We start from the raw sequence: 115,002 nt of genomic DNA on the forward strand, positions 1-115,002 counted from the left end.
GACTGTAGGATATATAAAAGCCTATGGATGAAATTAACATTATCTTCATTCTATTTATTTAAATCAAATATATTTAAAATGATGAAATAATAACATCTTAGAGTTTTAAATATTAATTATAAACCTTTAAGAATATAATGTTTTCTTGACCCTTTTAATGCGACACAAGAGATTAGCTGTCCTTTTTTGCACCGGCTTGCCCTCAGATTGAGACGTCATTTGAGAAGACGCATGTGTTCTATCATTACAATTCACGTTTTTAAATGTTTCAATACAATCATTTTTCTTTTAAAACGACGATCTTGTTTCTAATCGACGACACATTTCTTTACCGAATCGGAATTGAAACCGGGCACTTCAAGGCTTTGTTAGTATTAAGCGTAAGGTATCGATTACACACTTAACACACGCTTTATTATTTTTACTACTTGGAATATTAGTTATAGATAAACAATAATATTGCAACATGTGTGTTGTTTTTTCTCGCTTATTTAAATATAATGTATATCTCAATTTATGAATCTATCCTTATTTGTAACAATCCATTTTGATATATCTATCTATAGCGGAAACACGTTAGGGATTATTCTTGTACGACTTGCTTCCCTGTTATATTCACTGATTGCTTTTATCAGTGTGAATGTATCATCAGTGGGCAATATCTTTCATTGAAGATTATATTCACAGAAAAATAATGCAATGCATGCTAAATTAGCGTCGGTTCTTGGAAAAGAAAACAATTTTCGTTTCAGTGAAAGTCATTTTTGATTAGAAGTGTATTTTATCACGTTCAAACGCGTTTGGTGCGAATGAAATTTACACTTTATGCGAGCTAGTGTACTTGCTCGGTTAGGGCTAGAAACATAACACGCTATCACGTGTATAGAATCAATGCGGTCGTTTCTCGCCAAATCTTCATTTTTTGACCGATTTGACTGCATTGTTTATTTAAGTAGGTAAGATATTGGTCAGAATTAAAGTCTGCTTCGTAGTTTTTTCGGCTTAACTGTTTCACCCAGCTGTTCCCCTTAAGTGACCTTTTTAAGCGTCCAATTTGATTTGAATAAAGTTTCCAGCTTGTAACCAAGAAACTGTTTGCAAAAGAAAACGTGAAACAGTTGTCACACTTTTATTACTAGGCTTTTAAATGTACTTTCTTTTGTTTGAAGTATAGGGAATGAAAAGAGATACTACAATGGGTTTTGCAACGATATTATCTCCGTGTTCAGCATGAAACAATTGTATCTCTAATGAAAAGACTTAAGGGATAGAACAGTTTCACATTGAATCATCGACATCAATACAGTATGTGTGTGTTTAAAAATAGAAGACCGTCAGCGGTAGAGCGTTTATATTTAACGGCTTATATGTAGTAATTATTATCATATTGCATGATTTGCACTAGTGTATTTTAAATAATGAAATAATTGTTGTTCGCGATCCTGATATTTGTTTTGACCAAAATACTTAAAATTATTTCGCAGCTGACCGTTAAATCATATAACAATTTCAAACAAGCCGTTGTTCCAGAAGTGGAATAGTCACCTCACTTGTAAACATTGCAGTCCACACCGCAAGGTATCAATCTCATCACTAGTGGGTATAGAGTTAGTGGTAGGTGATGAATTGATCGAACATTAAGTCACTTTAAGTATTGCTAGCTGTGATGGTATTTTTTACTTATAAATACCGATTGTGTATAATTTGATTACTTCAAAACTTTATCTCATAAATATTTTACTATTAGGTTTCGTCTGATTCGTATGATTTGCAGTCAGTGCCCGTTTAACATGTTTCTGCTAACTGGGCAGCCGAGTTAGGGCTGGTAAAAGCTGATATTTACCTTCAATATTTTAAAGTCTAGTGTATTATAGTAAGACCCAAATATGTACGTACTTTTTTCAGAAAACCAAAGGAGATCAAAATTGCCGCTGCATTTCAAATATGTACGTACTAACGTTTATCAGAAACCCGAAGAAGATCATCTAGGTCACAGTGCTGCTAACGTTACAACACCAACAGACATTCCTGTGGCACAAACAAACTCTGGTGCTACTCTTTAAATACGACCAGGCTACTGGCCAGAATATCAGTATCGCTGTCATATCAGACATTTGTATACTGAACAAAGAAATACATTCCAGACAACATTTCAGTGATGTCAACAGAAGATACTTTCCGTTAAGACTTCGGTACAGCCAGATCAGCTTTTGTTGTTTGTATCAGGTGGAGCAGGCACTGGCAAGTCTCACCTTATATCTGCTATATACCAGATGGCTTTTAGAACCCTTCAGGTTTACGGCGAAAACCCTGATGAGTATCGTGTCCTCCTGACCGCACCAACTGGAACTGCAGCTCACAACATATCGGGAACAACACTGCACTCTGCATTCCTGCTACATTTAGGACAGACTAAAAGCTACATCAAATAATCCGATGATAAAAAAAAATCACTAAAAGCAAAGATTGGGAATCTTGACATACTCATCATCGATGAAATATCAATGGTTGGTTGCAATCTCCTGCTACAGTTACCAGTGATTTTTTTTTTGCTTTATTTGTTACAGCCTGTGCCATTTGGATTGGGAAAATTAGCGCGATAAACCATGAAATTGGGTAAAAATAGCGCGATAAACCATGACATTGGAAAACATTAAGCATTATAAATATGATTATACGTAACAGAATTAAAATTGTTTTTAAGTGCATGTTTGACAGCAATTTTATATTATAAAGTGCTGCTTTAATGTCTTCTTACAATAAAGGCAATATTACGTTAACATCCTTCCCCATGCATATTAAACTTGCAATAATCTAAAGATTCTTAAAGACACCAATTGATCATAACCCCTTTAAGAGTATTAATTTAAATCAGTATTTTTTAAGTATACTTCATATGGGGAAAACATTAACAAATATCAACAAACACGCTTTAGTGTTCTTGTTGTGTTTATGCTGAATTAAATGGAGTTATACTAATATATTTAATTTGTTTACCTTTCAATATCTTGCATTTGACAACCTCAGTTCAATGCTATTTCAGTAAACTGTACAGCGTGACAAACATAATAAAGCAGAATATGCACATGAATCTGATTATACACAGATCCACTAACATATAAATCAAATCATGTTTGTCTCTTTCCATTTTCGAACGATACTCATCGTAAATGCTTTAATTTTGTGAATAGACTGAACTCTAATTTTCCAACGGCAACACTCGTTTCCGTGACGCACATTCACTTTGCAGATTTTTAATAAATATATTTTAATATCAAACGTAGTATTTTGCGTTAATCGACACGCGCATTAAATAATTCCCTAATAACCATATGATATCCGTTGTTAATTCGCATGTTATTTATCATTTTCGCCGATCATCGAAATTTCTCGTCTGCTTGCCGCCATCTTGGACGTGTGTAAAAGCAGGCGTGCTCAATCCGGATACATCGACTATCGTCGGTATTCTCCGCAATATAGAGAGAGATGAGTGGCAATGTAAAATCGTATATATTCGGCTATATTCGCGAACCAATACGTAAGTCAGTTGTCGTTCGGCGACGACTCGACAAGCTTGATCGGCACTTGTTCTTCGACATTATCGCTAAATGACATTGTAATCTTATTATGTTTATTGGGGAAATTTGGTCCTTTTTGGGGAAAGTTTGATCAGATTTGGGGAAAAAACGTCGATTGTTGCAATTGGGAAGCAGCCGAATATCGGCGGTAATTTTGGGCAAAAATAATCACTGAAATTTACAGTTACACTACAGATTGTCTGAAATTAAGAGTTCTACCAAATAATTGGGAAAAGTTGCCCTTATAGTTTTTGGAGATCTGATCAACAACCACCTGTCAAGCAACCGTTTGTTTTCAAGCCAGCGTCGAATCGTGTTGCAAGACTATATGGTCAACTTTGGCATTGCTTCACATACACGGAATTGACAACAATAATGAGGCAAAAAGAAGACTCGCAGTTTGCACAGCTCCTGAATCTTATCCGTGTAAAAGAAAAATCTGCTCATGATGTTCAACTACTAAAAGCGAGGAAGTCTGCAGATACTTATCTGTGCACGCTTTGCATGTTTATGCTAGAAACTGTGATGTGGATAGTCACAAAAAGCAGTTGAGAAGTTTGACCAATCCAATAGAACGTTTCACAGCAATAGACGGGAAACCTGAAAGTCTGAAAAAACTTCAAAATACCACAGTATTCAAAATATACAGGATGTCTCCCTGAAGAAGTGCTACTTGCTTTAGGATCAAGAGTTATGCTGATAAGAAATATTGATATTGCTTATGGCTTCGTAAATGGCAGTCATGGTCAGATTTTTAAGTTTGAAAATCTGGGAAAGTTAAAGTAGTTGCTATTTGAGTGAAGTTTGACAATCCAAAGATTGGCCAGGATAAAGAAAGAAGTCCCCATATGTGTTAGAACTGCAGTCTCATCAAGATTCCACACCTATCGTGAGAACGGAAACTACATTTACTGTCACAAGAAAGAGCATAAACTTGACGGTTAATAGATACCAATTTCCATTGAAATTAGCTTGGGCTTGCACTATTCATAAAGTGCAAGGGCTGACAGTTGACGAAATTGTTGTATCTTTCGAAGGCCATTTTAACCCTTGTCAGGCTTATGTTGCCCTAACTAGAGCATGATCGCTTGCCGGTCTACAGCTTACCAGTTTTGACAGGAAGAAAATAACTGTAAATTCTTCCGTCCAGAAAGAAATGAAACATCTAAGAAAGTATCAATACATTCCACTTTCAACAACAATCTGATAACATCATCTTGACTATAACATGGCTGAATGCTTGCGATGCTGATTTCAATGACTTGGACACATACTTCCATATTTACAGATCAGACAAGCAGAGTAAAAATGAAGGTCGTGGAGGTGGAATATCGTTACTTGTATGAAAGACTGCTGTCAGTCAGTGTTTACTGATCTCTACACATTCTGATGTTCGGCTGCAAATTGTAACATGCAAACTAGCATTGCCTTCACAGAAAACAGTGTATGTGGTTTATACATGCATGCATTGTACAACTCCCCCGCATCTACACCTGCACACTTGGAATCAGTACTTATGGCACAGATAAGGCATGTCAACCAAGTTGGATGTTCTCCATCAGTTGTGGTAAAAGGTGACTTCACCCAGAACATAAATAGTCATTCCTCTGCACATATTTGTCAGACACTTTCAATGTTAGGATTTAGGTAATACGTTTCATTAGCTACCCAATGTTCAGGCTCATGTCTTGACCATTTATACCTCACCAAACTTCACGCTTCTTCAAGTCGAATAACTCCAGCTTATTACAGTGATCGTATGTGGGTTTCCAGCGGTATCAGGTTCCAATAACAAAAATATATACAGAAAGATCAATGTATGTAGGTGTATAAGTATGAAAGAATGATATGATACAATAAAATGAAACACATATTTAAACTTTACAGACAGAAACATTGTTAATGAAGACATTTGTATGAAAGCCATATCAATTCAAAGTGTTTTTAAGACAATTTGAAAGGTAACAAAAAAGGGTGTGTTTAGTATCCAACTAATTGTATGTGATATTCCAGTATAAAATTGATATAGTAAAGTCTTCCGCTTTACAGACTACAATTTTTATGCCCCTTGATCGAATGATCGGGGGTATATTGGTTTTGGCCTGTCTGTCTGCCATTGTATGTGTCTGTCACAAACTTTAACTTGGTTAAACTTTTGCAATAACTTTTGCAATATTTAAGATAGCATCTCATGGAGCTGCACATTTTGAGTGGAGAAAGGTCAATGTGAAGCTCATCCTTCATGGTCAAAGGCAAAATATATGGCTTCAAAGCGGCGCAATAGGGGGCATTTTGTTTCTGATAAACACATCTCTTGTTTATGATTTCTTTTCAATCATGTAATTGTTAATGTAGAATTTATCAATTATGTTTATAACAATCATGTGGTCCATAATTGTCAGCAGCTTGACAACGTTTCCAAAGTGAGGCTCTAACAACACAGCAACCTTTATCATAAGAGATACGACGGATTCATGATGTCCGTAGCGACATGTAACACCAAACCGGACAAATAAAAGTCATTATTGGTTACATTTTTAATCTTCATAAAAAACGTCATGTGTGTATAACAGTTAAACACTATGAATACTAAACATATTTTTGCACTGGTGAGATTGATAACTTATTCGTTGTATATTAGCATTTTAATGTGCATACGTGTTGAGATACACTTGCAGATGCGCTAGTGGGGATCCATGGTCTAATGATAACATACTGGTTCCATACCTCAGATATCCATGTTCGATTCCCGGCAAACCATAACCTGCCCAATCTTAGGCATGAGCTGTTAAACCGACGTCCTTTACACTGGACACTAACATATCCAGGATTGTCTTCGGTATATTGTACGAATCCCCAAAACCAAATAAACACATCTTCTGTGGGCGATGGCCATGTGTGAAATTCCAGATGCACTCGATTCTAATTTACTATAATCTTACAGTCCATATATCTGTGGTATTTCTCGTGATTGAATCGTTTAAATATAAGCACTTCAAGTTAATATAAATGTGAATAGCCCCCTACTGTTTTATCCAGATAGAACTAAATATTTACAATTCGTTTTTCATGTCTGCCCGTCTGTATATCTTTTTCTCAGGCCGTCGGTCCACGTAACTGGCTACTAGAATCTCTAAAACAATGATGAGTCTTGGATGATAATTGAAATACTCATAAAGGCTACTTTGAGGATTATGCATCACATTTTTTGACTAGAGATCAAAAAAATTCAGATCACTGTTACTTAAAATAAAATAAAACTTGATTTTGTGTCATACTTGTAAATATGTTATCATTAAACATGCTATGCACATAAGGTAATAGGTTTTCCATACGTTTAACTGTAAATAACTGCATCTATTAATTAGTCAGTTTTTCTCATTGCGAAATCTGAAATAAGTTGACAAGTACATAATATGAAAGGGGCAACTATTGTCATCTGAAATTATTCAAAGTAACCTGAAATGAGAGTAAATGAGTTTAAATAATTAAACAAAAATATGTAGTTGACTTTAGTCCTTCTGGGGGGAGATTTCATTAAACGCATGTAGATCTTGTCTATTAACTCTACAATAACATATGAAAACAATTTACAGGTATGGAAAAAAGTTTTCACACATGAACACTTTTATAAAACAATTTTTTGATAAACATTTACAAATCTTCATATGTAGAAATTGTTTTGATTTGTTATCAAGTCCTGTGTAACTTAAGTTTATACGATACCCGTATACTATTGTTTCGCTTGCTACAAATGTGTTCGATTAAAAACGCAAATGCTAACGTATCTGCAGTAGCTTGTTATTTTCATTGATTGTATTGTCGAAAACTGTAAAGCTTATGTATTTTTTCTCACAATAGACACAATTCATAATGTTTTATACTCTTTCAAAACTTTGAGAAAAAAAGTGGCTCATTCGGTCTTCGTTGTTGTGTGTTTCTTTTTTTTTTCTTTTTTTTCATAACGAATGTTTGCGTTATATAAACTATTATGTTTCGTAAACAACACAATTTATTATTCTTATGTTGCTCTTCCTCCATTCTGCTTTGTTTATAACCTAGAATGTTCTTTGTCGTTTATAGTATTAACCGATAAGGCAAGGTGTTCCGGTTGTATCCTTTTTTGTTATTCACCATGAATATGAGTCGGGATGAGAACGTGTAAGAAATACTGAGATAACGTGTATGTCCATTTCAAACTTGAGTTTGAAGGTCCAAAGCGGACGTGTCCGTAAATATCTGGATTGCGCACTCATTGTCTTACCAAATGAACATTTGCGGTTTTGACTTAACGTTAACTTAAAAGAACCACACCGTACCTTTAAAGTAAATGTCACACTTAAAGGTCTAGTGTCATACTACAAACCAGCAATGTTGAAATAAGACGTGATTGCTCCTTAAATTCATCGTTTATATGAAAGATGTAGAAATCAATTGTATGCTGTGGGAGTATATTGTTTTGCAAACGGACCATATTCAAGTCATTTATGGAGCTAAAAAATAAATACAAAACATGCGTTACATATGTATCAAAGTGGTATGTGATAAACGTACAGTATGCATCGCTGTCTGTAATTGTAATAGTTTTCTACATAAATTACAGGTCGACAGACTGGTTTGAACTAAAGTCTACCATGTCATGGCCTGTCTTCACAAAAATAAAATGTAAAAATGTCAACAACATCACGTCGTGAAATGATTCTATTGTCCCGTCGTTGTTGAATCCAAATGGTGCTTTACATAGTTGGAAATATCATATGAAACATGTTTTAATAACGATGATGAAATTTTATGCGCACAATATATAATGTTGTAATAATCATTGTTCTTAAACGACAATAAGGGGTATAACAAGTGTGCGTATGCGAGAACTAACGCGTACGCTCAATGAGCGTTCTTAACTGATAATCGAATCTTATTGTAATTCTAAGTGATGAAATCGTGAAATTATTGGAGAATTAATTCCAACAAGCAAATTAGTGAAATTCATATAATACAGTTTTGTGTATGGATGGTCTCAAATCTCTTGATATACGGTATAATCCTAAAATTATAAACCCCCTCGTTGCTTTCTATACACACATGAAGTATCTGAGATAAAGCGATGAACAGTTACATTATACATAAACGGGCAATAACACTTAAAGAGGAGGGTTATGGTTCTTGTGCAAGGAAATTTTCCTTATAGGTATCTACAAACCCATGACTTTTCATGTTGAAATCTTGTATTGAATCTGAGGTATAGCACTGAAAACTTACATCACACAAATACAACAAAGGGCAATATCTCTTATTTAAGAAAGTGTATGGTCATGTTCCTTGTGTATGGCACCTCTCCTCATTGATATCTTTACACCCATGAGGATAAATGGTGTTATCTTATATAGTTTTTGAATAAAAGCTCTTTCAAATTTGTGTTACAGACGGACGGACTGAAAGACTGACGGAAGGACGGACAACGCCAATTCTGTACCCATCCGCCTTTGTTTCACTAGCCTGATAACATAAAAATATCATTAAAAAAAACATTGTAATTTTTACATTAATTTGAAATATACTCTGATGCATATTATATAAGTGGTCAGCATAGTAAAATACATATTTAAAAAACATCAGCTGCACCAGCAAAAAAGAAACCTTACTATACAACGCGAGCTCCAAACCTGACACCTGGCTAAGAGTCATAAATTGAACATAGAAGTAAACAATAAATTAAAATTAAGTTCCAGCAATATTTTAAAATGTAGTAAATGTATCATAATTTTTAACAGCATTAATTCGTTTTAAAGTATCTTCCAACAGACTTCAAGTGGAAGGAGAGAGACGGAACAAGCCTAAAAAGATTCAAAACAGAACGGAAAATAGACAGAAATGCTAACACTGTAACGTTTATAATGACGATTTTCATTTTTTTACTTGTATGCCCTATGTAATTATTTACGTAAGCAGAACATTAATACATTTTATTGGAAGAGAACAAACATGATAAATTTAATGGACCTATTACAGACTGGCAATGAAAAAGTGTAGGAAACCTATCCATTTTTGTTTTTAAAGCTCTAAAATTGAGATCTGACTAATATTATTAATAGTTTCTCTCTATGTACTTTCATTCTATTTAATATCAACATACAAAATACGATACAGTTTGCACAAAGTTGTTATATTACAATAAAAATTCGGAAAGGATTTTCATCTTGCTTCTTTTATGGATGATGTACGGCATTTACCATCTGTAAATATGTTGTGTTGTAAGATGCGTGTACCTATGAACTTAATTCCTAATATATGTTGAAATAAACTATAAACTCAATCATTTGTGCGTGTTTGTTGTTTATTTGTGTGTCGTTTTGTATCGTTTTTGTCCTCTTTTTGTCTTACACTTGGTTCCTTTACATATAAACAGCACAACATTCTATAGTGAGGTTTCTCTCCTGCTTGTGCAGCTGAAGGTTCACTCTGTTTACATTTTGCTTCTCCATAGAAAATCTAAAAAAAGAATAGGTTCTCTCCGGGCTTTCTGATAACAACATCCAGAGCGAGTTTCAATCAATTGGATTTCAAATATGGGATTCCAATTAAGAGTGACATGGTTACTTAAAATATCGTAGGTGTCGTGTAGGCTTGTTGACTGACAATAGCAGTGCATGACGTTTATTTGCTAAAGGCACGAGGGCTGATACCATGTTCAAGTAGGGCGGACAAAATGGTACACTGCGGACGGTCGGGTAATATAAGCCTGGGATGCAGGCGGACGAAGGGTAGCTCTTTTACTTTCCTTTTGTTCTGGTGGTTTACAGACGGACATTATACACATGGGTATTGGGAACGAGCGATTTTGATCCTGGCGGGTGGTCAGTAGAACGCGGCTTGATTCAAAGAGCGGCATGTCAGATACGAATGTGCTTCAGGTGGTTGAGTGGATAAGAAACCGATATGACACTGATCGACGTGCTTAATAAAAGTTGCTTTCGGGTTCCATGCGAATGTACATAGCATTCCAGATGGAGTTGTACAATATGGATAAATGGGAAAGTTACTTATTGGCGGTTTTCCTTTTATAAATGCTTTGCTCCCGGAAAGCCAGTCGAATGATGGATATTAGCATGCAATACAGCGAATAAGTGAATACATTCAAGTAAAATATTATTTTTGCGTCATGTCATTTTACCGCCAACTTTTTCCTTTCAAACGACGATCTTGTTTCTGAAAATTTCTGTACGGAAACGGAATTGAATCCGTGCCCTGAAAGGCTTTGTTAGTATTAAACGTAATGTATAGATGACACACGTAACAAATGCTTTATTGTATTTACTTTTTTGAATATTAGTTATAGAAAAAAATAATATTGCAATAGTTGTGTTTAACATAATCAGAGTGTTTTTGCGCTTATTTGAATATAATGTAAATATCTCAATATATGAATGAATCTATTCCTTTCTGTAACAATTCCTACCTACCGTCTACCTATCTATCTAGCGGAAACACTTTAAGCAATATTCGCGATTATTCTTTGTATTAATCGCTTCCCTGTTATCTTCACTGATTGCGTTTATCATTCTGAATGTATCATACGTGGGCGCTATTGTTTATTTAAGATTACGTTCACACAACAATTATGCAATGCATGATAAAAAAGTCGGTTCTTGTAACAGAAAAATACTTTCATTCTTTTTGTAAGAAGTGTATTTTATCACGTTCAAAAGCGTTTGGTGCGAATGAAATTTACACTTCATGCGAGCTAACGACTTGCTCGATTAGCGCTTGAAATATAACACGCTATTACGTGTATAGAATCAATGCGGTTATAAAATGGTTATTTCTCACCAAATCTTCATTATCTGACCGATTTGACCGCGTTTATTATTTAAGTAGGTAAGATATTCGTCAAAAGTAGTGTCTGCTTCGAAGTTTTTTCGGCGTAACTGTTTCACCAAGCTTTTCACCTTAGCTGACCTTTGTACGCGTCCAATGAAATTTGAATAAAATTTCCAGCTTGTAAGTCAGAAACTGTTCACAATAGAAAACGTGCAATATACAAACACTTATCACACTTACAGAAATAGGCATTTCAATGGACTTTCTTTTTTTCTTGAGTATATGGTATGAAAAAAAATACTACAGTGGGTTTTGCAACGATGTTAACTGCGTCACACTGACATGTATGCCTTATGTTGAAAGTGTTTTCGTTTCCATCTGTATAACACTCTGTAGTATTTCCAATTTAATAACGGGGATCATACTACTATGACCCGAAACAGTTATAGTACTTGGTTTTGCTCATCACGTAACAAAAATGTCAATGTTTACCATGCGTCTGGTAACAATTATATATTATTTTAGTTTAAACATATTATTCATACAAACATAGTTATACACATAATTTCTTACAATACTTATGATATTAATAATATGTTCGAATTGGATAAGAACAAAAGACAAAGTCGTATAAGGCTCTTCTCATAAAATACGTATTTTACATTTCTCCTTATACAATGTTTAGTATATCTGTTACTTGCCTTCAGATTGATGACCAATGTCCATTACTCCTTATATCTGGGTAAACTTATTATGTACATGTATAGTATTAATAAAATTGCTGATTGTCCAATAACAATGCGCACTATTTTCATAAAAATATATAAGATAGCCGCGGAAATTATTTATTTTACCATTACACTTGTGTATCTTCCAAATATATTTATTGTAGATAAATAGTTTTCCGAACCACTCATTCTAGTAAGTTAGTTAAAACTATATTTATTCAAGAAATGTCGTAAACATTTTGACAATTGAACATTATTGGAAAGTAGAACATGTTGCATATTTTGAACATTAAACAAACACATAACAAGGTGAGCATAAATACGACACTAAATGCTTAGTTATTCTCTACCCAATAGAACCGCAGGGTACACCGAGAACAGAGCAGCTCGAGATGGAAACACGGTCAAAGCTGATTCCACAGATCTGGTGATCGGCGCCTACATAACTGACCTCAAACGTACCGACCAGACCGGAAGTGTTAGGTAGGTCACATGCCAGATTCCAGCCAACAACTATCGCACCGAAACCTACAATGGGTTGTTCAGAGCATCGGACCTGCAATGAATTTAATAATATTCGGGTTAATGTTGAGGGACTTGTACCATATTCAAAAACTCTGCTTTAGCAATTGTGCAACTTAATGTGGATGTTTTTTTGTGTAAAATCGTGTTTCTTACTTGGACAATTACGTTTATGATGTGCCTAGTTCATCTTCATATTTTTTTTTCAATTCTTGTCCTTCTGGTTATTGTGTGCTTCAGGTATAAAACAAATATATATAACCTTTCAGTCATTTCCATAAACATCAGGAAATGAATTATATTTAAAATACTGTACAGTTACCACTACCCACCTCTTTACCATTAAAGGTTGCTCTTACGCTTCCATGGATGGCGTAACCGATCTGCTCGACGTTACACGTGCTACACGAGCAACCTAGGATTCGTAGCGAACTGATGTCTTGTGCCGGTCCTGATATAACAATCCCGACCATGCAGCACGTGGCGAAGAGTGTGTAAAGAGACATACCTTCAACTGACTGAAAACAAAAATCTTAAATCAAAAACCACTTTGGCAAACATTATATGTTTAAGGCTTTTGTGGAGAACTGATAGTGGACTAAGTAATAAACAAAAGGCGTCCCCCAAAACGTCCACAATCGAAATAACGAGACAAAGAGTTGTAACCCTGCACTAGTCTTTTATTTAAGGAAAGTGACACAATACATACAGCAAAACGCTTTATATGAAACGGGGCCATCGAATTGGAACTTAACCGTTTCACGACGAACGACGCTCACAGTACACTGAAGAAGCAATCGTACATTTTTAGCCCTTTCCGTCATACATCGGATAATCTGCGATGGATACCGTATGCCTAAAGAAGTTGCGCGTAAATAAAAATCGCAATTTTTACGATTGATTGTCTAAACGTTCATATACGCAATTTATGTGGGTATGGATTAAAAATTGCGACTCAAATGAGAATCTTTATCCTTTTTTACATTAGATAAACACTTAAAAACACAACTAAGCATTACCGTTATCTTGAAATTCTTCACTTGGACTGTATAATGTTGTTTTGAGTCTGTACGTATCGCGCCTATTTATATTCAAGGTAGATGGAAGTCCAAATGACTGGAACGCACTAGAATGACGTATTTTTAGTTGCCATAAAGCGAATTAACAAAGTGTTGAGAACTGTAAACCTTCTTCGACCAATAAAGAAGACACCTATGGAAAGGCCCGTTCATCGTGTAAGATACTGGCTCAATATGCGGTTATCTTATCTAGCCAATCAAACTGGTGCAGTTCATATCAACATATCATGAACGCATGCGTTCGGTAGACAGCACCGAACGCATTATAATTATCTATTATTGCAGTCAAGACAGAAAACATATGATTTATTAATAGCAGATATAAAATGTTTGAATTTGAATATGGTTTAATTAACCAATTTTGTTTCCATTTCTGATTTTATTAAAATATTTAGACGATTTCCACGCTAGCCAATATTTTTTTTTTAATCGTGTCGAAAAATATATTCTTATTTGAAAGAAGTTTGATGCGCATCGTTTTTATTGAAAACAAATTTAAATTATGAGTAAGTTTAACCCTACACTGACAATGAAAATGCATAAATTTGCATTATGAAGTTTGCTATAATCACTTAATAATTATTCTATCGAAATGGATAACCTTTTAAAAATTATAGTTTCAAATGCAATCGGGATATTTACATGTTAACAGACGTCTTCATTGCAGTATCTGTATAAATACTTCAGTAGTCGAACGTTCATCAGTCGCAATTCTAGTAAACGTATACACGACTTTCAACTGTTTATTGAAACTCAATATTCACATGTATTTTTACAATTATACAATTACAATTATAACAAAAAGTATTGGTTGTTGTATGTTTTGCATTCAAAGAGACTTTCTAATTTAATTCGGATCTTGCATAACAACAAACCTATGGTAACTATGACAGATTTATTAAAGTATACGCTCTCGATACCTTAAGTGTAATCATGAAATACCTTAGCGACTTAATGCGCGATGTATGAAAGTATATTATCTTGATAGCAAAGGAGTAATCATGTAATAAGAACGTATATAGCACACTTGACGTAACGAAGATTTGAAGTATGTGTCACACACATGTAGGTTGATAAGATGATAATTATTTGGTGATTATGTTTAACGACACCGTGTAATAATTCTCTCGGATTTTACTTTAGAGTGATGTTAAATTCGTACATATTACATATGAGATCAAAAAAATCTACAATCAAGCTGAAGGAAGCGTCAGATGAAAAACAAAACACGTATTGACCATAACTGGAATTAAAATTTCAGTAAATTGCGGAGCGAAGAACAATTTGAATTACTATTAAAACCCCATTAACTCATGCGAGTTAGCAAAATAGTCTAAAGTTAAGGCATATTTATTTCATCTTATTTAGAATCGAAGGTTAAGTTGTTTTATGAAGTTCATCTATAATCAGAAAACAGAAACAAAGGAATGCATGTTATAAACCATCATAATACAGTCATATAGCATCATTAGAGCGAACGTAAACAAACAGGTCTTAAACTGGCTTTTATTCAAAACTTAGTTTTTACATATGGCTGTTATTGGTCCTAAATTTGTCCTTTAAAAAAAACAAGAATACAATTAAAAAAGGAAAAAAGTAACCATCAAATGGGCTCGAACCACTGACCCCTGGAGTCCTGGAGTAAAAATTCTCCCGCTAAGACCACACGACCATCCGTGCTCATGCTGTGAGCGGATGTATTTTTTACCGATATAAGCAATCCTCGTAGTTTCCCAATATATAACGACAACTACAGCAGAACTTTCCAAATTATTCAATCGTTTTGCGTTGCAACGCTTTATAATTTTCAGGTTTTCAAATCTTCAAAAAATACATATAATGGATATTTTAGAGCATGGTACATGTTCAGTATTACTATTTTCTAATAAATATCATAACTCTAACGAAAATGTCCGAATATGAAACAACTTTTTTAAATTGTGTCAATTTACCAAAACGTGAAAAGGCCCCTTTAAGCGAATCATGTCGATCGTAGATAAAATAATTGCATTTTCAGAAAACAGACAAATCAAAACTTGACAAGTGTCAAGCAAAACGTAATTCGTAAACTTTGTGTTACTCGATACAGGAGCGATATTGCATCGACAATTAAGTCATATAATGAAGTATATAATATTAAGATAATTTTATCGAGCGAAGATAACGGGTTGTGTTTTCAGAAAATAGATAGAAACAATTTAAACAACTGTCAAGCAAAGCGAAATTTGTAAACACCAATATAAGCCATGTACGGGTTCTTTGAGTGCTCGAAATGCAAGTCTAAATGGGAAAGTGCAAAGGTTTATCCTAAGAATTTCGGAAATCAGGTATGTGAAGTTTCGTTACTAGACCGTTTATATTGTGGATTTGTCTTCGTCGCTTGGTCAAAGCCCATGGGTTCGTTTCTCTATAATGTCCCAGAGAATAAGAATTTGATCAAGTTTCAGATTCTAAGGGATAATTTTTTTTTTAAGTAATTAATGTAACTGCGTCATTCGCAAATTGATTTCTGTGCAAGTGTGAACGCGTGTTTGAAGTACGAATTTCTTAGGATCTTATTTATATTTATTCGCTTCAAGACAATTTAGTTGTCTTTAATCAGACATTTTAAATTAAGCAAGCGATGCATTAAGCAATAAATAAGTGTATGGTTTATTAATTTCATAAATAAAATTATGGAGCACGACCAAGCTTGGGCTGACGTCTAAACATCTTGTTCTAAGGTTATATTACACTAATTCCGATTCCCATAGGGTCCCATTATAAAACTGACAACTTTCACAGCATTTTTCTTGCCTTTTCGACGTATCAATTTTTCCGAACCTGGTATCATTGTAAAGATGGATCTGTCCTCTTCTAATAATTGCAATCAAAAACATACCGTCTCGCAACTTCTAAGAAAGTAAATCGCTGTCGAATGAACCCACCGTAGAAAAACGTGTTTCGGAATCCTAATTTCGACAAAAGCCCCACACAATAGAAAACACACCCTCAAAAGTCCATCTTTTAAGTTAGCTTCCAATCCAAGGCATCAAAGTACTCCAGACACATACAGGATATTACAAATAACCACAAAAGACATGTCTCACATTGTTAAATGGCTTATATTCAAGAAGAGAAAAGGAACTCTTTAGAAATAGGCACTACTTTCGAATGGACCACGGAGGGATACACAATGATTTAGTGTACTGTAACCTTTAAGGGAACTCAACTTTGTCCTATCTTTTTCAAACTTTCTCCACAAGAGATTTGAACTATTTCCACCATGAATATGCAATTTCAGTGCATACGGATGGGGGTAAAGGCCTTAAAATGGCCATTTAAAGCGGTGACTAAATTGGCCGCAGTCGAGTCGGAATGCATGATTTTTAGTCTAAGTGACGACAGCTGATTTTGTGTCTCCAATTATTGTTACGCGTAACTTTTATGGCAAAAACTGGTATCATTGCATGCAAAATTCACCAATATATCAGCAAAAGGCCCAATTAAATGTATTGATTGTGAATCAGTGTACTTTTCTTGATGAAAAAGGAGACTTTTTTTAATTTTAAGCACTTTTTTCACACAAAAAACTCACTGACAGCATATAAAATCATGTTTTTCAAGAAAATTATTATTAAAAGCTTCACTTACAATCTAAGCATACACATTGCAATTAAAATAATTAATGCTATTATGATGAGAGGAATAATTTGCAGCTTTCGAGCCGATACGAGCCTGCTACCCAAAATTAACACTTAAAATGGCGCAAATAGCTCCTTCAACAGCTTACGACACAATGTGACATTTGTTGCTCATCCAGATAGTCTCTCTCATAAAAATAAGTCCTGTTGGCTACATTTTATTAAGTGTTGTCTTTAAAATCCAGTGTTGAAAGCTTAAGTTTTGCAAAAATGCCACAGTCCCCATGCAAAAAAGCATGTTTGCTAAGGAATTCCTGCCCGATGGGCCACACTAATGTCGGAAAAGTCATTTGGGTGTGATTCCTCTGTAGTTCAGTGTACATTCATTTCACTACCTGGGGATGACTATCAGGATCAATTTTCCCAGCTTGGTGAAGTGATGACCTTTCAGGATGTTAATGGATCGTCCACAAGCGCTGCACCACTGCGGCCTCGGTACCGGACAGGGAGTCGGATTGAGGTGTACACAAACCCGGAGTCAGGCAAGGATCATCTAGACCTTTAATAAAATAAAATGTTAAGGCCCCTGAAACGGGCAATTATGTTCAACACTGAGATAAGGAAACACATAAAGGAGACATCATGCCATGGCTTTATCATTATTGACACGGCAAACTCGAGCAGCTGGGGACTCGGCTCTAAACAAAACAGGTATGCTCTATCAATCCGAGCAAGATGGCATGTCAGAGTTAAAAAGAGCAAACAAACATACAAAAGAGATGTAATGGAAATAAGAAACTAAATGCCAGAAGTAATTTCAAGTATTGTTTTTTGTCTGCAAGGGTTGCTGTGGAAAATAGTGCTTAACGCATAGTTTGGCCTGTCGGGGTTCTGCTGGCAAGAACACATCGAAGTCATATCTGCCCGAGAACTGTAAGCTTGAGATAACCATATCTGATGAAGTACTGCTTGAAGAATGCATTCTAATTGTACTTGAACCAGATAGCATTGACAGCACAAGGCTTCAGACCCCCCAAAAGTGTGAGGCTTTCAATAGTGCTTACCTGATACCAGACCGCAATGCCCACGTGACTTTCTCCCGGAACTGCACAGGCCGCATCCGCAGCACAATCCTTAAGCTCAATCATGGTCTGGCTGACTCTGAAATAGTGAAATCTGAATTTACAGATGCTCCTTTTTCTAAAGGTTATGAGTTTATTGCCTATCTAATTAAAAGCAATCACAATGACATGCTAAAGAAGACATGTGCATTTCTGAAAAGACATACAGCTGCCCGATACTTGACTAGGAAAAGGCGCTATGGTCTTCACTCTGAAATTCATTACTCTAAGGGCTTAACAGATCTTACAGCTAAATGGCCCCACCTACAGCTAAATATGCTTTATAGGTTGAAAATAAAGTTATTTGTCTGAAGAACTAGCGCTATTAACTCATAAGCTATGTTGCTCCACCGGCCGCAATTCTGTAAACATAGTGTATATATGGAAATACCTAGTCTGCCTCATGCGACGCACCACTACGTCCACTGTAAACACACAGCTAAGTTAGTACTTTAACGAACAAACTGAAATTCATGTTTGAATTAATCAATCAGTATGATGACTCTCATTGAAATCATGTCCAGTGCACCAGTCAGAGCAAGACAGCTAGCGGATTGTTGACCGTCTGCGGCTCAAGGGACAAATGGTCAGGCCTACAAACAAAGAGAAAAATTGCATAAATGGGTTGCATTCATGTGATTTGGCATATTTTTCATCTTGCTCTCCACCTGAAACTTCAATCTTTGGACATAATAATATTTGCATTCAAGGTTTGTTGGAAATGTAACCCTTACTTGTCCATACCAGGTCCCCCTCCCATCCGGAACAGTCCAAAACCACCTAAAACATCCATTTGAACCAAAATATTGACATCTCTCATCTATTTTAGCACCCAAATCATCAAAACATTCATTAAAATTCATGTTCTACTTGTCTCGCTTGCAGACGAATCTATGTGACCTTGACATTGCAGTAAATGTGCTTTTTTAAGGTTATATTACACTAATTCCGATTCCCATAGGGTCCCATTATAAAACTGACAACTTTCACAGCATTTTTCTTGCCTTTTCGACGTATCAATTTTTCCGAACTTGGCATCATTGTAGAGATGGATCTGTCCTCTTCCAATAATTGCAATCAAAAACATACCGTCTCGCAACTTCTAAGAAAGTAAATCGCTGTCGAATGAACCCACCGTAGAAAAACGTGTTTCGGAATCCTAATTTCGACAAAAGCCCCACACAATAGAAAACACACCCTCAAAAGTCCATCTTTTAAGTTAGCTTCCAATCCAAGGCATCAAAGTACTCCAGACACATACAGGATATTACAAATAACCACAAAAGACATGTCTCACATTGTTAAATGGCTTATATTCAAGAAGAGAAAAGGAACTCTTTAGAAATAGGCACTATTATATAAATAGTTGCTTTTTCAGAAAATAGACAAAACGAAACTGAACAAGTGTTCTACAAAGCGTAATTTGTAAACACCGATATTAGAAATGTACGGATTCTTTGAGTGCTCGAAATGCAAGGCTAAATGGGAAAGTGCTAAGGTTTACTCTAAAAATAAGGCCAAAACTCTGGTATATATATTTTTGTGCTTGACCATTGTGTCTACATAAATAGTTACACAAAATTTGTCAAGTGATTTATAATTATACATTCATTGGTACATGATAAATAATTTTTTGAAAATTGGAACATGAAAACATAGTAACTGTTCATCAAATGAGACATTACTTTTTGTTTTATATCATAATAATTATATTTTAATATTAACCATTTGACTAGCCCATGCACGATTTCCATAATACTTAGCCAATTCGTGTAATTATTTATTTCACGTGAACGAGTTATGGATGGTTTCCATGGACTAAACGTAATATCACACATGAACAACTGTTACTGTCGTCACAAGTAAAATTGTTCCAGATATTGTATGGTTATGAGTTGGTAACTTGTTCTTATTTCGTTAAATGTTAAGGAAAATATAATCAAACATTATTTGATATTTTTATATAAAAACAAATTACGTGGGAAAATATTGATTTAAGCAATACATTTGTTTTTATGAATAAATGAGCATCCTAATATTTGTAACGATGGCATGGATCTTGAGCTATATTTCACAAAGACATTTCTGCGAAATTGGTGAAATCTTTCATATCAGCAACCCTTTGATAACGAATAAAAAATCGCATAGTAATTATGCATTTTAAACATTAAGTGCATACTTAATGTTTAATGTACAGGAAATTTGGACTCCATTTATGTTTCTAAGGAATTAAATGATACTTGGACATAATTGATTTATTTAAATGCAATAATATTTTGCCAAATGTAAGTCAGTAAAATACAATTGCTATTTTCGATTTGCCTTATTAAGCAAAATTTTTGCCGATTTATTTTGAAGTGTTATTTTTTTACAATTCGTAATAATCTAAATGCAATTACAGTTCTGTTTTTGTACACGAATTCCTGATTTTTTAAGTTGAGCCAGATTACCTTCCGCGTATACATTGAGTTAATAAACTAACGTAAAAATGTGTTTCAAGTACTATGGCCAAGAATGCAAGTCCTGCAAGATCATGTGCCAGCCCTACAGGGTAGAGGAGACTATGTGCTCATTGTGCGGTGAAGTTGCCAGAACATGCGGATGTGACAAGACCCGCCACACCGACCCGAACAAACCCCATCGCAGCGATCTCTGCGAAAAATGCCGATCTGGGAACCGATGCCAGTAAAGAAAAACGCAGATTAAGTTGATATAAATGACCAAATACAGTATGAGTATTAGAAAATGTGATTTTGAAGACCTTGTGGACCAAAAACACATACGTATTTATTTTACTATTGATTCAATTTTATTGATTGATACGTGTCCTTTAAACATGTCGTGCGTGCAAGAATGTTCAACTGATATGATTGAATTTACCGATTTTAATTTGTTACGTTTCTCGTGCAAGTCTAACCATTATATGTAAATTACTTTAAAACTTATATATATATATATTGATATTATGCTAAAAATAAAGCAGACGTAATCTTTAAAGTTCAATAGAATATAATTAGATTTGAAATTATAGTTTAAAATGGTAATTAATGGCTTATGTGTTATATGTTTGATGTATTCTCGATATATTAAAAACGCATAGAAAGATCAAATCAATGTTGATGTTTTTATTATAACTTTGTTTCCTTCAAATACACGAAGAGCTTAACAAATAATCAGACAAAATGTACAATAGTTTACAAAAAGGATAACCATAATATATATATATATATATATATATATATATTGCAACAGTCAGCCTCAGTTTGTGTGACAAACATGACTTCAAACTTTTCAAATATGAACTTTGATTCCTCTAAACATTTTCTAAAATTAAAGCTTAGTTACATAAAGAACAATACAATTTCGTATCTTATTTTGAAATTAAAAACCTTAATGACTGATATCAACTTGAATGCATTTTTTGTATATTTTATTATTTCTAGAGATTGTAAATGCAAATATCAACGAAAGTTCCATAAACAACAAACTAAAACTAGAGTTGAATCCAAACAATTAGCTCACCATGTTAGGATTTTAAACTAAAGCATAAACTGATTTTATTTTTTGACTTCGTTTATGACATTCAATTTTAGGAATCAACACTGATACAGAACACAGACACGATGTATCTAGGATGGTCATACTTGTCAATAAATACACTGATGGTATGATTATTGGCATTTTCCCATTACACACTCATTGTTTCAGTCTCAGAAGGACATGTTCGTCTTTGAAGTGAAGTTAAATGAAGTTCACATTATTAATTGCATGCGTGCAGGTCACATTATTAATTGTATGCGTGCATGTGTGAACATATTTATCAATGGATGTTTGTTTTGCAAAAAATATAGGGCGATACAGAGAATTTCTTTGTACGATATTCATGATTGAAGAAGTTTTTAATGTAACGCTTTTACACAATTGATAAAGTGCAGATGCCAGATTGTACTGAATCACAATTTGCAACGCTGAACCCGTGTAAAAACAATAGCATATCCAACGCAAATTCATTTGTTTAGAAATTCTAATAAAACTTTGCAAATGTCGGTGTTGATACGAATTCAAAATGAGCAATGAGCTTGCAAAGTATGTGCTTATGAGTCCGTCGAGGCTGTAGCATCGTCGTGCCTAAGCTGCCTTACGACGCTGCATACACAGATTTTTAATCAGAACATGCTATGGTTGCGATGTTTTTCGGATCCGCTGATTTCCAGGCAGTGCGTAGTCTGAGGAGGAAGAAGTCTTAAGCCAGGAAAAATACCCTGTAGTGGACAACGTCACTTCCGAGCTGATTAAGCACGGAGGAGATGCAACAACAGCAGCAATGACGGTACTGTGCCACAATATCTGGTAGGAAAAGCAGTGGCCCAAGGAGGGGACCCCGTCACCGGTCAAACCCCTACTGAAAAAGGGCAACCTCAAGTTGTTCTAAAAATAACCGCACCAGCAGCCTCATCAGTCATTCCATGCTACGCATTATCCTTAATCGATTAAAACGTAAGGCCGAGGAACTGCTAGCAAAAAGCAGGCCGGATTAAGAGCTGGTGGAGCACGGTGGAACAGATCTTTATTTTCAGCATCATCATTGAGAAACGCCTGCATCATCAACGCGACCATTTTCACAACTTCATTGACATTAAGAAAGCTTTCGACCGCGTGTGACATGATGAGCTATGGCATGTTATGAGAGCATTTAACATTAACGAAGGTCTGGTGCAAGCCATTCAAGAATTCTAGGGAAACGCCAGCACCGCAGTGCTACTCAACGGACAGAAGAGGAACTTCTTCAGGACATCAGTGGGCGTTCGTCAGGGGTGTCTGCTCTCTCCCGTCCTGCTCAACATTTACATTCAGAAGATAAGATAATGCTGGAGACCCTCTATTACCACCACACCTCTATCTGCACCGTTGGAAGACCCATCTTCAACTCGAGATTCGCTGATGATATTGACCCCATGAGTGGCACCAGCAGTGAACTTCAAGATCTCACCCACATAATGTATGGCAGAGCAGGAGCATACGGGATAGATGTCAGCACGGAGAAGTCGAAGATCATGGTTAAGAGCACGACGAACACCAGTGAAGACATCACCATGAACGGCCAGAAGCGAGAAGAAGTGGCAAACTTCAAGTACTTGGGCGCACCCTGTCCTAGGATGGTACCAGTACCGCTGAGGTCCGAAAAAGAATTGCCATGGCGAACGCAGCGATTGTAAGAATGAGCCGGTTGTTGAAAATCAGATTCATCAGCTTCCCCACCAAGTGCAGGCTCTACAATTTCTTCTTAGTCTTCATCCTACTCTACGGCTGTGACACCTGGACCCTTCACGCGAATACAGAACGCAGGATACTGGCATGTGAACATAAATATCTCCAAGACTGCTCCGCATCTCCTTCAGGGAGCACAAGACCAACTAGAACGTTCATGAACATGACTGCAACACTTGTTGGTCCACAGGAGGCCTTACCGGCGACCGTCAAACGACAAAAGCTGGCTTGGTTTGGACACATCACCAGACACGACTCTCTGCGCAAGCCGGTTCGCCAGGGCATGCTAGAGGGAGGTCAACGTCGAGGCCGTCAGAAGAAACGAATGGACATCCCTTCCGATGGATAAATTACTTTCAGCAGCACACAGCAGACCTGACTTAAGGAGGATTTCTTTATCGGCTTCTCTTACTCCCCGCCCCCAAATTGCCAAACCGGTCAAGGGATTGATGCTGATAATGATGATTTCCGCGGAGTTCTTTCTGAAATACCTGTTAACTCTGCCTTGTTCTTCTTGAATGATTGGAGCTTTTATGAGTACATCCGTTTAACGACCCTGGGTGTCATATAGCTGAGAGTTTGATTATTGCAAGTGTCCCGTATAATAATATTGTGAAAGTTAGTCATTGAGAATATGTGAAAGATTGATAACAATGCACACAGGGATCGAAAACAAAATATTACACATCTAGGAATTCAACCCAATGAATATTGTTACATATGTATCCTTAATATGAGAAGTATAAGAAATAAAAAACGGTTTGTATACATATTTTGTGTTGAAAAGTCCCACTAGCAATACTAAGTGTGTGTATTATTATGTCTGTTTTTAAAGATTTGTCACTAAGTTATGCATGTCACTTTTCCAGAGTCTATCAACGTACTTTGGCCCCCTGTGACTTCTTTGTGATCACACCTCTTCTATTTCTTTAATTTATAAGTATTTACAATAGTTTTACTGGTACCTCAGTACGTATACTTTTTCATTTGTAGTTATTATTTCCATTTGTTTGTGAACAACTACGAAAACGGTATTGAAGATATTACAAAATCACAAACATATTATATTGATGTTGAGTATTTTTACGGAAGTTCAAGAATCATACCTCCTTTCAGTCTATTAAGACACAACTAAACGTTACAACACATGTTTATTTAAATGTATTGAAATACACGAACCTACTATCATAGGTATGTTTTCTGTATATCAAGCTGATATTATCAGCAGCTAATTGCTACCTAGAATTATCCTGTGATGATTGAATCACGCGTGTCACCTATCACTTACAAGATGCGATTGACACATTTGAGGACACTTCATCCAAGGTGAATAAATTTAAATAAACTCTTGTTTACATCGATTGATTAAAATATGTTTACGTTTGAAAAATATGGTTTTGTTTTCGAAATAGCACGATACTAGACCTTGACTGAAAAGTAACGTAACAACCCTACTGCGAGTTTATGAAAATTGAGTCGTAACGTTATTTTTAACTTGTTCACTCGGTTTTATATTTTAGGGTCAGCGTGTCATTTGTATACTGCAAATCAATGAAACGATTGAATATCCATGCACGACATTAAATGCTGACTTGGCTAATAGCTTGCAACCTTTATCTGAATATCACATGTTATATAAAAAGAATATCTTAAACATAGATACTATTTGAATTATCTTATGTTTAGGTCACCTCGTCTCATGAATGATTGCATGTTGTAAAATCACCTGATATGCATATACAGGTTAAATGCTAGGACGTAAACAACACGTGTTTGGGGTTTTATCCGTATTTATCTTGATACAGTCTATTGACGAGTGTTTACATCATTTATTTATCTCAAACTAAGATAGTTGCAAAATAGATTGCCATTTTATCAACCAAGTTACATATTCAATATAAAGCAATCTTCGGACTATGAGTTTTCATACTCTGCATTGATTGTAGGGCGTATGTAAACAGTACCAATTACAATAAAGTGCCAGTAAATGTCCTAATAAGATCATACGTTTAATCATACAATAGTTAAACAACCAACGATCCTTAAACAATATATGTGAATAAAGAAAGTTCATATACATTATAAGGAGAGAAGTTCTGAATAACCCTGCTAGTATTTCAAACTCAATTAAAAGTCAGTAAACAAGATTGATCACACATAACGTAGAGTCAATAAATATAAGTCTTCAGGTTGCACCTCTAGATTTACAATCAACTATTATTAATAATCAAGTTCAAACTAGTCTTTATGACAAAGGTGATGATTGTGGTTTATATTGTGTTATTTTTATTTGTTCGGAAGGTACTGTCCAACAATTGATACCACTAAATCCATAATAAGCGCACCCCTGGGTATAAAACAGTTTTCTTTTTAAATGCTATATATACTTATTTATTCAACATGTTTAAACACAGATGTTTATGTGTGTCATACATGTGTGTGTATTGTCTTTATATTATAACTTTATTGTCATATATACGTACATATGTGGTTCACAATTATTGTGCAAATTGCGACAATTTCGATACAAATGTACAATATTTCACATCTAAATGTCAAAGAAAAATTAATTGTATCTTTTAAACATTCTTAACAACAAAGCAACCTGAATAATGTTTGTTTTCCTTTAGCTTCGAGTGCAAATACCTTGATTTTCAATAAAAATTGTATACACAATTATGCGGCCGCCATTTTGGAAAAAAAGGCCGCAATGCTATTATTTTTTGGTGGCTAACGGGTTTTTCGGAAAGAGCACATGTTAAGGTACATTCATCGAAAATTTTGTGCTTGCTTACAAGTTTGCAAGATTTTGCTAATAAATGAACCTAAATCCCCAAGCTACTTATCTTTCAAATACATTTAATGGTATGCATTTACTTCTTACATTCATTGTTCTTGAAGTATTATGACATCACTTTGTTCATAACTAGTTCTAGAACATTGAATAGAGCAAGAATAATTCATGTATTGAAACTTTATGTATAGAGCAAGAATAATTCATGAATTGAAATTTCATAAATAGAGCAAGAATAATTCCTGAATTTATGCAGTTTCAATTCATGAATTGTTCATGCACTATTCATGAAGGTTAAATGGTCGCTTCATAAAGTGATCATGAAATATTAATTATTATGTGAGTTCATGAAGGTTCATGAATGATTCATGAACAAATTATTTCATGAATGATTCAAGAACAAAATAATTCATGAATAGTTCATGAAATTATATTTCAAGAACTAATTCAGAAAGCGGCCATTTAACCTTCATGAATTGCGCATGAATAGTTCATGAATGTTGTTCATGAATGATGCAAGAATGATTCATGAATGGTTCATGAACAATTAATTAAACTCTCACAGGGGAATTATAAGAGAGCTGTTAAAAACTAAAAGCAGCATTTTATCGAACATGTAACTCGTGACAGATTCCAGATATTGTGAGAACAGTGTGTTTATGGACAGAGTGACATTTTTATGTCCCCTACTATAGTAGTGGGGGAAATATTGATATGTCCCCCACTATAGTATTGGGGGACATATTGTTTTTGCCCTGTCTGTTGGTTGGTTGGTCTGTTGGTTGGTTGGTTGGTTGGTTGGTCTGTTGGTTTGCGCCAACTTTAACATTTTGCAATAACTTTTGCTATATTGAAGATAGCAACTTCATATTTGGCATGCATGTGTATCTCATGGAGCTGCACATTTTGAGTGGTGAAAGGTCAAGGTCAAGATCATCCTTCAAGGTCAGACGTCAAATATATGTGGCCAAAATCGCTCATTTTATGAATACTTTTGCAATATTGAAGATAGCAACTTGATATTTGGCATGCATGTGTATCTCATGGAGCTGCACGTTATGAGTGGTAAAAGGTCAAGGTCATCCTTCAAGGTCAGAGGCCAAATATATGTGGCCAAAATCGCTCATTTTATGAATACTTTTGCAATATTGAAGATAGCAACTTGATATTTGGCATACATGTGTATCTCATGGAGCTGCACATTTTGAGTGGTGAAAGGTCAAGGTCAAGTTCATCCTTTAAGGTCAAATATATGGGTCAAAATTGCTCATGTAATGTCATTTCTGCAATATTGAAGCTAGCAATTTTATATTTGAAATGCGTGTGTATCTCAAGGAGCTGCAAATTTTGAGTGGTTTAGGGTCAAAGTCAAGGCCATCCTTCAAGGTCAAACGTCATATAGGGGGACATTGTGTTTCACAAACACATCTTGTTATCTTTAAGTCAAGTGTTCAATCTGAAGTTATTTTAAGAAACTGGGAATCCTTATGATAAAACTCCTAGTATTGTGTAAACGAAAGTAAAAATGCTACCGTTTAAAAAGTTAGTCTCGTGTAACTAATGCAATAGTGTTGATACGGATGTCCATGCATCTTTAACATTAAATACATACACGTTAAATGTTGTCTGAATTCGGTGCTTGAGCGCATTTCAATTCAATTATCGTTCTTAGTGTGTAAGTGAGTCTATTAGATTTTCACGACGATCTCAAGAACAAACGGATCGAACTCAGTTAGAAGCCACATCAAAACTACCAACTGTGCCTTTTATCAGGTTGGTACGTTATGATTATTTTACATGGAATATCATACCTTTCCTGTCGAGTACGCTGGCTGTAAAATAACTGTAAAAATGGCGCGCAAACTTACGTGCGTCCGTCAGATATTGTCTTTATCGTAAATCATAAATCCTGTATATAACTATATGTATATTATTGAGTCTTTTCGGTAGCCAAACTCATGTGTGTGTTTTTTAAAGTCTCTTCGGTGGTAACAATCCAAAGTTGGCCTATTAAAACTTTTTCCTTTTTTTATTTGTAAATATATCTCTGTAAGTAATAAAGCTATATTGTTAATTATTTACTCTCAAGATAATGTTGATATATAATGATATATCTTGAGACAAAAAATGCATCATCTTTCCAAGGATTTAATTTCTATCATCTATAGAGTATATATGTAAAAAAGATTTCACCTTGATACTGAAAATATTCTTGATCTTCAGTAGACCATTTCTTATTTAAAGTTGATGTCTATGTCAGCAAATATAGATTACTGTTAATTGACCATGTTTTTTTTTATTTTAAACTAATTGTAAATAAATTCATCAATGTAATAACCTATCAACGGCGCTTATCTTTGCAGCCTTCTTGGATATTTTGGGGACCCTTTGATGTTTCGCTTAGGTCTGGCTTATACAATATTGCAATACCTTATAAACAATCCCAGAACTCGATTACTCCCGGATTACCGCCCCTGAATACCCGCATGCGCCGCCATAACGGTTCTGAAAAACAATTCAAGGACCTATATGTTTGTATGGGTCCCTGAACAATAAAACGAGGTGACGCGATTTTATTAAATATATTTGAAGATGGTTTCTGTTACCGATACGATAATCATTTTTTTATTCAATATAAAAATGTAAACATCTGCATAAGCAATAACAAAATTATATCATGCAGCAATAATAATGTCAAAAACATATTTTACAAGATATGCAAGTTTTTACATATTTTTTTGACCTTGTGTTTTTCTTAAGATTTAAAAGTTGTAGGTTTGTGGGTTTTTTGCTTTGTTTGTTTGTGATAAATGGTTTTTTAATATATAATAATTAAAACTATAGATGTGTTGCATAAAGTGGGGTAGATACAAACTGCACAAAATGATGAACGTTTAATGTGTTTCAATTTTTATTCAAAAATATAAAGTGTATCGTTGTTGAGGGCTATTTCTTTTTCAATTTGGATCTTTAGTTTTAAATAATTTATAAAACAGTTCAAAGTAGGTGTTTGTTTTTGGCATTTCATGCTGAATATGAAATAATTCATTAATTTAATAATGTAGTTCACAGTGTTATTAATTTCTGGTATTTTAAAAGAATTTACACCAAAACTGATATTTAAGAGAGACAGTTTTACTTTAAATTGTTGTTTCTCTAGAAATGTTGTCAATTGGTTTCATAGAGTTTGAATTTGTTTACACTCCCAGAAAAGGTGTTCTATTGTTTCAATATGTTCGCTGCTTATATCACATAAATTTGTGTTGGATAGGTTGCACTTAAAAAGATATTTATTTTTAGCTATGATTCTATAGACATATTTATATTGAAAATTTGTGTTGGAAAAGTTGCACTTAAAAAGATATTTATTTTTAGCTATGATTCTATAGACATATTTATATTGAAAATTTCTCAGCGTGGTATCTATAGTTGTTTTATATGGCATGATATATATTTGTTTCCAATTAAATTCTTGTTCTCGAAGAAGGATTTGCCATTTATTTTGAATTTGGGAGTTTTCTGCAGTTTTTTAATATTTGTAGTGTGTAAAATATTTTGTTCGTTTTGTTTTGTTTTGCAAGTATGTTTTCTACGAATGATGTTTGCGTACATGGTGTGTTATTTGTATTGGTTATATATTTAATATGTATGGGTATGCTTTTGATTAATGTGTAATACATAAAGAAATTGCTTGAATATATCAAGAAGTCCTAATTTCTGTAATCGTACAATTGGTCGACATATTAAATGTTTCGGTCAAACAAATGTTTATAGAAAAACGTTTTATTGTTTGAAGTTATGTCTTTATTGTTCCATAAAATAGTTTTACTGTTGGTTTGGGTTTCTAGATTATGAGTAACATTACTCCATGCCGATAGAACACTAGAGAGAAAAATGTTTTCGTTTGCAATTGCATGTAAAATATTATTGCTGATGTTACATTAAAAAAGTAATGAATCACCATATTTTTTTTAGAATTTTCTGGTATAATAATTTCCATTTACTCGTATTGGTATTATCTAGGTACCTTTTAACCCAGCTGCATTTGATTGCATTCAAGTATGAGTCAATGTCCGTTAATTGGATATCTCCATTTTCTACAGATTAAATTAACTGAGTTCGTTTAATTTTATCAGGTAGTCCGTCCCATATGAAAGTAAATATTGATGATTTTATATCGTTGATAATATCATTTGGTGGATTTGGGAGAACTGTTAGTAAATAAATTAAATTAGGGAGTGCAAACGTTTTCAACGCTGTGTTTTTGCGATAAGTGTAAGTCTACGGTGTTGCCATGATTTAAAGTGGTTTTTAAATTTCTGTAATTTAGGCAGTATGTTTTGTTAGAACTGTTTCATTTTCATTATTTTTAAATGTAATTCCCAACGTGGTGGCTTCATCTGATGTCCAATTGAATTTCACTTCGTTTTAAATTACCTATTCGTAGCACAGTACATTTACTTTTGTTTAGTTTAAGACCTGATGTCATTCCGAAAAGGGTTAGCGACTCTATAAGTTATGGAATGAGTAACTGTTGTCATTTAAGATATAAGTTTCATCGTCAGCAAATAGGGACTGTTTAATTTCGTCGTCAGGTTCTAACGATATGCCATTTATATGATTATTTGATTAGATGTGATGTGATAGATACTCGATGCATAAAATAAATAGCGATGACGAAAGTGGACATCCTCGTCGAACCCCTCGTTTGATGTTAAAACTGTTTGAAAAGAAGCCATTGTTAATGATTATACTGTTCATATCGGTGTCACATAATCGCTTATTGTTCGCGGAGAACACACAGTAACAAACAAAGTTCATTTCTCATTTAATAGTGTGTAACTAATCGTTCGATTACACGTCATGCGCATATTGTCATAATGACGTGACTCGCATTAACTACATTTTGCTACATTGCGAATAGGGCAAGTCCGTCCCTTTCTCATAATGTCAATTTGTCCCTATAACGACGTGGAATGAAATACTCAACAACAACGCCATATGTGAATTCCAGTCCAATTAAATATCTAATATAATTCATATTTTCAAATATATAAATACAGTCTGACAACTACATGATTGGATCTTTCTCGATCCGTTCACCTCAAAATCTAAGCGCAGAGTGTCTCTATACAAAACATCTCGACATAAACCTAAAATGATAATATTCCTTATAACATATTTCATTGGTCAAAGCGTTTTACAGAACACTCGTTTATTTCTGATTGGCTTAGTCAATGAGTTTCCTTACTACTTGTTATAATTGCTGATTGGCTGACCGCTAAAGTATTATTCCAAAATGACACTCCCCGGGAACGGAGTAACCAAGATAATAAGGCACCACTGTAATCGTCTTACCAATGGATGCAAGAGATAATTTACTAAGATTAAGATCCCCGCTGCATTACTTTGTGTGTCTAGTGATAATAAGTCGCATAGTTCAATGGATGTAAGAAATAATTTAATCGGATTAGAATTCCCGTGGCATTAGTTTTGACCATTTTATCATTTGGACACCCCGTTAAACATACGTCGCTACGTAGCAGATTCATTCGTTTAGAATATCTTATCTGCGCTCTTTCAAATTGTTGATTAAGCCTACTTTAACAATGAATGTAAAGGTATGTCAGTGTTACTTGCAAGAGTTTTATAAAAAGTAATAATTTTCAAATGCTATAATCATGGCCAATATATCACAAATACTTATTATTCAATTTCCAAACTTCATTTATGTTTAAATTCTTATCACATTATTAATATTATCTGTAACTAAATTTCTATCATATTGTTATATTATATAACATAATATTTATGTTATATGAATAAACAATAACGGGGCTGTTGCATTACATCGGTATAGAACAGTTTGACTCATTGACTGAGACTTTCACCAAAGTTCATATTTTCTAAGCAAGAGAGCATAAATGAATGATCAAGTAAATCGAATGCCTTTTCAAAGTCTGCAAAGAATATTAGACCTGAATTATTTGAATTGTTGAAATAGTTTATGCATTCTTGTATAAGACGAACGTTTTCACCAATGTAACGTCCTATCATTGTTCAGTAAGCTTATCGGGCGCCAGTTTGACAAGGATTCTATGTTTTTTACGGGTTTCGGAATGAGTGATATTATACTTTGTTTTTGTAGCGCGGTTAAACTTCCGTTGTTAAATGAATAATTTAGTGAAGTAGTTAAATGTGTTTTAATATCCTTCCAATTGTTTTTATAAAACTCGATAGTTATACCATCAGATCCCGGACTTTTGTTATTTTGCATTTCTTTAAGAGCTTATCCACATTCATATTCAGTCAGTAATCCGTTACATAGTTGTTTTCCTCTTCACTTAAAGCATGATGTGTATTTTAAAAAAAAGGTGTTATTTTCGACATTCTTTCGTTTGTAGAGGTTTTCGAAAAATAGACGTTGTTCTTATAGTATTTGATTTCTGTTTTTTATATCTTTGCAATTTACTACTAGTTTGTGTACCGTTTTTTGTTCGCTTCTACGTTTTTCAATATTTGCAAAGTATTTTTTATTTTAAACATGCTGTGCCCGCGCTCGAAGTATTATGCCATTGAGGTGTGTATGATAGATTCCTTCTAATATTTGTTTTTTTAAGCAATGTGATTTTCAATGGCGGTGATTTCATTTGTGTTTGTTTCATGCAATTGTTGTTCAAGTGTTTCAATGATTTGTATGGTTTCTATTTTAAGTTTTCGTGTTTCTTTTTGTTTAAATGATGCGTATCTTATTGTTGTGTTACGTATATTACCTTTAATTATTTCCCAAAAGGTGTTGGGGTTTGCATCTTTGAAATCTTGAACTGTATTGGTTATTTTCTGTTTTATTTGCGTTTGGTATTATGTATCTAATTAGATGCTTTTATTAAGTTTAAAGTATCCTATGCCTCTTTCAGGTTGTATTTTATGCAGTTTAAGTTCAACTAGCGAGTGGTCAGTCATAAATCCTGGTTTTATGTTGCATCGTCAATAATATTGCAAAGTGACTCAGTTATTAAAAATAGTATAATCTGCAAAATATTGTTGGTTTTGTGTTTGAGTGACAGGTGAATTTGCTCCTATCGGATTAACTGTACGCTAGATGTCTATCAAAGTAAAGTTTTCAATTATGTTATTCAGAATGTTTCTTTTTTTCGAGCGAGTATAAAGGTTTCCATTCCTTTGATCTAATAATGGGTTGAGAACAATATTGAAATCTCCTCCGACTGTAATGGTTTTATCTCGGTTATTTATTATAAAGGATTGTAATGTTTCGTAAAATATGGATTCATCTATGTTAGGACCGTAGACGTTTATTAATGTTAACTGTGTTTCGTGTATTTTTATATCTATACTTGCTTGTCTACCAGTTATTATTTCGTTAAAGTTATCAACTGTGATCCCTATTTTTTTTTAATCAGAAAGGCGATGCCTTGTTTATTAGTATGTTGTCCACTGAGATAGATGTCTCCGTCCCATTCATCTTTTATGGTTTGTGCTAAAGTATGTGTCAAGTGACTTTCTTGTAGAAGACATATACTTTTTTTTCATCTAACCATTTGAAGATTTGTATGCGTTTTGTCTTACAGTACAAATTTTAATACACATATAAAAGGATGGTGGAATACATGATAAATCTTAGAGTGCCTGTCCAGTATGTTTTTATTATATAGAAAAGGTCAATGAAAGTTTTGGTATTCGATGCAAAAGTGATGTGTATGTATAAATATAGTAAACAATTACTAAACATTTCATCGAGACATATACAATGGAATAAATGGAAAGAAAAAAAATAAGAAAAAAACATCTAAAATAAACAAAATCAATAAACAATTGAAACAAAGAGATGCAAAAATGGATAAAGGCTTACGGTGATGGTATGTGGGTGTTAAAAAGTAATGATATATCTGTCCAATTTACTATTTATATATCTTCGACGAGAATGAATTATATAAAACGTTTTACATATGATGTTATGCTTCATTGGATGTATATGTATTTGACTATCCAATATACAAAAAAAGAAACGTTCATGATCCTGGCATCAAATTTATGTATGTATAATATATATTTTAGACATATGTATATTGTATATGTATATATATTTATTAATTACATTTCTCGTTGCCTGAACTATTATGTACATTAGCATGATACAAATCTAGTTCAAAACAATCAGGAGAAGGCTAGTTATAAGTGCTAAAAATTATTTACAGAGCAGAGCAGAAAATAAGAGTTTGACTTGTAAACCATAATGACAAATATATTATTTATATATGCATTGTATATAAATCAATATATGAATTTACATTCTTTACGCAATGGAAAAATATATTAACCGGGAAAGAACATATATTATCAGAGTCCGAAAACAAATTGTCCTATTTTTTCACGTTAAGTATTACCACTATTACTTAGATGATAAAGCTACGGCAATATTTTCCCAATTTTTACACTATTTACCGATAAGATTATTTAAATACAAATTTGCTGAAGTATGTTCATGTTGATTCTAGCATTCATGTTGGTTACTGATATAGATGTAGACTCTCCGTTATATATAATTCCCTTCAAAATGAAGACATATCTTCAGAGAAACTGTTTTCATAAAAATAACAAAAACAAATACAGCATCAAAGCCTCTGAAGAAAAAATCTCTTTCGAAAAACGAAACATAAGAGATCGTTTCAACGGCCATAGTATAATATATTGATCAATGCGTTTTATTGTGTTTATATGTGAATGTATAACTATACATACTCTATGCACAGGAAAAATAATTTATGGTTGTTGAAAAGGTTTATTGCAAAGTAAATTTTGCTTAGAGTTGTAAAGTGCGACCACGTTTGTTGATTGGATACAAAAATACGTGTATTATGCTGTATTACACTATACGTAAGCCACGATAAAGATGACCTATAGATAATAAGACAATACATTGGCTTTTAACAAAAACATCTGTTTCAAAAAGGAGCAACAAATATTGTTTTAAGTGCTTGAATGTCAAATTAATTTGATGAACTTATCCATTAAATATTTTTTTTTATAAATTATGCTTCAATATCTAATTTATTAACGCAAATGGATTTAAGTAATATATACTTATATATTAGAGCTAAGAAATATCATTTTACTTAGAAGGAAAACAGCAAAAAAAATCTATGTATATGGCTGTTTTCATATGCTAGTAATCTTCCAATGATTAAAAAGGTGCTTAGATAATAACAAAAAGTTGCAAAAATTTATAAATGTCAAATGAATACATATGTGTGTAAGTGATAAGACATGCCATTATCATATCAAGATGATGTATGCTTACAAAACAAACAAAAACACACAACGACGTTAGCCATAGGCTAAGCGTATCATTAAATCTATTATTGCAACAGTGATGTTGCCATATCATATTTTCAATGAGTTTTTGTTTTATTGTACTAGCATTGCAAACACAACAGTACGTGCGAGGCAATAGCCTGAGGCAATTGCATTCCGTAATTAACGAACAAAAACATCACTTATTGCGTTCGTGTTTTAATAGTTTATTTTAAATCTAAACTTTATAGTGAAAATTTAAGAAAGAAATTGATACGTTTACGGAATGTAGCAACATTATTGTGACTATTTAAGTTTACGTATGGTTTATATGTGTCATGTTGAGCATTTTTATTGTAAATTTAGATTATATTAAGAAAATAAAGTAAAGCAAGCAATCAGTTAAGTTAATATTGAAAACAAGACAAAACAGATTGTTCAGGCTACCGACTTTGATTCTAACATTTAAAAGGTATTTAAATAATAAAAATAAAAATACAGTTATGGGCAAAAGCAGATATGCACTTGTCAATACAAAAAAATGCCATGAATATCCCCTAGACTAGTTAGATCTCTCTTTTTACCTCCCTTAAATGTAGCCATGTATCTAGGCCATCCATGATATCTGTTTTGGACTCACAAAGCTGGATCCAAAAAAAGCGTTATCTTTAAAGTAAATTGACCGTGATGACTCTGACTGTATTGTGTCTGCGTATCCTACACGGGGTTGGTTCTCGTGGGATACAGCTTGGGTTCAAGGTATTTTGTATTGGCCCTTTGGAGCAGATCCTTTAAGCTGAATCGTAAAAACTGTGAGGTAGAGAATTCCGGTTTGCCAATCTACATTTGATATGATAACCCCTGTTGATGGCTTCTGGTATGTACATGCATTTGATGTTAAATCATAAGTATATACTACTTATTATAAAATATAACTCACAAGCTTTTGCCTTACAATTGTTCAACTCTGTTAAACAACGGACAGGATATGAATGATTTCAACACGTTGTTTGAACCACAAACATGTTAAAGATTACATTTTGCACAATTTTGGGAATATAATATATAAGAGGTACATTGGTCAAGAACGATCACACAATGTGATCGACTAAACAAATGAAAATAAATGTCAAAATAAAGTACTAAGTATCTTATTTCATAATGAGTAAAGTAATTCTTGTTCCCAACATGTATTTAATTCACAAACAATCTTTTAACTTGATAAATACTTTAACGTGAAATAACTTTATTTGGGATTGACAACGTGCATATATTTAGAAAGACAATTTTCGAAGTACACATTTTGTTGTGTTCGTAACGATAATGGGTCCAACATGTACAACATAAGTGTGATATATTTGTGTATTATTATTTTATGTATTGTACGGTTAAATAAAACTGACGCAAATATATCTGGGTTTTTCAGACAATATGCATTCAGTTAAATTACCTTAACACAATAATTCTCATTGAAGAGTATGTTTCTTATTTCCATGCAAGCTAAACATTTTAAATCACATAATTGCTTTGTTCTAAATTATTACAAGGTCGTCGACAGAGATGCTACTTTTATGCTTCCTAACTAACATCATAGTCTTATTTCAGACATAATAATCTTACTCAAAAATGTCAAACACAACGCCAAAACATCAAGAATCGAGAAGGACGTCTACGCGAGGAGTTTCTAACGACATTTACCTTTTGTATGATGAGTTGGACACTAACCTTGTTATGCCCTTCGCAGAGCACTTCAGGCCCTTTTACACAGTGTTTGATCCACATACAGACGGTGCTCAAAGTAGGTTGCAGGCTAAAAAAAAGCATTGATTTAACGAAATTAAATTATTTATAACAACAAAATATACCACAAACTGTATTGCAAAATCAATTAGACGAAAGTATTAATCACGTTTTGCCATAATGTTGAAGAATTTGTTAAGTGTTTTATTTTACACGTGAAAGGTTTTCTACAAAGTCATATATTTGTCGCTGGTAGTATCGTGTTTAAAAATCGTATTTGTTCTAGCACGTTCTTGTAATAATCATTGTATATGCGCAGTACCAGCGCAAAAGCAAATGTAACTTTACATATTTTGCGGCCATTCGACTTGTTTAAGGCGTGAGAATATCATCAATCTCGAAACACATAAGTCCAACGACTCCTTGTGTGATTTTAACTCTGCGTCTAAAATGCTGGTCTATGTATTTGAACCAATATTGAAATAATATAAATGAATCGTTATTACAATAGATAAAATGTATTTTTTTCGTCACATATTTTGAAAGTACTTGCGTCATTTATACTTAGTGTCTTTCTTCAGATGAACCTGAACACCGCTCATGGTTGGATAGAGGAATCTACAGATCCAAGATGACGGTCGTTTTCTTATCGAAACAGTCTCAAAAGAATTCTGAATGCGAGTTTCAGCTTGCTCATGCGATTAAAAGTCTCACAAAAACAAAGTACATGCATAGAATCGTTGTTGTCATGGTTGAATTCTGTAAAATTCCAAAGAACTTGGGTCATTTCAAAATCGTGTATGCTTTTCAAAATGATGTATTCGAACGCAACGTTCACCAATTAAGGGAAGCTATCAAAATAGGTAAGCCTGTAATTCGCAATACAAGACGTAATGTCAAAGAATTGTATACTGAACATTACCTGAAAAATAGTTGATTCAAATATGAAGTAATCATGTCTAAGAATTTGAACTACGTAATGAAAATAGTGAAATATACAATAACATGCGAGTTATTAATATATTATGATAGAATTTTGTTCACAACTATCTTCAATATAAAAAAAAATCCTGAAAAATAATGATCGCTACAAAATACTTGTAGTAATTTAAAAATAAGAACAGTAATATATATACTACATCGTTGCTCAAATTGCTATTTAAGAATGTATATATACTATAAAATATGTATTATATATTTAACATGTATTGATTGCACATACAGTGTGTTTTGATTTTGTTTCTCTGTATCCAGCACCTCGTGAGACGTTTACGCGACTCGATGTTTCCTGGAAAAATCATCCCAACGTCCTACAAACGGTGGTTGGTACACCGAAGCTGCAGCCCCTGACGCAGGAAATACCAATCAAGATTTCCCTGTTGGATATTATCAGGAATCCTCGGAAAGTAATTGATGTTCTTAATAACTTTTATGTTCGGTGTAATAAACAAGGATGTTCATTCAGATGTCGCGGGGAAAATCTCAAAGAGGCACATGAACACATCAGATCATGTAAATACGAATTGGTGCAATGTAGATACTGTAAGCAAAGTGTGTCTCGTAAGAACATTATGAAACACGAACTGAGAAAATGCCGACGTCGCAGCGTGACATGTCCAAACAAAGGATGTGCCTTTTTGGGGTGTTACGCTGACCATGAGTCTCATAATACGTCTTGCGAGTATCGGATGCAAAAATGTCTTAACAATTGCTACGGATGCAAATCCGTTTACCCATTGAAAGATATTATAAAACACACACAAGTTTGTGATTATGAGAAGTGCATCTGTACTGTTTGCAGCAAAGAGCTGTTTAAAATTGATTTAGAAAGACACAACTGCACAAACACTTGTGAACATGAAGCCGAATCAAAATCATTGAATACTGTGCTTATGCTAAAAAGTTATAATTTTGAACCCACACGTTTATGTGAGGTCCACGACAAAGCAAGCCCTTGCAGCTCGGATCTGCTGGAACAAACTATGGCAAAACCTGAAAAAGAAAGTTCAAAAGTCGCATCCACATCCAGGTAACTATTCCTTGTTAAATTAAAATTGTAAAAGTATTATATGAATGTTTCGATCTGTTAAAGTGAATTGATAATATGTAACAATATATCAAACGTCCTGTCATTGCGAATATTAAAACACCGCCAAAGTTATGTTAATCATTTTAGGCATTTGTTGCGGTTTTGTCACAATGCTGCGTGTGATGCAAACAAAACGGTGAAAACATGTGTACCCCAAATTCCCATCATGAACTCTGTTCCCGATGCCACTTGTTCTGTCAAGAGCATTGGAGACGATGACAATTGCCGAATGGTAAGAATTCTATGCTATCAAAACTGTCATAATTTATCTAAGCAGTTAGATCCATTAATTACATAAGCAAATTTGACTGTGTGTAAATGCATTAATTAAAATAAGCTTAACACAGTTTAAAGAATGCAACGTGTGTACGTTTCCAAGTATTTGTGTGCAAATTATACAGTTTAAACATGTTTTATTGTAAATTTAGAAATAATTTTAATTTTACAGATCTCGTCCGATACGACTGATCAAACAACAAAGATAGACGGTGAGAAATAGCATTCGCTTAAATCACTCAGACAAAATACCAATTTAGCACTTTTGTCAGTCAATTAACGACAGTTCCGACCCGTTGCAACGATTGCGTTCACAAAAGTAAAACACACACAAAAGATTTTATACTTCTTGTATAATTAAAATAAGCTTAACACAGTTTAAAGAATGCAACGTGTGTACGTTTCCAAGTATTTGTGTGCAAATTATACAGTTTAAACATGTTTTATTGTAAATTTAGAAATAATTTTAATTATTTTAATAATTTTAATAATTTTTCCTTGGAAAAGGAATTTATTAATATGTTCGCAGATATAAATTTAAGTACAAACGCAAAATTCATAAGTTCCTTACTTTAATCTCGTGAAAGTCGGCAAAGCGAATGAAACATAGTTTTATTAACTATATCAACTGCATACAGTAAATGATCAGACATATTCAGACATATTCATTATTGTTCATTATTGTTCAAACATATGTTGTTGTTTTTCTTTCGAACAGTAACCGGGATATCCAACAGCTTTATGAATTGTAGAAGGCAAACTAACAGCAACGGAACATACGACAGCACACGATACTTATTGAAGACAAATAGTGGAATAATGACAAGCGAACGACGCCGGATATTTAACGCATTAGGCGAAGATTCTTTTGAACCTCCCAAGTCGTTCTGTAGCTTTTCAGAACATTATTGGTTAAACAATTAAATATTTGTTAACGGCCTAAATAAAACGAAATTATACTAATTTTTGCATTAAAAAACAATCGATCTCCAGAAGTGCCATTAATTGTCAACGAATGTGTAACTCTTGATTGATCATACTAGAGTCATAAGTATTTTTTTTTTCAAAATTTTGTTTTTGTACTAAGCATGTTATTTTGAACGGGATCATAAAGCTAATATTGAAGAGAAACGTAGAATAATATTTGTTTTATATCAAACTGCTGCAAACTTTAATGTTGATTCGGTGATAATCGTTTCCCACAAAAACTTTGTATTGATTTCGTTATTGTCATTTGCTCGTATAGTGTCTGTAAAATATTTGAATTATTACCAGCAGTTGCAGTAGAGGTAGTAGTACTGTTGGTTGTGGTGGTGAAGGTGTTCATGTTGTTTTGTTGTTGCTGCTTTTGGTTTTTCAATGTTGATGTTTATAGTGAATATTTGACATTACGAAACCAAGTTATTTTGAAACATACATGAACATCGCAGTTGAATACGTCGTTTATTTTGTATTAAAACTTAAAAAGGGAATATATAGCGATACCAAGAACATGGAAGTTTTCTCAATTATTTCAATTTTTAACAGAGAGTATTGGAGTCTGTCATAATTTTAGCAATTAAGATAGTGGTTTCTATTCTTTTAATATTCAGTGCAATAAATCATCTGTTTTAATAATTATTACCGGGTACTGCATCGTTTAAGTCTAAATCAAATAGACTTATGCAATGATGCATCTTCAGTGGTGTAAACTTGTAGTGTATGTGTGTGTGCATATAAGTGTGATATAGTATTCCTGATTGCGTGATGCCTGCGCTTGTTCATAAAAGTTATTGTAAAATTACATGTTAACAAAACGGCGTTTAAATTTTCTTTGGCCTGCCTCTATATATAGAACAATCAAATGTTATCTGATGGTATTTTTTTGCTCTTAACACAATGCGTTTTAAGCTGCCCGAGTTTATTAAAACAAAATTCGTTAAAAGGATAATAATTCACCAGTATTAAATTATAGAATTCAATGCTAAATATTTATTAATTTCAAACTTGTATTTGCGTTGTGTTTTAATTTAGCTGATGTCATTATAATTACTTTAACACTGTATGCAATCTTATAGTGCATTATTTTATTGTATCACTATATTGTTGCATTCTGCGTAATGCCTTTACATTATTATATTTGTAAGTGTATCTTTTCGTAAGTTATCATCGTCATGTTGACGCTTACTTTAGTCATTTGCAAACACTTACTGTAACCCAGTATACAATTGTATATTGCATTTTTTGTAGCATTATATTGCTGCATTCTGCGAAATGCTTTCACATTATTATATTTGCATGTGTATCTTTTCGTAATATATCATCTTATGTTGACCTTACTATAGTCATTTGCAGGCACTTTGTATTGCTATGTTCACGTGTATTATCTATAATTGTAATGGTTCCCATTTTTATTGTCAATCCTTGGTGACTATTCATGTGCTTATTTATACACCAAACACAGCTTCAAATATCATGAAAATGATACCAAACTTATCACCATCCTCTATCGTTTTCTTCTTTCCTTTTCTATCTTCTTATCTCTCTCATACCTCAAGCTCCTTTTCGAAGCAGTTCTGTAGCAAAAGGCGTTTTCAAATCTTTTCGTCATCCCTGTCGCATTATTGCACTATTGTCAAATGCAACCAACGTATTATGTCAGCGTTTCTGGCTTATCTTGTATTTCTTGGAGCATGATTTCTCTCTGATAAATTTCGACCAGGAACCCTCAAGTTCGAATCTTTTACCATGAAACTGTTAGTATGAACTCACATTATACACAAAAATGATGAGCATTTAAACCTTTATCTCAAACATCATACACAAAACCACACACACTAAACCCTATGTACTAAACGCCATGCATGAAACCCTATGCATGAAACCCTATGCATGAAACACCATGCATGAAACCATAGGTATCAAACCCTATGCACGAAACACCATGCATGAAACCATAGGTATCAAACCCTATGCACGAAACGCCATGCATGAAACCCTATGCAAGAAACCATATGCATGAAACACCATGCATGAAACCATAGGTATCAAACCCTATGCACGAAACACCATGCATGAAACCATAGGTATCAAACCCTATGCACGAAACACCATGCATGAAACCGTATGCATGAAACCCTATGCATGAAACCATATGCATTAAACTCTATGCATGAAACAAGGGCAAAAGACAGGTTCCTTAATTTCACACACTGACTGAAAAGACTTCTAATAATGAAGTTCTTGTTAAGACGGTGTCTCAATGACCCAAGTCTTACTACCGAACCACGGGTTTGAAGCCCAGGCTCTCCTAAATGCTGCACGTATCGCAATGATCCGTACAGACACTATAACCAGGATTCCCTTTGTATCAGCCAATAATGTTAAAATAATTCCCCTTCTTTCCGTAATGTGTGTTTTAGTGTATATGTAGTCTTCATGATGTTAACCAGGCGTCAGCTACGTTCAGGGAGAGAGAAATGACTGTCGACCCGCGCTTATATACCCCGAGAATTACTGGGCGATTCCATTATACGGGTCAAGTCTATTTAGACTGAACAGGGAGATCAACTTTCTGGATGCTAATTGTGTAATTAAATCAACATTCCCTATGTATAAACGTCGATTGGCATGTGAATTACTGTTACAATCAATCTAGACATATTTTGAAAAGAATTTTATATAATTAAATAGCATTTCTAGTATTTTATTTGTCCTAGATCCATTTATAAACAAACGAGCAGTCAGTTACTACTTCGCATGATTTATCACCTAAAACAGAATAACAACTGTAACGAATGGTATGATGATAATAAAATATGAATAATTACACTTACGACTAGATTCTTTGCCCCTAGGTCCATCTAAAGTATGTTTTATTTGCAAGAAAAATCTCTATTTCGTCCGAATTCTATGTCAGTTATAACTTATATAATGGATTTACGACAATGGTTTACGACAATCAATTTCCGGATTTGGGGTTACAAGCCACCAAGAAAACAGTGAAGTCACTGGCAGCGTTTTCGCTACAATATTATTATGTCGTACATTAAACAGAGACCAGTAAACGCTGTCATGGTTGCATATAGATCACCAGCTATGTTCTCACTATTCATACACTTGTTATACGCATGCCAATTATGGCTTTATGTAACAAGCCTTTTTTCACTACAAATTAATGTACGCATGTGTACAAATATATCTCTGATTATTGAACACCCATGCAAACATGTCCTGATAGGAAAAAACATACATACTGACATTATTTTTCTCAACTCGCTCCTAAATGGTTTCTTGTGTGTCGTTCTATGTTGTTGGATCTCTTTAGTCTAAATGCGATCAGGTGATATTCATCCAAACCCAGGACCTACTTTGTTTGATCAATCTGTTGATACAGATGCAAGCAGTTCCTCTTCCACTCTTTATTCCTCATCTGCAAGTCATATAAGTTTTGTTCATTACAATATACAAAGTCTAATGCAAAAAATAGATCTTCTTTACACAGGTTTACGCTACTTTGATGTAATTGGGTTTACTGAAACATGGCTAAATAGCTCTATCCCATCTTCTGACCTCCTTTTTGACGGCTTCCACCAACCGATTCGTAAAGATCGCCCATCAGATTCTCATGGTGGCGTAGCTATTTATGTTAATGAAAGTATTGTTTTCAAACGCAGATACGATCTTGAAGTAAAAAATGTAGAATGCATATGGATTGAAGTTTTTCCCTCAAAACATAAATCCATTCTTTTTGGCGTGTTTTATAGACCGCCTAGTGCGGATAGGCCATATATGCTTTCCACTGAAGATTCTATAGGGCTAGCCAGAGATACACAAATAAATGATATTATTATAACAGGTGATTTTAACATTAATGTTCTGGCAGACTCGTCGGCACAAAAATAAATGATTTATGTCAACAACATGACTTAACGCAACTTATTGACGAACCAACACAGTTTACTGAACACACATCGTCTATTATTGACTTAATTTTTGTAAGCAATCAGAATAGTGTACTTATTTCTCGAACAGGCTAACCCTTTTTAGATCAAACTGTTCGGTACCACTGACCGGTTTTTATTACATTAAAATTTACAAAACCCAGATGTAAAACGTTTTATCGACACATCTGGCGTTACGATATTGGAGATTTTCCAAAACTACGGCAATCAATGACGGATACTAATTGGGGTCTTCTTAAATGCGAAAATGTAGATATCTATGCAGAAAATATTACTTAAACAGTATTACACATTTCAAGCACATGTATTCCAAACAAAAATGTTTGTATCCGTTCTCTTTATATTCCATGGATAAATAATAACATAAAGAATAACATAAAGAAAACGGAAACGCTTATACCATACAGCAAAACAATCCAATAGTGATATACACTGGTCTAATTTCCGTCATGTAAGGAACGAGGATGTATTACTTTTACGCAATTCGAAATTAGAATATTTTAACAATATTTCAGAGAAACTAAAGTCTTCCGACCTTTGCGCCAAAGACTGGTGGAAAACTCTTCAAACATTTATTCCTACGAAATCAAATAACACTATTCCACCTCTTTACGATGACGAAACTAATAACTTTGTAGTGGATGACATTAGCAAAGCTGATATGCTAAACCAGTACATTGCTAGCCAGTGTTCAATTGATGAAAGCAACCACGAACTTCCAACTATGCACCATACAAACGTTAACAGTCTTCAGTCTATCCATGTAACACAGGAGGAGATCATTGACTCAATTAAATGTCTTAAGATAGGAAAAGCGACCGGTCCTGATGAAATAGATAATCGTATCCTCAAAGAGGAAATGCATCAATCAAGTTACCCTTTGTGTGATTTGTTTAACTCTTGTCTTATTTCTTGCAAAATGCCTTCTTGTTGGAAAATCGCAAATGTGTGTCCGATTTTCAAAAAAGGCGACCCATCCTTAACGTCTAATTATCGACCCATATCATTTCTTAACACTATCGAGAAGGTCTTTGAGAGGATATTACATAAACACATATTTAACTTTCTTCGTTCGAACTCATTCTTTGCACCAACTCAATCTGGATTTTGCCAGGTGACTCGACTGTCAATCAGCAAACTTATATTTATAACACATTTTGCAGAGCCTTAGACAATGGCCTTGAGGTCAGTGTTGTATTTTTTGATATTAGTAAAGCTTTCGATAAAGTATGGCACAAAGGTGTATTATTCAAACTACAACAAGCAGGAATTCGAGGAAATCTATTATCTTTTCTGTCTTATTATCTTTCTGGTCGTAAACAAAAAGTAATATTACCGGGAGCGCATTCAACCCCTATCGAAATTCTCGCCGGTGTCCTTCAAGGCTCTATTCTAGGGCCACATATGTTTCTAGTGTATATTAACGACATTATCGCCGACATACAAGCACACATTCATTTGTTCGCTGATGATACCAGCCTATTCATGGTAGTAAATTCGCCAAACGAAACTGCAGCCGTACTGCAGTCAGACATTGATAAAATATCTAACTGGGCTGACAAATGGTTGGTATGTTTTAACCCATCAAAATCCGAATCAATGCTTTTATCCCGCAAAATAAATAAACCACCCCATCCCCATTGACTATGCAGAACGTTAATATACCCACTGTTGATGTCCATAAACATTTAGGTATCTTTTTATCAAATGACTGTACTTGGCATGCGCATATATATTTCAGAAAGGAAAAGGCATGGACACGAATTTATTAGTATATAATGCGTAAATTAAAAATAATGCTTGATAGAAAGACTCTCGAGAAAATATGTTTCGTTTATAAGACCAATCCTGGAGTACTCAGACGCTGTATTCGATAAATGTACGCAATATGAAAAAGATGAACTTGACAAAATCCAAAACGAAGCAGCGCGAATAGCATCTGGATGCACGCGCTTAGTCTCACTAGAGGATCTGAATAATGAGCTAGGATGGGAAACTATCAGTCAACAAAGACGCAAACATAAATTAATGTTAATGTATAAAATGCACTCTAGCAATGTACCAAACTACTTACAATCTCTTTTACCCGCAACAGTTGGATCGCGTAGCAATTACTCATTAAGAAATGCGTCTAATCTCCAAACAATTCAAGCACGAACATCACTGTATTCGAATTCGTTCTCACCATCAACTGTATCTGAATGGAATAATCTCTCCGATGACGTAAAAAACGCTGAATCGATCTATTCCTTCAAAAGGTTTGTTAACACAGATCGACCGATTCCAAATCCATTATTTTCCTACGGAGAAAGACGCCCTCAAATGTTACACACGCGCCTAAGAACAAAATGTAGCGCCTCAAATGACCATCTCTTCAGACGCAATATTATTTCCTCTCCGCTATGTATATGCGGACTTCACGAAACGACGTCACATTATTTTCTTGAATGCACTCGGTATGAACATATTCGCGGTGAACTTATAAACTCAATATCCATGTATTCCTTTCCCTGCATTGAAACTATTTTATATGGAGACACCACTCGTGACTACTTAATCAATACTAAAATAGCTGATGCAGTTCATAAATTTATTACCAAGAGTAAGCGATTTGATTCGTCATTTGCTACAGAATGACTCTTAATCCCTTTTTCTCCCCTTTCACTCAACAAGCCTTTATAAACCTCTCTTTTTCTTCCCAAACCTCTGATAATATCTTTCCTACATTGCTCACATGTCAATCCGTTTTCTGTGTTTTCACACATTAGAATCTCTAAACACGGAGTTTCTCTTTCTTTTACCATTATGTTATTATTGTTTAAATTGTTTACATCCAATTATGTCCGTTTGACAACATGAAACTATTATTGTATAGGGAGTAGAACTCTATAAGACCGTGTCTTTCGTTCCTATCCGATTCGAACATGAACGTATTATAAACATTGTTGTAATTCTATGTAAACAAATGTGCATTGTTTGAAATAAATATTTTTTTTAATAAATCATCTGTTTTAAGGACCTAACTTGTGGAAGATTGTGTCGAATGTTTTCGTGCCCAACGCCGAAAACATCTTCCATTGATATTCTCCTCGCTTGTTTGGTGTCCCTTCTGATGTTTGTACAAATATGTTGAATATTTTTTCAGTTTATACTACAGTTTTTGAAGTGTGTCTTCTAGCCATGACGTGTGGGTATTGGCCTTGGTTTGTATACAAAGCAGTTAAATGGTTTCTGTATTAAAAGTATATCTGGTATTATATCTATCCAATCATAATTATGATATTAATCGAAAGAATAATATAGTTCAAGGGGATATTCGTTAAGAATCCGTCTGTTTCTGCGATGCTTTATGTTTTATCTACAAACGTTATAGTTTAGACAACAGGAAAACGTTTCTAGATAACTAACGTTTATACTAATAATTGAAACAATATATTGAGTTCAGTAAGTATTTACAGTTTACAGTTTTCGTCACGGTTTGTATGTTGAGATAAATGTTTTGAGAACTAATAATATCAATATTAAAACAAACAAACAAATTAAAAAGGCTAAACAAAACTACGGAGTAAAGACAACAATACATTATTGATTAAATAGTCCATAGTTTTTCTCAAGTGTAAAGCTTTTTAAGTTTACGGCGGTTAAGTTTATTATTTATATATTCGACATACTAAGAAATTTGTTTTATAACGTACTTCGTGTGTCGGGCTTATAATAAATCATATAGTTCATGATTTGTAGGCAGGTTTTCAATACATTCTTATTTTATTCATAGACCCTATTGGAAGACAAATAATCTAGTGTTATAGTGCTAATGAAACTAAACCTATTGCCGCAGGTTAGACTTTCATCATTTAAACCTTTTTCACCAATATTTCAAATTATTTTGTTATATGTTTCAAGAACATTTTTTGTGTATTTGCATATATATGGCTTGTTAGTTTTTTGTTTGTTTGTTGTTTTCGTGTTGTTATTGTTTTTTGTAGGTTTTTTTTTTGCTTTTCTCTGTTCACTTTTAGCAATTTAAAAGTACCAATTAAACAATTGATCACTACACAAACAAATGTAATTTTAATTTATGTCGGTCATATCCTTTGGTATATATAAACTTTCATTTAATTTCAAAATGATGTAGCATATACATTAGTGTATAATACTCAATACATTAAATATATTTAAAATAAAAATGTACAACCCATTTCTGTTTCGTTATGTCAATCACAAACGTGTGTTTCAAAATTTATTTGCTTCATAGCTACACCACTCCGCGATCATTGACCAGGTAATTACCAGTCCATGAATGCTTATGGTACCACTGGAAGAATACTTCGACGGTGTACAATTCCAAAATAACTACCGTGATATTATGAATTATCTGACAGATGACACATTGATTTTAGTTTAAATGTCCTGTCAATTCACTGATTTAATTCGATGAAGCAAATGTGGCTTCAAACCTTTGTAAATGAATTTGTTGTTTTAATGCTTAGCTCAAAAACGTTCAAGTAAGTTCAAATACATTAATTGATGCTAACTCAGGGGGCTTTGCGATCAAAAAGAACTATAGACAATACTCTACGTCATCATCACAATCATCAAAACATTGTTTTATTACCTCAATATATATAGTAATGATACAAATTAATATTCACTTAATAAACATAACTCAAACCGAATTATACGAAAATAATTGATATAATTTCTTCTTTAACATGTATATTTTCACAATAAAATCTATTAAACATAAAAAACAAACATGTATGTTTACTGATGTTGCTAGGTCACGTAATCTTAATAACACAAAATGAATCATTAATTGTTCATAATTATATCTTTTTGCACAAGCTGATTATAAATGAGTTAAATTGCTCTGGCTGCCACCATATTTCAAAACGTAGAAATGAATAAAAATGGTGCGCGACAATTATGCGAATGCACTGCAAGATGAGACAGATAAACAACGCCTACCAAAAACCACATGTTAATATCTCTGTTCAGACCATCGTCATTTTTAAGCAGTAGGGCGAAGGCAGATAATATTTCTACTAACTGTTTATTTAAGTCCTCAGACCAATTTCTGTTTTAGGTTTCGTAGCCTCCTTGTACGTTCGTACGACCACTATCCATACTATCTTGCTGATTGTAGGATATATAGCAGCCTATGGGTGAAATAAACATTATCTTCATTCTATTTATTTAAATCAAATATCGGTAAAATGAAGAAATAATACAATCTGATAGTTATAAAAAAAAAGTATAAACCTTTTAGAATATTATGTTTTCTTGACCCTTTTAATGCGACACAAAAGATGACCTGCCTTCTTTATTGGCGGCGGCTTACCCTCAAATTGAGACGTCATTTGAGAAGACGCATGTGTTCTATCATTACAATGCACTTTTTTAAATGTTTAAATAAAATCGTTTTTCTTTTAAAACGACTATCTGTATTCTAATTGACGACACATTTCTTTACCGAATCAGAATTGAAACCGGGCTCTTAAAGGCTTTGTTAGTATTAAACGTAAGGTATCGATTACACACGTAACACACGCTTTATTATTTTTACTATTTGGAATATTAATTATAAACAGAACAGAACAGAAAGTTTATTTACGACAGCTCATCTTCAAAGATAAAAAGATAAAAAATAATATTGCATAGTTGTGTTCATAATCAGAGTGTTTTTTTCCTCGCTTATTTAAATACAATGCATATCTCAATTCATGAATCTATCCCTATTTGTAACAATCCCTTTTGATATATATATATATATATATATATATATATATATATATATATATATATATATATATATATATATAATATAATATAATAGTAATAAGGTTAAAGCGGAAAATGCCGCCTCGGATAAGCCTGTGCGGATTGCACATTCTTATCTGGGAGCACCTTTTACGAACATGTATTTAGCTCGGTTTTCCCATAGCTGATTACAATTAAGCACTCTTTATTTCTATGCCTGAATATAATATACGAGTAAATATTCGACATTTCTCTTTTTGTGAGGCCAAATTCACATTTTGAATACTCATCATATTTACTCTTAATTATATACGATACGCGTTTAATCTTAAACATTCCGAGGTATTCATTTAACTATATAGCTTCGTCAAAATGGTCAAAGCCACTAGCTGTGTTTTAGTCTCGACCATGTATTTACATTTTTGAAAAAACATACACATTCTTTAAAGATTCAAATAGGTGACGATTATGAGCGGTTATTACCCTATTAAAACACTAAAGACAATGCCAAAAATATCTACATCGGAAGAAACCTATGTCGCATAGTTGAGAGCAAAAGCTATATGGAAACAACAGCGGCTGCAGTTCTACAAAGAGATGCGAGCCGCGTCGTGAGACAGCACTACTATACACGGTCAACGAAGCGGTCTCGTCAGGATCTATCCGGTCCGCTATGAAGTCACACAATTGTTGGTAGTTTTATTAACTTACATCATGAGTCCTCATCAGAGTATACAGAAGCAAAGGCATGCCTGGAGCTGCTATGTTCGGATATGTCCTAATGAGCAAGACGTAGTTCACAGGAGTCGTGTTCTAAGAAAACTGGGCTTAATGCATGTGCGTAAAGTTTCGTCCCAGATTAGCCTGTGCAGTCCGCACAGGCTAATCAGGGACGACGCTTTCCGCTTGTATGACATTTTCGTTTAAATGAAGTCTCTTCTTAGCAAAAATTAAATTAAGGCGGAAAGTGTCGTCCCTGACTAGCCTGGGTAGACTGCACAGGCTAATTTGGGACGACACTTTACGCACATGCATTATGCCCAGTTTTCTCAGAACGCGACTCGTATATTAGCGCATAATGACTCGTTTGTAATCAAGTTTCAGACACGTTTGGATAAAACCTGATATCTTGTGAGTGCTAACCTAATCATTAATGCGCCTGACTGTGCATGCATGATTGAAATTAATTATAATAATCAGCCATGCGTCCAATGTTTTAAACGCAGTCCGGACTAAGCAATACGTTGTACAAATCTCATGTACAGTAAATCAAAGCAAGAAAGTATATTTGAATGTGCTTGTTTATCACACATTAAAAATATATATTTATATGTTATAAAGAAAAAAACTAAATATTAATATGCTGTCAATATGTAAGTTAATAATTGTAACAGCTCCTCCTTCAATCGGTGGTGAAAGATTTAACCCATTTATGCGTAGTGGACTCTCCTATCCTTCTAAATAAGATTAATTTATTTCCAAAATTAAGGATGTTTAGTAACTTATTTCTATATTTATAATATTTCTCACAGAAATTCCTTTAAGTAAACAGCGCAGACCCTGATGAGACGCCGCATCATGCTGCGTCTCATCTGGGTCAACGCTGTTTGCCAAGGCCTTTTTTTCTAAACGATAGAGTGCAAAACTGTTCTATCTATCAAGCCTTTTCATTAGAGAAAAAAATGTTTCATACTGAACACGCAGTAAAACAGTGTTAAAAAGACGCGGTAATGATTCCAATGTTCTTATGGTATGCTCAAATCAACCAATCGACTTAATGAAATGTATTCACTCGTGTCTAGCCGCGGGAAATTTAATTTGAATTTTATTAGACACATACATGTCAGGTAAGGTCAAAAGTGACGTTAAACAGCTATGCCGAAAAATTGTAGCATTAGTTATTATTACCTGATGTCTTATATAAATGATAATTAATTATTTTTTTTGCTATTTCCTCGTAGAAAAAGAAATTTGCAATGTTTTAAACTGTTACTGGTGAATATCGAACTGTTGACCGGTCAACAGTTTGAAAAGGCCTCAAGTGTAGTAGTAGTAGTAGTAGTAGTAGTAGTAGTAGTAGTAGTAGTAGTAGTAGTAGTAGTAGTAGTAGTAGTAGTAGTAGTAGTAGTAGTAGTAGTAGTAGTAGTAGTAGAAGTAGTAGTAGTAGTAGTAGTAGTAGTAGTAGTAGTAGTAGTAGTAGTAGTAGTAGTAGTAGAGTAGTAGTAGTAGTAGTAGTAGTAGTAGTAGTAGTAGTAGTAGTAGTAGTAGTAGTAGTAGTAGTAGTAGTAGTAGTAGTAGTAGTAGTAGTAGTAGTAGTAGTAGTAGTAGTAGAAGTAGTAGTAGTAGTAGTGGTAGTAGTAGTAGTAGTAGTAGTAGTAGTAGTAGTAGTAGTAGTAGTAGTAGTAGTAGTAGTAGTAGTAGTAGTAGTAGTAGTAGTAGTAGTAGTAGTAGTAGTAGTAGTAGTAGTAGTAGTAGTAGTAGTAGTAGAAGTAGTAGTAGTAGTAGTAGTAGTAGTAGTAGTGGTAGTAGTAGTATTAGAAGTAGTATTAGAAGTAGTAGTAGTATTAGAAGTAGCAGTAGTAGTAGTAGTAGTAGTAGTAGTAGTAGTAGTAGTAGTAGTAGTAGTAGTAGTAGTAGTAGTAGTAGTAGTAGTAGTAGTAGTAGTAGTAGTAGTAGTAGTAGTAGTAGTAGTAGTAGTAGTAGTAGTAGTAGTAGTAGTAGTAGTAGTAACAGCAGCAACAACAAAAACAGCAGCAGTAGTAGTAGCAGTAATAGTAGTACTTAAAGTAGTATGTTATGTTATATCAGAGCCTTGCCTGCTTTGACCAGCTATATATATTCGTACAGAATATTAACACATGTTACGCAAAATTTTTATTGGCTGACTAACTCCGGATCTCGAGATAGCGAAAATGCACTCTGCCTTTATTTACTGCACCACTCTTTTTTTAATTGTACGCCGCTTTTATTTAGTTTTGCACTCCTCTTTTTTCTATCTCGTGGCCACGACATAGCTTACTCGTGGCCACGAGATAGAAAAAAGAGAAGAGCAATTTAGAAAAAGAGAAGCACCGCTCTTTTGTTAATTTTACGCCGCTTTTATTTGGTTTTGCACTCCTCTTTTTTCTATCTCGTGGCCACGACATAGCTAACTCGTGGCCACGAGATAGGAAAAAGAGGAGAGCAATTTAAAAAAAGAGAAGTGAATGTCACCTCTATGCCACCGTAGATATGCGATCAAACATCCTTCGCTGACATCAGCGATACATTTACCGACTGCTGAATAACCACCCCCGGAAACCCGACATGCTGTGAGGAGTTGGACATGCTAGTAGATGTAGCCGATATATTTCAAAGAATTTCGGTAGGGTAAGTAAATCCAGTTCTATAATTGTTTAAAGGCATTTTTGAAATAAAATATATCTTGGTGCATGCAAAGGAGGTATTACCATGTATGTTAGAAAAATCCTGGTTATTAATATTCAGGATTTATTGAAATATGGCTATTTAAAGTCGACGATGCAGGGATTTGTCCCATATTTAGCACTTTATTTACAAATTTCTTTAAAGGTATGCCAGTGAAAAAGTTTTTTCACCGACAATTATATTAACCAATGTCCCCGAGTAACATATCCGCCAGGGTTACTTAAAAAAGTTCGTATTGGTGGAAAAATTCGACTTTACATACAACGTGTTGATAAAAAAAAAATGATATGATTGAACTGGATTTACTTACCCTACCGAAATTCTTTGAAGTATATCGGCTACATATCCTAGCATGTCCAACTTCTCACAGCATGTCGGGTTTCCGGGGGTGATAACGATTTAAATTATTGAGCCTTAAGATTAACAAGCAGATGTGCTAGGGAACCATTTATCCGAACTATATTCTACGAACTCCGACCAATTTAATTAAGTGGGTGCGTTATTTTTTTTCAAGTTACAGGCAGTTGTTTTATTAAATTCTTGTAATTAATATATCTTCTATCCAGCCGGCAGGTCTTTGTGTAATTGCTTAGCTATTCTATATTTACCTTAAATAGAAAACAATTAGTTAACAACGTGTCAAGAGTTCTGGGACATGCATATAGTTGAATGAAAAACTATTTTTAGTATTGCAGATTTTAAGTCCGCTGTGTGTCATTGCTTAGGCTAGCACATACTGTGAAATATTATCAGATAACGAAACATCGCAAACAAATGGTATATGTCCATGCATTGTAAACGTGAAAACCAACGGTTGTTCATCCGCAACTGACCTTCAGATTGCAAACGTGTAAGTCAAGTAATGATATAAAAGGGGCCGTTTTCACCGCATTGGCAGAGCAGTTACATCGATTGTCCGTTTCAGAGCATAATTAAAGGTGAGTGGATCCAGATAATGCGTTGTAGTAACGTCGAAATGTGCAATATATAATAAGTATTATTGAATACATTCAACAAGCAATATAAAGCTATAAATAGTAAACTTCAATGTACAACGTTACTTTTCTGCGAGGACAGTTCAAATACATTAAACACTGGCTGGTTGACTTGTTTAAGGCTTTACGTCGGAGTTGGTGGCAATGTTTGTCTGAAAACATGTATATGTGTGTCAGCTTTTGTCAAAAATTTATTTTATACCAGACACTGTGTACGCTACAAGTTGTAACTTACAACAAATGTTGAAACTAATGAACGTTTATAACCACAAATCTCTGTACGTGAAAAGGAGGAGACGAGATATTGATTAATGCACCATGGACTATGACTATGGTAGTGTTTGTTTGTTTTTGTTCTCGAACATATTCAAAAAATATAAGTAGCTTAGCGTCTATGATCTTTATATATTACTTTCTTTTTCAGCATCCAAAATTAAACAATGTTTAACCCATTTATGCCTAGCGTCTAGAAAAAATGCATTGGTAAACAGCGTAGACCCAGATGAGACGCGGCGTCTCATCAGGGTCTGCGCTGTTTGCTTAAAGGAATTTCTGTAAGAAAAATTCTTAATATAGAAAAAAATATACTAGACATCCCTAATTTTGGAAATAAATCGATCCAATTAAGAAGGATAGGAGAGTCCACTAGGAATAAATGGGTTAATTTTATAGTACTTTTATTTTCAGCATCCAAAATTAAACAATGTTTAAGCTTCTAGTCCTTTGTGTCATCCCCGTAGTGCTTTGCGCTCCACAGGAAAGATTTATAGAAAATCTGGGACTCCATATTGGAAATTCTTGTAAGTGGATCACCAATGCATTGGATTTTTGCGACTTCTGTATTGTAGTTGCTAGTAATTTATTATAAATTTGTCTTATGGTTTGATTCATGGCCACCCCAGTGTTAAAGTCAATTGAAAAATTAGACCTATCATGCAATTGATAGTTTATCGGATTATTTATTGTAGAAGCTTAGAGGTCAAGTTCACTCTATTTGAGATCAGATTTGTGTAATTCCAAGAAGATTAAGGATATTTAAGATTTTTTTATTTTTCTAATGAAACTGCACGCAACGAGTCAATGTATTCATTGGAAAATCTACGCGTGCATCATTCGGTATTCTGTACTCATTTAATGGGCGTCTTCATGTCCACCAGTTGACCTGGCGACGTTGAAATGTGACGTTCAGTTGCTCATTGACGTCCTTGGCAGCGACCCCACTGAGGCGGCCTGCGAGGCAGAGTGCCACAAGCTGATCACCGACGGAACCATCTTCTCATACGGATGTCCTTTAATATGTCATGCGTAAGTGTTTTGATTCATTTAACAGAATCTACTTGAATACTTAAAGTTTTGTATATAAAATAGGTTATTGCGCACTTGAATACTTGACGTTTTTAATATGAAATAGGTTGTTGCGGTCAAAATGAAGACTAGTTGAGTGCAATAAGATTTGTTCTGGGATGTCGATATTAAGTTCCTTTGATTTGATTGATGGTCGCAAATCTTCAACATTGATGCACGATTTGTGCGTTGCATTGGTTTCTAGGCATACCAGTCGATTTAGTATTTTATGGAGAATCTGCCAACTTGGTTAATGGTTTCAATCCGAAACTCGTTGAAACGGCTAAAGTTGTTCTGAAAACCGACCGCACTTATTTAACAATAATCATGTCTATTGAGAAACCGACAGTAAGTTTCCTTATCATGACTAGTTTTATCTTGGTACTGAATTATCTTGAGGCGATACATGCAACAAAGGGTCTTAAACCTTAATTAACCCATTTATGCCTAGCGTCTAGAAAAAAGGCCTTGGCAAACAGCGTAGACCCAGATGAGACGCTGCATAATGCGGCGTCTCATCAGGGTCTGCGCTGTTTACTTAAAGGTATTTCTGTAAGAAATATTCTAAATATAGAAATAAATATACTAGACATACCTAATTTTGGAAATAAATTGATCCAATTTAGAAGGATGGGAGAGTCCACTAGGCATAAATTGGTTAAATACCAGCAAATTTTTCAGTCCTAATAATGTTTCTTGTGTGTTCTTATTCCCTATACAGATCACTTGTCTATAATTTCAGTCTGCAAAACCTCGCCCACTACTTCCACGAGACTCCTCATCCTGGGCAGGCTTCTACCTGCGGCAATGCCACAACTTCTGCCCGCTAAAGCAAATAAAAACAACTTTAGTAATAACGTTATATGCATGAATTTTTACGAAACATCTTAATAAATAAATGCATAGCAATGTAAGTGTTCGTTATTTGTTAAGAGTACCAATTAAAACGCAACGTCCGTTTATTAGGTAATCAGGTTTATTTTTATGTTAAAATTACTGGGAGATCATTTTCCTGACTGCTTTTTAATTTACCACTTTTTTGTATTATTATTCACATTCCAAAAAGTACATTATTTAATGTGTTGCTTGATGTGTTTAAGTTTCTGTATGAAAAATTCATTTTAAAGAATTATTTATCAATAATGCAAAAATATACCACCTAACCTGGAGAAGATGAACTTCAGCAACCATTTTTTCAGAAAATAGTAGAGCTACGTTACCGAAACAAGTGTGGTGTATAATGAAATGATATTGCCAGTCGGACGGGTGTATTTGGTACTTTTAGTCTTATGATGATGTATATGGCATTCTTTATTGTTATCGAATTTGCGTTAAGATACCGACGTTTGGTGGTGAAAGTAATACAATTAATTAACGAGTACAAAATGTATACCATTTTATTATAAATTAACGGATAAGAAATTTTCGTAACAAGATGTAAAGAACATGTCAAAATATGGTCACGCTATTTTGTAATTTGAATTTGTACTTAAAATTGTTTTCCATGTATAAGTCTGTGTTATTGCTCATAGTTTATCATACATAAAACAATATCCTAACTTGAGTACTTTAAAATTATAGAAGAGTAAATCAATAAAATACCATGAACTACAACGATAAATTACCGTAAAGTACTTTTTTATTAGTAGTGGGCTACTAAAATTTGTTATGAGCTGCACTTAATTAACTAAATATAAATTTAGCAAGAAATATATGGTAGCAAAACAAAACGACAATTGGTGTGTTTGACATGAAAAACTATAATAGCGAACATAAAAACAGGTAGCACAAAATTGAATATGTAAAAAAATACTTGTTGATAGAAAAAAATAATGAGAATAAACAGTATATGTGCAATTTATCAAATTGTGGTACACATCTTATAAATTTATTCTTTATTCAACCGAAGCAGAAATATGAAATCTTAATAATGTTAATTAACAATGCATGGGATTTATAAGTTGAAATGTTCGCTACAATGCTCCAGTTTTAAATTTGATAAAAGTCCAACATGATACAGCACATGCACGTGTACTATGGTTAAGGAAACATTAGGACGCAGTTAACACGGTTTTGTTAACACTAGTAATGTGCACATTTGCATGTATCAGTATAGATTTTAAATGATTTTTTAAAACTTAAGAAATTGATACTCTTCGTATTTTTTTTTATTAATTCCTTACACACTTTGAACTACTCGTGCTAATTTGTTAAAACTAAATATCATTGTGAAACTAAATTTCGCAGTTATATATCGGTAGTAAAAATTACATTTTTTAACGAAAAAGGTTTGTCTAAGGCACAGCAATAAACATGGAACATGGTAACAAACATTTTAAGAGCAGAAATGGTTTATAGTATACGCGGATATATAAGGAACACTTGTACGATGGAGTTCAAACCGTTGCTGAATTTATCAAGAACACACTCTATCGTTTCATGTTCAGAACCCTTTAAAGCATTCCGGTGACACATTTTTTCTTACTTTTCAATAGATGTCAAAATGCTCCGTTCAAATGTAATGTGTGGTAGGGCTTAGGTGTTCATCGTTCATTATTTAAGCGCTTCCATGAATTCTTATTTTCGTACCGTGTTGCGTATTGAACTATACATTATTTTGTGAGTATTCTAAAACGTATGGGCATATTTTTTTCTCAGCATATGATTTATAAACTCAAAATGCGCGACAGTTACGATTGAAACTTAAACAACGTATTGAAACAGCGTGCGAAATGTAAATTATGGGAATCAATTAAATATCAAGTAATGTATGAGACGAACATGTGCCGGTAATACAATATTCCCACGTTTACCATACGTTAGCTTTTCTTGCTGACACTTTAATCGCATGTTTAAAATGGCTGACCTACTCTTGCTGTACGCTGCCGATACATCAAGTGTAAGACTATATATGTTTCAGTCGACTATCCACTTTTAACAAAGATTATTGCGACTGTATGAGTTTGTTTTTTTTTTATCATTTTTATACGCAAATCATAGGTAATACACACTAGCTCGTACACACACAAACAAAACACACACACACAATTCGACATGATTATAAACCTATTATAAATGGCATGACTAATTCATGAATGTATTGGCGACAATACATTTATAAACATATCACAAATAATAGCGTTTTGAAGTCAATTGTGAAACTGATATCGACCATGTTATTATCTTTTTGAAACCATATTTGTATACAGTGTTGTTGACAATACATAGAACATTAAATAATGAGCTTAAAGTGTCATTTTAAGAAGGAGAAACAACAACACAATACAATTCCTGAAAAAGTGTTGTTGACCTTAAAGTGCGACACGTCTTCTGAATATTTGTAGCGTTTAAAAGGATGCTCTGACATATTTGCCATTTCGAGATTCAGTTATGGGTCTCTAATCTCTGGAACAGAGTGCGGTATTGCTGTTCTCTACAATACACATTTGTAAAGGTTTTACGATATACTTATATTCATATTATCCTTATAATGCAATACAATTGTGTGTACAGTTTATGTAATTGGGCGACATAGAAAGTATTTAGATTAATGTTTATTAATATTCAAGTTAATTCCAATGGCACCGTCATATTACACAAGACAAGAAATATATCCACATAGTGATTCAGTAAAAGACGTATCACAAACGCAAACAAACACAATATTTAAAAATCGTGTTTTAACCATTTATTAAGTGTTTCTCGTAATGTTTTGATTTATGTTAATTTGATATTTCAGAAGCATGCTTCCAAAAAAATGTATATGTTTTCACTCAACTGCACATTTGTCGTTACCTCAGTTATAATAAGATCGTTAATAAGATAGGGGCCGGAATCCCATGCCGTACGATGTGCACGCTGCTTGTCCTCTGAGTTGTACCCTTCATGCAACCTGCGCCGCAACAGGAATGACTCATCGGGTCACACGATCTTCTCATTTGTAAGGCTAACAAAAAAGCTAACATTTATTATATACACTATATAAAATTATCAACATAAACATGTAATTTTGCAATTATATTTGTAACCAATCTTACAAGGTCACGATAAGACATGTAAGCATAACTCAAGGGTAATTGTCACACTAAACGCTAAGTGCTTAGATATAAACATCATCCGGCATGTACTTGTCGTGACATACGCAATTATAAGACCGTTGTAACAACATGTCTAACAATTAGATAAGTTTCGCCCTGTTTACAGGTCTTCTAAACGTAATGCCTTTGTCTAGTACTCAGTGTGCACATTTTATTGACATTTGTAGTGATGTACTCACGCTGTTGTCGACAGGTATCGATATAATAATTACGAGCATTTAAACACCATTATTGTCATGACATTTTATATATTAAGACTATGTACTTATGTATAAGTCTAAATAAAATGTCTGTTCTGTTCTGTTTAATGAATGACTTGAGGTCACTCTTGACATATTTGGTAAGGTATCGTTCGATTACGATGCACCATATATGGACCTGAACTAATACACGGACGAGCTGAGATGCATTCTTTATACATTTACGTATAGCTGTGTATCATGTCATGTCTATGGATGAACTAAGTTACCGTTATTAAAAGAAATCGATACAAAATTAACATTGTAAAAACGTGCTTCACCAGAATTATCAAACAATTTTAAAACATAATGTTATAAAATGTTAAATTCTGCAATCATATTAATATATTTTAAGGATATTTTGAACGACAGAAAGGAGAGTTCTGTAATTTTCCAGCTTGAAAGCATTGTAGTTGTCTATTTTAAAGTAAATCCTTGCAATTCAACGTCAAAATATATGTTTCAATATATGAACCTTATTTTTCCCTAAAATGAAAATGTTCGGGTGTATAGTATGATATTAATTGGATATCTTCAACCTACTTTCGAAGTTATCCCACGATCACCTGGGGTTATAAGTAGTACTCGATGCAGTATATGGCTGGTATTTTATATCGACGTCACATTGGCTTATTTCCTTGACATCTGCCAATGAAAACACTTTGTTGGAGAAGAGCGAACAAGAGACCTTCCAATTCCTACTACATGACCACTTTCCACTACGTGCCTCATTGTGGCCGTTTCTATAGACTAACATATAAACTTGTGTTTGATTAAGCCATTTATGCCTAGTGGACTCTTCCATCCTTCTAAACTGGATCAATTTATTCAAAACATTAGGGATTTCTAGTATATTTATTTCTATATTTTGAATATTTCTTACAGAAATTCCTTTAAGCAAACAGCTCAGACCCTGATGAGACGCCGCATCATGCGGTGTCTCATCTGGGTCCACGCTGTTTGCCAAGGCCTTTTTTCTAGACGCTAGGAATAAATGGGTTAACAACAAACCCTATATTGTTTCCGAAATCCGGTTTACTAAATCCACAAAGAGTTTTTAGCATTGAAAAAGAATATTACTTATCAATGCCTAACGTATATATCCGCCACATTAGATTTCATGTAAAGAACTTATTATAATATCTTCACCGTACGTAGTTTACCGAATTAAAAATAAAAAATTATTTCTAAAAAGGAAATTACAACATTAAATACGTTTTGTATTTATAAATACGTGAAATTTGTGCAATGCAGCATTGCATAAATTCATGCATAGTTTTCCTAAACAGAACAGCCGCCGGATGATCATGCAAATAATACTGATGCTCATTACAATGTGATTACTGAATTGTTTAATGAATTTTAAGGGGCCTTTTCACATTTTTGTCATGTTTTGAAGTTTGTCATTAAATGCTTTATATTGATAAATGTAAACATTGGATAAAAAAGCTCCAGTTAAAAATCAAGAATAACATTTAAAAAAGAAAAAAAAAGGTAACCCTCTGCAGGGCTCGAACCACTGACCCCTGGAGTCCTGGAGTAAAAAGTCTACCACTTAGACCACTCGGCCATCCTACCAGATACAATGCCAGACGTTTTCATACTTCAAATAAGAAACTCTCGTAGTTATACAAAATATAACGACAGCAACAGAACTCTCCAAATTATTAATTCGTTTCGCGTTGCAACGCTTTATAATTTTCGGATTTTTAAATCGTCAAAAGATGCTTATAATGGCTATTTTAGAGCATGGTAAAAGTTCAGTATTACTTTTTCCTCACAAATATCATAACTAAAACGAAAATTTGCGAATCTGAAACAACTTTTTTCAATTTTGTCAATTTACCCAAACGTGAAAAGGCCCCTTTAGTAACAAATCGTTTCATTATGGCCTTTTTGAAAATAAAGCCGGTACAACACAACGATACGAATTGCCACAAACAATTATCATTATTGACGTAAAAGACATAAGGTTTACACCATAATGTTCACACTTGGTTAATATTTATGAGCTCTGGAAAATTACTATTTTAAAGTGTTTACGTATGACGCTGCATGTACTGATAAGCAGTTCCATATGCGAGCGATAGAGTCACGATCAGGAAGATGACAAACCTTCCTTAATAGGACATCGAAATACGACAAGTCAGTGCAATTACATCCTCAAGCTTAATTGACAATCTCTGTTAACGGCTCAGTTGACAAATCAGCCAATGATGGGGTTTGCCGAGTTCTGTTTCATATTTCAGTGGTTAATTACCAATAAAGTAGCATGACCTAATAATATTACTTTAAGTCCGTGAACAAACAATTGTAGGCGAACAGAATGGCGGACAAAACATATTTTTTTTGCAACTGACCAATGGTCTTACACTGTTTGATGAATTCCGATGCCTACCGATACACATTTGTGCCTTGGGCACCGCTGAAAGCTTGTTGTCATTCATTACAGCTGGAAAATATTTGTTTGACGGACGGATATTATGTAATTGGGTATAAAAAGCATTGACAATCACTCGAAATTGGATTAAGCCAATTACAACAGATGCCCAATTGAAGTATTCGCTTGATTCTATATAATCGTTTTATAAAGTAATCATCTGAGCTCATATAAAGGTGAAACGCCAGGTTTTTATCCAAGTATGATTGTTTCAAAAATGCGACATTGCGAAGGGGAATGTGTAGGGATATCTTTCGGAAACACAACTCAGCACCACAATGTAATCCCTTCTCCAGACATCAATCTTGATAGAAGCCCAATATAATTGCTTGAAACATCAGAGGAATTTAATTCAAAATATGTAGGCATATAAAACTAATAAAACGAAAGATTTGCACAGGTATGGTCCCTTGAAAATGACATTCTAATAGCCGCCATCTTGGTTTCCATGGAAACGACCAGGAATTGAACAGTCCACCCTCACTAAAATTGAACTTCAGTCATTCCCCTACACAATGAGACCAAGAAATGCTCTGGACCAAAAATTCACACAAATATCCCCAGGGATTGTACTAAATAGAAATTATAGTTATCATACAACTCAAATCTATAGTGCCATAACGAACCACGTGAAAGATTTTTAATGTTGTTATTTATGGTTTTAATATGTTATTTTTCAAGCTGTATTTGATTGCTGGCTTGAAACTATAAAAAGTTCAAATAAATAGAAAATCGCATATTGGTTTCTGGAAACTATATAAAGTTCAAATAAATAGAAAATCGCATAGATTTTAACAAATAACAAATAACAAGGTAGTAAAGCGAAATAACTTCGAAATTAGATTGATGTATTTGTGGTTGTAGTGAGTACCGTTAAAATATTGGGAAGTAATCCCCGCGAAAAATCAATGTAAAAGTGTTGGTAAAAAAACTTTGTTTTGGACGACCACTCTTTGGTAGTGCATTGATGTAGACTCACTGCATTACAAAGAGTCAGTTTTGGCGAATTATTGTCTCCCATACATCTGTGCAATTAAATTGAAATATAAAAGACTTATTAATAGAACACTGGCGTGTATCTTAATCTGCGACTTACACGTCGTCGTGTCCCAACGCGTATGACTTTGGTATTTCGAAGCTTGTGAGTTTCTTTCGCGCCTCAGGTTGCATAACGTATAGACCCGTAGTTTGTCCCAGATCTACTTTTCAAGTAATTAATGCAAAATTTGAGAATATTTTTTAACAATAGCTCCAACGTCCCGCTATTTCGTATTAACAGAATTTTGCTATGTTCGTGTCCTTTAGTTTAGAACCGTATCATCCTGAAGTTCAAACCTGTTCGGTATGATGAACACCAAGCAAGATCACATTCGCATGTAGCCTCGTGTAAAACATACGCTTATGTTTGATGCGGCGGTTCATTCTCTAGCAAATAGCAAACTTTCGTGATATATACGCCTTAAAGTTAACAATCATTAAAAGTTGGGATTAAAATATGGTTCAGTCGACTATGCACATTCAACAAAGATTTTTATACGCAAATTATAGGTAATACACAAGAGCTCGTAAAGGCTTACATCTCCAGAACTTGTTAATAATGTGTGCGGATTTTATAAGGCAGTAAATTAACTTAAGATTGCAAAATATATGTACCTTAGAAAATTACTCATTATAAGCTTCAACAAATCGTTTAATATGTTAACATGTGCAACCATATGTATTTCAGTGACTGAACCTTCAATTGTCAAGTCGGCACTTAATGCGATAGTCGGAGAGATTTTTTACTATATAAATTAAAAGAAACATAAACAATTTTAATAAGAGATTGTTTCGTGCTGTTATAAATGTTCTAATAATGCAGGTCTGTCTAACCGTTAATTGATCTTTATATGGTCTGAACTTCGAAATCATATCAGTTCAATGTGATAGTCGTTCACGTTAAAATAAAAGATCATACATCCAAATGAAACGAAAATGGCTTTAATACATGTTATTAAATGGCCGCAATTTCCTAAATGTATGCGTATGCAGTGTGAACAAAAATACAAATAAGTAAGTGACATTGAAGCTTTTCTGACTATACGTATAGAGCTGTTTATTATTTTATTCATAAGCACTTGATCTTATGAACAGCAAGTTTCTGCCTTCTTTCGCCTTTCTTCAAGATTGAACGGCGAGATATGTAAGTAGCGCGATGGGCTCATATCCGAGTTTTTGGATTTCAAGCCAGGCTCCCTAAAAGTGATTGTTCATTCAATATTTAAATATTTATAAGCAAAAAATCAGTTTTCCTTTGATTTGAATAAATGTTCTCGATTAATGGCGTTGTTACGTGCATCAGTACTGGAAACATCACGTGGCGTTAAGGGCATCAATATATTTATTATTAATCAAAATGCCGCGAAGATGGCAGTACAATAATAATCAATACTTAGATCAACGTGTTTTAAATAAACACGACGACGGGTTGTTTCGCATTTTTAAAATTGAATTTTAAAATAATTAAAAGGCGTGTAGGTGCAAATGCCTTCTGTAAACATCTGAGGGAAGTGTCGTCAGAATCAGTATGTGTAATGGATAATGGTTTAAAAGCAATTTCTATTTCATGAAACACACAAGATGATCAGAGCGGAAAGTCCTTGACAAACACTCACTTAGCACATTTCCCACGAATTAAAACAATAAGTCCGTTGTAGCCACCATAAAAAGTATATTCTTTCACGTATTCGTGGCTGCGTCCTCGCAAAGGACATTGATTGAGCAATTAAAGCTACATAATTGAAACCTCTTTATGAATGATATTACTGCAAGAAATGAAAACGGTTATAATATAACATATACCTGGAATTACGAGGGGACTGTTATTTCTTGTATTTGAAAAAGGGTCTTTCATTTAAAAAAACACTAATGTACCGGCTTTAATTGTCTAAAGTAAACTCAAAACGGCAAGCGCTTATTATGATGATGAGACACTTAACCCATTTATGCCAAGCGTCTAGAAAAAAGGCATTGGCAAACAGCGTAGACTCAGATGAAACGCCGCATGATGCGGCGTCTCATCAGGGTCTGCGCTGTTTGCTTAAAGGATTTTCTGTAAGAAATTTTCAAAATATAGAAATAAATATACTAGACATCCCTAATTTTGGAAATAAATTGATCCAATTTAGAAGGATGGGACAGTCCACTGGGCATAAATGGGTTAAAGGACATAGTAAGACAATAAAAAACCTCGATAAAGCGGTCTCTCGAACAGCATTGCAGATATAGTGGAATGTGCACGCATTGAATTGTAGGGCGTTGCACAAATGTACCTTCAGTGCAGAAAGACCACTTAGACGAAGTGCAGCAAGCTCATTCGGGGAGGCACCGGCATGACCTATGTGCGCACAATTGTGAGCAACCCGTAATTGAAAATCAATCTCGTTGCAGACTTTTCGTTCTGTGATTTGTTTAACATCTGTGCAATGAGCGAAATAACAAGAAAAGACTGTTTCAAATACATTAACGTAAATGTAAAGTTGAAATTCATCATAAAATATTGATGCAATGAAGAATCAATATATCATAAATTATTATTTCCAAGTATGGGTGAAAAGGGGATGGTGGACAAAACTTGCGCTTCCTTTGGAACTATTTTCATTTCCGTTTACGCGGACAATTCAGTTTTCCGATGTTAACGAAGGGAAATGAACGGCATGCACTGGTTTATTATTGTTTAATGTTGAAAACCTGTTATTTGAGCTTCGTATGTTAGTATATGATTTTTAAGTTATTTTCCAAATTGTCTACATAGTCAGACGCATGCTTGCTGCAGCCATGTAGCACTCTGTTTACAGACGTCTCATCTCCATGTCCAGGCGTTACAAGAGCTGTCTCCATCGGAAGACATATGTCCCCGAAAACGCTTTTTCAAAACCTAAACGCAGATTTCGAAACCTAAACGCGGACCCTAAGTTCGAGGTCAATGTAAAAGGGGTAAATAATTGTGTGCATATGTAAAGGCCTTGTCCATATACAGATGCATACCAAGTGTGAAAGTTATATATGAAGCGACATAGAAGTTATGAGCATTTTTCGAAACCTAAACGCAAAAGTGTGACGGTCAGACAGACGGACCGACGGACAGACAGACGGACAGTGCGATCACTATATGCCCATCTTCGGGGGTGTACAAATGCCTTACACGAGCGCGAAGTACATCAACCACGTATTAATATTTCCTCAACCACATCATCAGCGTATTTTTCTAAAAGTTAGTTGGCATTACCCGAAGAACGTTCAAGACTTTTAGACACGCCCAAACCAAGACAACATAATTGTGGTAGCGCCAACCTCGGATACAGAGATGCGTTCCAAGTGAAATGAATTCCAGTTCAATCAATACAGAAAACAAGTATGATATGTAATATATTTAGCCGATGTCATGTGTTCTACCTTGACATTTTTACCATATAGTCAATATATCTCGCATCACATAGACTGGTTTAAAGAGTGGCAAAATGTCATTTTTAAAGACAAAATTAATCAAGATAACGAAAAATGATGTATAAATGTATACAATATATTGAAACAAGCAAATAAATTAATGAAATTTTTCTCTCACGCGAACATCTGTGAGTTCGTCTCTTATTATGTCCATCCTTTTGATCTGGTTTCACAGTCTCTTACTATTCAGTATTCATACATTTCAGAACCAAAGCCAAAGTGTTTCGTATTTATTGCCGTAAACGTTTTCCACATTTATATTTGTTTACCGACAAGGATCTTTTTTATACCCAATCTACGATACTATATTTCATGTTATAGTCGCCCTTACCCTGCCATAACGTTTAGACATATCAAATTGTTTTACGTTGTCATTGAATTTTTTATCTGCAGTAGACAAGAATCGGACGGCAAAGACAGTATTTCTCTATTTAATAATATTTAACCGCGACGGCGGCGGCGGCGGCGGTGGTGGTGGAAGTAGTAGTAGAAGTTGTTGTGTTAAAGATTGGCTTTGCATTTAAGCAGTATTCCCTTCCATGTTTTTAATTGGATTTAAGACATATAAATGCATGTGTAAGCGAGAAATAAATAACGAAATGTTCGAAAGATCTGAACCCAATACAGGCTTATTTCTTTTAAAATGCTGGTTAGTGCATATACATGGCCTATGAGATGGAACCATGTAGTGTTCTATTAATAAGAACTGATAACTGGTCTTTATATGTACAGATCGTGAATGTGTAAGGTATATATGTACGCTTTAGTACGTGCTTGTCTTTTCATTCCGACAGATAATCACGCAAGGTAAAGTAACATTTCCTAATTCAACTGTCCATTTGTCCTCGCAAATCCTTCTCCAAACTACTTTCTTAAATTATTATTCAATAACCACTCATTAATGGCTTCGTTAAAGTCGAATGTTTGTTCAAAATGAATTTTAGTGGTGGTATGCGGAAGTGGGAACTTTATAATTTAAGGGGCCTTTTCACGTTTTTGTAAATTGACTAAATTATTTCAGATTCGCAAATTTTCGTTGTAGTTATGATATTTGTGAGAGAATAGTACGAAACGATTGAATAATTTAGAGAGTTCTGTTGTTGTCGTTATTTATTTTGTGATACTACGAGGAGTGCTTATATAAAGTATAAAATACATCAATCATATTATGAGCACGGATGGCCGAGTGGTCTAAGCGATAGACGTTTACTCCAGGGGTCAGTGGGTCGAGCCCAGTTGAGGGTTACTTTTTTTTCTTTTTTAGATTTTATTCATGCTTTTTTACTGGAGCATTTTATAGCAAATGTTTACATTTATGATTATAAAGCATTTAATGACAAACTTCAATACATGCCAAAATCTGTGAAAAGGTCCCTTAAATAACATTTCACTATTTAGAAGACATGAACCCAACAAGCGCTACTATCGTTTCAATCCTGCAATCCCACGTGGTAGATGATAAATCAATATCAAAATTATCAATAATCGAGAAAATTGATATCGACAATGAGCAAGTTCGGACGGTGAATCCAACAAAAATTGTGCCACATCATATAAAGATAAACAAAAACTGTTGTATTCATTGTATATAGTTAAACATAAATATGTACAAAAGCAGAGGGTTTAAGAAGGTAAATCAAATAGTCTTTTTGTTCAAGGTTTTAACAACTAATTGACGGAAAACGCTTCAATCTATTTACGTACCTATACAATACCATTCGCAATTACTTTCTTTTCTTACACATTTGCATTATTGTGTTCACAGCAACCATGATGCTGATGATTGTTATCGCCGCCGCCACTCTGGCCTTTGTTGCTGCTGCCCCGCACGAGCGATTCAGTGGCGAGCGCCCCGACAGATTCATTCAGCAGCTCGGCTTGAATATCAGCAACCTGTGTACGGTTTGGTTTCTGTCAAGTTAAAGGGGCCTTTTCACGTTTGGGTAAATTGACGAAATTGAAAAAAAAGTTGTTTCAGATTTGCAAATTTTCGTTTTAGTTATGATATTTGTGAGGAAATAGTAATACTGAACATTTACCTGCTCTTAAATAGCCATTATATGCATCTGTTGACGATTTAAAAACCTGAAAATTATATAGCGTTGCAACGCGAAACGAATTAATAATTTGGAGAGTTCTGTTGTTGTCGTTATATTTTGTGAAACTACGAGGATTGCTTATATAAAGTATAAAATACATCTGCCATTGTTATCCGGAATGACGGTCGAGAGGGCTAAATCGTTGACTTTTGACTCCAGGACTCCAGGGGCCAGTGGTTCGAGCCCTGCTGAGGGTTACCTTTTTTCTTTTTTTAATTTTATTCTTGATTTTTTACTGGAGCTTTCAAGATCCAATGTTTTCATTTATCAATATAAAGCATTTAATGACATACTTCAAAATATGCCAAAATCTGTGAAAAGGCCCCTTTAACAGACTCAAACGATTTGATAATTACAAGCGTTCAGTGCATGCATACGAACTGACGTAGCTAAACTTTGACTAACTTTATCTATACCATCGACGACTTTGACCCTGATTTCAGTCAACCTTGAGGTGTTGAAGTGTGATGTCCAGATCATGCTGGATGTCCTCGGTGCTGACCCCACGGAGCAGGCGTGCGAGGCCGAGTGCCATAAACTTCTCCAGGAAGGCGCCGTCATGACCTACGGATGCCCACTTGTGTGCCACGCGTAAGTCTATTGAAGGATTAGTTTCAACTTAATGTACGTAATGGCTGCCCGGTTAGCGCAGTGGTTGGTGCACGCGCTTGTCACCCAGGCGATTCGGGTTCATTTTTGTATTACTGTTCCTAGAAGCATGTGAGTGGTTGGTGGTCACCATAGCAGACAGGTGGGGTTTCCTACGGGTACTCCGGGTCTCTCACCCACCACCCCCACCCTCCACAATACAAGACAAGACCATACCAAAATTAAAATTAACTTTCAGTTAAATACAAATAGCCGTAAATTGCAGCTTTAATTCACGAATTCGTCCAAATTGTTTGCGAGTCAATTGGTTAATTAGGCAGGAGTGCTAGGAAAGACTTAATGCAGCCTCACGCGCGGAAGGAGCCCCATAATTCAAACGTAAAAAACACAGAACAGAATCATATGCATTAAGCCCAGTTTTCTCAGAACGCGGCCCAAAATACCGCATCCAAATTTTCGAACACAAACAAAGAACCGAACCTTCTCTCGATTACTCTCTTTTTCAACGTCCAAAACTGGCCTCTATCAAATCACACTTATTAGTTCTGGGCCGTGAGTTTTCTTATAAGACTTCGTGGTATCAGAGTTCAATCATTCGGAGCATTTCACATTTCTTGAACGAAACTCGAATTTCTTTAAAAAAAAATTCCCTCTCTCGCTAAGAAGCAAAGTGAAAAAATGTCTACCAGGTATATGCAATCAGCATAAAACCAGAACATCCTTCGAATAACTCGCAGTATGTTCAGGTTTCATGCTGTTCTCGTGCTGTTAATCATCATTATGTGAGGGTTGGACAGGAAGCCTTTCGAACTTTAACCGGGGAAGGATTGTCTTAATCTTATTTAAATTCGTCAAAGTGTGTAAGTAAAAGTGCGTCAAAGGGTTAACCACGTGACTCTGTATTACAGATTCCAGAACCTCGCCCACTACTTCCACGAGACCCCCAAACCAGGTCAACAGAACCAGGCTTGTGGTGGTGCCGCCCTCATCGATGCGATTACAGGCTAAATTACAGATTAAATGAATTTTATTCCGAAAAAGCAATAAACAATTGTTACATACAAATGTACTGCGTTATTGATGAACTGGATTATGTAGTCTTCGACACGTAGATTAGTTGAGACGCTTTCTGAGAAAACTGGGTTTTTATACATCTGCGTAAAGTGTCGTCCCAGATCAGCCTGTGTAGTCCGCACAGGTTAATCAGGGACGACACTTTCCGCTTTTATGGTATTTTTCGTTTAAAGGAAGTCTCTTCTACACGAAAATCCAGTTAAAGCGGAAAGTGTTGTCCCTGATTAGCCTATGCGGACTGCACAGGCTAATCTGGGACGACACTTAACGCACATACATTAAACCCAGTTTTCTCAGAACGCGTCTCATTTTGATTTTTTGTTATGTTTTCCATGCGCTTGTACTTGACTTGATAAGGTGTCTCAATATTATTGATTTTGGTTTATTTCACATAAAATACACATGGGCGTACACGTTATCAATCATTATATTATATATCGGTTCACACTTGAATCACTGATAAAACCATTTACTATAAGCGTCGAGGCCAACGCAGTGTATCATACAAGTGCAAACACGATTGGTTGTTTGAAACGAGTCCATTTAAAGATAGATGAAACATAACATCAAAATTCGTTTTAACGGTTTTGACACCGGTTCAAATAGGTGAACAATTTTCGCATGAATATATGGTCATATCACATCAACGGTAATGTCAGAGGTAAACATGTTAATAAGGTTAAAGCGGAAAATGCCGCCTCGGATAAGCCTGTGCGGATTGCACATTCTTATCTGGGAGCATCTTTTACGAGCATGTATTTAGCTCGGTTTTCCCATAGCTGATTACAATTAAGCACTCTTTATTCCTATGCCTGAATATAATATACGAGTAAATATTCGACATTTCTCTTTTTGTGAGGCCAAATTCACATTTTGAATACTCATCATATTAACTCTGAATTATATACGATACGCGTTTAATCTTAAACATTCCGATGTATTCATTTAACTATATAGCTTCGTCAAAATGGTCAAAGCCACTAGCTGTGTTTTAGTCTCGACCATGTATTGACATTTTTGGAAAAACATACACATTCTTTAAGTACTATTCGTGATTATTCTTTGTAATAATTGCTTCCCTGTTATCTTCACTGATTGCGTTTATCATTCTGAATGTATCATCAGAGGGCGATATCTTTCATTTAAGATTATGTTCACAGAAAAATAATGCAATGCATGCTAAATAAGCGTCGGTTCTTGTAAAAGAAAACAATTTTCGTTTCAGTGAAAGTCATTTTTGGTTAGAAGTGTATTTTATCACGTTGAAAAGCGTTTGGTGCGATTGAAATTTACACTTTATGCGAGCTAGTGTACTTGCTCGGTTAGGGCTAGAAACATAACACGCTATCACGTGTATAGAATCAATGCGGTCGTTTCTCGCCAAATCTTCATTATTTGACCGATTTGACTGCATTTATTATTTAAGTAGGTAAGATATTTGTCAGAATTAGTGTCTGCTTCGTAGTGTTTTTCGGCGTAACTGTTTCATCCAGCTTTTCACCTCAACTGACCTTTGTAAGCGTCCAATTCAATTTGAATAAAGTTTCCTGACTGTAAGCCAGAAACTGTTTGCAAAAGAAAACGTGAAACAGTTCTCACACTTGCATTAATAGGCTTTTTAATGCACTTTCTTTAGTTTGAAGTATAGGGATTGAAAAGAGATACTACTATGGGTTTTGCAAAGATATTAACTCCGTGTTCAGCATGAAACAATTGTATCTCTAATGAAAAGACTTCAGGGATGGAACAGTTTCACATTCAATCCTTGACATCAATACAGTATGTGTGTGTTTATAAACAGAAGACCGTCAGCGGTAGAGCGTTTGTCCTTAACGGCTTATATGTAATACCGCTTTACAAGAAAGGAAACAAAGAAGACCCAGCAAATTACAGACCTATCTCTCTAACCTGTATTTTATGTAAATCCTTAGAACATATAGTTTTCTCAAATCTTTCAGCTCACTTCAATAAATATAACATACTTTATGACTTACAGCATGGCTTCAGAGAAAAGCGTTCCTGCGAAACACAACGTCTAATATTGCTTGATTTCAGCAAAGCGTTTGACAAAGTGAAACATCTTAAACTGCTTTTCAAATTACAGGAACATGGTGTGGATAAAGATACTCTCTTATGGATCAAATCATTCCTTATCAATCGTACACAGACAGATAGATAGATAGATATGTAGTAATTATTACCATATTGCATGATGTGCACAAGTGTATTTTAAGTACAGAAAGTATTGTTGTTCGCGATCCTGATATTTGTTTTGACCAAACTATTTAAAATTGATTTCGCAGCTGACCGTTAAATCATATAACAATTTCAAACAAGCCGTCGTTCCAGAAGTGGAATAGTCACCTCACTTGTAAACATTGCAGTCCACACCGCAAGGTATCAATCTCATCACTCGTGGGTATAGAGTTAGTGGTAGGTGATGAATTGATCGAACATTAAGTCACTTTAAGTATTGCTAGCTGTGATGGTATTTTTTACTGAATACCGATTACTTCAAAACTTTATCTCATAAATATTTTACTATTAGATTTCGTCGGATTCGTATGATTTGCAGTTAGTGCCCGTATAACATGTATCAGCACCTGGACTGCCTTGTTAGAGCTGGTAAAAGCTGATATTCACCTTCAATATTTTAAATTCTAGTGCATTATAGTAAGACGCAAATATGTACGTACTAACTTTTTTTGCAGAAAACCAAAGGAGATCAAAATTGCCGCTGCATTTCAGTTATGTACGTACTAACTTTTTTCTAACGAAGGAGATCAAATTTACCAATGCATTTCTGTTCATGCACAGAATGGAATGTATATCTAAACGCTAGATGCTTTAGGTATATTTTACTCGAGAAAAGCATATATTAACAGAAAAACGTGTGTGTACAAGTAAGAGGTCTTATAAAAGACTCAACTCGCAAAAAGGAAGCCTATTTTTATAGGCAAAAATGTTGGAGATAATATATTTAAGTAATATTATATACGCGTGCACACTTATACCTTATTTTGAATGAGTTTTCGTTTCCATGTGTATAATACTATGTAGTATTTCCAATTGTAAACGGGGATCATACTTCTATGCATCGAAAAGATAACAATACTTGGTTTTGCTCATCACGTAGCAAAATATGTCTTTTTTACCATTCGTCTGGTAACAATTATACGTATTTTAGATAAAACATATTTATTTCAAAAACATTGTTATACACAGAATTTGATATAACATTTATCATATTTAGATGTTCAAATGGGAAAAGAACGAAAGACAAAGTCGTATATTGTTCTTCTCGTGAAATACGTATCTTACATTTTTCCTCATACATTTTAAGTTTATCTGTAACTTGGCTTCTGATTGATGTCCAATGTCCACTGATCTATAACTTTTTATATCTAGGTATACTACTTATGTCCATGTATGTTCATTTATTATTAATAAAATTGCAAATTTCCAAATAACATTGTGGACCATTAGCATAAAAATATATGAGATAGCCCCGGAAATATTTTAATTTACCATAACACGTGTGTATCTGCCAACTATATCTATTGTAGATAAATAGCTTTCCGCCCAACTCATTCTAGTAAGTTAGTTAAAACTATATTTATTCAAGAGATGTCGTAAACATATTGACAATTGAACATTATTGGAAAGTAGAAAATGTTGCATATTTGAACATTTAACAAACACATAACACGGTGAGCGTCAATACGACACTTATATTAGCACATTAAATGCTTAGTTCTTCTCTACCCAATCGAACTGCATGGCACACCAAGAACAGAGCAGTTCGAGAGGGACACACGGTCAAAGCTGATTCCACAGAGCTGGTGAGCGGCGCCTACATAACTGATTTCAAACTGACCGGAAGTGTTTGGTAGGTCACATGCCAGATTCCAGCCAACAACTATCCTACCGAAACCTACAATTGGCTCTTCAGAGCATCGGACCTGCAAAGAATTTAATACTGTTCGAGTTAATATTTAGGGACTTAAACATATTTATAAACTATGCTTTAGCAATTGTGCAACTTAATTTGGATGTTTTTGTTTACAATCGTTTTCAACTTGGACAATTATGTTTATTATGTGCCTGGTTCATCTTCATATTCACGTCCGATTTCATATAATGCTACTTTTATTGGGTTGATAACTTAACTATACAATGTGAACTATATATCATAGAAATGTATATTTAATGATGATTCATATATTGTGTTTTTCTATGGGATTTTTCAAGTCTTGTCCCTCTGGTTATTGTGTGTTTCAGGTAAAAACAAGTAAATATATATTTTTTTCAGTCATTTTAAGCTATACATTTATCGCCAAACAAGACATGATACAACACCTTGTCTGCAAAAACTTCATTTGCATAAACATCAGGAAATGAATAATATTAAAAAATACAGCACAGTTACCACTACCCACCTCTCCACCATTAAAGGTTGCTCTTATGATTCCATGGATGGCGTAACCGATCTGCTCGACGTTACACGTGCTACACGAGCAACCTAGGATTCGTAGCGAACTAATGTCTTGTGCCGGTCCTGATATAACAATCCCGACAATGCAGCACGTGGCGAAGAGTGTGTAAAGAGACATACCTTCACCTGACTGAAAACAAAAATGCACACTCGAAAACCACTTCGGCAAACATTATATGTTTAAGGCTTTTGTGAAGAACTGATAGTGGACTAAGTAAAAAGCAAAAGGCGTCCCCCAAAACGTCAAAAATGAGATAAACTGTTATAACCATGCAATAGTCTTTTATTTAAGGAAAGTGAGACAATACTCACACCAACGCGCTAAACATGAAAGTGATGAAATGAATTAAAGAAGGGGCCATCGAATTGGAACTTAACCGTTTCGTGACGAACGATGGTTACGGTACATTTAAGAAGTTGCTCTTATAGTAAATCGCAATTCTTACGAATGAGTGTCTAAACGTTTATATACGCAATTTATGTGTGTATGCATGAACACTGGCGACTCAGATGAGAATCTGTTTCCTTTTTTACAAGAGGTAAACAATTAATAAATCATTTAAAAACAAAAGAAAGCATTACCGTTTCTTTGAAATTCTTCACTACGACCATATACTGTTGCTTTGAGTCTGTACGTATCGCGCCTATTTATATGCAACGTAAGTGAAAGTACAAATGACTGGAACGCACTAGAATGACGTATTTTGAGATGTGATGTTTCGCAATAAAGCTAATCAACAAAGTGTTTACAAATTGTAAGCATTCTTTGACCCATAAAGAGTACACCGTTGTTAAGGCCCGTTAAGAGTGTAAGCATACTGGCTCAACATGCTGTTTTCTTATCTAGCCAGTCAAACTGGTGGAGTTCATATCAATATGTCAACCTTTAATGAACGCATGCGTTCGGTAGATAGCAACGAACGCAATATTATAATCTATTCTTGCAGTCAAGAAAGAAAACATATAAAAAAAAATTGAAGTTGAATATGGTTTAATTAAACAAACTTGTTTTGACAGCTGTGGCGGCGAACATTTTGGCTCAAATAGTATGACCTACTTTCAAAGCCGGGAACCATCAACAGAAAAATTAGATCATAAAAATGGCATTTTTTCTTATTGCTTACAAATATACCTTCAATTTGATACCAAAACATACCATTTGCAATGTATTTTACAAATCCTAGGCAGCATGCACTGAACAATGTGCGAAGAACAATTTGAATCACTATTTAAACCCTATTAACTCAAGCGAGTTTACAATTCCAGAAAAACAAAACAGTCTAAAATGAAGACATATTTACTTCATCTTATTTAGAATCGAATGTTGAGTTGTTTAATGAAGTTTACCTATAATCAGAAATAAAGAAACAAAGGCATGCTTGTTGTAAACCATAAAAATACAGTCATATCACATCATTAAAGCGAGCGTAAACAGACAGGCCTTAAACTGGCTTTTATTCAAAACTTATGTTTCAGATATGGCTGTTATTGGTGTATGTGGGAAAGCAGTGATTGGAATATGCTGTGGAAAGAAAATTGTTATATCAATAATCCCGACCCGCGAAAATTTGTGTTGTCTTGGTAGCAAGTCTCGGAAATGGGAATGCGGACAAAACCCCTCCCGGACAAAAACCCTCCCGTCATTTTCATAGGGGGCGGACAAAAACCCTCCCATGAAAAAACGGAGGCGGACAAATGCCCTCCCGTGAAATCAGTTAAACACCGACAAATGTAATTGTTTCACACAGTGTTGCATTCATTAATCCAAAAGATTTACCCATTGTGTGTTTTGTGTTGTGGGTGTGAAATTGAAAGAAGAAAATGTGTATTTATTCACTGTATACATATCGCTTTTCTAATGTGCATATATATCCGATAATCCAATATAATAACAACATCAACAAAATGAGGCCATTTATAGACAAGTGAATTTAAATTTAGATTGAATGCAATACGATACAGAGCAACGCTTAATCGCGTCATACGCGCATTCATGCAAAAACCTGCTTCCCGGGGACTTTCTGAAAACCTTGCGAAGATAAAAGTGAAATTCTGTTAACAATTAACAATGCGTTTGCATGTAACTAAATTGTTTGAATAACTTATTTAATTTATCTTTGGTACTTAAATTCGTGGCTCAGATTTCACGGGAGAGCTTTTGTCCGTCCCCGTTTTTTGTCATGGGAGGGTTTTTGTCCGGCCCCGTTTTTTCAGGGGAGGGTTTTTGTCCGGCCTCTATAAAACTGACGGGAGGGTTTTTGTCCGGAAGGGTTTTTGTCCGGCATTCTCAGAAATGTGGACAGTTTGTCGACAGGTACGTTTGTTGTTGATGTTGTTGTTCTTCAAAGGTTTCATTTTATTTCTATATTACACTCTGGTACATTAATGATATATTTCGTAACATTTGTTTGTAAAACGCATGTGTGTATATCTTAACCCTCATCAATTCATAATTAAAGTACTGCCTAGCATGTAGTTTAGTAAATTCTGAAAACAACTAACAATTATTATGTCGATACAATATCAACTTTATTTACAGCCACATGCAAACTCATGACGCATGCTTATGCCTGGCATATCTATTTCGTGGAGTCTATTTGGGAACGAATCAAATGCGAAATTTGCTATTCTTCTACTGTTTTCATTTCAACAATTAAAAAGCATATTAGTTTACTAATGGGACTGTACTTTGTACGTCCAATAAACTAATGAATCAAACATTACTTTGTAAGATTAAATTATTTCAATATCGCTATACTAAATGTGTTATCTGAAACAGGGTCTAAGCATGATAATCAACATAATTATAATTTGTTATATTTTACCGTCGAAACGTGGTATGTTATAATTATACAAGAAGTGAAAACGAAATCAAAGGCATTGGTTGGGTCTTGAGAATTTGCTACATGATATGCCCGTAGAACAGGAACTACCATCAACCAAACATGCGATTGTAACTGATGAGCAAAATTCGACAAAATCGGACGGTAATTGTAATAATAAAAAACGTGTACGAACAATATATGCTAGCTTGAAGCATTATTTGTAATGTTGAGAATGTTTGTCACGATTTTCTTATTAGAAAATAAGTCGAGTCCATTGGCATAAGCTGATTAAAAAAAAGAGTACTTCGAAGAAACTGACCGACCGCGATTCAATCTAAAATCGGATATCCTCTATCAGGACCATTCTAAAGTCATGAACGTCACTGTTCGTTACACATGTGACTTATGGACACAAACACTGTCATAATTAATGACAACAGAAAGAACATTGACGAATCTGCATACGTCGCGATGAATTATCAACATGTGTACAACAAGTCGGGATGATTGTTCGCTGTTGCTCAATGAGCTCGAGTGTCACTTTGAAAAAGGTTGGACGCGCTCAAGTACCCTAACCCATGCCCTACACAGTGAGAAACAGTCGATTTACGAAAGAGAGCAAGGTGAAATTAAGATCCATTGCTTGTGTGAAACCGGTTTAGCCACACTTAGCTAACGTTCGTGTTTTGTGCTAACAGCGAGTTAAATCAGAAACAGTGATATTCTTAAATTTGATTTTTTTATTTAATATTCGGTGTTACATTAGTTTCTTCCTAAAACTATATTTTGAAAGATATCATGTGTCCATTTCGCGAACCGTAATATAATGGTTTATTCAATATATACAATAGACAAACTGTCCATGAGTACACATTATCAAAACATAGTAACATATATAAAGGCATGACATGTGATCAGTATTGAATTTCATAATTTGTTAAATAAAGTACATGTATCAATACATGAAAAGGTCCAGGACACATTTTTTGGGATTAGAACATTTAGAATCTATTTCACAATCAATGCTATAACGGTAACATCAAAACAACAAAGACGAATCTACTAGAGTAGAGAGCGAGAAGTCAAGTTTGGGTAATGCAATATATACAATTAATCATAATAATATCTATATGCTTTATGCACATACATAGCTAAGTTTCTGTTGGTACTTGTATTATCCGATGGCATTATTTCAATAAATTTTATCATGTTTGGTCTTTTCCAGTAATATTTATTTATATAAAATTTCCTAATTTCATCATATAAAGAGCATTCTAGTAAAAAAATGATATTCATCCTCAAGAACATTACAATGTTGACATGTTCTATATTGAAATGGTATGGCTTCAGGTTTGTGCCATCTGCCCGATTCTATTTCTAATCTATGGGATGAGACCCTTAATCTACAAAGATCAGATTTAAACTTATTTATGCTAACATTTTTTAAGTAAGGTTGCAATTTACATTTACAAAACTGCCTGTAACTTATTGCTTTTGAGGAATCATAAAGTTCCGACATCCAATTTTGGATAATTTAATCATTTAATCTAGACTTTACCAAAGATAAAAAAAACACTTTTCATCGCCTACACCTTGGTTCAGCCATGCATATTGAAAGCCTAAGGTCTGCAACAGATTACATACAGATTTCGCCCAAGAATGTTTATTTGGTTTATTAATTAAATTCTCACACATGTGGCTATAAATACACTTTACATACTTATGATCTTCTAACTGTATAATTTTCAACCAATACCGTATAACATTTATGGCTCTTTTAGTTATCAAGGATGTTCTTCCAATTTCCCCATATACACAATTATTTTGTGTTTGAATTTTCACGCCAAGTAGTTTTTTGCAAAAATTTAGGGGAACTCTTTCAGGTGCCATTGACTCGGTTAAGCCCCATATTTCTGACCCATAATTTAAAATTGGTAAAACAACTTGATCAACCAACTCTAATTTGGTAAGTATTGAAATTGTTGGATAATTTATTAAAAATGAGTTAAACTTAAAAACAGCCTTTGAGGCCTGACCTGCAAGTGTTTCAAAGGTATTTGCAAAAGATCCTCCTGTAGTGAATATAATTACTAAATATGTAAATGTTTTAACAATTTCTTATGCTTGGTCTTTGTAAAAAAAAATAATACCCCTTCTAAGTTGTCCCCCTTTTTTAAAAACCATAACCTTTGTTTTATTTGTGTTAACACATAATTTCCACTTATCACAATATTCCTCTAACAAAGACAAACCTTTAATTAATTCATCCTCAGTTTCTGCCATAATTACAATGCCATCTGCATATAACAACAAAAATAATTTTAGCATACCAATATCAATTCCTTTAAAACCATTTAACATATAATTGATACTTATGAAAAGTTGTTTGTTTCTACACACCCAACCGACTGTAATTTGGTATGCCGACACTACACTTGTTTACACGCATTCATGTAGAAAATATTTAATAGTAAGCGAATAATGTCGATCGTAGATAAAAGAATTGCATTTTCGGAAAACATAACAAAAGAAAACTTTACAAGTGTCAAGCAAAGCGTTATTCGTAAACTTTGTGTTACTCGATAGCGTTATTGCATCGAAAATGCAGTCATATAAGGAAGTATATAGTATAAAGATAGTGTTATCGAGCGATGATAACGAGTCGCATTTTCAGAAAATAGATAGAAAGAAATTGATCAACTGTCAAGCACAGGGTAATTTGTAAACACCTATATAAGACATGTATGGGTTCTTTGAGTGCTCGAAATGCAAGTGTAGATGGGAAAGTGCTAAGGTTACTCCTAAGCATATCCGAGATCAGGAATGTGAAGTTTTGTTACTAGACCGTTGATAGTGTGGATTTGTCTTCGTCGCTTGGGCAAAGCCAATGGGTTCGTTTCTCTATAATGTCCCAGAGAATAACTATGTGATCAATTTTCAGATTCTAAGGGATAATATTTAAAATTTGATGAATTTTTGTAACGACATCTTTTGCAAATCGATCTTTTTGCATGTGTGAACGCGCGTGTAAATTGCAAATTACTTGGAATCTTATTTATATTTATTCGCTTCAAGACAATACAGTTGTCTTTACTCAAACATATAAAGTTAAGCAAACGATGCATTAAGCAATAAATCTGTGTATGGATTATTTATTTCATAAATTAAATTATGAACAACGGCCAAGCTTGGACTGACGTCTAAACAGCTTGTTCTAAACAGCATCGATTGCGTTAATTTATGTGTTGGTGTGTGGTCACATGATGGATTTTGTTTACTTAATAATTGGCGCATAGATTGGTTGTAGCATTTAGTCTGGGGGTCTTTAGTCTTTTTTATGTCTCGGTATCTCGTGTTTTAAATTCAGTACACTGTACAAGATTTATAAATTTTATATTAAACAACCCTCACGTTAGACAGAAAATGTTCAAACCTTATGTACAGTTTGCTCCGAGTGTAATCGAAGACCAATGGGATTCACGGTTATTGATATGATCATATTTATACTGGCATTGTATGACTAATATATTTGCTTAATGTTTACCAGATACAATTGTTTTACACACTTCTAGCAATTTAAGGCCTGTAAGGCATATACGCAGTGTCTGTATAAGGCCAGATGCGAATGCACAGATAACATTCAACAATAACAAGCAACACAAAGATGTAAGCACCCATCAGAAACCGCATATAGCTGAAAGCATAAATCTCAATCATTACATCAATGAAATCACAACGAGCATAGAGATGAAAGCAACAATCACTAAGTTTTCTGCATAAGTGCTGTGTCTGCAATCCGTGTCTTTAATCACCAGGTTTAATCACAGGCTAGTCCTGCGCCACGTTCTACATTCGCAAGAGACAAATCTTGATACATGCTGCTAAATAACTTCGATCTGGGTAATGTAGGTGGTATTGTTTGGTCATATGATTCAATGGCTTAATAGATTTAATTCGGAACTCGCGCGTTGTGTGTTTTTCCGATTTCTGAGCGCGCGCGGGAGGTACAAACATTGTAATAAATATAGTAATGACCAGTAACGAATCCGATTTGCTTCCCATTCAGTAGTGGAAAATAAGTATTTAAACGACAGTAGTGTTTCTTTTAAGAAATGTCAACATTCAAGTCTTTTGTTGTTATTACTATTACTATTATTATTAATAATTACAGATAACAAATCTAACACTGATATAATGTATGACAGATTTTTAATACAGGATTAAAGTCTAAATACACCGTTCAGATGTACAGCCGCCGATGCGGATGGGTCCAGTAGCTAACATCCTTAAAAGACATGAAAAACAGACTTTTTCAGCTGTATGGTAATTAATCAAGGAACCTATACAAACGGCTTGACCTATGCAATATTCTTCTGAAAAACATTATTCATGTTCTTGTTTTTTCGACATGCTTTATAGATATAGCAAATAAAAGTAATGTATGGTAAAGTTCGTTAGTGATGAGTCTTCTAATCTTAAGGTCTTAGTATTTAGCGAAAAATTTCTTTACTTTTCAGATTAGAGGCGGGAGACTTTTTACTCCAGGACTCCAGGGGTCAGTGGTTCGAGCCCTGTTGAGGGTTACTTTTTTTACTTTTTTTAAATTGTATTCTTGTTTGTTTACTGGAGATTTTTAGTTCAAATGTTTAAATGTATTAATATAAAGAATTTTATGACAAGCTTCAATACATGCCAAAATATGTTCGACGGCCCCTTTTACTCCAGAAACAGTATTAGGAGATTTGGATTAGTTTTGTCGGATAGTATTACTAGTATACAATATAGAAAACGATATGACACTGTGAAAAGACTATGTGCGAGTACGATAGGTCGATAACACAAGATCGCGTTATTACCATTTCAATCTCGCCTTTTGGTTGCATGTGCGCGATATGTCATCTTTTGCTGTATTTTATTAAAATAAAATATTGAATGGACCTTATCACGTTTTATGTAAATTGACAAAATTAAAAAACAAATGTTTCGGATTTACAAATTTTCGTTGTAGTTTTGTAAATTTACCAAAAGGTGAAAAGGTCCCTCCCTTTAAATAACACTTCTTAAATAACAGGGTCATAACAAGAGCATGAAATGATGTGACTGCATTTTTTTCTGTAGCAAGAAATTATTTAAGTGCATGAAATCATAAATTAATTCATTTTATTGCTTTTTAATGTCTAAATCACACGCTTTTACTACAATCCCATTGAAAGCAGCAAATTCTATGCAAAATTCCTTAGGAGAAATGAAAATATACATGATAAACGCCTGTAGAAATACATGATAAATAACCTTGCTTTATAACAACTTCGTGCCCATTTTCAAGTAACAGCACATACGAGACACTAAGCAGTAATTTAATGTTCGAAGAAAGCTTTCTCAATGCGGAAATTGCTATGTTTTTCAAATGTAATTATAATACTATATTAGGACATTGAGGAATTGAAAAATGTTTATTATGTGTATAGCATAGTTTTTATCTACTCATATAGAAACACGTGGTGATCAAATTCTTGATCTTTTTTACAAGTTATCCTGTTATCATCGACAACTTCGAAACCACCCCTCCCCCCTCTCTCTTAGAAAATGCAAACCCAAGCAAAGAGAAACCAAATTCTACTCACAGTTTTCCTTTAAAAGATATGAACCTATAAGAAAAACTGACCTAGGCATACACACTTTATGGAAAACATTTAAAGAAGACTTACAAAATACCGTCTCAAAAAACATTCCAACTTAATTAATAAAAGCAACAAATATCTATGTGTAACTTAACCATTAAAAACACAAATGAACGCGTACAAACGCAAATACCTTGAATCGAAACAACAAAAGCTTACAAGCAAATTCTTCGAATTGATATCAACCGCCAAATAAATGGTATATATGGATGGGTGAAAATCCATTGATATACGGTATAATCCTAGAAAAAAGAAGGGTAATTGTTGTATACATTGCAATTCTTATAATTGATAAATTTACTCCCATGAAATGTCTTGTTATACTCGTTTGTCGTATCTGAGAAATAGCCTTGAAAAGTTAATCACATAAAACAACATTATGGCAATAACTCTTTTGTTGGACGTGTGTGGTTATTGGTCTCGGGCGAGGCAATAGCACTCATTGATATCTATACATCTTAAAGTTTAATGTTAAACACATATATTGTATCTGAGATATAGCCCTGAAAGTAACATAATACGAAAACAACAAATGACAATACATCTTATTTAAATAAGTGATTTTATGATTCGTGTGCAAAGACATTTTATCATTGATCTCTACACACTCATGAAGTTTCATGTTGAAATCTTTAATTATTTCGTATATATATAGCCTTGAAAAGGTATATACTTAAACAACAAAGCTCAATAAATATAATTCAAGAAAGTGTAGGGTTATGGTTTTTGAGCGGTGCACCCCCCCCCCCCCCCCCCCATTGATATCTGTCCACCCATGATGTTTCATAGTTTCTTAGATACAGACCTAAAAGCTACTCCATAAAAGCAGCGTCAGGAATATTGGCAATACATTGAAAACCTCATCTTTTAAATCCCGATTCAGGACAAGATAACCCAGCACACTGTAAAATTCCACAAAAATGATTCTCGTACATAAGCGCTAAACAACATACTGACAGCCAAACAATACAACCTCTAAGGAAAAACGGTACCCTTAAATCGGAACAACAAAACCAATAGTTTCAACAGGCAATTTCAAGATGCCTTCTCCCCAACCACATCTGATACTATGACATATTCATGCCATAGGACCCAGCCCCCATACATATATTCCAGGCGTAAACATCACATAAAATGGATTAAAATATTAATACAGATCTGTAATTCGCCAAAGCCTCATGTCCAGGTAAATTATCCTGCAAAGTATTAAAGGAATGCTGTACAAAAATATTCCTAATCCGTACGTCTTTCTTTCAAAAGTATCTGTATTTTTGGGGAAAAACAACTGATTAAAAACATGCAAATGTATTAAAAACGGGGAGGTTAACATCATCCTATAAATTACAAGCCAATATAACGTACATGCATTTGCTTTACAATATTTGAACCTGTTATCTCTAAACTATCATGGCTCAACTTGATAACAATAATATTTTATATGACCTGCAATACGGGTTAACCCTTCCCGTTCTTGTGAAACATAACTCATATAATTCCTCCAAAAAACATTCCAATCAAATCGAGCTAAAAAAACTGACATTATGGAGTTTGTTAAAGAATTCGATTCTTTAGAATTTCCCCACAAGAACGTTTTATGCTAAGTTAAATGCTATGGAATAAATTCAAATGTTTTCTTCTGGATATCTCATAAATAAAGCAAATAACTGTTGTCCTGGAGTGAACCGTGTCCGACAAAATTAAAAAACAAATGTTTCGGATTTACAAATTTTCGTTGTAGTTTTGTAAATTTACCAAAAGGTGAAAAGGTCCCTCCCTTTAAATAACACTTCTTAAATAACAGGGTCATAACAAGAGCATGAATGATGTGACTGCATTTTTTTCTGTAGCAAGAAATTATTTAAGTGCATGAAATCATAAATTAATTCATTTTATTGCTTTTTAATGTCTAAATCACACGCTTTTACTACAATCCCATTGAAAGCAGCAAATTCTATGCAAAATTCCTTAGGAGAAATGAAAATATACATGATAAACGCCTGTAGAAATACATGATAAATAACCTTGCTTTATAACAACTTCGTGCCCATTATCAAGTAACAGCACATACGAGACACTAAGCAGTAATTTAATGTTCGAAGACAGCTTTCTCAATGCGGAAATTGCTATGTTTTTCAAATGTAATTATAATACTATATTAGGACATTGAGGAATTGAAAAATGTTTATTATGTGTATAGCATAGTTTTTATCTACTCATATAGAAACACGTGGTGATCAAATTCTTGATCTTTTTTACAAGTTATCCTGTTATCATCGACAACTTCAAAACCACCCCTCCCCCCTCTCTCTTAGAAAATGCAAACCCAAGCAAAGAGAAACCAAATTCTACTCACAGTTTTCCTTTAAAAGATATGAACCTATAAGAAAAACTGACCTAGGCATACACACTTTATGGAAAACATTTAAAGAAGACTTACAAAATACCGTCTCAAAAAACATTCCAACTTAATTAATAAAAGCAACAAATATCTATGTGTGACTTAACCATTAAAAACACAAATGAACGCGTACAAACGCAAATACCTTGAATCGAAACAACAAAAGCTTACAAGCAAATTCTTCGAATTGATATCAACCGCCAAATAAATGGTATATATGGATGGGTGAAAATCCATTGATATACGGTATAATCCTAGAAAAAAGAAGGGTAATTGTTGTATACATTGCAATTCTTATAATTGAAAAATTTACTCCCATGAAATGTCTTGTTATACTCGTTTGTCGTATCTGAGAAATAGCCTTGAAAAGTTAATCACATAAAACAACATTATGGCAATAACTCTTTTGTTGGACGTGTGTGGTTATTGGTCTCGGGCGAGGCAATAGCACTCATTGATATCTATACATCTTAAAGTTTAATGTTAAACACATATATTGTATCTGAGATATAGCCCTGAAAGTAACATAATACGAAAACAACAAATGACAATACATCTTATTTAAATAAGTGATTTTATGATTCGTGTGCAAAGACATTTTGTCATTGATCTCTACACACTCATGAAGTTTCATGTTGAAATCTTTAATTATTTCGTATATATATATAGCCTTGAAAAGGTATATACTTAAACAACAAAGCTCAATAAATATAATTCAAGAAAGTGTAGGGTTATGGTTTTTGAGCGGTGCAACCCCCCCCCCCCCCATTGATATCTGTCCACCCATGATGTTTCATAGTTTCTTAGATACAGACCTAAAAGCTACTCCATAAAAGCAGCGTCAGGAATATTGGCAATACATTGAAAACCTCATCTTTTAAATCCCGATTCAGGACAAGATAACCCAGCACACTGTAAAATTCCACAAAAATGATTCTCGTACATAAGCGCTAAACAACATACTGACAGCCAAACAATACAACCTCTAAGGAAAAACGGTACCCTTAAATCGGAACCACAAAACCAATAGTTTCAACAGGCAATTTCAAGATGCCTTCTCCCCAACCACATCTGATACTATGACATATTCATGCCATAGGACCCAGCCCCCATACATATATTCCAGGCGTAAACATCACATAAAATGGATTAAAATATTAATACAGATCTGTAATTCGCCAAAGCCTCATGTCCAGGTAAATTATCCTGCAAAGTATTAAAGGAATGCTGTACAAAAATATTCCTAATCCGTACGTCTTTCTTTCAAAAGTATCTGTATTTTTGGGGAAAAACAACTGATTAAAAACATGCAAATGTATTAAAAACGGGGAGGTTAACGTCATCCTATAAATTACAAGCCAATATAACGTACATGCATTTGCTTTACAATATTTTAACCTGTTATCTCTAAACTATCATGGCTCAACTTGATAACAATAATATTTTATATGACCTGCAATACGGGTTAACCCTTCCCGTTCTTGTGAAACATAACTCATATAATTCCTCCAAAAAACATTCCAATCAAATCGAGCTAAAAAAAACTGACATTATGGAGTTTGTTAAAGAATTCGATTCTTTAGAATTTCCCCACAAGAACGTTTTATGCTAAGTTAAATGCTATGGAATAAATTCAAATGTTTTCTTCTGGATATCTCATAAATAAAGCAAATAACTGTTGTCCTGGAGTGAACCGTGTCCGACAAGGTAGCCGTAACCTTTGGGGTCTCACAGGGCACTGTCATGGAGCCCATCTTGTTTCTGATCTTCTTCAAGAACTTTACCTGAAGCATCAAATATAACACTCCAATACTTTTTGAAGATGAAAGTATCATTTATGGAAATAATCTCAACATTGCTGTTACCTTATCAATGCTGTTACCTTTGACAAGAACAAGAAAAGTCGAGCCCACTGCCCATCGAGCGTGTTTGTTTATTTGTATAGTTGAACAATTATATCACTTGAGATTTGTGATAATCATTTGCAAGTATATGTATCACTTAAAGGGGCCTTTTCACGGATTTTGGAATGTATTGAAGTTTGTCGTTAAATGCTTTATATTGATAAATGTAAACATTGGATCTAAAAAGCTCCAGTAAAGAATCAAGAATAAAATTAAAAAAAAAAAAGTAACCTTCGACTGGGCTCGAACCACTTACCCCCGGAGTAAAAGTCTATCGCTTTGACCACTCGGCCATATGGCTCATACAATAAGTGATGAATTTTATACTTTATATAAGCAATACTCGAAGTATCACAAAAAACGACAACAACAGAACTCTCCAAATTATTCAATCGTTTAACGCTGCAACGCTTTATAATTGTCAGTTTTTAAATCGTCAAAGATGCATTAAATGGATATTTTAGGGCATGGTTTATGTTTCCTCACAAATATCATAACTACAACGAAAATTTGCGAATCTGAAACATTTATTATTATTTTTTGTCAATTTACCAAAAAGTGCAAGAATAGTTTAGGATATGCCAAGTTTTACTAAAGGTTAATATTCTGGTATGTGGAGTTTTGTCTTTAGATGACTGTCAATTTAAACAAACTATCTTATTCACGTATATAAATATTAAACCCTTTCTGCATGACAGTACTATAATGTTGGTACCTGAAATCGAAAATCATATTTAACTATTCATTATTGATGCACTCTTTTAGTTCAGTGGAATATTGTTAGTTTATGTATATAACTAAACCTCGTGTTTCTATCTTAATTACAATTATAAATACAATTATTGTATACTCTGTCCCGACCTATTCATATTATTCATATAATATAATTCATATAATTAAATCTCAAGTGACAGTTGTGTGAATTGTTCCCAAGGCTAAAAGAATTGCATGGAAGCAATGTTTTACGAACGCCTATTAGCATGACCACCCACAAACGTTAACGGTAACCACCATCGTAGCATGTAGATCAATCAAGAATTTAAAGGATTAGGAGTTTGAAACTAACTGCATTTTTATACATAATACGACATTTTACACAAACATGTTTTGTGCTTCCAGTATTATGGCCAACAATGTAAGTCCTGCAATATTATGTGCCAGCCGTACAGGGTGGAGGAGACCAAATGCTCGCGGTGCGGTATGGTTGCCATGACCTGCGGATGTGACAAAACCCGCCACACAGACCCGAGGAAGCCCCATCGCAGCGACCTCTGTGAGAAATGTCGATCTGGGAGGCCGTGCCAGTAGTAAACAACGCTGGCATCAAACATGCAAATGACATAACCTTATCAATTTTATTTTCCGTTATTTTGAGGGCCTCATGGATTGAACAAACATATATTTTTGTGATTTTAAATTATTTATCAGCACATGTTTCTACAGCAGTTTCGAGATGACAGAATGTTGAAATGACACAATTAAATAAAACGTTTGTAGCTTGTAATTCTGTCTCGAATAATTTCTGACAGAATGTGTAAATTTCTTAAAACATTAATATTAAATACTGTAAAATAATTCAGCATCAAAAATATTTATCTTTAAAACAAATATATATATACGATTTGTTATTATATGTTTAGTGAATGTGGTGAGTATGCTGTATTTTATATAATTTGCGTGTACAATGTGATGAAAATTAAACGTTTTAAGCATCGAAAATGTCATGCCAATGTATTTTCTCACTACTTGATCAATTATCTATTAGGAAGTTTAGAGCTCCAAACAAAACCATGAGTACTATTCAATTCCTTAAAAACTCAAAACCTTGTGTTGTGCTTTACATGTTGGACTTTCTGACCTCGCTTATGAAACTCTCGTTCTCTTAAAAACCACTTACAACAGTCTATATTATACAGATACCCAGCAATACATTAATTCAAACAACCCTCATGTGGGAAATTCAGTGTTCGAACCCTATTTACATTTGTAATCATATGAAACGTCGTATATCAGGTACAAATTAAAGTCATTTTCTCGCATGATTTCTCTAACCCAGCATGTGTTTACCAGTAAAACACCATAGATACTAACACAATTTACCAAAATAACGTGAAACTTCCGCTGAGGCAGTCGCCGCGACACTGTGTTATAGCACGATGTTCTTTACTGACAAGAAACCGACTGCCAAAGTGCTGGAGCATCTTTAGACGTCATAATGATTTGATAGTAAATGATAACAACATAAAATCCGTTACATTACAAATGAATGAAGTTTTAAATAAGTCGTGTGTTTAAAATATGGGCCAGTTGAAATGTATGTAAACAAAGGATTAAAACGGCACTAAGGCAGTTAGTTTTGATGCATAATGTAACGGCAAGAACGGTAAGAGTGGTGTTTTTACGGTTTATTGAATTATGGTACTGATTTCTGTGAACTTTGCATGGAAAATGAACTTTACTCCGTGAAGATTTCAGTCTTGCTTGAATCGCACATGAACTCTCTGAAACGCTGAACGCGGCACCCACACGCCCGGCGGTTCTATGCTCAGTACACGCGCATAAGACAGGACAAGTTCTACTTAAGACGGCGGTTTACAATTTAAGGTCTCCTCATGCTTTTATGTGTATCCTATTCGATGAAGGTTCTTTTATGTGTATGTACATCCTATTCGATGAAGGTTCTTTTATGTGTATGTACATCCTATTCGATGAAAGTTCTCAAACTGCTTATATTACGCTACATAAAATGTTAATGATTTTTATTAAATGTTTGTTTCCACAAACCCGACCGACCTTATTTTTTTGTGCCGAACTTAAACTTCTTTTTAAGGTTGAATTTGCGAAAAAAAAAACATTCAATTAAATTTACTATTAACCATGCAAACATAATTTGATTCATTCAATAAAATTCGATAAATTAAGTTTTAGTTTAGTAAACTTTTCGACAATTACAAATGTAAAACAGAAATGGAAGATTTTTTGCATACCATTTCATATTAAGAAACAAAGGGCCGAACTACTTACCCAAATTTTGAATTTACACTGTATCAGTTTCGCCGTTAATTTATTTAATGTGTTACTCGGTAAATGTACGTTATTCTTTATATAAATATGTGATTGAAAACACTTTTAGTTAAGTAAACTTTTCGACAATGACAAATGTAAAACAGAAATGGAAGATTTGTTCATGCCATTTCATATTCAGAAAAAGGGCCGACCTACTTATCCAAATTTTGAATTGTCACTTGTATCAGTTTCGCCTTTTATTTATTTAATGTGTTACTCGGTACATGCACGTTGTTCTTTATATAAATATGTGATTGAAAACAAAATCGTATAAGGAAGCTGTTTAAATGAATTTAATCCAGTGTATATAAATAGTTGCTTTTTCAGAAAATAGACAAAACGATACTGAACAAGTGTCCTACAAAGCGTAATTTGTAAACACCGATATTAGAAATGTACGGATTCTTTGAGTGCTCGAAATGCAAGGCTAAATGGGAAAGTGCTAAGGTTTACTCTAAGAATAAGGCCAAAACTCTGGTATGTATATTTTTGTACTTGACAATTGTGTCTACATAAATAGTTACACAAAATTTGTCAAGTGATTTATAATTATACATTCATTGGTACATGATAAATAATTTTTTGAAAATTGGAACATGAAAACATAGTAACTGTTCATCAAATGAGACATTACTTTTTGTTTTATATCATAATAATTATATTTTTAATATTAATCATTTGACTAGCCCATGCACGATTTCCATAATACTTAGCTAATACGTGTAATTATTTATTTCACGTGAACGATTTATGGATGGGTTCCATGGACTAAACGTTATATCACACATGAACAACTGTTACTGTCGTCACAAGTAAAATTGTTCCAGATATTGTATGGTTATGAGTTGGTAACTTGTTCTTATTTCGTTAAATGTTAAGGAAAATATAATCAAACATTATTTGATATTTTTATATAAAAACAAATTACGTGGGAAAATATTGATTTAAGCAATACATTTGTTTTTTTATGAATAAATGAGCATCCTAATATTTGTAACGATGACATGGATCTTGAGCTATATTTCACAAAGACATTTCTGCGAAATTGGTGAAATCTTTCATATCAGCAACCCTTTGATAACGAATAAAAAATCGCATAGTAATTATGCATTTTAAACATTAAGTGCATACTTAATGTTTAATGTACAGGAAATTTGGACTCCATTTATGTTTCTTTCTAAGGAATTAAATGATACTTGGACATAATTGATTTATTTAAATGCAATAATATTTTGCCAAATGTAAGTCAGTAAAATACAATTGCTATTTTCGATTTGCTTTATTAAGCAAAATTTGCCGATTTATTTTGAAGTGTTATTTTTTTACAATTCGTAATAATCTAAATGCAATTACAGTTCTGTTTTGTACACGAATTCCTGATTTTTTAAGTTGAGCCAGATTACCTTTCCCGTTTACATTGAGTTAATAAAATAACGTACAAATGTGTTTCAAGTACTATGGCCAAGAATGCAAGTCCTGCAAGATCATGTGCCAGCCCTACAGGGTGGAGGAGACTATGTGCTCATTGTGCGGTGAAGTTGCCAGAACATGCGGATGTGACAAGACCCGCCACACCGACCCGAACAAACCCCATCGCAGCGATCTCTGCGAAAAATGCCGATCTGGGAACCGATGCCAGTAAAGAAAATTAAGTTGATATAAATGACCAAATACAGTATGAGTATAAGAAAATGTGATTTTGAAGACCTCGTGGACCAAAAACACATACGTATTTATTTTACTATTGATTCAATTTTATTGATTGATACGTGTCCTTTAAACATGTCGTGCGTGCAAGAATGTTCAACTGATATGATTGAATTTACTGATTTTAATTTGTTACGTTTCTCGTGCAATTCTAACCATTATATGTAAATTTCTTCAAAAATTATATATATATTTATATTATGCTAAAAATAAAGCAAACGTGATCTTTAAAGTTCAATAGAATATAATAAGGTTTGAAATTATAGTCTAAAATGGTAATTAATGGCTCATGTGTTTTATTTTTGATGTATTCTCGATATATTAAAACGCATAGAAAGATCAAATCAATGTTTATGTTTTCATTATATATGACTTTGTTTCCTTCAAATACACGAAGAGTTTAACAAATAATCAGACAAAATGTACAATAGTTTACAAAAAGCATAACCATAATATAGATATGAATAGTACAATATCTAACACGTCGCCAGCGATAATCACAGTTAACAGTGTCATTATAAACAGACATATACATTTGAACTATTATTCGAAGGTATGAAATTAAAGCAAGTACTGGTATTCAAGTGAAACAATCTGCAATACATTTTGTTAGTATTTAGGATCACAGTGCCCGAGAAAGACTGTTAAATGTTAAACATATCCCTTTAACACACGATATAACGTAAGCATTGTAAAATTTGACGCGCTTGCGTTGAGGAACGTTTGACACACTAATACACCCGCTTGTTGTTCAATCGGTCAACTGCACCAGTATAAGTAGAAGTCTGCTACGCAAGTTTGAATGACGAATGCAATCATATGTGCTATGCGGGGATTATTATACGAGCTGAAGACAAATAAATGTCACACCATCTTGAGCACGTGTGACACTGTTCCGCATATAATATTGATAACATGCGCCCTACCGCTCTATTCACTAATAATTTAAATATGAACAGCAACTCTGGATGGGATTTTGAGATTGCATAAGGAACATATGGGTTACCGTCCTTCGGCATTATCTCGGGCATATCTGGTCTTTGAGTGTATGATTCCAAGTACCTGGCTACTCTGGACCGATTTTTACGTGTCTCCGGAGAATGCTCTTCCACTGCATTTTTGAAACAAAGGTCCCACTGCTCAAATACATACTCCTTTAGATTATACTTATGAAGTAACCTAACTATATATGGGATAAATCCTTGGCTGATAATCAAGGTAAAAAATATCGCTTCAGTCTATTGAGGAACACGTTTTTTGCAAAGTTTCTACACGGAAAACTGCATAACTGTCGAAACAATGTTAGCTTCCATGCGTCAACAACTGTTTCGAGCGATTCAACATCTAACACTGCGAGTAAAAAGTCAGTGCTGGTAGACAGTTTCAATGACTATGTGTTTACCGCAAAACCTGTGGACTACCTTAAATCTTTTTATGTCCGTTTGAGTGTTTGAAGTGTAAGTGACTTTAAACCACATGGATGTAACCTACTATTCAGTATGTTGAGACATGTTCCTCGCAGTTTGTTGCTATCGTAGTTAAGTGATTAGGTTGTAGAAAGTCACTCGTCGCATTAATTTAATGTGTAATTTATTTGAACCTGGGCACAATAGGCTGTATAACACAATTAAAATCCATATAACAACATGCACGAATGGTAAACAAACCATCATAGTATTAACTTCTAATTAATTGTTAAGATTTATATCAGCAGGATATCACAATTGTTTTCGTTCTTTTACTTTATACCTATAGCTATCAAAGCGCATTTTTATTGTATCTCTATGTTCTATAGGGATGTATAAATCCAAATATGACGTGTGTACTAAATATAAAAAACAGAGCTTAAATAAATGATTCGTGCATATTTACAAGATAAACTGCATGAAAAAAAAATATTTACTAAACAAAGAAAAATATTCAAACATTGTTATGTACTCGGTGCGAAACTTATGAACAAACATTGCGTGATAAACTTTTTATTTCAGCAATATTCCCCCAGGATTCTCAAATCAACAAATTAGAATTGGAAACACAAGTAACTGCATCAAAGCCCATTGCAAGTAAATGATAACATTCCTATTCCAAAATTCGCGTTGCTTGTTAAACAAAGTAAATATTTTGCTGAACAAAAACAATTGAACAGCACGAAGTCATATGTTTATATGTGCACGTGACCAATGATATTCTATACGAAGTTCAAAAACATGCAACAAACGCAAATAGAAATTAATGAAAATAGGGACACCTCATGAGAAACTCAACAAACAACTTTTAATAGAAAGTTATTCACATAAGATTTATTGTGTTAAACTCAACAACAAAGCATCCCAATTAAAAAGCAAAACAACAAAATATATTACCAATGAATTACAATGAACTGCTCCTAAGCCGTATGCAAACAAGAGCAGCAGCACAACTTTATTGTTTATAGGCACGCCAATGGAAAGCACTTTTATATTGAAGACAAAATGCTTACAAATGTTTCATCATAAAGTCATTTTTTTAAATGCAAAAATAACGTTCAAATAATCTTTATTTACATATCAATCAATTCCAGTAGTAAGTACTAGAAACAAATAATGCAGCCTTTGATGTATAAAAATTGTTATTATGCATGTCTTGTTTTGTCAAAAATATGTTATAAACTGGCAAAAACAAAAATAAGTTAAGTAACACAGAACTTTAGTCGAAACAGACAAAACCGTTACGGAATACCATATTTATAAGCTTACACCCTATCCGTTCCACGTTATGTAACGCATTGCGGTACTTATGAGTACAATAACTGCATATACAGTTACAATACATAAGAGTTCCAAACTTTTCTGCATGTTTAAACATGACGACGGCAAAAAGTTTGTACTGACAACTCGTACTTTAGAAAGTGGTCTAGTTTCTCGATTGAACATGTGAATATTACCAGTATATTAACCGTATAACTTCATTGAACTGAATGAAAATTAACCGATCTGTAAAAACATTTCACTTTTATATCAGATAGGGTATAATAAACAAAATAAAATATGCGAATGTTACAGTATTTGGGTTATGATTATACACATGCAAGGATTCATTGAAACAGTTTTATTCATTCATCATGCGTTAAGCCATTTCAAGCCATAAGCATTAGGTCCTTTCTGCACCGAACCCAAATCTTGCGTTGTCCAAGGCCGTTTTCATCGACCGTTTGAAATCAATCGAGGTTCTGTTCCCTAGAGGTATTCGGAAAAGCGAACTACACGTGCTCGCAGACGGCAGGGTCAATGTATGGTCATACGAGTTGAATTCCATGGAAATGCTTTCGTCGGCTACAGGAGGATCCGCAGAACCAGTTGCAAACTGGTAGAATGATTGTGCATCTTCGTCTGAAGTTAACAAAGAAATAATACATAAGTAATTAAAAAGATACATTTTGTACATGCAAAACGATTATAAACAATGCCTTTGCAAAACAAATGTATGTCATAAAAATATTCGTTTTAAGTCAATGCGTTAACTTTATTCTTTTCTTTTAGTTCTTCAATTTTACTAAAAAATAGTGAAATGTCTTTCTACCTTGCATTATGTACATCAATGCAATTAAAATAGCAACATGTTATCAATATAGTTTTTCCCAAATATTCCAGGCAATTAGTTTCATGATAAATTTCTTTAACCCATTTATGCCTAGTGGACTCTCCCATCCTTCTAAATTGGATCAATTTATTTCCAAAACTAGGGGTGTCTAGTACATTTATTTCTATATTTAGAATATTTTTTACAGAAATTCCTTTAAGCAAACAGCGCAGACCCTGATGAGACGCCGCATCATACGGCGTCTCATCTGGGTCTACACTGTTTGCCAAGGCATTTGTTCTAGACGCTAGGCATAAATGGGTTAAGCTTTTAAAAACTTTACCAGACATGTCGTTCAGAAACTCCTGCATCCATCGCTTTGCCTGCATTTGCGTTTCATCCGCACACTCCAACGCCTTTATCTTAGGCTGAAGTTGATTTCGAGCGTACTCGGCGTTGAGACTAAAGCTCTCCGAATACACCAACAGGGGCAGAAGGTTTGGGTTCTTCTTAGTGGCCTCGAGAAAACCCATGTGATTAAGGCCAGCTTTTAGTTGGTCCAATGCCCTTCTGCGTTTCTCTATTATGTCCCAGTGAATTAACATTTGGACTAGAACGTTTCTGTTTCGTAACTGTAGTGGATAATTAATGGATTTGGTAAAGATTACAAGTTAGTACACTGCAAAAGAGTTTCCAGGACCGTACGTACCCAAGGTGTTCTATGAAATTGCAAAAGTGAGCGAAAACGAGGTTAAATTTAACATTTATCACGATAATACTTCAGAGTTATAAGATTTATAATATGCGATGTATGGCTACATCTTTTACCGTGCTGACAAATAGCTCAAGACATAACTATGTAGATATGGATTATCTTGCATTACAAACTAGGAAAGTTCGTGTATCAATTCCATGTTTTTAAATATAAATTTGTTGTTTCTCAGGCAATATTGAGGTTGATGAACGCTGGACATAAAACGTGTGTAAAAATATGGACTGTTAATTCACTACAAGATTAATAATGGGCAAGAGGCAAACTTACACTGAAATTTTCCCCTGTTGGCCATCCGATATGACTGATGATCGAGCCTTGATCTCCTCCCGTCACCTCAATCACTTCATCGTCAGTTTTGGCATCCAGCAGCTAATCAATAAATGGCAATATAAATTATTACACTATAAAGGAAATTTCATTCCTATTTCAATAATTCGTTATGATGGTATTTTTATTTCAAGCAATTATTAATTAGACTTCTACCGTAATACGTAATTCAAATGTTACATACTCGTTAACAGACAGGTATGTAATCATGTCTTCTTGGTATAATTATTTATTGTGGAGTTAAACCCCATTTGAATGTCATCAAAAGGAAGGGGACTAAAAACGAATACAGTCGGAGGAGAAACTGGAATTTCAGATTGAAAGCCTCAATCATAATCCTTGTTTATTAGAGCTCCTTCGTACATCCTTTTTTTACTCTTGTGAATAAAGAATCTAATATTATAGCCAACATTAACATTCGTATAACGTATAGATAGAATGTGTCTTTCCTTTCTGCCTGCTTATAGGTTATCAATTATTTCAAACAACCCTCATGTCATGTGGGATTTTCAGTGTTCGAACCCTATATATATATATATATATATATATATATATATATATATATATATATAATATATATATATATATATATATATATATATATATATATATATATATATATATATATATATATATATATATATATATATTAGCCAGTTTAATCATTATACATTGTGTTTAATAATTATAAATAAAAAAATTGTGCAATTTTACTGTGCAACACAATTAATGTATTTAACGATTACCGGCAAATATAAAATCGGCAATTACGTGTAAACATGGTATGTTAATTTTAATTACAGCAGTGCACGGAACACCGTCATGAAAACAAACAATCAAAAATACTTGCGTAAAATAAATTAAATATATAGTGATATTTATCATAAAATGCTTGACACTCCTTATCACTTAGTAAAAAAATGCAATATATACATGGAAAGACAGTTCAATTTGTACAATATGCAGGTACTTCTCCATTTGTATTCTTAAAATTATTAATATTATCATTCAATGGAAACGAAACGAAGATTCATTCAATGGAAAAGAAAATGATAAAATTTAACAATTGTTATGTATTCCGCTTTTTATGGCTTTGTTTTATATTTGATTAAATGCACCTCTTACACATTCAATCGCTGATGAAGAATAACAATATCCGCACCACTTATGATTGTGATCAAATAAATATACGTTTCGTTATTTCTGAAATTTCATTTATAAAAGTCTTACTATAAGAAAAAATACGGCTTATTTATTTGTTTTGTTTTGTGGTATTTTCAGTATTTAGTCTTCCGATCACGTTTACTCTGATGCTAATAACTAAGTGTATGTTTTTAAAGACGAAAATATATTTATGAATAAAAATTTATTGGTACTAAATATGATTTATTTGCGCTATTATTTAAGAGATTTTATGTTTATTTCGGATTATTTTATCGTTTTATTGTATAAACAAAAGTCTTTTATACATGTTTTACATTACTGTAACCAGTGTTTTTGCCAACCAGTCAGTGCGCATGCGCGGAAAATCCCGAATGTAAACAATAACAATTTACTCGTCTATACCTTTGCAAAACAGTAATTAAATTGAATAGTAGAAGCGAAAGCAAGTTGTTCCATGATAATGAAAGACGCAAGGTTTACCACATGCTTACAAAGATGTTCAGACAATAAAACTGCACACGAAAGCGACAAACAGTGTGCCACTTGTTCATGAAAGCGTCATAATATAGTGAACAGACATAAAGTTTATGAAAGAAATAAAAGTAACAACTTAACAAGCAATATGTTTCTTACATGTTTACATAGATCTTTAATATCTAGGTCAGGAACAGCATCCAGCTGTTCGTCTTCCTGTGTATCCTCGCCCACCATGTATTTGAATACAATCGGCGACAGGTACGGAAAACCACAGTCGCCGTTCATGACGGAAGCAACTATCGCCCGGCCAATGGCCGCGAAGTACCCGTTCTGCACTAGATTAACGTCGTTTGAGGGAAATTTCCGACGACCATCGCCAACAAACATAGTCTTTTTTGTGAGGCAGACCTTGAAGAAACTGTGGTAAAACTCCCGTCGAAGACCTTTGATAAATATTGAAAGATGTTTTTTGTAATGGACTCTCAAAAACTAAATGCATGTTATAAAAATAGCAAACCAGTTAGAGCATTGTTTCCATGTAAAATTGGAAAAAAACTTTTTGCTTAGACTGTTTTACACACGTGACGTTTAGCAACTGACTATTGAGATCAGTATCATAGAAGGTTGCAAAGTAGTAAACATAATTGCAGCACGTTTTTACCTACGCTGTTAAATAATTTAAACCAACCAGTCATCTGGTTTGTTAACAAAAATTGCTCGGTCTTCAAACGTGGAACTGCACATGACAAAGTACAAAATGCGCCCATCAACGCATGTCATATCATCTTGGCTGTAAAGAAAATGCACATGAAGCCGCACGTGGTACATGCAATAACCGTGCTTGTTTGCAGGTTAACCGCACCTTCTCCAGAGTGTGGCATTCACCCTGATAGCGAACAGCTCATTGCCAATCATAAGTTTTACTTCATACAATAGGTCATTTCAAAATTTCATCAGTTAAAGTTACCGGACCCAAAATAACACAATTTTTTTACTTTTTAGCTAGCCTTCAAAGTTATGTTCGAATGTGAACATTTACGTCGTTTTAATAACAATGGTAATATTTTTACGCAAACTCTACCGTACTTTAAATGAGAAAGACATCTTGCAAGATAATCATATGACCTATTTTGAGTGATTCAGAGGTTACGTCGATAAAACAACTTTAAAGACATATAAAAAAAAATCCAGAACACTCGATGATTAAAAAGCAAACCCGTCAAAATTGCCTGACTATATGTATTACTTCACTCGCTCAATATCGATTAATATACTTTCTCACTTGCAAAACTAGTAAGTGGTCTCAAATTTGTTTGTTTAGATATTTTTTATTAACTTCAAGTGTAAGATATCTGAGGGGGGGGGGGGGTTCGTTGCTGTTTTAAAATAGAATGGATTGAAATTAGCCATTCTGAAAAAGGCCCAAAATGGCATGACATTAGCCATTGGGAAAAAAGACCCAAAAGTTGTGCGTTGTATAAACAATCGGAGCGGATGTCGTTGTATTTCCAAACATTCCCATTTAAATTACTTGTTATTACATAACATCTCACAATCTAGTATACTGCCGCCATATGTAATTAGAAGAAAATGTAGTTAAACCAGAAACAAATGTTGTGATGAAATAAATTTCAAAAACATTATCATTTTAAAATATGCATGTATTTTTTTTAAATGACGCAATGTATTAGTCTTTTTAAACAACGTTCAATAATGCATATGATTAAAAAAAAGACATATATATACTGAAGATTTCCCACCAAACTGTTAACAAAGCTAACGATGACACTACGAGGTCGATTTTTTTAACTTAACGTAAGTTATTTCTTTTGAGGTCTTGTAAAATATGTTGGTTTCGAGGAAGTCAAACAAACCGCTAACGCGGCACTATGATATTGTTACGACAAAAAAATCTTTGAGGTATATACCAGATAAAGACCCATGAACTCTTTATACGAATACCATTGAGTGAATATATGAGTCGCGTTCTGAGCAAATTGGGCATAATGCATGTGCGTAAAGTGTCGTCCCGGATTAGCCTATGCAGTCCGCACAGGCTTATCAGGGAAGATACTTTCCGCCTAAACAAGATTTTCGGTAAGAAGGGACTTCCTTTAAACGAAAAATACCATAAAAGCGGAAAGTGTCGTCCCTGATTAGCCTGTGCGGACGGCACAGGCTAATCTGTGTCGACACTTAACGCACATGCATTTAGCCCAATTTTCTCAGAACAAGACACATATGTGACGCAATACCTACCGGATCCGTCAATCCCATCTTCCTTCACGCCGCCTGTTTTGAATGTAACCATGAGTTTCACGTGCGTATCATGATCGCATTTCTTGTAAAACGCTATGGCTTGTTCAAAGATGTTTTCCCGGTCCAACTCGATGAATTGAATGTTTTGTTTGCTTCCAATCAGCTTGTCAATAACTGGCTTCAGTTCAAACCGATATGCGACCAGATCTTTTGGGTAAAAAAAATAATATTCGATGAACAAAATTACGCTAAATATAATTATGAAATTAATTAATCCCCTTGTCGGTCGGTTGGTCAGTTGTCGCGCGATCGGTTGGCCTGTCACACTGTGCATATATATTTTGTGTCGCGAATTTGTCGCTTCGTGTTCTGCCTATCAACAAGAAACTGTATAGATGTGTTGTTTATACACTATAGGAGTGTGAGAATAATGCTCGTGTATGTCTCGATATTTTTTACAGAGGTAAGTGCCCTTGAATGCACGCAATGAGCAAGTGCGGGGGCATTTTCCATCGGCAATGACTGTTCTAGTTATTATTGTAGTATAATTGTCATAACTAAAATAATTTCATTATTTTATAGCCGATCTACAATGCCAACTATATTATAATCAGTGTGATGACAAATTACACATGTTCACCATCGGTCATCGCAACGTCAACTGCGGTGTAATCTTGGGAGGGGGGTTGGGGACATGCACGATATATACAAAGGAACGTATTCTGTCAACATTTATATATTTAGATAACGATTAAACTTCAAGTTTTTTTTATCAAAGTTGGTTAATAAACTTGAAAACAAAGCCAGAGAATTCAATAATTTAAATAAACAACTGAAATCAAATCATTTACCAGGCGCAATGGGAACCTGAGGCAACCATCCGGCCTGCAAAATGGCAACCTGAAAAATATTTGTAGAACGACCATTTAAATTTAAATAGAGTACTTAATTAAGAAATGAACTTGAATTATCAGCACTTAATCGTCTTATGCACGACCAGAGCTATAAAATATTTGCGATAAGGAAGTGTTCATATTTGGGCGAACATATCGTCTACGTAATAGTTTTCATGGATAGTGAAATCTGCAATATTGTTAATTTAGACAGACCAATAGCAAATAAACAATTGTTAATGTGACATTATGTTTTCGCAAAGCCCATAATTATAAGAATATATGCGGAAAAAAACATCACCGTAAAATGGGCGTTGCGACTACTATATGCCCTCCTTCGAAAGCATAAAAAACTAATATATGAATAAGATATCATAAAATACCTGAATAGAGCCAGGTTCGTCACCTCTTCTAAACATGTTTCTAATAGACTTGTTTGAATTCATCCTTTTTACCGTCTTTGTTATTTTGAATTATTACAATATAAATGAACTTAAACGTCGCAATTATCTCAAAACAATTGACACATTGTGTAATAATAAGAATTCCACAGTTTAAAGATTTATACGCAAACATATAGGCAATTTAAAACTGAGCCATGATTTAAAACCCTATCGATGAGAGCGGATCGATCGCTTGTCGGTATATCTTCCTGGTCTAAATAAAAGACTGTGTCGAATTCGTTAGCCTACAATCCAGCAGCACAGTTAAACATTTTAATACGCTTATTAATAAATAAGGTCTATATAGTTTTAAGCAATTGATTTGCATAATAGCTTTTTTATATATCTATTCATGTTTTTGACCGTTTTGTGAAATCCTTTTGTGTTTTCGGGATGTTCTAGACCTAACATGGGACACACTGAATCGAAGGATGAAATAGCAACCGAAACAAAACAAGAGGTGAAAGGTAAGTAATATCTATTCCATTTGGAGAGAACTAGGACATGGAAAGATATATTGCGGCATACAAATGGAGCTGTAGGAAACGTTTGGCCACATTGTGAGCCTGTACTTCATATGCTTTTAATTGCAGTTCCTTAAAAAGTGTTAAAATTCTTTATAGCGTACACGTATGTTTTTTATACTTACAATGCAAATAAATCTTGAAAATGTCTTTGTCGGCCTGTATTTAGTTATGTGTTAGACTAGTATGCGATTTGGGGAACATCATACATTACAGTAATATACACGCAATTTATTGTAAATGCAACAATACGTTATTCACAATTTAACTTTATTTAATTTTAATTAAAATCAAACAATGCTAATGGTACTTTTGGAAGCAGGAAATCAATAGTTTAATGCATCATCAAATTGATTTGGATGAAACATAAGTGTCGCACTGTCGCAGGATTTTTGTTAACAACCAAATAGAGAACATAATAATAAACAATCTGTGAGGGCTTTTTTGTGTGATCAAAGATCTCCCAATGACCATGTTAGTTAATAGATCTCTGGTTCACATAACGATTTTGCGATAATAATACAATCAATATAACAATGGACACTGGAATAAAGAGGACAAATGTCGAAGACAACCTCGTAACTGCTTAAGATGTGTACCTCGTTTATACATTGAAATTCATAAATCAGTAGAATTCATATAAACTTATGTATTCGAAATGTTAGTCGATTACTAGTGAAATCATTCAGTTACAAACACATATGTGATCGAACATGCATTGCCATATCATTATCGTATGTATTAAGGAGTCTTGTTTGTTGGAATATTAACTCCTTAAACAGACAATATGTGTGTTAATTAAACCTAACTGTAGCAATATTATTAAAAACAATATAGAAAAAAAACTTTATGTATAAAAGATTGTAATATTTCCGGTCATCAAAGATATCATTCAAGTTAGTAATAAAGGACAGAGATTAAAGTAACATTACTACTCAAAATCAACGAACATTTCGTACAATTGTTCGTAAAATAAACTTAACCAATTAAAAATCAGTGTTCCTTATGGCAATTGCCGAAATTTCAACGCCTGATGTGGTCTGGTAAAATAGATGTTTGTAGATACAAAATGCTCGTTTTTATTATTGTTTTGCATATCTATTCATACGACACATGAACACTGTTCGTGTGTCGTATGAATAAATATATTCGCGGGAATTAATTGTGGCCACAAATAAATAAAAACGAGCATTTTGTATCTACAAAAATCTATGTAATCATACCACATCCACTGGGGGCTGACGAGGTCAAAGCGTAGTCCGTTTCGCTACGACGTCGGGTATATGTTTTACTACGAAAACATGGTGTAAATACACTACTTAATCAGGCGAGTTTCATATTTTCTGGTGTTTATGGATTAGAGAACGGAACATCCAGTAATGGTAGGTACTTATTTTCAATAACAAACTAATAACAAATGCGCGTAGTTGCAACCTTTAAGTTTATTTTGAGCTAAAATCGAAATATTTTGATTTGAAGCAATGCATAAGGTGGTTATTCTGTTAAAATAGCCAATTACGGTAACTTAAATTAAATAAAACTACATTTTACTTCGATTCAGTGTACATTACACATTTTAAAGTACAAAACAGGTTACGAACATATATTTTAATTATGCAAATTCTTTGTTTCGAAGGAAATTACAAGTCGTTTTATGTAAAGGTTTCGCACAGAGTATGTATTGGTTGCGCAACGAAGTACAAATATAATGTATAGGTTGCTCAACGAAGTTTCTGTATCCATTTCTGGACATATCACATGCAGTTTTCAGTTACTGCAGACTGCCATTTCCCAGTGCAAAAGATGCCGTGCTTCACTGTGCGCATGAACATCCAAACGAAAAGGTTGAACCCGGTGAAAGCCTGCAGAGTCCCGACAGAGCCCCGGTATACCGTCACTACGCCGGCACTCACCGGGGTTATACCGGCATCAGACCCCGGCAGAGCTGCGGCAACGCCCCGGTTTAACCGGGGACAACCGGGGCTCCACCGGGAAAGTATTCAAATGTTTAATACCTCCGGGATGAACCAGGAGTTACCTGGAAGGACCGGCAATAACCTGCTTGGCACTGGAAACAACCGGGACTGCATCGGGAACAACCGGGACGGTACCATCAGAGCACCGGTTTACTTATGTAACGTAGCTATAAAGGGACTCTGCCGGCATTCACCGGAGCGTTGCCGTAGCTCTGCCGGGATGACTTTGGGCCCCGGTGGAGCTAAGGTGCCGTCCCGGTTGTTCCCGGTACAGTCCCGGTTGTTCCAGGTGCCACGCAGGTCGTTGCCGGTCCTACCCGGTGACTCCCGGTTCATCCCGGAGGTATTAAACATTTTAATACTTTCCCGGTGGAGCACCGGTTCTCCCCGGTCGTCCACGGTTTATCCCGGTGGAGCACCGGTTCATCCCGGTAGGGCCCCGGTTCATCCCGGTAGATGCCTGATCACGCACTGGGGCTCCGCCGGCATCATAGTGAGACTGGGCCTTAACCGCATTGTAACACGAAGTAAATTTACCGGCCGTCATGTACGCAGTTAACAATAACCTGTGACAGAAACCCACTGCCACAACTTTACAACAATATATTGATTATGCAATTGCGGATTTGTGCCATTGGGGTCCTACTTTCCACACCTTACGGCTGTTACAGGTGTGGATTTTACAGGTACAATCATGTATACGAACATGAAATTCACCTCAAAATTAGTTGACGATAACCGATTTTCAAGAAAATCGCTTTGATATATACAATGTAAAAATCAAAATCCGTATGAGATAAATAATGATCGAAGTTGGAACATGGGATTTACTTTGACATAAGCAGAGTTTCGAGATAAGCGAGTTGGGAATAACATGAATCGAATGTCATTTGATAAAGAGTACCGTATGCTGAAAACCTATCGTCGGTCTCTATCAAAATGAACGTATAAGGGATTGTCAAAAGGTGAAGATGCGTCATTTTTATTGAGACCGACGACATTAGGTTCTCGACTCTCAACTGTCATCTTATATATGGATTTTCGATTTTAATCGTTTCCTTTGGCCTAGTCGTGAATGTAATTATATCATAATAATGTGCATTACCATGTCGACTGTGCGCTTCGGATCATGTTGTGCCGTTGTTACTACCTCTGTCTCAAAGGAAACATCTAGCCACTCCATGACTCTGTATTAATTTTTCTTCTTCTTTATTTTGCCTTTGAGAGATAACCAATACGTCTTCTGTGAGAAACGCATGCACGCTAAAGCGTTGTCGTAGCGAGGCATATACGTATGCTGTCAGAGACATGATCATGCCTTATAATAATATGTAGCCTTTATTTCTGATAACTGGGTCACCCTACACATTTCTAAACACACCAGTGGCTTAACAATACATAGATCAATATGGAAATTGTAAAATTGTGTCAATTAAACACAGTTGTAAACCTTAATTGCATTTTTTTAAGTGAAACTTGACTTCGGTTTGATAAATCAGCGGTCTATTTCATGTTTAACCGCATAAACCAGACACATCTTGGATTATAATTTGATGTAACAGACCTATGAAATGACATTGTGCTTAAATTCAGAGTTTTGTTATTACAAAATCATAATCTCACATGTTTTAAACACAATTTTCGACTATCCGTTCTCGACGTCATGTGTATTTAAACAATGTTTTCGTAGTAAAACATATACTCGACGTCGTAGCGAAACGGACTACGCTTTGACCTCGTCAGCCCCCAGTGACCACATCTAGCGTTGAAATTTTGGCTATTGCTATAAGGAACACTGATTGTTAACGTGTTAACTTTATTTTACGAAATACTTAACGAAATTTTCGTTGATTTTGAGCGTTATAGAGACTTTAACGGATTCTAAAAAGCGTTTCTTGTTCCTTTTCTTGCCGATTAAATTGTCAATATTTTTATCATATATTGATTATTTTGATTGTAGGTTACTTTAAAAAGTGAAGTGCTATAATCCACTGTGTTATTGTCCCGTATTCTTTATAATGTTCATGTTTGATTAAGTCTGAATTTAATTGTTTTATTTTTTATTAACAGAAACATAACCTATTCATTTTGAAATAAACGAGTAAATTATTGAATATCGCAATCCACGTTTGATTAAAAAAAATGTTTAAATCGATAGGAATAATATGCCATTATTGTTTATATATCACGCAATTTTGCTAGTGCCTGAACGAATAAACCTATCTTACAATTTCAGAGGAAGAAAGTCTAAACGGGGTGTTACGGGAACTGCGTGCGTTACAAACACAACCTACCAATCACCTCATAGCTGACAGGTCATGCGTACTAGAAAACGCATTTTCTTACTTCAAGTCGGGTAAATCTGAGTTGTCGCCCTTGGAAGTGTCAATGGTTACTTCTGGGTATAGCGAGCATGCAAAGGAGCAAGGTATAAACATATAACGTACAATTGTTTGTCTCGATATTTTACCGATTTTACTGGGTGAGTTATACGGAAAAAGAGATATTGCCGCGAGTACAAATAATTAAAATATATATATTATCGCGAAGTGGATAATCAAAAAAACGATTATCTACCTCAAGGCACTGTTTTCTTCATTGGGATTATAATCGATTGATCACTCATAAGTTATTTCCTTATCCGCAGGTGGGCCGATGAGAGAGTTTTTTTCGTTGTTCTTTAAAGAGGTTTTGAGAAAGGATATCGACATGTTTGAAGGGCAAGACCATGGCCAACAACTCTTTCCGGTCAACAATGCGCGCGCAATAGAAAATCACTGGTTTCACGCTCTAGGAAAAGCGATTGTTGTCTCCACGATGTCTGGTGGACCAGGATTTCCGTACCTCGCGCCTATAGTTGTCCAGTATCTGCGAGGTTTGGAATGTGAGCATGACCTGAATATCAGTATGGTGCAAAACATGCTGCTAAGGCAATTGATCAAAAGGGTAGGAGCAATTATTAATTTGACATAGTGTTTGCAGAATATTGGTTTATTGTAGCTAATGTTTTACATATTAGGAATATAACAATCTTAAAAAACTATTGTTGTAATTTCTTTGAAATACGTTGATGATTATGGTCGGCTTACTCATAACAACTGTAACTGTCACCCGATTACCACAATCTCGATGTGCATTTGTAAAATTTACTACATCTACTACTACTACTTCAACAACAACAGCACTTCTACTGAATGCTCTACTACTATTTCTAACAACAACCACAGCAACCACCGCCACGAACACTACCACGGCCAACACCATCAAAATAAAGCTATCGGTAATGCTATTTCTAATGTGTCACCACCCATCATGATGGCAGATAAACAATGCTGCGGACGGTGATCAGCTGCAGGATGCTGTTGACTCAGACGTGGAGAGGTACATAGACAACTGCGGCTGGCCAAGACCCAATATGATAACAGTAAGTCTCGCTGACCAAGACCCAAGATGATAACAGTTAGTATGGCATGCCAATATCCAATATGATAACAGTACGTCTGGTTGGCCAAGACCCAATATGATAACAGTAAGCATGACTGGCCAAAACCCAATATGATAACAAAAAGTCCGACACGCCAAGATCTAATATGATAACAGTAAGTCTGGCTGGCCAAGATCCAATATGATAACAGGTCGTCTGGATGGCGAAGACCCAATATGATAACAGTAAACCGGACTGACCAATACCCACTATGATAACAGTTAGTCTGGCTGGCCAAGACCCAATATGATAACAGTAAGTCTGTGTGGCTAAAACCCAATATGCTAACAATAAGTCTGACTGACCAAGACCCAATATGATATCAGTAAGTCTGGACGGCCAAAACCAAATATAATAAAAGAAAGTCTGCAAACATCATACCAGTATGTCTGGCCGGGTCTTGACCCAATATGATAACAGTAAGTCTGGCCGGCAAAGACCCAAAATGATACCAGTAAGTCTGGCCGGCAGAGACCCAACATGATACCAGTAAATCTGACCACAATTTCAATATTTTGAAGATTTAGGACCATATATCCTTCGATCCATAGATTCTAATTGGTCTGGTATATATAACTCGCATTCTCTATTTAAATTTCTCTTCAGATATCAAATCGGTTAGAACTTACGCAGTATCTTCTAAAATGGGAGATACTATCTAAACGATTCGCCGCCCTTGAACAGCTTAAACACGGTCTGAACACGTTGCAATTTCTCGACAAGACACGTGATCTTCATGAAGTGGAAAACATTCTGCAAGCTGAGAACGGCGACCATGCAACAGCTGAATATTTGAAGGAATCATTAACGAAAGAAATCGGGCGCCTGAATCCCCGCTCGGAGAGAGAAACCAATGCGAAGGATTTCACGCTGAAATGCCTGGATATGCTTACAGGTTCGTCGTATGTTAAGTGTATAAACAATTACGTTTCGCATCACGCGACCCCTGTTAAACTCTACAAGAGCACCGCATAACGGGTGCCAACGCTCGGCTGCGGTTGCAGTTTTGAATAAATGAAAGATTGTCAGATTTTTTGATTTTTAGAGGTCACAGTGAGCTTGACCTTTGACATAGTGACCTAAAATGGGTGTGGCGTGTAATACATATCAAGGTGCATGTAAATGGGAAGTTTCAAAGTTGTAGGTGGAAGCACATTGATTTTAGAGCCAATGTAAAGGTTTTAGCACGACGCCGCGCGGACGACGAGCTGGCTATCACAATACCTCGGGTTTTCTCCAAAAACAACCGAGCTCAAAAAAAAATTGTAAGCAAAATAATACAACTTATCCGATTTGATTGGTAGGGAGACCCAGAAGCGCTCACCGATCGAATCTGGATATGCTGACCTAGTTTTTGGACACCTGTGACTTGGCTTAGAATGGTCACAAAAATTCATGTTGAAAGTTTAAAATTTGATTATACATATTGCCTCCATAGTTCCAGCAATTTGTTTCTAAAATGCGATCAGGCTTATATATGACCTCTAGAGGGGTAACAAAGTATTTCTTGGATTTGACCTGATGACCTATTTTTAGGAAGCCTGCGACCAAGACTCAAATTCGGCCTTATGTTGTCGAAATTGAAATTCTGTACAAAAGTTCTTCAAGACAAAGGCTGTTTGTAAAACATGCATGCCCCCCATATGGGCTGTCGGTTGTAGTGGCAGCCATTGTGTGAATACGTTTTTTGGCACTGTGACCTTGACCTTTGACCTAGTGACCTGAAAGTCAATAGGGGTAATCTGCGAGTCATGATCAATGTACCTATGAAGTTTCATGATCCTAGGCGTAAGTGTTCTTGAGTTACCATCCGAAAACCATTTTTCTAAGTTGAATCACCGTGACCTTGACCTTTGACCTAGTGACCTGAAAATCATTAGGGGTCATCTGCAAGTCATGATCAATGTACCTATGAAGTTTCATGATCCTAGGCATAAGTGTTCTTGAGTTATCCGGAAACCATTTTGCTATTTCGGGTCACCGTGACCTTGACCTTTGACATGGTGACCTGAAAACCAATAGGTGTCATCTGCGAGTCATGATCAATGAACCTATGAAGTTTCATGATCCTAGGCGTAAGCGTTCTTGAGTTATCATCCGGAAACACTATTTCGGGTCACCGTGACCTTGACCTTTGACCTAGTGACCTGAAAATCAATAGGGATCATCGACGTGATTCTTTCGCGCGACACACCGTCTTAAGATGGTGAACAAATTTGCCAATTGATTTTAAAATCTCAATGAATCACAAAGTAATGACCCGGACAAGCTCATTTATGGCCATATTTGACCTTCAAACTCAAATTGTGACCTTGACATTGGAGATATCGACGTTATTCTTTCGCGCAACACACCATCTAATGATGGTGAACAAATGTGCCAAATGATTTTAAAATCTGACAATGAACGACAAAGTTATGGCCCGGACAAGCTCATTTATGGCCATTTTTGACCTTCAAACTCAATTTGTGACCTTGACCTTGGAGATATCGACGTAATTCTTTCACGCGACACACAGTCTAATGATGGTAAACAAATATGCCAAATGATATTAAAATCTGACAATGAACGACAAAGTTATGGCCCGGACAAGCTTGTTCCGCCCGCCAGTCCGCCCGCCGACATCGCCAATCTAAAAACAGTTTATTCCTTCGAAAAACCTGGTTAAAAATCAACAAAATCTACCCAATACCATCAAGTCATATGACAAACATCTCACAAAAGAATTACGTAAAATGTTATATTTTCATTGTACGCATAATTCGCAAATGTGTTATCTAATACATGTATCGCTGTAGAACACCATTGTGCATAAACAAAGGAATTTTTGTTTTCAGATTCCGAGGCTGTCAGTCTGTTTCATTTCATAACGGGTATGTCGTCACTTCCGGTCAACGGCATCCCCCTCGAAGTCGAGTTCAACCGCGTGGATCCTTCCTCGGAGCTTCCACAGGCGATCACGTGCATCCAGCGGCTCCGAATCCCCCTAGGAAACGAGACCGCCATCGCATTTTACTCCTCCTTTCACAAGGCATTGACTCACGGGCAATACGGGTCCGGTCGGTCAGAACGATCGTAACGTGGATTTACACGTAATTACTTCCTATCGCTTAACGCTCGATTTGTCATTGTCGGCTCGGGTACTACTTTCATGTACCCCAGGTACTCTTAAGTATACTTATACCTATACTTACACCCGACTATGACCAATCGAGCCTTCCTATCACTCCCAACCATTAACGGGACACATTCTTACTAAAGTGAACTTAGATCACTTACCACTTGACTTCTCACATACAATAGCAGGATTGAATAGAGTAAACAGATACGTTCGAGTCCGTTTCCTATATAAAGACCTGTTCTTAATGTTTCATCAGTTGCCAGATTTTGACAGCACCGATGTGCACAATCATCCAAGAAGTGATTTATTAAATTGAAATGTCAACAACGGCTGTTTGTAAAACTTGCATGCCCCCCATATGGGCTGTCAGTTGTAGTGGCGGCCATTGTGTGAATACGTTTTTTGTCACTGTGACCTTGACCTTTGACCTAGTGACCTGAAAATCAATACGGGTCACCTGCGAGTCATGATCAATGTACCTATAAAGTTTCATGATCCTAGGCCTAATTATTCTTGAGTTATCATCAGGAAACCATTTAACTGTTTTGAGTCACTGTGACCTTGACCTATGACCTAGTGACCTGAGAATTAATAGGGGTCACCTGCGAGGCATGATCAATGTACCTATGACGTTTGCTGATCCTAGACGTAAGCTTTCTTGAGTTATCATCCGGAAACCATTTTACTGTGTCAAGTCACCGTGACCTTGACCTAGTGACCTGAACATCAATAAGGGTCATCTGCCAGCCATGATCAATGTACCTATGAAGTTTCATGATCCTAAGCGTAAGCGTTCTCGAGTTATCATCTGGAAACCATTTTACTGTTTCGAGTCACTGTGACCTTGACCTTTCATCTAGTGGCCTGAAAATCAAAAGCCTTTTGAAAAGGGGTCATTTGCCAGTCATGATCAATGTACCTATGAAGTTTCACGATCCTAGGCGTAAGCGTTCTTGAGTTATCATCCGGAAACCATTTTTCTATTTCAAGTCACTGTGACCTTTGACCTAGTGACCTGAAAATCAATAGGGGTCATCTGCAAGTCATGATCAATGTACCTATGAAGTTTCATAATCCTAGGCGTAAGCGTTCTTGAGTTATCATCCGAAAACCATTTTACTACGTCGAGTCACTGTGACCTTGACCTTTGACCTAGTGACCTGAAAATCAATAGGGGTCATCTACAAGTCATGATCAATGTACCTATGAAGTTTTATGATCCTAGGCCTAAGCGTTCTTAAGTTATCATCCGAAAATCATCTGGTGGACGGATGGACGGACCCACTTGTGCATAACAATATACTCCCTCTTCTTCGAAGGTGGGCATAAAAATGTGTACAAACTTATTTTTGTTATATTCTTTGTCATAATCAATGACAACATTTAATAGACATTATTCCTGCTTTTATTCCATAAGTGCGATATACACATGCTTATTTAACCCTTTCAGCGCTTGAACCAAATTTTAAAGGCCTTTGCAAACAGTTTGGATCGAGATGAGACGCCACAGAACGTATCGTCTCATCAGGATCCAAACTGTTTGCTATTCTGATAGTTTTCTTTGAAAAAAAAAATCGAAGAAAATGCTAATTTTAGAAATTCAGCAGACGACATTTTATCAGACGACAAATTTCCCAGCATGCAAAGGGTTAATATGTGCCCATCAATCAGCAGTGAGCAATAGCAAAACAAATTTGGTGATGATCGGATGACAACAACTTGAATTAGAGAGCGGACACTTAATACGGTCCGACCGACCAACAGACAAGCTCACTCCTATATACCTCCCAAAACTTCATTTGTGGTGGTATAATAATTTCACATTGGCAGAAAAGCCATTAAACATTTTTGCAGCAGAATTATGGAAAGAAACATCATTGACCATGTATTCAAATCATATAGCATTTAGTGGAAACATTTCATCCAAGTACCATAATCGCTCCATCATAAACAACTACAATAACTTAATCATAATTTCACTTTTTGCATCAACTTTCTTACAATATTTCACAAACGTACGTGTTTTTATAGTTGTGAGCGTTAGCTCACGACTTAATTTACAGAGCATGTTTAGCAAATCGGTATGTGCTTAGAAGCATTAGCTACGCTAAGAACCCTAACTCATTATGCTAGGAACGATTACCGCTGCCTGTCTGCACTGCAGACGACGAATGCTTAGTAGCATCTGCATCTACTACGGCAGTAAGTGTATTTACCAGCTTGTCAGACGACAATGACCAGTCTAGTGTTTATCATTGAAATCTGTACATATTGGCTGCTTTCAGGGAAAACGGGGCTCAAGGCATATCAAATAAGATAATCCTGTGCTCACTGATTAGCCTGTGCAATGCGCACAAGCTAATCAAGGACGACAACAGCGAACAACTTCAGTGCCTTCAGCGCTTTGATTATAACTATGAACAAAAATTATTCAATTGTAACTTAAACATTCAAGAAAATTTTTAA

General features: G+C 34.6%; 8 protein-coding genes and 1 long non-coding RNA gene across 15 annotated transcripts; 6 read left to right on the forward strand and 3 right to left on the reverse strand.

Annotated features, from left to right (window-relative positions):
- Window positions 1-12,318: 12,318 nt before the first annotated feature.
- Window positions 12,319-13,880, reverse strand: LOC127844761 (uncharacterized). The gene is made up of 3 exons (XM_052375220.1): window positions 13,666-13,880; window positions 12,979-13,164; window positions 12,319-12,680 (listed from the first exon to the last, which is right to left on the reverse strand). The coding sequence occupies exons 2-3, from the start codon at window positions 13,150-13,152 to the stop codon at window positions 12,471-12,473; spliced, it is 384 nt and encodes a 127-aa protein (XP_052231180.1). The 5' UTR covers window positions 13,153-13,164; window positions 13,666-13,880; the 3' UTR covers window positions 12,319-12,470.
- Window positions 13,881-15,720: 1,840 nt separating this feature from the next.
- LOC127843937 (zygote arrest protein 1-like) lies at window positions 15,721-93,879 on the forward strand. 3 transcript variants are annotated; one of them, XM_052373842.1, is made up of 2 exons: window positions 15,721-16,052; window positions 93,282-93,879. In XM_052373842.1, exons 1-2 carry the CDS (start codon window positions 15,972-15,974, stop codon window positions 93,468-93,470), a joined length of 270 nt encoding a protein of 89 aa, XP_052229802.1. In that variant the 5' UTR covers window positions 15,721-15,971; the 3' UTR covers window positions 93,471-93,879. The 3 variants fall into 3 exon arrangements, with proteins under 3 accessions (XP_052229802.1, XP_052229801.1, XP_052229800.1); XM_052373841.1 differs by lacking the exon at window positions 93,282-93,879 and adding an exon at window positions 20,970-21,579 and having other exon boundaries at window positions 15,738-16,052; XM_052373840.1 differs by lacking the exon at window positions 15,721-16,052 and adding an exon at window positions 92,149-92,305.
- Window positions 28,022-43,756, forward strand: LOC127843933 (uncharacterized). Of its 4 annotated transcripts, XM_052373835.1 has the most exons (8): window positions 28,027-28,304; window positions 37,449-37,641; window positions 38,165-38,446; window positions 38,838-39,612; window positions 39,760-39,904; window positions 40,121-40,160; window positions 40,667-42,845; window positions 42,972-43,756. In XM_052373835.1, exons 2-7 carry the CDS (start codon window positions 37,470-37,472, stop codon window positions 40,870-40,872), a joined length of 1,620 nt encoding a protein of 539 aa, XP_052229795.1. In that variant the 5' UTR covers window positions 28,027-28,304; window positions 37,449-37,469; the 3' UTR covers window positions 40,873-42,845; window positions 42,972-43,756. The 4 variants fall into 4 exon arrangements, with proteins under 4 accessions (XP_052229796.1, XP_052229795.1, XP_052229794.1 ...); XM_052373836.1 differs by having other exon boundaries at window positions 28,022-28,304; window positions 40,121-40,267; window positions 40,667-43,756; XM_052373834.1 differs by having other exon boundaries at window positions 28,027-28,308; window positions 40,667-43,756.
- On the forward strand, window positions 54,849-57,325 carry LOC127843936 (uncharacterized). Its single transcript, XM_052373839.1, has 4 exons — window positions 54,849-55,015; window positions 55,760-55,872; window positions 56,230-56,377; window positions 57,159-57,325. Exons 2-4 carry the CDS (start codon window positions 55,776-55,778, stop codon window positions 57,244-57,246), a joined length of 333 nt encoding a protein of 110 aa, XP_052229799.1. The 5' UTR covers window positions 54,849-55,015; window positions 55,760-55,775; the 3' UTR covers window positions 57,247-57,325.
- Window positions 68,332-71,450, forward strand: LOC127843935 (uncharacterized). Its single transcript, XM_052373838.1, has 4 exons — window positions 68,332-68,484; window positions 69,443-69,574; window positions 70,220-70,367; window positions 71,294-71,450. The coding sequence occupies exons 2-4, from the start codon at window positions 69,448-69,450 to the stop codon at window positions 71,391-71,393; spliced, it is 375 nt and encodes a 124-aa protein (XP_052229798.1). The 5' UTR covers window positions 68,332-68,484; window positions 69,443-69,447; the 3' UTR covers window positions 71,394-71,450.
- On the reverse strand, window positions 75,056-76,703 carry LOC127843934 (uncharacterized). The gene is made up of 3 exons (XM_052373837.1): window positions 76,537-76,703; window positions 75,899-76,084; window positions 75,056-75,421 (listed from the first exon to the last, which is right to left on the reverse strand). Exons 1-3 carry the CDS (start codon window positions 76,564-76,566, stop codon window positions 75,221-75,223), a joined length of 417 nt encoding a protein of 138 aa, XP_052229797.1. The 5' UTR covers window positions 76,567-76,703; the 3' UTR covers window positions 75,056-75,220.
- Window positions 81,428-90,855, forward strand: LOC127843938 (uncharacterized). 2 transcript variants are annotated; one of them, XR_008032461.1, is made up of 4 exons: window positions 81,428-81,670; window positions 82,998-83,102; window positions 83,297-83,334; window positions 89,882-90,855. It is a non-coding gene; the product is annotated as an uncharacterized LOC127843938 (long non-coding RNA). The 2 variants fall into 2 exon arrangements; XR_008032459.1 differs by lacking the exon at window positions 82,998-83,102 and having other exon boundaries at window positions 89,882-90,849.
- Window positions 93,880-95,440: 1,561 nt separating the features above from the next.
- On the reverse strand, window positions 95,441-103,618 carry LOC127845547 (E3 ubiquitin-protein ligase etc-1-like). Its single transcript, XM_052376561.1, has 7 exons — window positions 103,372-103,618; window positions 102,947-102,995; window positions 102,096-102,302; window positions 99,993-100,279; window positions 98,136-98,237; window positions 97,437-97,725; window positions 95,441-96,903 (listed from the first exon to the last, which is right to left on the reverse strand). The coding sequence occupies exons 1-7, from the start codon at window positions 103,432-103,434 to the stop codon at window positions 96,665-96,667; spliced, it is 1,236 nt and encodes a 411-aa protein (XP_052232521.1). The 5' UTR covers window positions 103,435-103,618; the 3' UTR covers window positions 95,441-96,664.
- Window positions 103,619-103,644: 26 nt separating this feature from the next.
- On the forward strand, window positions 103,645-112,884 carry LOC127845549 (E3 ubiquitin-protein ligase NEDD4-like). Its single transcript, XM_052376562.1, has 6 exons — window positions 103,645-103,898; window positions 108,168-108,359; window positions 108,579-108,877; window positions 109,254-109,355; window positions 110,022-110,310; window positions 112,253-112,884. The coding sequence occupies exons 1-6, from the start codon at window positions 103,841-103,843 to the stop codon at window positions 112,492-112,494; spliced, it is 1,182 nt and encodes a 393-aa protein (XP_052232522.1). The 5' UTR covers window positions 103,645-103,840; the 3' UTR covers window positions 112,495-112,884.
- The last annotated feature ends 2,118 nt before the right edge of the window (window positions 112,885-115,002 follow it).

This window comes from Dreissena polymorpha, chromosome 9 (assembly GCF_020536995.1).
Source record: "Dreissena polymorpha isolate Duluth1 chromosome 9, UMN_Dpol_1.0, whole genome shotgun sequence".
NCBI lineage: Eukaryota > Metazoa > Mollusca > Bivalvia > Myida > Dreissenidae > Dreissena > Dreissena polymorpha.

What these genes read in the sequence shown, in the direction of transcription:
- LOC127844761 (XM_052375220.1), bottom strand. Translation starts at nt 13,152, where the DNA reads ATGTCTCTTTACACACTCTTCGCCACGTGCTGCATGGTCGGGATTGTT. An exon ending in CAACCTTTAATGGTAAAGAG is followed by an intron (nt 12,681 to 12,978) that starts GTGGGTAGTGGT and finishes AATTCATTGCAG; the next exon opens with GTCCGATGCTCTGAACAACC.
- LOC127843933 (XM_052373834.1), top strand. Translation starts at nt 37,470, where the DNA reads ATGTCAAACACAACGCCAAAACATCAAGAATCGAGAAGGACGTCTACG. An exon ending in AAGGGAAGCTATCAAAATAG is followed by an intron (nt 38,447 to 38,837) that starts GTAAGCCTGTAA and finishes CTCTGTATCCAG; the next exon opens with CACCTCGTGAGACGTTTACG. An exon ending in ACGATGACAATTGCCGAATG is followed by an intron (nt 39,905 to 40,120) that starts GTAAGAATTCTA and finishes TTAATTTTACAG; the next exon opens with ATCTCGTCCGATACGACTGA.
- LOC127843936 (XM_052373839.1), top strand. Translation starts at nt 55,776, where the DNA reads ATGTTTAAGCTTCTAGTCCTTTGTGTCATCCCCGTAGTGCTTTGCGCT. An exon ending in ACTCCATATTGGAAATTCTT is followed by an intron (nt 55,873 to 56,229) that starts GTAAGTGGATCA and finishes CATGTCCACCAG; the next exon opens with TTGACCTGGCGACGTTGAAA. An exon ending in TGTCCTTTAATATGTCATGC is followed by an intron (nt 56,378 to 57,158) that starts GTAAGTGTTTTG and finishes CTATAATTTCAG; the next exon opens with TCTGCAAAACCTCGCCCACT.
- LOC127843935 (XM_052373838.1), top strand. Translation starts at nt 69,448, where the DNA reads ATGATGCTGATGATTGTTATCGCCGCCGCCACTCTGGCCTTTGTTGCT. An exon ending in CTTGAATATCAGCAACCTGT is followed by an intron (nt 69,575 to 70,219) that starts GTACGGTTTGGT and finishes CCCTGATTTCAG; the next exon opens with TCAACCTTGAGGTGTTGAAG. An exon ending in TGCCCACTTGTGTGCCACGC is followed by an intron (nt 70,368 to 71,293) that starts GTAAGTCTATTG and finishes TCTGTATTACAG; the next exon opens with ATTCCAGAACCTCGCCCACT.
- LOC127843934 (XM_052373837.1), bottom strand. Translation starts at nt 76,566, where the DNA reads ATGGTCGTAGTGAAGAATTTCAAAGAAACG. An exon ending in TGAAGAATTTCAAAGAAACG is followed by an intron (nt 76,085 to 76,536) that starts GTAATGCTTTCT and finishes TTTTGTTTTCAG; the next exon opens with TCAGGTGAAGGTATGTCTCT. An exon ending in CAACCTTTAATGGTGGAGAG is followed by an intron (nt 75,422 to 75,898) that starts GTGGGTAGTGGT and finishes AATTCTTTGCAG; the next exon opens with GTCCGATGCTCTGAAGAGCC.
- LOC127843937 (XM_052373840.1), top strand. Translation starts at nt 92,222, where the DNA reads ATGTACGGATTCTTTGAGTGCTCGAAATGCAAGGCTAAATGGGAAAGT. An exon ending in AGAATAAGGCCAAAACTCTG is followed by an intron (nt 92,306 to 93,281) that starts GTATGTATATTT and finishes ATGTGTTTCAAG; the next exon opens with TACTATGGCCAAGAATGCAA.
- LOC127845547 (XM_052376561.1), bottom strand. Translation starts at nt 103,434, where the DNA reads ATGAATTCAAACAAGTCTATTAGAAACATGTTTAGAAGAGGTGACGAA. An exon ending in ACGAACCTGGCTCTATTCAG is followed by an intron (nt 102,996 to 103,371) that starts GTATTTTATGAT and finishes AATATTTTTCAG; the next exon opens with GTTGCCATTTTGCAGGCCGG. An exon ending in GTTTCTGAACGACATGTCTG is followed by an intron (nt 96,904 to 97,436) that starts GTAAAGTTTTTA and finishes TGTTAACTTCAG; the next exon opens with ACGAAGATGCACAATCATTC.
- LOC127845549 (XM_052376562.1), top strand. Translation starts at nt 103,841, where the DNA reads ATGGGACACACTGAATCGAAGGATGAAATAGCAACCGAAACAAAACAA. An exon ending in AACAAAACAAGAGGTGAAAG is followed by an intron (nt 103,899 to 108,167) that starts GTAAGTAATATC and finishes TTACAATTTCAG; the next exon opens with AGGAAGAAAGTCTAAACGGG. An exon ending in CGAGCATGCAAAGGAGCAAG is followed by an intron (nt 108,360 to 108,578) that starts GTATAAACATAT and finishes CCTTATCCGCAG; the next exon opens with GTGGGCCGATGAGAGAGTTT.